The sequence below is a fragment of the Muscardinus avellanarius genome (genome assembly GCF_963383645.1).
Source record: "Muscardinus avellanarius genome assembly, chromosome: 1".
In the NCBI taxonomy this organism is placed as follows: domain Eukaryota; kingdom Metazoa; phylum Chordata; class Mammalia; order Rodentia; family Gliridae; genus Muscardinus; species Muscardinus avellanarius.
The window spans coordinates 216,581,388-216,725,566 of NC_137786.1; the positions used below are offsets into that span (position 1 = coordinate 216,581,388).

At 41.8% G+C, this 144,179-nt stretch overlaps 1 protein-coding gene across 5 annotated transcripts; it reads left to right on the top strand.

Annotated features, from left to right (window-relative positions):
- Positions 1-3,962: 3,962 nt before the first annotated feature.
- Positions 3,963-120,619, top strand: TTC17 (tetratricopeptide repeat domain 17; the record flags this gene model as incomplete). Of its 5 annotated transcripts, XM_080717759.1 has the most annotated exons (25): positions 3,963-4,121; positions 27,939-28,028; positions 32,899-33,068; positions 33,951-34,062; positions 34,262-34,393; positions 37,101-37,210; positions 38,594-38,738; positions 39,153-39,292; positions 42,031-42,191; positions 43,586-43,698; positions 48,694-48,840; positions 50,684-50,799; positions 50,956-51,121; positions 52,241-52,318; positions 52,440-52,664; positions 57,850-58,036; positions 74,204-74,374; positions 86,900-87,159; positions 88,523-88,676; positions 93,705-93,825; positions 97,650-97,809; positions 99,737-99,820; positions 117,059-117,178; positions 118,870-119,013; positions 120,488-120,619. In XM_080717759.1, 25 exons carry the CDS (start codon positions 3,963-3,965, stop codon positions 120,617-120,619), a joined length of 3,597 nt encoding a protein of 1,198 aa, XP_080573885.1. The 5 variants fall into 5 exon arrangements, with proteins under 5 accessions (XP_080573885.1, XP_080573886.1, XP_080573887.1 ...); XM_080717760.1 differs by lacking the exon at positions 74,204-74,374; XM_080717761.1 differs by lacking the exons at positions 27,939-28,028; positions 74,204-74,374.
- Positions 120,620-144,179: the final 23,560 nt, after the last annotated feature.

Genomic DNA, 144,179 nt, shown 5'->3' on the forward strand with positions numbered 1-144,179 from the left:
AATTTGCCCCAGGCAGACACACGTCCTGGCTTAACGCCTTTGTACTACCTGTCCTCTTTGGCCATTCTGCCTTACTGACATATATATATCTAACTCTATCTCTTTCAAAGCCCTGGAGGGATCCTGTCTAATACTACAGGCACTCCTTTCTATTTCTGCATGATTGCTCTACTCTGTGTTCTATAGTATTTATCAATATTGTTGTTTACTCTCTCTTCTTGGTAGAATATCATGTGACTGAAATGTCACAAAGGTTAGGATTTACATTTTGCTCACTTATAATTTCAACATCTAGACTAGTATACTTTATACATAGTAAGATTTCAATACAAAATAATTTGAAGGCCTAGACCTTGGGGATATAGTAATGAACACTTGAAAAACCACTATCAGAGTAGTAAGTGCTATGAGGACCCTGAAGCATTCTAATGTGTGATAACAAGAACTGATTTATAATGGCCAGGAAACATCCCTAAGAATTATTTTGAGCTAAGACTAGGGTAACATTGAGTCAGCCTGAGAATATTCCCCAGGAGGAGTAACTGAGTTTAAGGCAGCCTAACCTACGGAACACTTGGCTTTCAACAAGGTGCCTAATGATACTTAAGAACAGGCCATTTTCAAGCTCTTAGATTCCTCATCTCAACCCCAGAAGTCCTAAATTCCCAGAACTGCTCTTAAGAACCCAAAGAGCACTAGGCTCATTCTGCCTAGAAAACCTTTCTTCTTAAGTTGGTAACCTGTGTGCTCCCTCATCTTTCAGTTCTACTTTTCCCAGTCTAGAAACTAGACCACAAATCAGGGCTGGGTTGGTAGAAAACAGATGTGAGATTTTACTCTAATTGTAAATATGAAACCTTATTGATCAAGAGAAACCTAAATAATGGTTGCTTTATTCTTAGAAGTTGTAGGTGGTAAAGCCACAAACAAAATCCAATAAAACTATTGTTAAAAAGTCAGTATTAGAAGACTGGAAACAAAGCCTAGATAGAATCCTGCACATGATTATAGTATGTATTCCTCAAATACATAAGTAGAAAAGAAACAGGGATAAATAAAAGATGAGAAAATGAGTCAGGTATGATAGCACACGCCTATAATCCCAGTACTTGGGAGGCTGAGACAGGAGGATCACAGGTTTGTGGCCATTAGCAATTTAGTGAAACTCTGTATCAAAATGAAAAATCAAATGGCACTGGGCAGGGGGGGGGGGGTATGGCTCAGAGGTAAAATGTTCCTGGGTTCAATATCCACCCCCCCCCATACATGCCCGCACATGTGAGAAGGATATTCCAAAGAGGAAAAACTAAATTTTTTGTTTTGTGCAGTACTGGGTATTAAACTCAGAGGCATTCTACCTCTGAGCTGTACCCCTAGCCTTATTTTAAGGTCTAAGTTGTAGAGGGCCTCGTGAGTTTGCTGAGGCTGACTGAGAACCTGCCATCCTCCTGTCTCAGCCTCCCACGTCTTGGGATTAGAGGCATTTCCCACTGCTCAGCAGGAAAAACTAAATTTAACATCCCATCAAGTGGTTGATGAGTTTTTTTTTTAATTCATGAATGGTTTAAATAAAATGGACTTGATCATAAAATCAGAATATTGAGATGTATGTAAAATAAAACAGGAGTTGGGGGTGCATGTGACCCCTAGCTACTTACAGATTGCATAGCCATGTGTATGGTTATTCGACAGAGACTGTCTTCCCAAATGTTAACAGCTTTGAAGATATGGTGGCTGGTAAGTACAAATCAGAATTGTCTGGGGGATGACTGCCATGCCATTCTCTGGGCAGTCCTAGTGTCATTGTGAGAATTCTGGACTGGACAGATGGTCTTGTCCATAGAAAGTCCTCATGCTTCATACTGTGATCTATTTGACAAACTATTTCTAAATAAATTATTTAGATATCCTCTGCCTCCCCTTTGAAAGTTCTTTTCACTTTATATAATTGGTATTGGGAAAATAAAACATGTACAGCTCTTGCCACAACCACAATTCTTCCCTATAGCCTCCGCAATTCAAAATTGCTCTTAAGGATTTAGCAATATTGTAGGAGATTGCTAGTAATTTCTTCTGTTACTACCTGACAGGCTGTCTCCTACCAAGATGGGTCTATTTTCCATCTGTCTTGAATCTGGGTTAGCTGTATTGCTTTGACCGAGAGAATATAGAACCGCTGCCTAGCCAATTCTGGATCTGGCCCTCAAGGTGCCTGGCAGCTTCTCCTTGGAGTCACCTTGAGACACCCTATAAGAAGCTTGAGTAACTACCCTGCCTGAGAAAGGCCCAGCCATTTCAGCCATCCAGCTAGAACGAAGACAAGAAATGACTCAGCTGGAAAAGCCATTTGGAACATCCTGGGTCCAGCCAAACTCTTAGCTAAGTGCAGGCGTTATGAGTGACCCCAACCAACACCAGAAGGGGCAAAAGAAATACCCACCTGTCCAATTAACAAACTGAAAAATCATGCTGGTTTCCAAGTGTTAGAGGAGAGAGGGGGACAGAGAAGGCTGACCAAAAACAAAGTATTTCAGTTATGTATGTAGACTTCGTTTTTTAACTGATTATTTTTTACTGATGGAGGTTATAATCTAAATCGATTTTTTAAGCTGAGCGTGGTGATGCATACTTGTATTCCCAGTACTTGGGAGGCTGAGACAGGAGGATCACTGGTTCAAGGCCAGCCTCAGCTACTTAGTGAAGCCCTCTGCAACTTAGTTAAGACCCTATTTCAAAATAAAGAATGAAAAATAGGGTTGGGGGTATAGTTCGGAGGTAGAATGCCCCTGGGTTCAGTCCCCAGTTTGGCAAAAAGAAAAAAAAAATCGATTTTTCTTTTTCAATTGTTTTTATTTTTGATATGTAATTTTACATAACAGTGTAATTCCTTGTTACATATTTGTTCATATACATATAACTTGGGAATGATGATATTTTACATATAACTGGTTCAGTAAAATGCTTTTCCAGTTTCCTTGCTCTGTGTGTGGGGAGGATGGGGAGCGATAATTGAAGACTGAATCCCAGGGGATTCGACGGCTGAGCTACACTCCTAGCCCTATTTTTAACTTTTATTATTAGTATTATTTGTGTTGGGGGGGGGTGCTGGGATTGAATTTAGAGGCACTGTACCTTTGAGCTACACTCCCAGCCCTATATTATATGGGAACAGGTCTCGCTAGGCTGGAGTCTTTAACTACTTGGCGAGGCTGACCTGGATCCTGCGATCCTCCGGGCTCAGCCTCCCACGTACTGGGATCGCAGGCGTGCTCCACCATGCCCGGCTTCACACTATTTTTTTAAATTCCATTCGCGTTCGGCATTACAGTGCTACTGGACTGTGCTGCCCTGGACACCATTCACCATTCTGAACCTACTATAAGACCTGAAAAGTAACGCCTTTCTTCCCTTAAGCAGCTCGGAATCATACCTTGTTTCCCAACTATTTTACGCTACAAGAAATAATTTTAAAAGATTTTTTTTTTTTGGTGGTACTGGGGTTCCTGGAAGCCCTTCTACCTCCGGGCTACACTCCCAGACCTATTTTTACATTTTTATTTGGAAACAGGGTCTCCTAAACCAGCGCGCGTGGCTGGCTTCGAACCTGCGCGATCCTCCTGTCTCTGCCTCCCAAGCGCGGGGATGACAAGCGTGCGCCACCACGCCCAGCGAAAAGAATTTTTTAAAAAAATCTCAAGTTTTCTAACTTCGGCTTAAGTTCCACCTGGTCTTGATTTCATCTCCCTCGGTTCCCACGTTTGGAGACCGTGTCACCTACCCATGGGAAAAAAATAAAAACTCGTTCCCAGTCCGGAGTTCGCGGCCGGGCCGCCAGCCCGAGGGGCGGGAGCGGAGCGGTGGCCCTGCCGGCTCCTCCTCCCGCAGCGCCGACCTCCCCAAGATGGCGGGCGGCGGCGAGCCACTTCCGCTTCCGGTGTGAGCGGACAGGCTGGGGGGGCAAGATGGCGGCGGCAATAGGGGTCCGTGGCCGGTGCGAGCTGCTGCCTCGCTCCGGCCCAGGCTGGCTTCTCCGCCTCTCCGCCTTGCTGAGTGTGGCGGCGCGAGGGGCCTTCGCCACCACACACTGGGTCGTCACCGAGGACGGGAAGATCCAGCAGCAGGTAGCGGCCAGGGCGACCCTCTGCGCCCCGGGGGGATGCCCGGCTCGCGGCCCCGCCCCCGGCCCACCTTCCCGGGGCCGCACCCGCCGGGGCTCGGGGCGTCCGACCCGGCCCGCACCCCCCTCGGCGCCCGGGCCCTCGCCCCGCCGCGGGGAGCTCCCAGCCTGCCACCCGGGCCGCGCCGCGTGGGCAGAGCGGTGCAGCTGCGGGGAGACGGAGCGGGGCCGCCGGGTGCGGGTGCGGGACGCCCTCCCGCGCTCCTCCGCCCTGCCGCCCCCGGCCGCGCCGCCACCTCCCCGGGGAAGTAGAGAGCAGGTGGCCGCGCCGGGGTGTGCGCGTCCCGGGGCGGTGACAGTGGGGCATCCCTGCTCAGGGCCATTTCGTGCAGCCCCCCAATCTCTTCTCCCACTTGGTGGGATTTGTTTCAGACGGTGTTGGTTTTAGCTTGTGCCGTTGGTTACGCAGGTCCGCAAAGGCTCCTTAGAGACTACACACATTCTCTCTCTCTTAGCTAAGGAATGCTTGAAGATGCCTCTGGTGGCGTCGCCTGCATCTTTTCAGCTATAACTGCCCTCATTTCCCAGTGTACTTTGCATTGTTTCTTTACCTAGTTCTGTGACCCAACCTTGCATGCAGCATATGCGATTCACTGGATTCTTGTGTATGCCTGAACTAATTCTTTAGAGAGACTGGTTTTCTTATATAACTTTATGATGCCTGCATTTTGTTTATGCCACGGATGCCTAAAGAGTACTCGTGTGTGTTTGGAACTTAGGATCGTGGTAAATTTAATGACTTCTAGCACGTGAGAACAGCTCTGAAATGTCTAGCAAACGTTTAGAAAGTGAAGTGTGTGCCCTGTGCAGTTTTGCGATCGGATCGCAAACGTATTAACCAGCGTCGTGGGAAATTACCGGGCCCTTGGGTTAAGTGTAGTGAATGGTACACACTGCAAGGTTGGCTTTTGTTTAAGGTGAGAACTAGGTTTAGATTTGCAGTGTGGTGGCAAATTTTCTAACGCACATTGAACAAATATAATTTTTGCCTTCGTGTTTATTATAGTAACTACATCAGTGCATCTGTGTTTGATTCACATCATGAAAGTTTTCCGTTTCGTGGCCACACCAGCTGAGGTTTAAAATATAAGTGTGGGTCTCAGCAGGTCTAGGAAGCACTGGAAGTTCACCTTTTTGACATAACATAGGAAATCTGTCAGCCCTGGTTGCTCCCACCCTTCTTTTGATAACTCTGGTGGTTTTCCCTGAGGACTTCATGAAAGGAGACGTGAATTTAAGTCACTTCTACTGCAATTTTGGAGCCTTTTTCCTATTGGCTCTTTTGCAGTATTGTTTTTGGCCACAGCTATTTATATTCTGTGACATTGACTCTCCTTCCCATTTTGCTGTCCTGCCGCTCAGCTGAGAAAGTAGCCCATTTGAAAAGTGAAAGCTGGTAGAAATGTATTATTGATAGGCTGAACATTGCAAAGGGAAAGTGAAATCTGATTTGGTTTTGTTCTTAAATTCCTGCGTTTGCAAGTTGGATACATGTTTCAATAGGAAAAGACAGGTTACTAGTAACTTGCCTCCTCAAAGAAGGGGGGAAATCTGAAGAATCTTTTGGACCTCTGCCAAGTCACCCCTGCAGTAAGTAATTAAAGTTAAGAAAGCAGATTTCTTTCTTCATGTCTTCTTAAGTGATCCTTTTCATTAGATTTTCCTATATTTTGCTATCCATAAATTTGCAGTGTTAAGTTCAGGCGACCATGACATTTTATGCCAGAAGAAATAAGAGTTGTTGTCTACAGTGTTAACAAGAAGCCAGGGCGGTGACATGGGATTTTATCTGAGGAAAAAAACAGCACATTTTAATAAAATAAGAGTTGAATATCATGGTCAGCTTCTTTAATTGTGCATTACTCGTGCATCCTTGACTGGTAATGTTTCGAATGCAGGCAGAATCCAAACTCACTTTAAATTACAATTAGTTATCACATTTGGATAACCTAAGGAATTGAAAGATACTGTCAGTGCATGGGTTTGGATATGCCATAGATCTGTTTATACATTTAGAAACATAATTAAGTAAAAGCTTAGTGTATGAACTGTGTCCTAAGTGACGTATTAATTTCCTGTTGCTTGTTCTTGGTTATATCAGAGATCCTTGTTCTTGGTTATATCAGAGAGCAGAAATATGATTTCAATTTTAAAGTGACCTGGTATTAGGGAAGGAGCTCAGAGCAAACTGAAATAGCAGATCTTAGAAAACTAGAGTGGCCAATGCCACTGATATAAACTGACCAATATTTAAACCTGCCCAAACTAAGTGTAATAGGTCATTATTTCCCATAGTGAATTTAGAGAGGCAATTATGAATGAAAAATCAGAATTGCCCAAAATATAGAATTAAACAGGGACGTTTTCCATCAATATAGTTTCAGTTATAAGTACAGCAAGAAGTCTTTAACCAGGAGAAGTGAATGTTTATTTAATTTTTATATCTGAAGCTTTAGCAGATACTAAAGATAGACACCCACTAGTTATGTTCTACAGACTTGGGGGCATGCATATTAGAAACTCTACCTGCTTACGTGGACTGAATGGGGCTTCAGTCAGACCGGGAGTTCCTGTGCATAGCACTTTCACAAATCAAAGCTGGGGTGCTGTTTTTAGCAGCAAATGTCCAGTACTTACAGCCATTCAGGGAATTGTATTTTCATAGTCCCTACCTCAGCTAGGAAGCGTACTTTCCCCAGTGTTTAGACTTCTTGCTGCTGAGCAGGATTTCCAAACGTGTGGTCTAGGGAATCTTGGAGCTGGAACATGAAAAGAAAACTCCAGTTGCTAGGTTCCTTTCTCAACAAAGACAGAAAAGGGCTAAGAAACATTCTTCTCTCCAATTCTTTGCTTTTTCCCCAACTTTGGGCTTTGGCATTCCTCTGATCTCCCAGTGTTCCTGGTATGTGGAAATTAGTAAGAATATTTTCTTACTTTTTTAAGCAAGGGTCTTTAACTTGGGTTCCAAGGATTGAGGATGATTATTATAATCAGGTTAGTAGGAATTATCTACAGTGTGATCTAGCCAATGGATCTTTTGGTTGGCTTTGTGATGAATAAGCTTCAAGATAAATACCTTTTTTTGTCTCATTTTTACGTTCTTGTTGCTTAATCACTAGTGTGGCATCATCTTTCAAATTTTTTTAATCAAAAGTGTCTAGCAATTCACTCACATCCAAGGTTAGATAACTTTTGTAAAATAACCATTATATATAATGTCATTTCTGTGAAAATATGTTTTTCCCATGTTCTGAATTACTAGCTAACAGATAAACTCTTGAAATATTACCATTTTGTTAGTTAAAAACTTACTGAATCAAGAAGTTGTACTTGTAGTATTGCCTCTGGATAGTCTCTTTCTTCAGAAATGGAGATCTAAAGTTAAAGAATATCATCATTCTCATAACATTATAACAGTTTTTTCTTGGCCACTGTTTTTCTCTCCCCCAATGTTAGAACCATAGTTCTCATTTAGGAAACAGCTCTTAAAGAATACATGAGTTGGGTGTGGTGAGGCAAGTTTATAATCCCAGTACTTGGGTGGCTGAGACCGAGGATAGCAGGTTTGCAGCCAGCCTCAGCAATTTATGAGGCTCTCTGCAACTTAGTGAGACACTGTTTCAAAATAAAGAATAAAAAATAGGGCTGAATGTAGCTTGGAGGTAGAATGCCCCTGGGTTCATCCCATTTCAGGAGGGGGGGGGGGAGAGAGAAAGAGAAAGAGAAAGAGAAAGAAGAGAGGGAGAAGAAGAAGTTGTGCACTCCCCAACAGTGGTAGTGCACAACTGTAATCCCAATACTTGGGAGGCAGAAAAAGGAGAATCACAGAGTTCAGGCCAGCCTCAGCAATTTATGGAGACCCTACTTCAAAAATAAAGTAGGGCTGGGGATCTAGGTCAAAGGTGGAATGTTCCTGAGTGGAATCCCCAATACCAAAAAAAGAATACATGACACATTGAGCATGATGCCACATGCCTGTAATCCCAGTACTTGGGAGTCTGAGACAGGAGGCTCTCTGGTGTGAGGTCAGCCTCAGAAACTTAATGAAGCCCTCAGAAACTTAGGGGAGACCTTGTTTCAAGTAACAAAAATGCCCAGTAGTGTAACTTACAGGTAGAATGTGGATTTGATCCCCAATACCGAAAAAAGAAAACATGGTACAACTCATAAGAAAGTTGCCCAAAATGAGTAGCATTTAGTGATAGAGTAAGTAAAATGTATTAACAGTAGCTTCCAAGTGAACACTAACTAAAGCATTTTTTCTTCTCATAACACCACAGATGGGGAAATAGGAAGGAACAAAAGCAAATAGAAATAATGAAGTAAAAATTTCTCTTCAAGTTTGTTTTACTTCTGCTAAATATTTCTGATAAGTTCAGATGAGGGTTAAGTGGGAGGAAAAGGACCCAGCTAAGTTGAATTCATTTAATTATTTCTTTGTATCACTTTTTTTTTCTTTTTTTTTTCTTTTTTTTTTTTTATTGGTGCACTGTATTCATACATCATAGTAGGATACATACTTTTGTAGACATACATGCACACTTTACCCAGTCAGCCCCCACCCAATCCCCACCCCATTCTCTCCCTATCCCTCCCTCCCATGCTTGGCTTAGTAGTTGACATCTAGTATTATGGCAATTTATCTAAAATTAAAAATGATAATCTCACATAACAGTTTCATTTGTCTGATACCAAGCTTTTGATGACTTAAAGATAACATTTCAATATTTCTTTTTGCTTTCTTTCTTACCAGAGAATATTTTTTTCTATTTTTTAGGTGAAACTATCATATATTTATATATATATTTTTCAGAAAAAAATCTATCCTAATATGGAATATGGACTCTAGATACCCAAAACGATCTTGAAAAAGAACAAAGCTAGAAGATATATATTTTCTGATTTCAAACCATATAAAGCTACAATAATTGAAACAGTGTAGTACTATTCTAAAGGCAGATATATAAACCATTGGAGTTAAATAAAAGCCTAGAGCTAAATTCTTCCCTATATTGTCAAGTTATTTTTGACAAGGTTTCCACGAACATTTGGTGGTGAAAATGATAATCTTTTAACTAAATATTGTTAAAAAAATAATAATTACATGGAAAAGAATAAAATTGGACCCTTACCTAATCCCATATACAAATATTAACTCAAAATAGATAATAGACCTAAATATAAATCTTAAGACTATAAACTTTTAGGAGAAAATCTGGGTCATAAAACCTCACAACATTGAAATTGGCAGTGATTTCTTGGTTATGATTTCAATGGCACAGGCAACAGAGGAGTATACAGACTCCCTAAAAATTAAAAAAAAAAAAATTGTATATCCAAAGACAATGTAAACAGAGTTAACAGTTACTAATAGAATGGGATAAAATATTTCCAATTGCTATATCTGAAGGTATATTAATATTCCAACTAGAAATCCTAAAAATGAACAACAATAAAGGCAAACAATACCATTTAGAGATAGGTAAAAGACTAACATAAATAATGAATCTCCACAGATAACCAATATTAATTGTCTGTTGGATGGAAAATCTTATTTCTCTGGTTCTGGTGTGTGTTACCTATTTCTTCTTTGTAGTTAATCTCTTTGAGTATTTTCTCTAGTGCTGGTTTTGAAGACATAAATTCCTTCAGTTTCTGTCTGTCATGGAAGCTTCTTATTTTTCCATCTAATTTGATAGAAAGTTTTGCTGGGTAGGAAATTTTTGGCTGAAAGTTGTTTTCTTTCAGGGTTTGGAATATGTTACTCCAAGCCCTTCTGGCTCTCATGACTTGGTTTGGGAAGTCTGGAGTGATTCTAATTGGTTTGCCTCTGAATGTCACTTGGCCCTTTGCTTTTGTTGCCTTTAAGATTCTCTGCTTGGCTTCCACATTGGTCATTTTGACAATTATGTGGCGTGGGGATCCTCTTCTCCGATCCTGTCTAAAGGGAGTTCTATAAGTTTCCTGGACCTGTGTATCGACCTCTTGCTCTATGTCTGGAAAATTTTCTGCTATTACTTCCTTGAAGAGATTGTTGATCCCTTTGGTTTCACTTTCTTTTCCCTCCTCTATTCCAATTATTCTTAGGTTAGCTCTCTTAAAATGGGCCCATATTTCTTCAATATCAGATTCCTGCTGTCGGATATTTTTTTCTAGATTAGAAACTATGCGTTCATTTTTGGATTGCTCATCTTCTAAGAGCGAGATTCTGTTCTCCATGTGTTCTAATTGGTTGTTTGTGCTTTGAATTGAGGCCTTTACTTCATTAATTGCATCCTTTATCTCTTTTTGGCTCTCTCTGAGTTCTTTTCGAAGCACCTCTATTATCTCTACAGTTATTTTCCTGATTTGATCTTCTAGAAATCTCTGATTTTCTGTTTTATCGGGTTCTGATGTTGTGGGGTTGTGGGCATTAATTGCTCCAGTATTATTCCTCTTTCCCATGATTTCGGATGTTTGTGCCTTCTCTGGGTTCTTCCCTTGGGTCACTATGACTTCCCTTAAGGTGTTCTGGATCTCGAGTCAGTAGTATCTTGGACCCCACTACTCCTTTACTGGGTTTTATCACAGAGTATCCGATCCAGAGAGTCGATAGAGGCTGCTTTAGACTGTGGGGGGTGCCAGGTTGCACGTTCTCCTATGGTCTGATATCTCTGCCACCGCCCCTCCCCCACTGGGTCAAGTCCCAGGGAGTACAGTACTGGGATTTCTCCTCTGTGGCCCGCAATTTGACTCACTGTTCTTGAGTACGCAGATGTAGCTGTACTGGCCTCGCTGAATTTGCTGCTGCTGCCGCCGGTGGCAATATGGCGCCGCTGCTACGCCCTCGGCTATGGGGCTGGCATTTTTCTTCTTGATTTTGATTTCTACTCTGAATCCCTGCAGCGTGTGCTGAGCTCAGCCACTGGGAGCTTTAGATGCTCTCTGCGCGGAGAAATCCCGCCTAGCTGTTCCGCAGTGGCTCACCTCGGCTTGCTGTAGCCATCCCGTGAATTCGCCGGTGCCTCCGGCAGTATGGCGCTTCTGCCGCGTCTGCAGCGTCCTTGGGCGCGAGGCCGGTGTATCTCCTCTGTGGCTCTGTTCTCAGTCCGCTTTCTCTCTGGAGCCTGGTGATTTTTTGTTTCACTGGTGATGGTGTTTTCTGGCTATGAAAGGCGCTGACTTTGTGGTAATGGAGATTTGTTGTTAGCGGGGCTCTTAAGCCCCGCTTTTCTCGGTCGCCATCTTCCCGGAAGTCCAGGTCTCCTCTTTGTATCACTTTGCCTTCATCAGGCGAATGTCTTGGGAGTGCACATCCTTCTAACCATTCACAATGAATGAGGTTTCTTGTAAAGCTGATTCCCTGAATCCTAGCAATCTTGGCAAGGATTTCCATTTCATAAATTACTTTTTCAGTAATTATGACCCAAAGAAGGAAGGGCTATCAGATTTAGTTGGACAGAGAGGTTAAGTTTCTTGTTTTAATTGGTGCATTGTAGTCATACATCTTTACGGAGTACAAGATGGTGGAGGTGTACATGCACGCATCACTCATTCAGCCCTTCCCCAGTCCCCCCCACCCCGTCCCTCCCCCTCATGTTTGGCTTGGCGACTGGCACTGATGTTTGTGAATGTACATCCTGTACATTCGGGAATTTCCCTCTCCCCCCTGCATCCCCTCAGTTAGGTCCCCTCATTTGCTCATCTATAGTATCTCCCTCCTATGACCCATTTTCTCCCTAGCTTCTGCATATTAGGGAGAGCATCCGGTTTCTTATTGTCTGTGACTGACTCATCTCACTTAGCATGTCTCCGATTGATCTTTAAGAGGTTATAAGTGAAGGAGTGGTTTAATTTTAGTCTGATGTTAAATTATTTGATTAATGTGAGAGATCATCCATATGGCACTGTGAGGCTGGCAGTTTTATTCCAGCACCTTTCAAAAAGGAAACCATCTTTTTGTCATAGAGCACTGGTTCTTTTTTATACACACCACGGATTTACTTAGACCAGAAGGGTCATAGTAATTATACACTTAACTTGCTAGGTACCCGCTAAACCTTTACATTAAAGCAATTCTCATTTGGGCCATTTCTTTCCAATATTGTCCACTATTATGAATTATGTAGGTATTAACTTTGTAAGAGGAACTTGGAAATATACAGAACTTAAATACTTTTCCCAGTTACTTATTGAGCAAATCTTTATTGACTGCTCACATTTCGCCATCCCACTGTGCTTTGATGAGTATGTTCTTTTCCATTGCCTTTCCTGACACAGTCTCATTTTCTCTGGGGGTAAGTGAAGCTCAGCTTCTTCTTCCTGTGTGTGTGTGTGTGTGTGTGTGTGTGTGTGTGTGTGTGTGTGTGTGTTTCTGGGGATTGAACCACCAGAATCACCCTACCTCTGAGGTATGCCCAGCCCTATTTTATTTTATTATTTACTTTTAGAAATAGGATCTCACTGGTTGAAGAGGCTGGCCAGGATACCTGGGCTCCCATCTCAGCTTCCCAAGTACTGGGATTACAGACATTTGCCTCTGTACCCAACTTGAGCTCCTTAACCATCCCCTTTCCTCCACTTACTCTCTAGATCATTAATCCAAGGCACTTGCTTAAAACGCAGATCCCCAGGCCACTCAGGATGTCTGGTGTGTTGGTGATGGAGCCAAGAATTCTACATTTTTATCAGATTAACTTGAGAGATGATAATTTAGGTGGGGCACAGATAAGTTTTAGGTATTGCTATTCCCATCATTTTAGATACTACTGGGTACCACCATCCACTGTATACCCTTGTACCCATGTCAGAATGTCAGAAATCTGTGGGGGTGGTGGTTCATGTTTTCTTTTATTTTTTTATTTTCTTTCTTTCTTTTTTTTTTTTTTTTTTTTATCTGTACTGGGGATTGAATACAGGACCTCACATGTTCTATGCAAGTGCTCTGCCACTGAGCTACATCCCCAGCCCTTTTTATATTTTATTTGAGCAGGGCCTAAGTTACCCAAGCTGGCCTTGAACTTATGATCCTCCTGCCTGAGCCTCAAGTATCTGGAAATATAGGCTTGTACCATGCCCAGCTCTAGTGTTCATCTTTAACTATCTTAAACTTCTCCCTCTCTCTGATCCCTTACCAAGATCATTTTGTTTGCCCTATAGCCACTACCATTACTATAGTTAATATCTCTAATTACTGCCACAGTTTCCTAACTGCTCTCCCTGCCTCCAGTCTAGTGCCACTTTCAGTTCATTCTTGTTTTTACATAGCACTGGAGATTGAGCCCAGGGGCACTCTACCTCCAAGCTAGACCCCCAGCCCTATTTTATTTTTATTTGGAAACAGAATCTCATTAGGTTGATGAGAGTCTCACTACTTGCTCAGACTGTCCTCGAACCTGTGATCTTCCCCTCTCAGCCTCCCAAGTACTGAGATTACAAGAGCATGCCCCCATGCCTGGCTCAGTCATTCTTCATAGTGCAATTAGAGTAACTTTCTTAGAACTTATGTATTTAAATTTAAAATTTTGAATGACAAAATGCCTGGCATTGGAAAAAATAATCATTGAACATTATGAGAGTATTTCAGGTAATAATAAACTCCCCCAACTTCACCCACTCTCATTCACCAGGGAGAACTAACTGCCTTTAATGGCATAGTGCATATTTTAAAATATGGTCCACATTCTTTTCTGTGTCTTATTACCTGGACTTTCCTTCTCTGCTGCCTTATAATTGGATCATCCTTTGAATATCTCACCCTTACTCAAGAATAACACACGCACATACATTACATTTAGCTATACTCAGTTTTTGTGAGTATCCCAAATATAAATGTGTTCTCCGTTGTATCTGGGCCTTTGCACACATTGATCTTCCCTCCGACACCTCAGTCTGGCCCGCTGTGCTGCACTTTACAACTTAAAACTTTCTCAACGAATCTTCTGGGATGCCCAAATTTGAATAAGCTGGGGTGTGTGTGTGTGTGTGTGTGTGTGTGTGTGTGTGCACTCATGCTTTTATCCTGAATTTCTTTATGAGAGCATATACTGCACTATGCCATTGTCTGTCTGCTTATCTGAATGCCCTGCTAGACCACCGCATACCCAAGAAGGGAGTGGCTGTCTCCATCTCCATTATCTGGAATCCCTCTGGTATTCCCAGTATTCCCTAGCTTGAGCATATTAGATAAAACATATGACCCTTCACTTTCTGTGCTTGGCTAATCTCACTTAACATAATGTTCTCCAGGTCCTTTCTTTTTTTTTTCAAATGGTATAATTTTGTTTTTATCCACTACAAGTAGAATTCCATTGTGTGTATTTCCCATAATTTTGTAATCCATTCATCTCTTGATGGACACTGAGGTTGGTTCCATAGTTTGGCTATTACAAATTATGCTGCTATGAACATGAGTATGCATATGTTACTGTAGTTCTCTGATTTCAACCCCTTTGGAAAGATACCCAGGAGTGGTATAGCTGGATCATATGGTGGATCCATTCCCAGTTTTCTAAGGAATCTCCACACTGATCTCCATAGCAGCTGAACTAGTTTGCACTTGCCCTAGTTTTGCAGTGTAGAAGAGTTCCTATTTCCCCACATCCTCGCCAAGATTTATTGTTATTTGACTTTTTTCTGCTTGCCACTCTGATTGGGGTTAGATGGAATCTCAGTGTGGGTTTGATCTGAGTTTTCCTGATTGCTAATGATGTTAAACATTTTTTTCAGTTATCTATTGGCCATTTGTATTTCTCCCTTTGTGAAGTGTCTGCTCAGTTCTGTAGTCCATTTCTTTATTGAGTTATTTGTTTTTCAAGTGTAAAGTCTTTTAAGTTTGTATTTTCTGGAAATTAGCCCTCTATCAGAGTGATACCGATAATGATCTTCTCCCATTCTCTAGGCTTTCTCTTTAGGCTGTTGATTTCCTTTGGTGAGCAGAAATTTTTTAGTTTGAGACCATCCCACTCGTTAATTCCTGTTTTAATTTCCTGAGCTTTGGAGGTCTTTTTGAGAAAATGACTACCCTGTGCCTGTATGTGTTGGAGTGTTGAACCTATGCCCTCCTCTAATAGCTTCACAGTCTCTGGTCTAACTTCCAGGTCTTTAATCCATCTCAAGTTGATTCCTGTGCGGGGTGACAATTTATTTTTTTATGTTGAAACAGAGTCTTATAAGTTGCTGAGACTGGCCTTGACCCTGTGATCCTCCTGTCAGCCTCCCAAGTCATGGGAATATAGGCAAGTGCCACCAGGCTGGCTCAGGAGGTCTCTAAGCACTGAATCAGCCCTTAGCCCTCAGAAGAGGTACACAACAGATAGGAAGAGCCATAATTTCTGCTTCCATTCTTGCCTATCCATGATCAGCTAGTGCTAAGCAAGGGGAGTCATCCTCTGTTTTGCTGATGTCATATCTAAAAGGTCAGCTTTATTGCTCAAACATTAAAAACTACGAAGAAGGACCGAGGGGGAGAAAATGAACAAGAAAAGCAGAAGAATCAGAAAAGGCAGAGGTGATGCACATGAGAAATGGCAGCTGCACCGCTGAGGAGAGATTAGAACCAGCTGTGGGGTTCAGCAGTTGCGGTTTAGAAGAAGCCACGCTGGTGGAAGTGAGCAGAAGGCACTCTGGCAGTGAGGAATAGGGAGGAATTGCCAGCGGGTTGAGTCAGAAATTAGCACAGCTTTACACCCAAAAGTCCGGGGAGCAGGGCATAAGCGGTGCCCGCATCCCAGGTGTACACAAGGGAGGTTCCTCTGCATGTGCAGGGCCTCCGTAGCCTGCCGCCTCCGGGGCTGTGTTCAGACTCTCCTCCCTCGCCTACTCTTTTAAACTCAGTAATCAGGCCTCATCCCTGCACATTCAAGCCAGCCAGGGCCTCCTGCATTACTAAATTCAGTGCTCTAATCTCAGTAAGCTCTCAACCGCTTAGCAGCCCAGCATCTCTTGTTAAACCGTACTCAACAGTTTTCTTACGTGGCTGCCAGGACACGCACTCCTGATTTTCTTCTAAATCCCTAGCCCTGACTCATCCTTCTCTTCTGAATTTTTCGACGAGTCTTAAATCTCGCTGTGCCCTTTTCTTCCTCTTTATTTGTGCCATCAGATGATCTTATGTAGGGCATAATAAAGATATATTTTATAAAAAAGCTAAAAATAGCAGGGCGTGGTGGCACACGCTTGTAATCCCAGCACTTGGGAAGCTGAGACAGGAGGATCGCACAGGTTCAAAGCCAGCCTCAGCTACTGAGTGAGGCTCTCAGCAACTTAGCGAGACCCTGTTTCCAAATAAAGTATAAAATAGATCTGGGAGTGTAGCCCGGAGGTAGAAAAGCCCCTGAGTTCCGCCCCCAGTACCACACACACAAAAAAAAAGCTAAAAATAAAGTGCCATCTATGTTTTGAGAACTCCTGAATCTCCTCTGCAGTCTCAACCTCTTCCTGAACCCCACACTCATAGACCCAGCTCCCTACCAGATGTGTCCACTTAGTGGTCTCATGGACATCACAAGTACATGTGTCCTAAATTCTGGGTGTTCTATCCCACCAAACCTGTTTTTTTCTCTATCCACCAAATTGCTTAGGTCCAAAATAACTATGCCTTTCAGGACTCTTCTTTTTCTCACCTTCCTTACCCATCCTAACAGTAATCTATGGGCCTTACTTCTGGGATACATCCTGAATCAGCCTTGTCTTTCCACTCCATTTCCTCAACCCTTATCAAGACTAGCTCCTTCTCTCTCCAGATCCTACGCTGTAGCTTAACTGGCTTCCTTGCTTCCTCTTTCGCCCTATAGGGTCTGTTCTCCCTAGAGGAAACTTAAGTTTTTAAGTCTAGTCATGTCACTCCCTTGAAGTGGGAAGGAAGCAAAGGATATCAGAATACCTTCAGAGGCTTCCTGTCACACTTGAAGATTAAAATTAAGAGTTTTCACTATGGCCTACAAGGTGTTGAAAGATCTGGTGCCTGGCTCCTGCTCCCTCTCCATCCTCAGATCCTGTTTTCCTTCTGTGGGGTGCTGTGTCTCAGCTGTAGCAGCCTGAAGGATGTTCTTCAAACCAACTTCTCATAAATGCATGAGGAAAAGTACAGAATTATCATTCAGGCCTGGGCTTATTCTTGTCATTACACTTTATTTATTTTTGTGAGTGTGGTACTGGGGATAGAACCCAGGGGCTTTCTACCTCCGGGCTGCACTCCCACACCTATTTTTATGAAAAAACACACACAGATACAGTTATCTGATCCTTGACAAAGGCACATTAAGCATATGTTGGAGTAAAGACAGCCTTTTTAACAAATGATACTGGGAAAACTGGATATTCATATGAAGAAGAATGAAACTAAATTCTTTTTTTTTTTTTTTTTTTGGTGGTACTGGGGTTCCTGGAAGCCCTTCTACCTCCGGGATACACTCCCACAGGCTACACTCCCAGACCTATTTTATATTTTTTATTTGGAAACAGGGTCTCTTAAGCCAGCGAGGCTGGCTCTGAACCAGCGCGATCCTCCTGTCTCCGCCTCCCAAGCGCGGGGATTACAAGCGTGCGCCCGGCGAAACTAAATTCTTATTTCTCATCCTGCACAAAAACAGAAATTGGATCAAAGATCTAGAAACTAGATGAAAAACTTTACAGTTAGACGAAAATGTAGGTTCAACACTCCAAGGCACAGGAAAACTACTCTACTAGGACTCCTAACGCTCAGGTAATAATACCAATAATTAGTAAGTAGGATGGAATCAAATTAAAAAGCTTCTGTATAGCAAAAGAGACAAGAGCATGAAGAGAGAGAGACTACAAAATGGGAAAAAACCTTTGCCAGCTACTCTTCTGACAGGATTTAATATCTATAATATGAACAAACTATAAAAACTTATTAAAAAAAACCCACAAATAACACAATCAATAAAAGGTAAATGAGCTAAACAGACACTTCTCAAAAGAAATACAAAACAGCCAAGAAATATATGAATGCGGAGAAAAAGACAATGTCGGTGGGATTGTAAATTAGTACAGGCACTGTGGAAAATGGTACAGAGGTTGCCCAAAAGACTAGGAATGGCGTCACCATGTGATCCAGCTATACCACTCCTCTGTAATTACCCAAAGAATAGTGCACATTGCATATCCATGTTTATGGCAGTGCAATTCACAATAGCCAGATTATGGAACCAGCCAAGGTATCCATCAACAGATGAATATATAAAAATATGATCACACACACACACGAGTTTTATTCAGCAATAAAGAAGAATCAAACTGAGTGCAGGTGCATACCTACAATCCTAGTGCTTGGGAGGCTGAGACAGGAAGATCAGAGGTTCAAAGCCAACAACTTAGCCAGACTGTGTTTCACATGAAAAAAATAAAAAGGCTGGGGTGTACTCAGTATAGGCCCTCATTTCAGTCTCCAGTACAAAAAGGGTGTGTGCGGGGGTGGAGGGGAGACAAGATTGCATCATTTGTAGGAAATGTAACCAGAGAGAATTATGTTAAGTGAAATAAACCAGACTTAGAAAGTCAAGGATTGTATGTTTTCTCTCATATGTGGAAACTAGACATAAAAAAGGAAAGAAAGGGGTTTTCATGTAATGGAAGAGAGATGAGTAGAGGAGAAGGGGACCAGGGGAATGAAGGAGAGGGGAGGGGTGTACCAGGGAATGAAACTTACCAAATTATGTATGTGCATGCACAAATATTTAACAACAAATCCTACTATTATGTTTAGCCATGTGTACCAATAGAAAAGGGAGAAAAGTCCAAAAGACAAAATAAACTTTAGGTTTTTAGTTATTCTTTTAAAAATACTGTGATATATTTATCATATCATATTTTGTGATATCATTGTCATACATATTTTAATGGAGATTTCATTGACTCTGTAGATCACTTTTGATAAAGTGTTCACTTTAACAATATTAATTCTGCCTGTCCATGGACATGAGAGTTGTTTACATCTTCTGGTGCCTTCTTTAGTTTCTTTCTTTGGTGTGACAAAATCATTGTCATTGTATAATTGTCTAATCTCTTTGGTTAGATTTATTTGTTTTTAGGTATAATCGCAGCATTCAGGAGGCTGAGACCAGAGGATCGTGGTTCACAGACAGCCTCAGCTACTTAGTGAGGCCCTCTGCAACTTAGTGAGAGACCCTGTTTCAAAATAAAGAATAAAAAATAGGGCAAGGGTGTAGCTTGGAGGTCGAATACCCTGGGTTCCATCCCCAGATCTGAAAAAACATTTATTTATTTTTAGGTATTTAATTTTTTTTTAGACTATTGTGAATGGAATTGTTTTCCTGATTTTTTTTCTTTGCTGGTATATAAAAAAGCCATTGGTTTTTTCTGTTGGTTTTGTATCCTGCTACTTTGCTGAATTTATGAGTTCTAGCTGTTTTCTGGTAGAGCTTTTTAGATCTTTTATAAGATCTTATCATCTGCAAATAGTGATAATTTGACTTCTTCTTTTTCCGTTGGATTTCTTTTATTTCCCCCTCTTGCCCAATTGCTCTGGCTAAAATTTCAAGTACTTTATTGAATAGGAGTGGTGAAGGTAGACAGCCTTGTTTTGTTCTGATTTTAGAGAACATGCTTTTAGTTTTCAACATTCACTGTGATGTTAGTTTTGGGTTTGTCACATACTGTCTTTATGATGTTAAGGTAAGTTCCTTGTCCCTATTTTTTTCAAAGAGACCTAACTTTAGCCAGGTGTGGTGACACATACTTGTAATCCCAGTACTTGGGAGTCTGATTCAGGAAACTCACAGGTTCACAGCTAGCCTGAGGAACTCAGCAAGGCCCTCCACAACTTAGTGAGCCAGAATAAAATATTGCTGGGGATGTAGCTCATTGGTAGAAAGTCCCTGGGTTCAATCCATACTGCCAAGAAAGAGAGAAAGAGAGAAAGAGAAAGAGAGAGAGAGAGAGAGAGAGAGAGAGAGAGAGAGAGAGAGAGAAAGAAAGAAAGAAAGAAAGAAAGCTAACTTTGCACATGATATAACGAACAACTTAACTGTTCAGAAATAGCCATTGCTAATTAGAGCTTTGGTTTTAACTTGAAAAATTGACAATTTAAAAGAAGCTTTTAACTGCAGCTTTGGAATCATCCCTGCCCAGAGCAAGTAGGAATTTATATATTTGAATATCAGATTACTTCAGGGCTGTAGGTCAGGGTAATAAAGATGTGATACTTTTATGATAGCTTTAAATCTTTTATAGAGATAAGACTTAAAAATTAAAAGAGCTTTAGAAGTCATCTCATTGGGTCTCCTCAGCTTATATATCAGGAAACAAGCCCAGGTAGGAAAGGTGATTTGCTTCAAGGTACACAACTAGTCATGGGTCATATAGTCAAGGACAAGGACATGTCTTGCTCTTTTGTGTGTGTGGGGGGGTGGGGTGGGGGGGTACTGGAACCCTTGGAACCAAAGGGCCTTCTACCTCCGGGATATAGCCCTGACTTATTTTATATTTTATTTGGAAACAGGGTCTCACTAGTGGCTGAGGCTGGCTTTGAACCTGCACAATCCTCCTGTCTCAACTTCCCAAGTGCTGGGATTACAAGCATGTGCCACCACGCCCGACTGACATGTCTTGCTTCTGACCCCAGTGGCTTAGCCACTTTACCTCCTTTTCAGGTATCACCATTGAAGGTTAATACCTTAGAGAATGGAGAATATCTAACAAGTGCAGCATCAGAGACTGTCATCAACCAATAAGGAATTAAGTGCCTAACCCTTCCTTTTTTTTTTTTTTTTGAGAAACAGACATAGTAATTAAGCAGTGTAATAAATATGGTTATGGAAATATATATAAAGTATGGAATATATATAATCCAGTACTTGGGAGGCTAAGACAGGAGGATCATAGGTTCAAGACCAGCCTCAACAACTTAGTGAGGCTCTGTTTCAAAATTTAAAAAAAAAAATAACATTGGGCTGGGAATGTAGCTCAGAAGTAGAATGCCCCTGGGTTCAATCTCCAGTTCAACAACAGAAAGTACAATGGGAGTTCAAGATAAAGATGTCTTCACTAAAGCAGTGTCATTTGAACCAAGTCGTTTGACCTGTGTGGAAAGCTTGGCAATGCAAGTATGGTCCAGGTAAGGAAGCATCATGTGCAGAAGCACATTAGACTCTTAGAGAGTCACAAGTGTAAGCAAATGCCCTAGTGGAGGGCCTTCACAAAATCAGGTAGAGGTTTAGAAATAGCATTAGTGTGCTGGAAACGAACCCTGGGCTTCTGCAGGCTCTACATGTGTTCTAATACACAGCCCAATATCAGCACTTTCTGAATGGTTAAATGTTCATTGGCATGTTTGGACAAACTAAATGCTGCAGATAACAGTTTGAGGGTTTCCAGGCATAAACAGCATAACAAGAATATGTTTCTCTCTCCCTGTTTCTCTGCTTCTTAAACCCAATTCTTAGGCCCTTGTGGATATAAGAGAGCTTGTTCCCAACAGCTCAAACAAAAGTTCTGGATTAGAGTCTCCTTAGTAGTACCTAACCTTACTTTATAAACATCCCATCTCAGAAATAATAGCCATCACCAAAGTAAAGGAAACCACTGACCAGAGTTTTTTGTGTGGTGAAGGAAGAAGGATAGGTCCTTTTGCCATGAGCAAAAAGATTGTGGATACGGGACAACAAAAACTAAAAATATCCAATAAGCAGGATCATTTCAGATTTTACATGAAGGTAAAATCTTGGTGGCTTTGGAGAATTTATGTTTTTCATTATACTGTCTTTACTGCAGTACTGGGAATTAAAACCAGAGATATTCTACCTCTGAACTATACATCCAACTCTATGTCCTTTTTTATTTTGACACTGGATTTCACTAAGTGTTGAGGGAGCTCAATAAGTTGCTGGAGCTGATATTTATTTTTTTATATATTTTTATTAGTGATTGTATTTATACATCATAATGGGCTGAAGCTGATTTTGATCCTCCAGCCTCGGCCTACCAAGAACTGGAAATATAGGTGTGTACTACAACACCCAGCTCATTATAGTGTCTTATATTTAAATAACCTAAAATCCTGAAATAAATGACTTTCTGAAATATTCAGTCCTTAGTTTCTAAATTAACCAGAAGATTTTTTTAATTGACTATGCCAGAGTATTAAAATTTCATTCCGTTTTTTTTTTTTTTTTTTTTTTTTTTTTTGGAAGCCCTTCCACCTCCAGGCTACACTCCCAGACCTATTTTATGCTGTTTTATTTTTGGAAACAGGGTCTCTTTAGCCAGCACGGCTGGCTTTGAACCTGCCGATCCTCCTGTCTCCGCCTCTCAAGCGCGGGGATTACAAGCGTGCGCCACCACACCCCGGCTGTTCTAATTCATATTTAAAATGTTTTCCTTTAATCTCATTTGACAATGAAGTAATTGCCTTCATATAGTGATCTTTCTATTTATGACATAAGTTTATTGAATTCATGAAGACATGACTCTGGATTACAGGTGTGAATACTAACAATATCTTGACTAATTAGAGAAAGCAACAAATAAAATATATGAAAATGAATTTGATATAAGATATTTACCACTATTATATATAATTGAATACATGTATTCAAAGGAAAATAAAATTGAATTGCTTTGTATGAGTTTTGTCATTTTCTTTACTATAAAAATTGTTATAATAACAGTAAAATTTTGCTTACCTAGAATACTTAGAGAATGAATCATTCTGGATAATAGAGTTCCACATAGCCCAGTTCCCAAATACTTAGTCAGTTATTCCCTATGGTATAAATTTTGCTCTAAATCTATTTCATATTTGTTCAAAGTAGAATGAAAATAATTCTTTTTTAAAAAGTGTTTCAGGTCAGCCAGGCGTGGTGGTGCATACTTGTAATCCCAGTCCTTGGGAGGCTAAGGCAGGAAGATTGCAGGTTTTCGGCCAGCCTCAGCTACTTAGGCCCTCCACAACTTAGTGAGATGCTGTTTCAAAATAAAGAATAAATTAGGGCTGGGAATGTAGCTTGGAGGTAGAATGCCTCTGGCTTCAATCCCCAGTACACACACACACACACACACACACACACACACACGCGGTTTCAGGTCATTATAAGCTTCATTTATTGTGTTTGTGCAGTATAGAAATTGTGAAAAGCTTGCCCCTTGTGAGAAGCTATAAATGCTTTGATATCTTGTGTGTGCATCGTGCCTTCTTTTAATCTGCCCCTCTTATACTTGTCACACCTCGCTCCTAGCTTCTAATAATCGCCTCTTGTAAATGACCAAGATTTTTGAAGGCATTGCCATTCCTTTACATATTGTATATATCATGGGACAACATAGGCTCCAAATATCAACTCATCATGGAATTAACATATATTTATTGGTGGAATGAATTTTGTAATATTTACAAAGTTGTCAAACAAGCCCTCTGATAATTTTCAGAGAAATATTCAAAAGAAGAGAAATTCAAGTTGACATTTGCCACAGATAATCATAACATCTTAAAATTTAAGAACTTGAACTTATCCCAGTAAAAATATGTCAGGTTCTAAATCTTCCCTTTGCTAAGACTTTATCTGGCAAAGATCCATGCCATTTGTTGTCACCGCAAAAAGAGAAACACAGCTGTTAGTAGACACTCTTCCCTTCTGCTAATAATTTTATCTTTATACCTCTAGCTGCTGTGGCTTTGCTGAACTAAAAGCTTCAAGAAATGAAAAGTGCTTCCTCACCATTGAATGTTGGCCTGACCAATGTTATAGGAAAATAATAAAACTCTGATTACTAGTGACTGTTTAACCTAAAACTAAGATTTTTCTTTAAATAGTTCTTTATTGTAAATCATTTGTTTTATTCTTTCATTCTTCTTGCAGTTCTCCAAATAGCTTGTAAACAAAATGGTTAGGTTATTTGGAAATATTCCCACACATCTTCCTCTCTCCTCCAGTTTTGTTTTTTGTTTTTTGGGGGGTTTTTTGTTTTTGTTTTTTTCTAAAAAACTTCATTTTAAAATATAGTGTGCTAGCCAGGCGTGGTGGCACACGGTGGAGACAGGAGGATCGCACAGGTTCGAAGCCAGCCTCAGCTACTTAATGAGGCTCTCAGCAACTTAGTGAGACCCAGTTTCCAAATAAAATATAAAAACAGGTCTGGGAGTATAGCCCAGAGGTAGAAAGCCTCTGTGTTCCACTCCAGTATCACCAAAAAAAGAGAACCCCTTTAAAATATAGTGTGCTAAATAGCTCTCTCTTAATGTCTAAACAGTTACAGCGTGAGGAGACTTCCTGTGGCTTCATTTTATTAAAGCTCTTTTGTTTCTGGCTACTGGTTATATAGCTCTTATATATTAGACAGATCTCTCCATTTTTTTATGGATGGAATTAGGTTGTTGCTGTGTTAACTAAAAATATTATAGTATATGTAAATATATTTTTGCCTAGTTGTTTAAGAATGTCTTAGGGTAGCTTCTAAAAGTTTGTTTTGCTAAATCAAAGACTGTACTTTTAACATTTTGTTATATGTTGTCAAACAATACTCCAAACAACATACATATATATATATATATATATATATATATATATATATATATATATGCATCCTGTCAGTATGTAAGAGCTCTTTTTTTTATTCATTTATTATTATTATTATTATTATTATTATTATTATTGTTATTTGGGGGGGACTGGGGATTGAACTCAGGGGTATTCTTCCTCAAACTACAGCCCAGCCCTATTTTTTATTCTGTATTTTTGAAACAGGGCCTCACTACGTAGCTGTCTCAGCCTCCCAAGTACTGGGATTACAATTATGAGGCGCCACGCCCAGCTGAGCGTTCTTTTTTTTACATATTCAACAACATAGTTGCTTGATCTGATTCAGGGAACATGAGCTATAAGTAACAGATCTCAAGGTTATCTTAAATTACCTTTGATTTATGACTTCTACAAGTAGCTTTCAAAAATAAGGGTTTTTTTAAATTTATTTTTTATTGGTGCAATGTATTCATACATCATAATGGCATAAAGAAAATACTTTTGTAGACATACATGCACACATCGCCCAGTTAGCCCCTACCCGATCCCCACCCCATTCCCTCCCCATCCCTCCTTCCCATGCTTGGCTTAGTGGTTGACATCTAGTTTTATAGCAATTTATCCAATATTAACATTGATAATCTCACATAACAGTTTCATTTGTCTGATACCAAGCTTTTGATGACTTAAAGATAACATTTCATTATTTGTTTTTGCTTTCTTTCTTACCAGAGAATATTTTTTCTTTTCTTTTTTTTTAGGTGAAACTATCATACATTTATTTATTTATTTTTCAGAAAAAATCTATCCTGATATGGATTATAGACTCTAGATACCCAAAACAATCTCGAAAAAGAACAAAGCTAGAAGATGTATATTTTCTGATTTCAAACCATATAAAGCTACAGTAATTGAAACAGTGTAATACTGTTCTAAAGGCAGATATATAAACCATTTGAGTTAAATAAAAGCCTAGAGATAAATTCTTCCATATATTGTCAAGTTATTTTTGACAAGGTTTCCACGAACATTTGGTGGAGGAAATAATAATCTTTTAATTAAATATTGTTGAAAAATAATAATTACATGAAAAAGAATAAAATTGGACCCTTACCTAACACATATACAAATATTAACTCAAAATAGATAAAAGACCTAAATATAAATCTTAAGACTATAAACTTTTAGAAGAAAATCTGGATCATAAAACCTCACAACACTGAAATTGGCAGTGATTTCTTGGATATGATTTCAATGGCACAGGAAACAAAAGGATAAATAAACTCCCTAAAAAATAAAAAAAAATATTGTATATCCAAAGACAATGTAAGCAGTTAAAAGTTACTGATATAATGGGATAAAATATTTCCAAATGCTATATCTGAAGGTATATTAATATTCCAACTAGAAATCCTAAAAATTAGCAACAATTAAAGCAAACAATACAATTTAGAGATAGGTAAAAGACTAATAAATAATGAATTTCCACAGATAACTAATCTTAGTTGTCTGTTGGATGGAAAATCTTGTTTCTCTGGTTCTGGTGTGTTACCTATTTCTTCTTTGTAGTTCATCTCTTTGAGTATTTTCTCTAGCGCTGGTTTTGAAGACATAAATTCCTTCAGTTTCTGTTTGTCATGGAAGCTTCTTATTTCCCCATCTAATTTGGTAGAAAGTTTTGCTGGGTAGGAAATTTTTGGCTGGAAGTTGTTTTCTTTCAGAGTTTGGAATATGTTACTCCAAGCCCTTCTGGCTCTCATGACTTGGTTTGGGAAGTCTGGAGTGATTCTAATTGGTTTGCCTCTGAATGTCACTTGGCCCTTTGTTTTTGTTGCCTTTAAGATTCTCTGCTTGGCTTCCACATTGGTCATTTTGACAATTATGTGGCGTGGGGATCCTCTTCTCCGATCCTGTCTAAAGGGAGTTCTATAAGTTTCCTGGACCTGTGTATTGACCTCTTGCTCTACGTTTGGAAAATTTTCTGCTATTACTTCCTTGAAAAGATTGTTGATCCCTTTGGTTTCACCTTTTCTCTCCTCTATTCCAATTATTCTTAGTTTAGCTCTCTTAAAATGGGCCCATATTTCTTCAATGTCAGATTCCTGCTGTCGGATTTTTTTTCCTAAATTAGAAACTATGCGTTCATTTTTTGAATGATCATCTTCTAGGAGCAAGATTCTATTCTCCTTGTGGTCTAATCGGTTGTTTGTACTTTGAATTGAGGCCTTTACTTCATTAATTGCATCCTTTATCTCCTTTTGTCTCTGAGTTCTTTTCGAAGCACCTCTATTATTTCTACAGTTATTTTCCTGATTTGATCTTCTAGAAATCTCTGATTTTCTGTTTTATTGAGTTCTGATGTTGTGGGCATTCATTGCTCCATTGTTATTCCTCTTTCCCATGATTTCGGAAGTTTGTGCCTTCTCTGGGTTCTTCCCTTGGGTCACTACGACTTCACTTAAGGTGCTCTGGATCTCGAGTCTGTGGTATCTCAGTCCCCACTACTCCTTTACTGGGTTGTATCGCAGAGTCTCAGACCCAGGGAGTCAATCGAGGCTGCTTTAGACCATAGGGGGTGCCAGATTGGGCATTCTCCTATGGTGTGATATCTCTGCCACCGCCACTCCCCCACTGGGTCAAGTCCCTGGGAGTACAGTACTGAGATTTCTCCTCTAGGGGCCACAATTTGACTCACTGTTGTTGAGTGTGCAGATGGAGCTCTCGTGGACTCGGTGAATTCGCTGCTGCTTAAAAATAAGGGTTTTTTTGTAATAGTTTTCTTTTATTGCTTTCAAACCTATTTAGATGCTGAATGTTCTATCAAAATAAAACAATCACCTTTTATTATTATTACCAGCAATGAAACATCTTTTAAGGAAATTACTTCTTGTTCATTGCTTTCTTCTTGAATAAATCTATGACCTGTAAAGTCAGAATATTTACTTCAAATGCTTGCTATCTCAAGTTGGAGTTCAAGGGACTACTTTTGAATATCTTCTTTGCTAAAATTTACATGTGATCGCTTTTTTATTTTAATTTCTTTTTTTTTTTTTTTTTTTTGGTCCTGAAAATTGAATACAGGGCCTTGTACCTCTAAGCACACACTCGACCACTGATTACACCCCAGTTTTTATGTGATCACTCCTGAAATACCCCTTGAACTTTACTAAGCAGCTAACACAAATTATAATAGTGAAAGAACAATTATTCAAATCATATTTAAAGTAGATTTTATTAATTCAGACTTAATGAAGTGAGTTTCATTTATTGTTGCTTCCTTACAGGTGGACTCACCAATGAACTTGAAGCATCCTCATGACTTAGTCATATTAATGAGACAAGAAACAACAGTAAACTACCTCAAAGAATTGGAGGTAAGGCAGTTGCACGTGTGAGATACAGCTGAGACTCATAGCATCTTTCAGGAGCTAGTGTTGTGTTCTCAGAAGAGCTGAAGCTATGGTCTCCTAAGACTGACTCTTCCGACTTCCACAAGAATATACCACTTTAAATTATCTTGTCAAAGTGATATTTGAGCAGTAGTAAGAGAAACAGACTACCCTACCCTAATGTGGGTACGTGCCTAACTTTTGATTTATTTATCCTTGAATACTGTTTCTATGATTAGGTTTTAACATCAACTTTGAAAAGGATATGATCTCTGATGATATTCTTAGAAAAAGAGTTTGGGTAAAATATGAAAAGAAAGAAAGTTTTAATAACTTAAACATTTTTAATTCTTGCTCATTCTCAAATACTAAAAACTAGAGTCTTGCTGTGGTATGTTCTTATGGTTGACGTGAAAAAGCCTTAATCATTGTATACCTTTAAAAGCTTGAAAATTAAAAGTGCAATAAAATCTGACTTTTTAGTAGAATCAGCTTTACCTTTAGAATTGATTTTCATAAACTAATTTTGCTTAATAAAATTACTTGAAAAACTGTTTTTTCTCATAAAATTACAGTGAAAATTGAATCCACATCACAAGGAAACTATAAGTTGTATAAGAAGTAAGTTAAATTACCAAATGAGAGTTAGAAAACTATAACGGACCCAGAAATAAAAGCTGTGTCTCTTGGCCAAAGCTGGCATTCCTGTGAAGCTGTGTAAATATTTTTTAGTTATTGCAAAGGCTTTGAATTTCACTGACATGAATTCAGACTGATTTGTCTATCATTTATATAAGAAGTTGATATATGCATTATGTATTTTTAAAGTTTATGTGCATTAAGAATTATGACCATTAGCACAGGTTTACCAGCATTGCATAGGTAGTAGTATTTTTAGGATATTTACAGGATTAGAGCACCACAACTTTTTTTTAAATTATCTTTCACAGTGACCCTACTGTTTGATCACTCGTAAATTTGGAAGTGTTGATTTTTGTTTTAATACTAAGAATAAGACAATACTTATAGAGCTTCATGTTTGGAAGCATGATCTGTTTTTATTCAAACATAGTTCCTAAAAAGAAGCAGTGGTTCAAAAGGTAGTTTTTATTTTTAGATGCATAAACACAGATGCTTATTGCTACCTCTATTTAGTAGGCAGTGTGATAGGATATGAGGTAAATAGAAGATTTAAGTTGGGGGAAATGCCATTTACTAAGGTATGAAGTGCAAATGAAAAATGTTGACCACCAAATTCAGTTGAGGTAGTTTATACTTAAGTATACTTCTGCTGTTTCATAGACATCAAAATAAAACATAGCCAGACTTAAAAGCAATATAAAATGAAACCAAAATGAATAAAAACGCCGAATCAGGAATGTGCCCAAGCTACAAACAGACCTGCAGAACCAATACCAGGCACAGGCTGTGGTGTCTAGTATTTTAGCTTGTGGAGTTGAAGAGATGACCGTGTTATATGTAAGATGAAGAAACAGAACCAGGGTCACTGCTTGAAGACTAATGTGGAGCCAGTCTACTCGTAGAAAGAATATGGATAAAAAGAGCAAAAAGACAAGGCAGAATCTGGTCAGAATGGGGAAACACATCATCCAGTAGTTGAGTAATTACATCTTTCTTCTTTAGCGCCATTTCAGGGTACAATATTACTTTGGGGTAGGAACCCAAAAATTATAAGATCTGATTCTGGATGTGGGAAGTAGGTGGAACCTGAAAGCAACAACAAAACTATTAACTATAGGGGATGGTCATGGAGTCGTTGTGAAGAGAGAGACAGAGATGGATCGGGGTGAAGGAATACTCAGGGGTTTTTTAACTAAGTGATTGCAGAGATGAAGTTGACATTGACTAAGTTAGAGAAGACTGAAGGAGATGCAGGATTCGAGATGCCACTTAGATATCCCAAGTATAGATATTCAAGAATGAGCCGGGCATGGTGGCACATGCTTGTAATCCCAGCATTCGGGAGGCAGAGACCAGAGGATCATGGTTTGTGGACAGCCTCAGCTACTTAGGCCCCTTGCAACTCAGTGAGACCCTATTTCAAAAATAAAAAGACTAAAAACTAAGACTGGGGGTGTGGCTTGGAGGTACAATACCCCTGGGTTCCATCCCTGATACCGCAAAAAAAAGAAAAGGAATGAAGTTGGTTCTTCAATTATGAACTCGAGGAAAGATCTAGGCTAAAAATATAAATGTGTTCATCATTGATAGACTCAAAGCAAGGAGACTAGATAAAGCAGATTACCTACAAAGTCCTATTGGAAAATTTATTGGCAAATATATTTAAAACTTTAGAATATCACCATCTTTTAAGTAACCGTGCAAAAAACTAAACAAAGCATAGTATTATTTTTCAACGTAAATGGTTTTTTTGCCATCCTATGTTTTTATTTTATTTCATCTTATTTTTTGTTTCTGGTGCATTGTAATCATACATCATTATGAGGTACAGATGGTAGAGGCATACATGCATTCATCACTCATTTAGCCCTTTCCTAGTTCCAACCCCATTTCCTCCTTCCTCTCTCCTTATGTTCAGCTTAGTGACCGACTTTGATGTTTCTTTTTTTTTTAATGGTGGTACTGGGGTTTCTGGAAACCCTCCTACCTCCGGGCTACACTCCCAGACCTATTTTTATACTTTTTTTATTTGGAAACAGGGTCTCTTAAGCCAGCACGGCTGGCTTCGAACCTGCGCAATCCTCCTGTCTCTGCCTCCCAAGCGCAGGGATTACAAGCGTGTGCCACCACGCCCGGCTTGACTTTGATGTTTTTGAATGTACATCATGCATTAGTGTGCCTCCCCTCGCCCATCTTCCTCAGGTCACCTTCTTTACTCATCTAAAGTTTCTCCTCTGTTATCTAAAGTCCCTCCTATGTCCTATTTTCTCCCTAAGATTATTATGACTTCTTCAGGCTTCATGAGACTGACATAAAAAGGTTATATTACCCAAAATCCTACTGCCAATATTCACGAAAGACAGAGAGAGGACAGAGGAGCATGTTAAATGAACCTTGGAGATTCAATCAGCAAATTCAAATAGAATGGCAAACTACATGACAAACAACCCAGTTTACTTGACAAGTAAGTTACAAGTCGAAAAAAAGGAACCAGAAGAGTAACCACCAGATATTAGGCTTAGACAAATCAACCAATTGTAGAGTAAGGGAGCTTCATTGGATTCTGATTCAAACAAACACACCTTTTTTTTTTTTTTAAGTACAGGAGATTGAACCCAGAGGCCTTCTACCTCTGAGCTACACTCCTAGTCCTATTTTTTATTCTTAATTTTTGAAACAGAGTCTTACTAAGTTGCAGAAGGCCTCTCTTAAGTAGCTGAGACTGGCTGCAAACCTGCAATCCTTCTCTCTCAGCCTCCCAAGTACTGGAATTACAAGCCTGCACCAACACAGCACAGCAACACACCCATATTTAAAAACGGAGAAAATATAGTTGTGAAGTTATAAACTTCATATTTGATATTAAGGAATTATTTTGTACGTGTATAATGTTGTGGAGATTGTTTTGTTTTGTTGTGGGTGGGGTTTTTTTGTTTTTGTTTTTGTTTTCTCTTTTGCAGTAGTGGGTATTGAACCTAGGACCTCAAGCATCTTAGACAAGTGTTCTATCATTGAGCTATACCCTGAGCCCTTTTATTTTTATTGTTTTGGATCAAGTCTCACTAAGTTGTCCAGGCTGGCTTTGAACTTATGATCCTCCTGCCTTATCTTTATGAATAAGTGGGATTACATGTATGTTACTGTGCCTGGCTTTCTTTTTGTCTTTTTCATTTTTTCCTTCTTTTTTTTTTCTGGTATTTGAGTTGAACTTTGGGGGATTCTACTTCTGAGCAACACCCCCAGCCCTATTTTATTTTTATTTTTGAAACAGTCTAAGTTGCAGAGACCCTCACTAAGTTGCTGTGGCTGTCCAGGAATCTTGAATTCTCCTGTTTCAGCCTCCCAAATATTGGGATCATAAGCGTGTTGCCATCACACCGGTTTTCCTTTTGTCTGGTTATTGATTGATTGATTGATTGATTGATTGATTGATTGATTTAATGGGGGGTATTGGGGATTAAAACCAGGGTACTCTACCAATGAACTACACCCCCTGTTTGTGTGTGTGTGTGTGTGTGTTACTAGGGGTCAAACACAGGGGTTTTCTACCTCTGAGCTATACCCCACCCTTTTTCTTTGAGGAGGCACTGGGGATTGAATCCAGGGACATTCTACCTGTGAGCTATATGCCCAGGTCTACTCTATTTTTTTATTTTGAAATAGGATCTATCTAAGTTGTAGACGGCCTCACTAAGTTGCTGAGGAGAGCTACAAACCTGCAATCCTCCTCAGCTTTCCAAGTTCTGAGATTATAAGCATGTACCACCATCCCAGTCTTTATTTTTTTCTTTTGAAACAGGGTCTCACTAAATTTCTGAGGGCCTTGCTAAGTTACAGAGGCTAGCACTGAACCTGCCGTCCTCGTATCTTAGCCTCCCAAGTATTAGCATCACTGGTATGCACCGCCACATTTGGCTTGTTTTGAAGAAAAAAGGCAGAGATGGGAGGTACTGTGTAGGAGGTCAGAAGTCACGTTATGAGGGGCTCAAGTGCCAGAACTATAAATGTCATGTTCTCCTACTCTCTGCATGTGAACACCTTTTAGGGGAACTTACATGTGTTAACTAAGATGACCAAAGGTGTTTTCAGAATCCCTGTCTTCCTAGAGGATTGTCTGACTTCTCTGACACTCATTAAATTCTCCTTTCTCTTCATTAATATCTAGACTGAAATATTAGAAAAATCCATTCTGCTTCCATTTTCTTCTCAACAGAAGCAATTAGTTGCTCAAAAAATTCACATAGAAGAGAATGAGGACAGAGACACGGGACTGGAACAGAGACATAATAAAGAAGATCCAGACTGCATCAAAGCCAAGGTGCCCTTAGGGGATCTGGATCTGTATGATGGCACATACATAACTCTGGAGAGCAAAGACATCAGGTAAAGAGAGTCTCTTCCCAAAACGAGAGGTGTTTTTCCTAAGCAGGCCTTTCTCAAATCAGAAAAAAATAATTTTTATAGTAAAAGTAAATTTCAATCACAGGTGCGTTTACTGAAATTTAAAAATTCAAAATATATACTACACACAGAATTCTTACAAATGAATTAAAAATGTTTAATATGATAGTCAAAAATTAGGCACTATAAAGTTAAAGCAAATGACCAATAAACATTTGGAAAAAATATTTCTCAGAAATGATCAAATAAGTATAAATTAAAATATTTAGATAACTTTCATCTACAACATTTGAAAAATTTTAAGTGAGTAAATGGTAAAAAGGTAGAGGAGCTGTCAGTGGAAGTGTAATTAGTCTAACATTTCTAGATAGAATTTAACAGTGTTATATATTCATTTAAAAAACTTTAAGACCTTTAACATTTTGTGACCAACCTAGTTTTTAATTCTTGACTTATCCCATTTGAGTTCCCAAAATATTTGATTCCTTTTGGTGTTATATGAAAATGTATAAATTTTGATTCATGATTGGTTGTAAAGTTCAGATGCCATGAGAACATGGAGAAAATTTGACATTTATTAAAGTACTGTTTTGGGGGGTTTTGTTTTGTTAGTTTGTTTGGTGGTACTGGGGATGGAACCCAGGGACCTTCTACCTCTGGGCTACACTCCCAGACCTGTTTTATATTTTTTATTTGGAAACAGGGTCTCTTAAGCCAGCCTCAGCTGGCTTCAAACCTGCGCTATCCTCCTGTCTCAGCCTCCCAAGTGCAGGGATTACAAGCGCGTGCCACCAAGCCCGGCTTAAAAAAAGTACTGTTGATTTTATCTTCTCTTCATTCATTATTTCTCATTTCTTGATTTAGCCCTGAAGATTATATAGACACAGAATCACCTGTACCTCCAGACCCTGAGCAACCTGATTGCACTAAAATTCTAGAGCTTCCATATAGTATACATGCTTTTCAGCATTTACGAGTAAGTAAAGAAGTTTAGGATTTTTTTTTATTTGATTTTCTTTTATTTGGTCTCTTGCTTACAAAAATTTGTTCTTTTCTTTGAAATAGAGTTATAATTTTACAAACATCTACTTCTTAAAATTTTCCTAAAATAAAATCTAAAAGATACTGAAATAATAATCATATAACCTTTAACTATTTTTTCTCCTTTTCTTTAGGGTGTACAAGAGAGAGTTAATCTTTCTGCGCCTCTATTACCTAAGGAAGATCCAGTCTTCACATATTTATCTAAACGTTTAGGAAGAAGTATAGATGACATAGGCCATCTCATTCATGAAGGTCTACAGAAGGCAAGTCATCAATAACAAAGACTCAGGAGACTCTGTGTCAATAGGAGAGATTTTTCTCTCTGAAAATGTCTTTCTCACTTGTTTTTTATCTTGTGGATGATTAAAAATTATAATTATATTAAGCAGTAGGGGAAACATAGATGGACTAGTTTCTTTACCAGAAAAAGATACTGAAATGTTTTATTTAAACTAATTCATGAAAAAAAATTATAAACCAGTATAAGTAACTGGGTTTATAGGCTAGTTAATATATGTTAAGTGAGGAATAAAATTTAGCATTGATAAATCTATACACAATACATACATTATCACTTTTCTCTAAACAAGAAAAAGACTCGTGACCAGCGATAAAATCTTCTGTAATTTTCTTTATTTTTTAGGTTTAAACAGGAGGATTATAGCTCTAGAACAGCCTCAGCTATATAGGGAGACAATCAGCAAGACCCTGAGGAACATCTCCTTTGAAAAAAATGAAGCCAGGCGTGGCGGCAGCACACTTGTAATCCCAGTGCTTGGGAGGCGGAGACAGGAGGATCGCCAAGTCTGTGGCCAGCCAGCCTCACCTACTTAGTGAGGAACTCCACAACTTAGTGAAACCCTGTTTCAAAATAAAGAATAAAAAATATTGCTGGGGGGTATAGCTGGAAGGTAGAATGCCCCTGGGTTCAATCCCTAGTGCCGCCAAAAAAATTTTTTTCTTTAATCAAAAGAATAATGCAAGCAGGAAGGAGCTGGGCATGGTAGCATATGCCTGCAATCCCAGTACTTGAGAGGCTAAAACAGGGTTGCAGGTTCCAGGCCAACTCTGCAATTTCACAAGACTCTGTTTCAAAATAAAAAATACAGAGGGTTGGGGGTGTAACTCAGAAGTAAAACATCCCTGGGTTCAATCTCTAGTACGGGGAGGCGGGGGAGGGAAGAAAAGAGGGAAGGATGGGGGGAGGGAAGGAATTATATAATAGGACCAAAGAATTCAGGATAACATGGGGGAGTTTACTCTGTAAATGTGTATGTACTTGTGGACAGAGAAGGGTGGGGGTTACTAGGGATTGAACCCAGGGGCCATCTACTTCCAAGCTAACACCCCAGCCCTTTTTATTTTTTATTTTGAAACAGGATCCTAGATTGCTGAGAGTCTCACTAAGTTTTTGAGGCTGGTTTTGAATCTGCAATTCTCCTGTCTCAGTCTCTCCAAAACTGAAATTACAGGCATATGTCACCACACCAGGCATATTTGGGATTTTTTTTTTTTATACCCCCAGCCCTATTTTTTATTCTTTATTTTGAAACAGGGTCTCAGTGAGTTGCAAAGGGCCTCACTAAGTAACTGAGGCCGGCCACAAACACAGATCCTCCTGTCTAAGCCTCCCAAATGCTGGGGTTACAAGCGTGCACCACCATGCCCAGCTCATATATGGGAACTTAGATAACAATTTTTTCTCTTCTCTATTTCTTTTTTTTTTCTCTTCTCTATTTCTAAGGAGTATCATAAGATGCAGGTTATTTCTAAACAGTATTAATTATAGTGATATTAAATAAAATGTATAATCATAACATTTACCTAGATTTTATTTAAGTGCATATGTTCTAGAAAAAGAAAAAGAATGTATTTTTAGTAATGTGATTGCCAGGGTCACAAGGTAATCATATTTTAACATGGCCCCCAAAATGCTGTAGTAACTATAGTTATCAATATGTGAATTTAATATATGGTATAGCCAGCAGTGAGTACTGGCATTCTTCATTATCTTTGCCAGTTTGTATGTAAAAGGAAGTCTTGTTTTCTTAAAATGTGTTTCTTTATGAAGCTGTATAGTCCACATGCTTATTAGCTAATTCATATTTTATATGTTTTATATTTTATATTTTATATCTTATATATATAAAGAGTATGTATACTCTTTATAGTTAAAGACACTAAACCTTGACCATTACACGTACTGTAAATATGTTTTCCACTTTATTTTAAACTCTGATTTTTCTCTCCATGGCAGAAATGTAAAACTTTTCTTGGATTTGAACTTATTTACACTTAAGTTTTCAGCATGGTTCAATTTAGTGTTTTGACCTTTATGTGGCTGAAATTCAAAATATGTTGAAGGACACAAAAAAATTCCAGGCACAGAAGAAGCCTATGTAAACTTCAGTTTAACTTGACTAAATAATATACTTAGGTACTATGAACTAGATCATTCTTAACAGCTTGAATGTTTGAATTACATTCTAAATACACATAAAAAGATGACAAAAATTCATCTTTTATAAAAACATAAGTCTGTTCACTAAAGATATCACATAAATAGAAAACTTAGTAAAATGTTAATTTTAGGAATTTCATGTGAATGCAGCTGGAATTTAGAAGTTGCTTAGAAATTTCTTAGCAACTAAATTACTCAAGTCCCGAAGCAGAGCCGACAGATTGAGCTCTGTTTCCCACTGGAATGGTAACCTGGGGTTGGATGGTCTCTCTGAGGTTCACACTTCTGTGCACTCACTCACTGATCTCGTAGAAGGGCTCTTTGGTTACAGGAGTAGAGTATCTGTGTACTCCATCCTCTGCTTTCCTACTACAATAATTAGTCTTGCTCCTCTTCATCTTTAATTTCACAAGAGCTGAAGTGTTCATGGTGCTCGTTTCGAACATTTTCCGTTAAAGCAACCATCCTGAGTTGTATTTTATTGTGGTTCTTGTTTGTTTGATCTCCAGAACTCATCCTCGTGGGTATTGTATAACATGGCTTCATTTTATTGGAGAATAAAAAATGAGCCCTACCAGGTAGTGGAATGTGCCATGCGAGCACTGCACTTCTCTTCCAGGTAAGAGTCCTCTTCTTCTGGGCCTCCTGGTCTTCCACCTTATTCAGGACCTGAAGAATTAGAACACAAGAAAGCAATGAGAAGCGACACTGCACCCTGTTCTCTTCTCTCTTGCTCAAAGAAAGTGGTCCCATTACAAAAAAATCACAGATGCCAAAAAGCCCAGTGATAATTTTGCAATATGCTTTTCATGTTCATTAAGGAAAAAATATATATCACGTAAAAAGCTCTGTGATCAACTTGAGACCTGAATGCAAGGACCTTGACTGGAAGAATTATCATAGCTTAAAATATAACTTTTCTTAAGCAAGCCTAAATCCCAAATAGGTTTTAAAATAATGTAATATCTTCCAGACCTTTTTCTTCTCTTTTCTTTTTTGTACCAGATATTGAGCCTTGAGAAAGGATGGTTCTAAGCCCTGGGCTACTCCTCTAGCCCTTTTTTATTCTTTATTTTGAGGCAGTTTCACTAAGTTGCTGAGGCTGGCCTTGAACCTATGATCCTCCTATCTCAGACTTCCATTATAGACCTAATTTTTGTGACAAAATTTGTAGTTGTCACTGTTCACCATCAGTAATTTTAAAATGAAACAGTTTGAGCCAGAAGTGGTGGCACATACCTGTAGTCCAGTACTTGGGAAGCTGAGACAAGATCACAGATTTTTTTTTTTTTTTTTTTCAGGTCTGGGAATGGAACCCAGGGGCATTCGACCTCCGAGCTACACCCCTTGCCCTATTTTTTATTATTTATTTTGAAACCGGATCTCACTGAGTTGCAAAGGGCCTCAGTAAGTAGCTGAAGCTGTCCTTGAACCGCGATCCTCTGGTCTCAGCCTCCCAAATGCTGGGATTACAAGCGTGCGCCACCACGCCCGGCTGGAAGATCACAGATTTGAAGCCAGAATCTAACTTGTTTAAAAAAAAAAAAAAATAGGCTAGGCATGGAGGCTCATGCTTATAATTCCAGTACTTGGGAGGCTGAGACAGAAGGATCCAGGTTTGCGGCCAGCCTTGGTTACATAGTGAGACCCTCCACAGCTTAGTGAGACCCTGTTTCAAAATAAAGAATAAAATACACCCCTGGGTTCAATCTTCAGTACCACAAAAAAGAAAGAAAGAGAGAGAAAGAAGGAAGGAAGGACGGATGGACGGACTGGGGGTGTAACTCAGAGGTAGAATGCTCCTGGGTTCAATCCCTAATACCAAGAAACAAAAATAAATAAAAATGAAACATTATTTGTATCTTACTTTCCCTACTTATTAGCATACTGAAAACTACTTTTCCAAACCCAGAAACTTTGAATGTCATTCTCTGTCAAACTGTCTTATGTAGCAGAACACATGCTTCTTTCCTAACGGCTAGTTATACTGCTTCCATTGTAGGCACAATAAAGACATCGCGCTGGTCAATTTGGCAAATGTCTTGCACAGAGCACACTTCTCCGCTGATGCTGCTGTCGTGGTCCATGCAGCTCTGGATGACAGTGACTTCTTCACCAGTTATTACACACTGGGGAATATCTATGCAGTAAATATCACTCTTTGACTCATTAGCTACTTATTGCTGCTTTGTTTCTGGTTTTTTGGCTTTTTTCTCTTCGTAGAATGTTTCCTTTTTCTCTTCCTCATCTGGTCCAAACAATGGAAATTAAGAAATAGGGAGGAAAAAAATACCTCAATCCAATACTGTATCATATTGGTTCTAGCTTGACAAAAATGAAAAATAGTATTAGAATTTTAAATTGTACAAGTTATACCTCCTAAATAGAGCACTGCCTGTCAGCTGTAACATGCCTCATACTGTAGGGATTTGACTGCTGGTCAAACTAATGTTCACTGTAGAATGAGATATAGACATGATTTCATAAGCAATTAGGGGTTGGACACATGCAGACAGGACATGGATAACGTTTCTTTCTGTGTATTTATTTTGTCTCTTCAGATGCTGGGGGAATATAACCACTCAGTGCTCTGTTATGACCATGCTTTGCAAGCCAAACCTGGGTTTGAACAAGCTATAAAGAGGAAGCATGCTGTTCTATGTCAGCAAAAACTTGAACAGAAATTGGAGGCTCAACACAGGTAATTGGGAGAAAGAACTTTACTGAAACATTAGCACGATAGACCCTTAAAGTAGATCTGTGTAGGGCAGTATCACTGTTAACTTCACCATGAGAATTAAGGAAGAAACCTTGGTATCACTACAAGTACTAGCCCTTTTCTCCAAATCCAGGTGGCTTAGCACAACTTAGTGATGGAGGGGACTTTTCTAAGACCATTGCTTCCAGGAACTACAGAATGTTTACAGTAGATACTGCCATCCACATCTTTGTGTTTTTAGCCATGAATTAAAATTACAGAGCCAGATAGATAGGAAAGGCTACAAGATAACTCATTAATTCTGTTGATCACATTTTTTTTCATAGGTTATACTGTAAAATCACTTGAGTGTGTAGTATTCCATTTTTCTCTCCTTTGTTTCCTATGGTTGGGCTGTTGTTATGTTAAGTGGCATTGAGAGACATTATTTTGTTCATATTTTAATCAGATATGTATGTTTAAGTTGTACAGTAATGGAACTTTTTTGTGCTTCATCCTTGCAATATACTTAATAAGTTATGTTTGATTCCATAAATAATAGAAGTAGTTAAGACACTTTACTTCACATAAACTCAAAAGTACATTGTTCAGCCAGGTGTGGTAGCTTATGCCTATAATCCCAGTACTTGGGTGACTGAGACAGGAAGATTGTGGGTTCAAGGCCAATACTCAGCAACTTAGCAAGACCCTGTTTGAGAATAAAAAGGGTTGATGGTGTAGCTTGGAGGTAAAAAGCCCTTTGGTTCAATCCCCAGTACCAATAGGAAGGAGGGAAGAGGGGAGGGAAGAGGAGAGGGAAGGAGAAAGGGAGAGGGAAAAAGAAAAAGTGAGTTATTCATTTCTCAGAATTATTATCTTTAATATTTTGGGTTTCTTGTTATTAGAGAGTTAAATGGAGATTTAGAAGTTATTAAACTTTTGTATTTGTTTACTTTCCAATCTGTTTAAAGCATAATATAGTGAAAAAGAAAGAATGATGGCTTGCTTATTAATAATGGCCTTTCATTATACCTGGCCAGAACCTGCCCTGGCTGGGCTTCTTCAAATATGATGTCCAGTAGTTGAACTAACTCTCTCTTACCACAATCTTTATAGTTCATAAAAGTCCATTTGTTGCAGTGTAGTAGGTAATAAAAGTTTTGGTGGTTAAATATAATCAGGTAGCTGATTTAGTGAAATCAGGGAGAGAAGAATATTTCTAAGCCAAATGTTTGTGATATTTTCCCCAAAGTCTGTAAATCAAGAAACTAAAATGCGAAAGCAGGCTACTCTGGCCCTAAACTTTGACCTGTCCTTAGAATGAAAAGAAAAAGTGAAAAGAAGACCATTCTAGAAAGGCTTTTAGTGTTGAACTAATGCAGATTTTGTGGGGGAAAATTGAGTTATTATTAAATATATAAAAATGTATAGTATATGTTGATGTCTTTTATGGTATGTATCATTTTCTATCTTTATGTTTATTATTTTATTTGTTTGTTTATTTTTGTGGTATTGGGATCAAACCCAGGGCCTCTCACATACTAGGTGAGCACTCTACAGCTGAACCACATTCCCATCTCTGAACTTATTTTTTAACTGCTATATACAAACATAAAACTACATATTTAGGGGGGTCCATGTCAAGTGTCAATACATGTATATAATGTATAATATTTAATTCAGCTTACTCATATATCTCCACCACTAAGATATGATAAATATTAGAGTAGATAGGTTTTTTGCAGGGATTTTGTTGTTTTGTTTTGTTTTTAGTTCAGGCATCTGGGTGAATGTCAGCACTACTTTTGTACAGAGAAAGGGAAATCAGAGCTGGGTGTGGTGGTACATGCTTATAATCTCATTACTTGGGAGGTTGAGACAGGAGGATCACAGGTTTTCGGCCAGCCTCAGCTACTTAATGAGGCTTCCACAACTGAGTGAGACCCTGTTTCAAAATAAAGAATAAAAAGTAGGTGTGGGGGTATAGCTCTGAAGTATAATGACCCTGGATTCCATCCCCAGTACTGCAGGGGGGGGGGAGGCAGGAGGGAGGGAGGCAGGTGAGAGGCGAGACATCAGATGAAGACCAGATTTGTGTGGGGTGATAGGATTTGGCTTTGGGGGGACTTGCAGCGGGCTCGCTGCAACTGCCGCTAGAACCTGGTCACACCACGTCTGACTGTGCACTCAGTCAGACACTAGGGGAAGCAGGACAGTGTGATGTATTTTTTTGGCATCTGAAATCCCAACACATCATTTGCTGTCAAAGATGGTTGTATTTAAGAGAAGAATTATACTTTTATGTTTTTGTCCTCAAGTTTTAATGAAAGAATAGTATTATTTAGCCCTTCTATTCTTAAACCTTTGGTACAAAATTGTACATTAGTTAAAAGGAAAAAATTACCAATTACTCTGAGAACCAGAAAATCTATGCATCTAAGTAAGTTTTTTTTTTGTTTTGTTTCTTGTTTTCCGGGTCTGGAGATGGAACCCAGAGGCATTCGACCTCCGAGCTACACCCCCTGCCCTATTTTTTTTTTTTTTTTTTTTATTCTTTATTTTGAAACCGGGTCTCACTGAGGTGCAGAGGGCCTAAGTAGCTGAGGCTGTCTGCGAACCGTGATCCTCCAGTCTCAGGCTCCCAAATGCTGTGTTACAAGCGTGCACCACCACACCTGGCTTCTAAATAAGTTTTTACAGTCGTAAAGCACTAACTTTTTCTGGTATTAAATAATGTTAAGATCCCTCCAGCGAACACTGAATGAGTTAAAAGAGTACCAGAAGCAGCACGACCACTACCTGAGACAGCAGGAGAACCTAGAAAAGCACAAGCTGATTCAAGAGGAGCAAATCCTAAGGAACATCATCCATGAGACTCAGATGGCCAAAGAGGCACAGTTAGGTAAGCAGCGACCCAGGTAGGAAGTTCATTTCCAGCCTGCTTTCCTTTCAAAACTTTCGTGCAGCTGTAGGCAGTAGAGAGCTCTGTTCATGACTATTCTACATCTTAAAATCAAGATTCATCACAGTAGTTATACCAGAAAGCCTGCGGAGCTATTTTGGTTGCCTTTTTTCATTCACATTTCAAAGTAAAAACTAAGTCAGATTCTAGGGGTCTTGTATTTCTCCACCTTTGATATGCACATCAGTCTCCTGGAGATTTGTAAAAATCCTGGCTCAGCAGGTTCAGGTGGGTCCTGAGGATCTGCCTTCCCAACAGCCTCGCAGGTGATGCCTGTTGTTACTAGTCTTAGAAACCATACTCCGTAGTAACAAGGCCTTACTCCAAGCAGACACAAGCCAGACAGACACACCTTAGAAACAACTCATACTTACTCTTTGGATCAAACTGGCAAGAAAACTAAGCATCCTCCTGCCCCCCCCCCTTTTGCTCCCTTAAAAACAAAACTACTTTGGAAGTAAGATTTTAGAATAGAATTTGTCTCAGGCAGAAATTGTTAAAACCCAGGTCAGTAGATTAGCTTCAGGGGGTTCTGAAATCATCTCCAAAATTACGTGTAAAAGTGTTTTATGTTCACAGTGCTTTTTCTGGAAATATGGTACACAGTTTTATTAAAATCTCTTAAGAGTTTGTGATCCAAAAATAGAACCTCTTGCATAGGAGAAGCTGGGTTGGCAGGAGATCAGTGACTTGGTTGTATTCATAACGTCTTGTTTCTGATTAAATCCCAAGGGAGCAGATCTGGCAACTCAATGCCAGAGAGTAAATTAATAGAATCCCTTAAATTATATCTCCTCCCTGGATAAATACATTGGTCTGGAAAGACTCTTAACCTTTGAACCTTAACTGTGATCAGTTGCAGTCCATTTTACAATCCATTTAACAGGTGTTCTTTATTATTTTGAGTATATAGAATATGTTCAGTTTTTAAGATTATTTACAATTCAGTCTGTATTAAAATGTTAGCAGAGGGTGTTTTATATATATTCAAAACAAAACTAGGAAGTATGTAAGGCAAATTCTCTTCAGAGAGATGGCCAAAATTTGCTAACTTTTGTAATAAATAGATCTTATAGTCATAGAATATAACTGCCAGAGGATACATCAGTGCTCATATAGCAGAATCTCCTTTGGTTTTATAGGTGGAGAAATGGGGACTTCATTAGAACAGCTTAATTAATCATTAATTAATGTTCCTCTGTATAAGTACCCCTGAAGAAGTACTCTGGTAGGCTCTGAGGGATGGGAGGTTGAAACAAAATAACTTAGACTAAGAAAGGCGTATTGGCCTGGAAACTATGCTTATCACTTGTGTAACTTCTTTCTTATTCCAGGAAATCATCAGATATGCCGTCTAGTCAACCAGCAGCATAGTTTACATTGCCAGTGGGACCAACCTGTGCGCTACCATCGAGGAGATATATTTGAAAATGTGGACTATGTTCAGGTCTTTTTCTTGGTCTCTTTTAATTCTTATTAACTTTTGCATATTTCAGAATAATATCATATTTTCTTCCCTTGATTTCTTGCATATTTGATCCCTAAAGTTGGTGACTATCATTTAAATTCTTATAGTATTGAGTATGTGTTGTGTTTATGAAGTTACATTTTATTGTGAGTAGTTAGTTTCTTCATGGATGACATTCTGTTTCCCAAAGTACGGTCTAAATCAATCTATCTCCCTTTTGATAATATATTGCATATATATTTGATCCTTTTTTTTTTTTTTTTTACTCTGGGAGCTAAAATTGAGCAGTTATTACTTTTGTGTGTGTGTGTGTGTGTGTGTGTGTGTGTGTGTGTGTGTGTGTGATTGAGGATTGAACCCAGGGGCATTCTACCCTCAAGCTGCATCTCCAGCTCTTTCTATTTTTTGTTTTGAAACAGGATCTCACTAGCTTGCTGAGAGTTTAAAAAGTAATAACTCACTACTTGCTGAGGCCATTCTTTTTTTTTTAATTAATTTGTTTATTTTTTAAATTGGTGCATTGTAGTCATATCAATCACATTGGAGTACAAGACTTGAGAGGATATACAAGCACACATCATCCAATTAGCCCTCATCCAGCCCCCATCCCATTCCCTCCCCCTCCCTCCATCCCATGCTTCTTTGGTGATTAACTTTGATACATTTGTTTATGTACCTCCTGCATTTTAAAGAGGTTCCAGCCTCCACTATTACATACCCTCTAATTGGTCACATTAGTTGCTTCACTATAGAGCCCTTTCTATAGATCAACCTCTTCCTGTTGCCCCTTTCCTCCTAGTTATTGCTGATTAGGGGAAGCATCTGATTTATATTTTCTGTGATATTTCTCTATGCATGCTGCATTGCAAGTACCGATCCCACTCTTGACGGCCCCAGTAGTGGCCTGGCTACTCAGTGGACTGATCCAGACCTCTCTGGCTTGCCTCATGGGAGGCCCCGGTTCTGGTCTCGCTGGCCCCCACACGGGCCTAACCCCTCAGCTGGCTTCGATCCTGGCCTTGGAGGCCACAGGAGTGGCCTTGCGTCACGGCAGGCTCCGATGCTGGCCATTGGCCTCTGCACCGGCCTAACCCCTCGGCAGGATTCCGATCCCGGCCTCGGAGGCCCCAGTACCGGCCTAGCCTCACGGCAGGCTCCGATGCCAGCCTCGCTGGCCCCAGCACCAGCCTAACCCCTCGGCAGGCTCCGATCCCAGCCTCTGAGGCCCCAGCACCAGCCTTGCCTCACGGCAGGCTCCGATGCCGGCCTTGCTGGCCTCAGCTCTGGCCTAACACCTCGGCAGGCTCCATTCCCGGCCTCGGAGTCCCCAGTACCGGCCTTGCCTCACAGCAGGCTCCGATGCCGGCCTCGCTAGCCCCAGCACCGGCCTAACCCCTCGGCAGGCTCCTATCCTGGCCTCGGAGGCCCCAGTACCGGCCCTGCGTCACGGCAGGCTCCGATGCCGGCCTCGCTGGCCCAAGCACCGGCCTAACCCCTCAGCAGGCTCCAATCCCGGCCTTGGAGGCCCCAGCACCGGCCATACCTCATGGCAGGCTCCGATGCCGGCCTCGCTAGCCCCAGCACCAGCTTAACCCCTGTGCAGGCTCGTATCCCAGCCTCGGAGGCCCCAGTACCAGCCTTGCCTCACGGCAGGCTCCGATGCCAGCCTCGCTGGCCCCAGCACCGGCAGGCTCCGATCCCGGCCTCGGAGACCCCAGCACCATCCATGCCTCACAGCAGGCTCCAATGCCGGCCTCGCTGGCCCCAGCACCGGCCTAACCCCTCAGCAGGCTCTTATCCTGGCCTCGGAGGCCCCAGTACCACCCTTGCCTCAAGGCAGACTCCGATCCCGGCCTCGGAGGCCCCAGTACCAGCCTTGCCTCACGGCAGGCTCCGATGCCGCCTCACTGGCCCCAGCTCTGGCCTAACACCTCGGCAGGCTCCGATCCCGGCCTCGGAGTCCCCAGTACCGGCCTTGCCTCACGGCAGGCTCCGATCCTGGCCTCGGAGGCCCCAGCACCGGCCTTGCCTCACAGCAGGCTCCAATGCCGGCCTCGCTGGCCCCAGCACCGGCCTAACCCCTTGGCAGGCTCCTATCCTGGCCTCGGAGGCCCCAGTACCGGCCTTGCGTCACGGCAGGCTCCGATGCCAGCCTCGCTGGCCCCAGCACCGGCCTAACCCCTCAGCAGGCTCCAATCCCGGCCTTGGAGGCCCCAGCACCGGCCATGCCTCATGGCAGGCTCCGATGCCGGCCTCGCTGGCCTCAGCACCAGCCTAACCCCTGGGCAGGCTCATATCCCGGCCTTGGAGGCCCCAGTACCAGCCTTGCCTCACGGCAGGCTCCGATGCCAGCCTCACTGGCCCCAACACCGGCAGGCTCCGATCCCGGCCTCGGAGACCCCAGCACCATCCATGCCTCACAGCAGGCTCCAATGCCGGCCTCGCTGGCCCCAGCACCAGCCTAACCCCTCAGCAGGCTCTTATCCTGGCCTCGGAGGCCCCAGTACCAGCCTTGCCTCAAGGCAGACTCCGATCCCGGCCTCGGAGGCCCCAGTACCGGCCTTGCCTCACGGCAGGCTCCGATGCCGGCCTCACTGGCCCCAGCTCTGGCCTAACACCTCGGCAGGCTCCAATCCCGGCCTCGGAGTCCCCAGTACCCGCCTTGCCTCACGGCAGGCTCCGATGCCGGCCTCACTGGCCCCAGCACTGGCCTAACCCCTCAGCAGGCTCTGATCCTGGCCTCGGAGGCCCCAGCACCAGCCTTGCCTCACAGCAGGCTCCAATGCCGGCCTTGCTGGCCCCAGCACCGGCCTAACCCCTCGGCAGGCTCTTATCCTGGCCTCGGAGGCCCCATTACCGGCCATGCCTCACGGCAGGCTCCAATGCCGGTGAGGCCATTCTTGAACCTGCAATCCTCCTGTTTCAGCTTTCCACATACTGGGATTACAGGATTGCACCACTATGCCCGGCTGGTTATTAATCTTTAACTCAAAGCCGTTATCTCTCTCTTACCAGCTAGAGTAAGACCTATTTAAAATGTGAAAGAAAGCAACCATACTATGTCTTTCCTGAATTCATTAGTCCATTTAAGTTCTCTCAACACCAACAAAATAATCATTATCAATAGAAATGTTTAATGAGCACTGTTTGCTAGGTGTGTGCTCTCTCTTCTACACACACACACACACACACACACACACATTCATACACACATTCATACATACACACACATACCATCATCTTCGATTGTAGGTTTGTGTCACCATACCCAATTTAATTGGGAATTAATTATATATAAATGTAATGGTACTGAATAGTTTGCAACTGTCTCTAAGTATGTGATAATACAAAGTAAACACAACCAAATTTGCAAGTATCATAAAAAACATTTACCCTTAAATAGGGCTTATCATGTCCTAATCATGGATAACAAATGTCCAGAGATAAGCATAGAGTGCTTTCATTTGAAAAGCCCATACTACATTGAGAAGAGTAAGGAGCAAAAGTTCACAGGCCATTTAATAAGGGAGGTAGTGATATAGGCCAGAGCTTTCTACAAGTTTTGAAGACCAGTTCCTTGAAGTAGCTCATGTTTGGCTTTAAAGAAAAGGAATAATGGAGCTGGGCGTGGTGGCACATGCTTGTTATTCTAGCATTTGGGAGGCTGAGACAGGAGGATCACAGTTTGGGGACAGTCTCAGCTACTTAGGCCCCTTGCAACTCAGTGAGACCCTGTTTCAAAATAAAAAATAAGCCAGGCGTGTTGGCACACGCTTATAATCCCCGCGCTTGGAAGGCAGAGACAGGAGGATCGCAAAGGTTCGAAGCCAGCCCCGCTGTCTTAAGAGACTCTGTTTCCAAAAATAAAAAAGTATAAAATAGGTCTGGGAGTGTAGCCCGGAGGTAGAAGGGCTTCCAGGAACCCCAGTACCACCAAAGGAAAAAAAACAATAAAAATAAAGATAGGACTGGGGGTGTAGCTCAGAGATAGAATGCCCTTGGGTTCCATCCCCAGGACCGCAAAAAAAAAAAAAGTAAAGGAATAATGGAAGTCAAGATTCATACCCTTTGGGATTGTAGCTCCTAGTGCTAAATCCACTCATTTTAAGGGAGGAAAAGGTAATATTTCAAATGAAAAAAAATTGAAACTCAGCATAAAAAATTGAAACTCAGTCATGCATATAGGCTAAGTTAAGTTTATAGAGGATATTATGGTCACAGACTCTCCTGCACCAGTGTAGCTTCCAGTATGATACATTCATATTATTATGTCACCATAATAAAGTGAGCAGATCTGTTGTCATAAAGGCCTAGGGCTAAAAATTCATCATTTCGGTTTCTTTTCCCCATCTCTCTCTTACTCCATCCCATCCCCAGTCCTATTCTCCTTCATAAGCAAATTTTCAGAAATATACTAGAACTATATGGTTCTTATATCAAACATTGTTTTACCTTGGTTTAGAGAAAACCTATGTAAGTTTGTATTCTTTCATTTCCTAGTTTCCCCTTTTACCTCAAAGTTTGTGTTTGAAATTGATTAGTCTATAGTTTCTAAGTGACGTCTGTATTAAACCCCTAAGAATGCTTTCTAAGCTTCTTTGCTTCTTCTACCCATAGCACACCAATTTTATTTAGTAATCATTTTAATCTAGGCATCAGAGAGGACCAATGAACCACGTCTTTAAATTAATCATTAATCCTGGAAGAGATTAAATCATAAAAGGAAGTAAGTGGAAAGAAAATAGTCCATGTTGGTTTTCTCATTTCCATTGGCAAAGTTGACTGAAAGTTACTAACCCATAAGGGAATACTGTTAAGACTTAGTACTTAAAATATCTCATTGTTTTATTTTGGACCTACTCTCTGATCTCTTCCTAGTTGTGAATATTCATTAGCTTATTTAATTTGAGCTAAGTCTTGTTCATAGCTCCTTTTCTACTCCCAATTCAATTGGACTTTCTTTTCATTTTCTAGTTTGGTGAAGATTCATCAACATCTAGTATGATGTCTGTGAACTTTGATGTTCCAGCAAATCAGAGTGATATCAGTAATTTGGTCAAGTCTTCTCCTGTAGCCCATTCTATTCTGTGGATCTGGGGCCGGGACTCTGATGCATATAGGGTAAGTTTGTAAAGGATGATGAACAAATTTTCTCCATCAGAGAAGACCTCTTAAAGCAGTGGCTCTCCATGTTAGTATTTTGTTGCTGATGTTGTTTTGGTACTGGAGGTTGAACCCAGAGGCATTCTGTCTCAGAGCTACATCCCCAGGCCCATTACTTTTATTATTGTTATCTTTTTCATTTGAAACAGGATATCACTGAGTTGCTGAGGCCATCTTCGAACCTGTGATCCTCTTGTCTCAGCCTCCCACGTACTAAATTTACTGTCCTCGATGATTAATATGGTCCGCGTCACTGTTCAATGTAGTGCAGCAAATATTTATTACACGTCTACTAAATAGAAAGCATTCTGCTAGGCAGTAAATGAGCAAGACACACGCTGTTCCTTGAGTTTTTCCCAATGAAATGGGACAGATATAAATCCTAATTTCAGTGCTGAGCTCTGAGTGTAACTGCCAATATTAGCAAGTTTTTAAACTTGACCTAAATGAATACTTTTGTAAACTTATTTGTTCTTTTTTTTTTTTTTTTTCCTTTCAGTGGTACTAGGAATTGAAAACAAGGGAATTCTATTTCTGAACTACACCCCTAGCCCTATTTGTTGTTGTTGTTTTTGAAATAGGGTCTTGCTGAATTGCTGCATTCAAGCCTGGAACCTGTGGTCCTCCTTTCTCAGTTTCCCAAGTACTGGGATTACAGCCATATGACACCCAGCTTAATCAGCATTCTTTTATTGAGCTCCCAACTGTGGACCCAGCGGATACGAGGATTATAGTAGATAAGCTCTTTACCCTCTGGGAGCTTACATTCTAGTGGGAGATGCGTACAATAAACAGGTTGACAGATATGTGTTCTAGGCTAGCAATGAAGAAACGTATGTTATCTGGTGGCAGTATACCAAGGTATTGAGGACAGAGACCATGTACTTTTTTATTCACCATTAAATTTTCAGAATTTGAGTGTTTATTCTAACAAGTAATACAGCTAATTACATTTAACTATATATGATATAAACTCAAAGTTTGATAGCTTCAGGATATAAGTTCAGTAGACTTCTAGTACAATTTTTTATATTTAGAAAAATGAACATTTTACAAATCAAACAATTACTCAACTTTGGCTTGGGCAAAGAAAAATCATGTCATTTTATAAGCATATGCATGCTTTCCATACAAGGCAGAAACTGCACCTCAACTTAAAACCCAGTAAGTCCCAGGTTTTCAATTCTCCTCTTTCACATACTATATTGGTTTCATCTATAAACTTGTTTTCTTCATGGTCATAAGATAGCGGCCAGTAGCAGCTGGCACAACATGCTTTTTGTTCATATGTAACACGAGGAACTAAGATTGACTTTTTTACCCAGAGACCCCAATTTCTCCTGTTACATTGAATCAGCTGGCTTATCCTGCCTATCTTAAATCAGGATGTGGTAAAGCAGGTAGAATGACTGGTATAAACCAATAATATATTGCCAGGCGTGGCGCACGCTTGTAATCCCCGCGCTTGGGAGGCGGAGACAGGAGGATCGCACAGATTCGAAGCCAGCTGCGCTGCCTTAAGAGACCCTGTTTCCAAAAAAAATAGGTCTGGGAGCGTAGCCCAGAGGTAGAAGGGTTTCCAGGAACCCCAGTACCACCCAAAAAAAAAAAAAAATTAAAAATAAACCAATAATATGCATATTAAAGGATATTATAGAATCTGCTACCATACATTTATCTTAAAAATTACTTTTCTCTTCAATTATCCTAGTATACATAGCTAAGTTCTTTTAACAGTTCATTTAGCATGATGAAATACTGAATCCAAAGAAATTTATGAGAAGCCCTGTTTCTCTCTTAGGACAAACAGCATATTTTGTGGCCTAAACGAACAGATTGTACAGAAAGCTACCCTAGAGTCCCTGTTGGTGGGGAATTGCCTACATATTTCCTGCCTCCGGAGAACAAAGGACTCAGGCAAGTGCTGATGGATTTGGCAAAGCACCTGGTTCTGCATGATTGTCGTCTGGCGGTTCTTTGAGAGCACCAGCCTTGGACTTGAAAGGTTAAGTCTTTATCCCGAACTCATCCAAACTTTGAAAATATGAATCTTGTTCCTTTTTCTTGTGCCAGGATCCACGAACTCACCAGTGATGATTATTCTTCAGAAGAAGAGGCCCAAACCCCTGACTGTTCCATAACTGACTTCAGAAAAAGCCACACTCTGTCCTACTTAGTCAAAGAATTAGAGGTCCGCATGGATCTGAAAGCCAAAATACCAGATGACCATGCACGAAAAGTAAGGCTCACTTAGGCTGGTGTTTATTGCCGTCCATTCTGGGTGACTTCAGAAGCCTCTTAGATGGAACAGACATTTGGTAGAAGGCAGTTATTGAGCTCTAAGTATAAAGCTAAATATAGAGTTAAAGAATGGAGGAAATGATGGAGAAGTCAGTCATGCTCTTGAAGGAATGCCAGGGAAAGGTTCTTTGGGGCTGCTGTTTACATAGACTGCCTGATTGCTCTGGAGGTGAACAGCAGAACTCATTGTAACCTAATGGAGGCCATGCTGACCCCTGCAGATTAGCTTTTCACCCTCTGAGCCTCCAGAAGTTTATATGAATTGGAAGCTTGAAGGTTGTTTCCCCAGTGTTTGCCCTCTATGTGGTCCTTAGGAATCTGTATTTATTTAGTAAATATTCTGCAAAATTATGAATAATTTCATTCTGTCTTTTTATTCCTATTGTGTATTACTAGGAATGTTTTCTTAATAAAAATTACCATAGCAGAGACTATTACATAGTTATGAAATTATTACCTTTTATAGAAAAAAAGGCCATCACAACCACAGTTTTTAAAAACTTGAAAACAATAAGCAGTTACTACTTTAAGTCAGCAAACATTTACTGAAGCAAAAAATATAATTGTGACATAGTGTTCTGGGTGCTTGGAATACAAAGATAAACAGACCATGATCTTGACTTTAGAGTTTCCCTTGGTTATGTCAATATTCCAGAGCTCTAAACTAGACTAAGGATCTGATACTTTCCACCAAGGGAAGGTAGCAACTCTTTATCACATCAGGTATTGCATGTTGCTGTCTTCTGAATTATGGGTTCTGGTCAGTTAGGTGGACCTTAATGGAATATAGTAAATTGTCATAATATGTAGGTAAATATCATACACACACACGCACACCTCTTAACATTTTTTAGTTAAGGGAAACTAATACATACATATGAGCAAATCAACACCTGTTGGTATACCGATGACCTCATGTTATAGATATGATTATAAAGATCTGTCTGAAGTATTGTTCTGGAAGAGTTCAAGTAAAGATTGATATTCACAGCAAAGTCTTTTCAAATGTCTTCCCTGTTACTCTCAATTGAGTTAGTCTTCCTTTTGATGCTTTCAGATTTTGCTTTCCCGTATTAATAACTATACTATCCCAGAAGAAGAAATTGGGTCTTTCTTATTTCATGCTATCAACAAGGTGAGTCGTTTACTTTGAACGCTTAGTAATTTTAATTAAAAACTAATATGTATTTATTAATGATCCTACTTAGAACAAGTACTATAGTTTTTAACTAACTGAAGTATTTTGGCATTTTTAGCCAAATGCTCCTGTCTGGCTCATTCTCAATGAAGCTGGACTCTACTGGAGAGCAGTAGGGAACAGCACTTTTGCTATTGCCTGTCTTCAGAGGGCTTTGAACTTAGCTCCACTTCAGTACCAGGACATTCCTCTTGTCAACTTGGCCAACCTCCTGATTCACTATGGCCTTCACCTTGATGCTACTAAGCTGCTCCTTCAAGCCTTGGCCATCAATAGCTCTGAGGTAAGGTTTTTTACTTATTTATTTATTTATTTATTTATTTATTTATTTATTCATAGCTTCATATTACTAATGACATATGTATGTCATTCTATAGTACAATTTGTATTTTTATAGGAAGGATGGAAAAATGTCATGGTTTTCAAATTAGAATTTGTATATTTTAAGAGATGGCATAAAATACTGGTTTTGTTTGTTTGTTTTGTTTTTGTGGTGCTGGGGATTAAGTGGGGAGGGCATTCTACATCTGAGCTATACCCCGAGCCCTATTTTTTTAATCTTTTTTTTTTTAATTTGGAAACAGGGTCTCACTAAGTTGCTATAAGCTTCACTGAGTTGCTGAGGCTGGCTTTGAAACTATGATCCTCCTGTCTCAGCCCCCCACATACTGGGACTACATTGCCACCATACCTGGTTCATACAATACTTTTTTTTTATTTTTACTTATCTCTTTTTAATGTTAAGTGAATGAAACTAGTAACTGTACAGTTACTTTTTTTAAGAAACTTACCCTTCAGCCGGGAGTTATGGCGCATGCTTGTAATCCTAGCATTCGGGAGGCTGACACCGGAAGATCACAGTTCACGGACAGCCTCAGCTATTTAGTGAGGCCCTCTGCAACTTAGTGAGCCCCTGTTTCAAAATAAAGAATAAAAAAATAGGGGAGTGGGTATAGCTCAGAGGTTGAATGCCCCTGGGTTCCATCCCCAGACCTGCAAAAAAAAAGAAAACCTTACCCTTAAATAAGAATGACATAGCTGTAAAAGTATACTACCACTTTTTTATGTCAGTGTGAAACACCTGATTCATACTTTATCTGCTTATCACAACTTGATTAAACTGCTTTACAGCCTTAATTTGTAGATAAACCACCCAAGCCAGAACAGAGTTTAGAGGCTATTTGGTAAGAATGAGTAGACTTACATTCGTGCCTCCAAAGCTCTCGCATGAAGTCAGTACATGGAGTCATATCACCACTTTCTTTGTTGTTCACCATAGTTACTAGTTTCCAAGATACCACTTTTTTATGTTTTTTGGTAATATTTTAGCATCTCTGAAGTCAGGATGCATGTTATAACTGTTACATAAAGTTTGATGAAATAATTGTGGTAAATACTTAGTTAGGCATTAGGTCAGATCAACAGTTAGGGTGATCTGACCTAATGCCTAACTCTTTATATGTTTTATATCTGATGAAATCTTAAAAGATGTATGTGCATCTTTTATTTATTTATTTATTTATTTGTTTTGCAGGTTTGGGGATGGAACCCTGGGGCATTTGACCTCTGACCTACACCCCCTGCCCTATTTTTTATTCTTTATTTTGAAACAGGGTCTCACTAAGTTGCTGAGACTGTCCCTGAACCGTGATCCCTCTGTCAGCCTCCTGAATATTGGGATTACAAGGCTGGTATATGTGCATCCTTTAAATAGAACAAGTTTATTTAAGATATCCCAGGACTAGTTTTTTAATATGGGAAGAAAATATTTGCTTATTAAGTGTTTCATTTGAAATACACAAATTTAAGATAAGATTTTAAGCAAAAGCTTACAGTCTCTATACTATATTAGATCAAGTTGCCAGGAGGTGAAGTCAGCATCAGGGTGGAAGGCTCAGTCCAGCCATAATTTCTACTTACTGCTACCAGATGAGGCGGTATCTTTCTGAAGAAAACTGAGCTCTTTTAGAGAGCCATTGTCTTTATATATTTTTAAATTATATTAAAATATTGGCTGTTAAATACTGTGGTATGCTGCAAAAGAAATAAAAACATAAATCAAGAGATCAGGATGGCCGGGCATGGTGGTGCACGCTTGTAATCCCAACATTTGGGAGGCTGAGACCAGAGGATCACGGTTTGCGGACAGCCTCAGCTACTACTTAGTGAGGCCCTCTGCAACTCAGTGAGACCCTGTTTCAAGAAAGAATAAAAAATAGGGCAGGGGTGTAGCTCGAAGGTCGAATGCCCCTAGGTTCCATCCCTAGACCAGCAAAAAAAGAAAGAAAAAAAAAAAATATATATATATATATATATATATATGGTAACTTGTACTCCCTCCCCAAGTGTCAATGTTTGTAAATACTTATTTGTATGCATGTCTTCTATGTAAATATTTCATACTGTTGCAACTCTGTAGCATAAGTGATTTTTTTTTTTTTTTTTTTTGGTGGTACTGGGGGTGGAACCCAGAGGCTTTCTGCCTCCAGGCTATACTCCCAGACCTTTTTTTATATTTTATTTGGAAACAGGATCACTAAGTTCTTAGAGCCTCACTCAGTAGCTGAGGCTGGCTTCGAACCTGTGTGATCCTCCTGTCTCAGCCTCCCAAGCGCGGGGATTACAAGCGTGCGCCACCACGCCCGGCTAGCATAAGTGATCTTTAAAGTTTGTATTACGTAGTTTTTAAAGCTCTTGATTTAAGTGATTATGTAAAGTTTCAATTAATTGACATGCCACAACTTATTCCTTTGTTTTCTGATAGTATTTAGCTCTTATCAATACTGGTTTCCTACATAAGGCCTTTTCTATATTCCAAATAACTTTCTTAGCAAAGATTGTTTGCCGTATAATTATTAAATCAGTGAAAGATGGATATTTTGATAGCTGTGGTAAAAAATGCCAGTCCAAAAAAAATTTGGACCAATACATGTTGTCATAATCAGGATCTACAGATACTCATTTTACCTGTTATCTTCACCCGAATTACACAATTAAAATAACTGCTCACTTTTCTTTCTTCCTTTCTTCTTCTTCTTCTTTTTTTTTTTTTTTTTTTTTTGGTGGTTCTGGGGCTGGAACCCAAGAGCATTCTACCTCTGAGCTACACCCCCAGCCCTGTTTTTTATTCTTTATTTGAAAACAGCCCCACTAAGTTGCAGAGGGCCTCAGTAAATAGCTGAAGCTGGCCACGAACCTGCGATCCTCCAGTCTCAGCCTCCCAAGTACTGGGATTATAAGCACGAACCACCACGCCCGGCCTCACTTTTCTTGATCGTTTGCTAGAGCCAGGTGTCATACTAAGCATTCCGCATGTAGTAGCTCTTTTAGTCAACACTGCAACCCCACAAGTTCCCCTTTGGCAAATAAGGAAACTCTGAATTACATGAACATGAGATTTACCAGAAGTCGCGGAACCCGGATTTAAAGTTAGGGAGATTGGCCTCAGCTCAGACACTTTTAATGATGTCACACTGCCTTTGCATTAACATTTATAAAAAAGAGCGTGCTTGTTTGGAAATGTTTCTTCTCTGTTTTAGCATGAAGTTTTTAATTTCATTTGTGTTCTTAAAGTATATACATTTTGCTCATCGTGTTAAAGGTTTTTTTTAATTTTGTGTGAATGCTTTGTACAACAAAGTCTTTAACCATCTGTCATATGTTAAAATATTTCCTTTCTCTGACTTTTTAATCTTAGCTTGTAAAAAGTACCCTTACACTTGGGTAATTTTTTATTTCTATTACATTTAAAGTGTTCTCATAGGAGACTTAAAAACATATTACATTTTGTTTTTGTTTTCTTTAACTTGATCTTGATATTTATTTACTAAAACTAAATTTGGAAATAGCCCAAATGCCAATTTATAGGGGAATAGATGAACAACTATGGTATATTCATACAATGAAACATTACACATCAATTGGAGAAAAAAGAATGAACTACATTTGTGTGTGTGTGTGTGTGGTACTGAGGAGGGTGGAACCCAGGGGCTTTTCTGCCTCCGGGCTACACTCTCAGACCTATTTTTTAATACTTTATTTGGAAACAGGGTCTACTAAGTTGCTAAAAGCCTCATTAAGTAGCTGAAGCTGGCTTTGAACCTGTGCATTCCTCCTGTCTCAGCCTCCCAAGCACTAGGATTACAAGTGTACACCACCACGCCCAGCGTAATGAACTACATTTTATTTTATTTATTTCACTTAATTTTGTGGCACTGGGGATTGAATCCAGGGATATTCTACCTCCGAGCTATACCCCCAGTCCTATTTTTTATCTTTATTCTGAAACAGGGTCTCACTAAGTTGCTGAGGCTGGCCACAAACCTTCCATCTTTCTGTCTCCGCCTTTTTAAGTACTGGAATTATAAGCATTCGCCACCATGCCCAGCCTAAGAATAAATGAATTATAGAAGGAGTGAAATAAGCTACAAAAGGGTACATGTTCTATATAATCTAAGACAGCATGCCTATATGAATTCATTTATAGGAAGTTCAAGTACTGGCAAAGTTGCCATAAAGAAGAACAGAATTATGTCATTTGCAGGAAAATGGATGGAACTAAGGAACATCATCAAGTAAGATCAGCCAGACTTAGAAAATCAGTGGTGGCATATCTTTTGTTATATGTGGAAGCTAGAGAAAAATAGGAAAGAAAGGGCATCTCGGGAAAACAGGAGAGAGAATAATAGAGTGGAAGAGGACAGGGGAGGAGGCAGAGGAGAGGAAGGGGAAGTCCAGGCACAGGTACAGGCCACACAGTGTGTGTGCATATGTGAATGTGTCACTGTGACAATTATGTGCAAATAGCGTCAATAAAAACTAAAGGACAGGCAAAGTTAATTCACAGTGATAGCAGTAATGCCACAAAAATAGTTACTTTTGGGGTAAGATTGGGTTACCCAAGTAACCTCTTAGGATACTGGAGACTTTCTAAATGTTTTATATCTTGAGCTGAGTGGCAGTTACAGGGATATATTTATATATAAAAAATCATTGAGTTGTACACTTAAGACTAGTATGTATTACACACAGTATGTTCTTAATAAGAAAGATTAAAAAATACATTTACAAGCTGAGGGTGGTGGCGCACGCTTGTAATCCCAGCGTTTGGGTGGCTGAGACAGGAGGATTATGGTTTGAGGACAGCCTTACCTACTTAGCTGTGTAACTCAGTGAGACCCTGTTTCAAAATAACGAATAAAAAAACAAAAGTAGGACTGGGGGTATAGATTGAAGGTAGAATGCCCCTGGGTTCCATCCCCAGTATGGCCAAAAGGATAAAAGAAAAAGAAAAGGAAAACACATTTACATATTTTACACAGTTTAGAATTGACTGGCATGAATAAAATGGACAGTTAGCAATAACCTTTATGGGGTAGACTAAGAAAACCCAAAAGACATACTGTAAAGGTTTTATAACTCAAACATTATTACTTACTAACATTTTGCTGATTTTTTTTTCCTTTCAGCCCCTGACCTTTTTAAGCCTAGGAAATGCTTACCTTGCTCTGAAGAACATCAGTGGGGCTCTTGAAGCCTTTAGACAAGCTTTGAAATTAACTACCAAATGCCCAGAATGTGAGAGCAGCCTGAAGTTGATCCGCTGTATGCAGTTTTATCCTTTTCTCTACAACATCACCTCTTCTGTGTGCAGTGGTAAGCAGCTGTTACATGGTGACAAAATCATGAGCTCAATTTGAGTTCCAATTCTGATCAGTGCAACACAGGAAATAGTTTTCTCAAATTTTCCCAAGGATTTTACATAACTAATAATTAATTATTTAGTTAAAATAATTTAGATACATAGATATGTAGTTATTACTTACTGTAGGAACCAAAGTATGTATTATGTGTAGCTGGGATTGGTAGGCTTTTGAGTTCCTTTTCTCTCTCCCAAATCTGTTTAATAATGGCCTGTAAGCCAGGTGTGGTGGCGCACACTTGTAATCCCAGCATTCGGGAGGCTGAGACAGGAAGATCGTGGTTCGGGGACAGCCTCAGCTACTTATTTGCAACTCAGTGAGACCCTGTTTCAAAATAAAGAATAAAAAATAGGGCTGGATGTATAGCTCAGAGGTAGAATGCCCCTGGGTTCCATCCCCAGAACCGCAAAATAATAATAGCAATAATAGCCTGCATTCATGATACAAGATGGTTTCTCTATTCATGAAGTCAAAGTGTAATGAGAGTTAAAGCCTTCTTCTGTACACCCAGACACTGAACCACAGCCTCTGGCCTTTCAGGGGAGGCACTTCAGACCTTTACGGAGCCTTAGAGTAGTCACCTGACATTGCATGGTATCTCTTTCTTTCCTTCCACTTGTTCTATTACCTAAACCTGTTGTGAATTTACCAGTTAGAGCCTTCATTTTGAGAGTCTCACAATGTTTGGTTATTTACTTGTTTAACCTTCACTATAAGAAGAAGAAAAAAAGATGAATTTGATGCTCTGCCCTGAATTGTGACAGTATAGTTTAACTATATGTGGCTATTCCGTATCTCGCCATTGTTAGGGACCTCATCAGTGGGTGTCTCATAATGGTCAAATTAGATTGTAGTATTTAAGCATAGGTCTCTCCTTTTGGCTCCTTCATTTTGTATGTTAAAAGAAAGAAAAAACCTGACACCCATTTATTTATCAGTGCCTAAAAGACATTGATAATTAGTAGTAGATTAGGACTAGAAACTGTTTTCCCTGATTCACTATACCAGACTGCCCTAGGATTTTAATGCAATGATAGTAAATAATACTCGCATTTTAAATATCAGAGTCTAGTTATTTAGTAAAGAGACCAAAAGCAATCTGAGAATTAGGATGTCATAGCTCAGTTGTGGATCAGTATTTAGCACAATATGCCTTAGAGTAAGGCGGTGCAGTGGAATGGTGAGCGCTAGCAGCACATAGGTTGATGTTACAATGAAGTTACACCTCTGCTGTAACTTTCTGATCCCAATAACTTGTGTTCTTATCTATATAATGAAAGACAGTAAAACCTATGTCATGCACTTGCTGGGAGGATTGAGGTGTTTATTACATAGTGGATATCGGATAGAAGTAAGTCATTAGAAATTAATTGAATATAGAGTATTTAGAGCTTTAAAATTCAAACTAAAGGTCTTTACCTTCCTCCTTAGTCCTAGAGAATAGGTATGGTCTTTCATTTTTTTCATTTTGGGACATGGTGGTAATGGGATTTGAATTCAGGGGCATTCTGTCTTTAAGCAAAACGTCCAGCCCTATTTTCTTGTTTTGGAACAGGGTCTGGTCTTGCTAAGTTGCTGAGTGTCACCCTGAGTTGCTAAGAACTGCCTCAAACCTGCAGTCCTCCTGTCTCAGCCTCCTCAGTACTAGGATTATAGATGTGCACCTCCTTTTAAATGTTGTAGGCTACCTAAGATCAGCCTAGTAACAGATTTTCATTTTCCAGTTAGTTTTTATATTAATAGAAACAATTCATTTACTTTCTATTATCTTTCTTACCTCTCTTATAATTTGTAATTTTTTTGTTTTTTTTTGTTTGTTTGTTTGTTTTTGTTCCTGGAAACCCTTCTAACTCCAGGCTATACTCCCAGACCTATTTTATATTTTTTATTTGGAAACAAAGCCTCGTAAGCCAGCGCAGCTGACTTCGAACCAGTGCAATCCTCCTATCTCCACCTCCCAAGCACATGCGCCACCACACCCATCCTCTCTTGTAATTTCTGTTATTTCAAAAAAAGATTTTCTATGTAGTGACCTTTATCTAAAGAATCTTCCTTAGCATTAGTTTTACATGGTTTTGTTTAGTATTTCAGATTTCTTGAACTTTATTTCTATATCACCCATGTGAAGAGAGGAAATTCAAGTGTTGAACTTTTTTCCAGTTTAACTTCAACTAGTTTAAGCTGGATGTGATGGTGCATTCCTGTAATCCCAGTATGTGGGAGGCTGAGACAGGAGGATCACAGGTTCAAGGACAGCCTCAGCAAGTGGTGAAACTCTTATCAACCTATCAAGACCCTGTTTCAAAACAAAAAATAAAATCAGGCTGGGAATGTAGTTTGTAGATAGAATGCCTCTGAGTCCAATCCTCAATACCATACACACACACACACACACACACACACACACACACACACACACAAGTTCAAGAAACTAATAACTTAGAATAGATCTTTCTCAGGTTTGTAGTATATTATAACTATATTATTCCCAATGATAATATTGGACCCAAAACAAGGACAGTAAAAGAAAAATTGACTTAGAGGAACTGGTGTTTTTAGTTCTTTCAAATAAAGCTCATTAATAAAATTTTTAAAAAAGTATTTAGTCCCTTTTACATTGGCTTAATTAGCTAATTAACTAAGTTTAGCAAGTCTTTGATCAAATTAAGGTGACTGGAAGACATTATTACTGCTAGTAGACCTAAAATCATTCTCACATGAATTAGAAAGGAAGCCAGCATTTTCTAACAATTTAATAAATACTGTTACCCCAATGGGAATGTATGCTACAGCATTTTCTAGGTTTAAAACTTAATTATTTGGGTAATTTTTAAGTGCATACTATTTTCCACATATATGAGTTGGTTACTCTACAGTGTTATTTAATATAAGTCATTTAATATAAGTTGAACTAAATTGATCACTTTAGCAAACTCATTCTTCAATTACAACTTACTTTTCCCTCTTTAAAGTAAAATATGATTTGTTAAATGACTATATAATGGCTTGGAATATAAACAAGATCTCAGCTCAAGGAAGGAAAACTGCAGGCCTACATCTATGATGCACTTGGATGTAAAACTGCTAAACAAAACACTAGCAACACACATTCAAAACTACATCAAGAAAATCATACACCATGACCAAGTAGGGTTCACCCCAGGTTGCATGGCTGGTTTAACATCTGAAATTAATCCATGGAATTCATCACAGAAACAGAACCAAAGACAAAAATCATATGAGCATTTCAATAGACACTGAAAAAGCATTTGACAAAATCCAACATCCATTTATGCTGAGAAATGGAATAGAAGGAACATACTTCAACATCATAAAGGCAGTCTACAACAGGCCCACCGCCTACGTCATATTAAATGGGGAAAAACTTTGAGAGTTTCCCCTAAAAACAAGAACAAAACAAGGAATGCTGAGAAATGGAATAGAAGGAACATACTTCAACATCATAAAGGCAGTCTACAACAGGCCCACCGCCTACGTCATATTAAATGGGGAAAAACTTTGAGAGTTTCCCCTAAAAACAAGAACAAAACAAGGACATCTATTATCACCACTTCTCTTCAATATAGTACTAGGGACTCTAATTAGAGTAATAAGGCAAGAAAAGGAAACCAAAGGAGTACAAATAGGAAAAGAAGAACTCAAACTTTCACTGTTTGCGGATGACATGATACTATACTTAGAAGACCTAACAAACTCAACCAAAAGGCTTATAGAAATGATCAATAAATTCAGCAAAGTAGATGGATATAAAACCAATCTTAAAAATCTGAACATTAAAAAAAGGTCTCTCATGAAATTTCATGAAACAATAGTGATTATCTTCCCTATTAACCAAAAATGGAATACTTTTAATAACAATTATGGGCAAAGTGAGTAAATACTGAATCTGTAGAAGAGTCCCAGAAATATATCGCTAAGGCAGTATTATATGGTGGTAAATTTTCTAAGCATCTATTAATGCCAAACACTTTAAGTTTTTTTCTTTTTTAATTTTTTCCTATTTTTGGTACTGGGGTTGAACCTAGAGGCATTCTACCTCTCACTTACACCTCCAGCCCTATTTTTTATTTTTATTTTGAAACAAGGTTTCACTAAGCTGATGAGAGTCTAACCACTTAAAGTATTTTCATCTTTCAACTCTACTAATACACAAAATTATATTCAGCAAAGATATTTTCTTTTTTTTCTTTTTTTTTTTTAATGGGTCTGAGGGTGGAACCCAGGGGCTACACCCCTGCCCTATTTTTTATTCTTTATTTTGAAACCAGATCTCACTGAGTTGCAGAGAGCCTCACTAAGTAGCTGAGTTTGTCCACGAACTGCGATCCTCTGGTCTCAGCTTCCCGAATGCTGGGATTACAAGCGTGCGCCACCACGCCCGGCCAGCAAAGATATTTTCTATTAAACAGTCTAGATTGTCCTGTTATTGTGTCTCTAATGTGTATGGTTTTACTTTAATTTTGAATATTCAGTATTATTTTTATTTATTAGAAAGTATCGGGGGAAAAAAAAGGAATAATTTTCAAATTAAAACTGTACCGGAGCCAGGTATGGTGGCACACGCTTGTAATCCCAGCATTTGGGAGGCTGAGACCAGAGGATTCGGTTTGCGGACAGCCTCAGCTACTACTAAGTGAAGCCCTCCGAAACTTAGTGAGACCTTGTTTCAAAATAAAGAATTAAAAAAATTTTAAAAAGGGCAGGGGGTGTAGCTCGGTGGTCAAATGCTCTGGGTTCCATCCCCAGACTCAAAAAAAAAAAAAAAAAAAAAAAAAACAACTGTAACTAGGTATGGTGGCACATGTTTGTAATCCCAGTACTTGGGAGGCTAAGGAGGATTGCAGATTCATGGCCAGCCTCAGCAATATGAGGCCCTCCACAGCTTGGGTGAGACTGTTTCAAAATATATACTAAAATAGGGCTAGGGATATAGCTCAGAGGTAGAATACACTTGGTTTCAATCTCTAGTACCACACGCATACACAAATAAAACTGTGAGAAAGCCATGCCCTGCTTCACTTACCAATAAAAAAAAAAAAAAGAAAGGACGCATAAGGCCAAGGATAGATTGTATTTACTAGACTTCGTTTACATGAGATGCTTACAAGTGTGCCACAATCAACAGCATTGATGTTCACCAAATAGAATTAGGTATTAAGCCCAGAATTCCTGAATCCTGATCTTTTGTAATTCAGAGACACATGCCCACTTTAAAAATATTAGCCCAGATATTTAGAAATTATGAACTCAAATTTTAATGTCTAGATATTCTTAGAATTTTATACAAGTTTTCATATAATATATGTTTTATAGCTTTGCATCAATAGGAGAAAACAGAACAACTTTTAAATCATGTTCCATGAACTTTTATCTGTTCCAATATGCAGATGGATTATCTTATATTCAACATTTGTATATTTATAGAACCTTAACAATGTTTGTATATTTATAGAACCTATTTATGTAAATCATATTTCCTTTTACAATGTGTTTTATTGCCTGCGGTTTTATATTGTGTTCTTCAACCTAAATTGCGGTAGCTATATGACTTTAAGCTTAAATCAATTTTGCATTCAGATTTTGATGAAAAAGAAATTCTGCATTTTGCTGCCCTCCAGTGGACTATATGCTACCTACAACTAAGGACCTTTGTTTTATTTAGCACATTCTTCGTAAGAATTAGTGAAAATGCCTGCTAAACAGCCTTTTGTAAAAGATAGTCTTATGGGTCCGAATTTTGTAGCATTTTACTATGCTATTAGGTCACCTCCATTTATTTCTGTGAAAAAAATTAACACTTGGGTTAACTAATTATAAGCTTTTTTTTTTTTTTTTTTTTTTTTTGCGGTACTAAAGATGGGACCCAAGGGCATTCTACCTCCGAGCTACACCCCCCAACCATATTTTTTTTTATTCTTTATTTTGAAACAGGGTCTCACTGAGTTCCAAAGGGCCTCACTAAGTAGTAGCTGAAGCTGTCCTCAAACCACAATCCTCCCATCTCAGCCTTCCAAATGCTGGGATTACAAGTGTGTGCCACCACGCCTGGCCTAATTACAGGTTTTAAAATCTCTAGATGCAGCTATATCTTGCAGTGACGTAAAATGTAACTCTATATATAATAAGTATCTAGATTTTTATACAGCATCTCTTTATTTAAAAGAGCTGTAAGTACTTGATTAGCACATATTTTTGATGTGTCGATGTGAGAGAAAATAAAAAATTATGAATTCAGACATCTAGAAGAAAGATTATAGTTTAATATAGTCATCAGAATCAATCAGTAGTAGAGCTAAAACTAAAGTTACTTAGTATAAGATAACTGTTATAGGGGGAAATATCACAGTGGCAGAGTCATCAAGGGAGGTCCATTGAGAAGGTGACATAAGCAGAGACTTAGAGAGACTGGGTTTCTGACCATGCAGACGTACAGCACGAGACTGTCGTAGGCAGAGGGACTGGTCACTGTGAAGGCTCAGGAAGGAACAAAGATCAACAGGGCTGGTGCAGTTACATGAAGGTACAGGAGGTGGAGGCAGGGGTGAATTGGAAATTATGGAGCCACATATTTACTACCTGGAAGACCATTTTAAAAATTTGTGTTTTTAAGAGAAGAATGTATGATTTGGAAGGTTTTGAACAGAAAAATGAAATGACTTAAAGTACATTTTAATAGGATTTCTCTGGCTGCTCTGCTAAGAATAGACTTTGTGGGGGTAAGGGCAGAGATGAGATGAGTTAGGATGCTCTTGCAGAAGTATCTGTGAGATGATATTAGCTTGGACCGTTGGGTGGGAGGGAAGAAGTAAGAGGTGATCGTATTTGAGATATAACAAGACACCACCAGAAGGGGATATAGAAAACGAAAGAAAGAGATGTCAGGGAAGTGGATTGTCTCCTAAATTTGCAGCCTGCACAACCTGGTAAATAATGTTGCTATTTGATGGGCTAGTGAAGTCTGAGGAAGGAGTAGAGTTAGGGAGGAAAACAGTTTGGTTTGGAATATGTTCATTTGAGTTGCATGTTAAATGTTCAAGTGGGGATATTGTGTAGGTACTTGGATCTATGGATATTTTAAAGGTCAGAGGCAAGCCCTAGGCTAGAAGTAACAATTTGTGAGTCACTGGCTTAGGAATGTTTTTTTAAATCATGAGTGTCTATATAATTACCTCAGTAATTAGTATAAATAAAAAAGGGCTTTTCTCTTCTACATTTAGAGGTCAGGAAAATAAGAGTAGCAAAGGAGTAGCCAGTAAGGTAGTAGGAAGACGAAACAAATATCTTGTCTCAGAAACCAAGAGCAATCGAGTGGTGTCATTATCATTGCCTATAAATATATCCTGAGAAGTTGAGTCAAATGGGAACAGAATGAACCTCTGGGTTTGGTAATGCAGAGGTTGTTGGTAATCCTCCCATCTCAGCCTTCCAAATGCTGGGATTACAAGTGTGCGCCACCACGCCTGGCCTAATTACAGGTTTTAAAATCTCTAGATGCAGCTGGCAGGCAGCTCTTTTAAGATTTTTGCCGTAGGGCAAGACAAGATGCAGGTGAAGGCAACTGTGGGGTTGAAGATGTTTGGCTTTGTTCCAAAAATAGGAAATAATTTAATATCTGCCTATCAAGTAAAAGGGGAGAAATTGAAGATCACAGAAAGAAAGATCATTGTAGAAGTGGAGTTCTAGAGTAGTAGGAGGGGGATCTAAAGCACAGATATTGGCTTTCCTTAGAGAGGGGCAGGGATAGTACATAGGTCAAGATTCAGGGATGCTAGAAGTTTGATGGTGGAACTACAATTGCTTCTCAGCAAAATGAGAGGGAAGGGGGGCTGCGGGTGTTGAAGATTTCATGAAAGACCAAACACTGAACATGGTGTTTCAGAATAGGAAGTTATTAGAGAGGTTTATAACTTTGATAAGTGGTTTTATGTTGATATCATTAATCAAGAGAAGAAATACAGAGGGGAAGTCATCTATGCATCAGTGTTGTTCTGGGAATAAGTTCAGTGATAGATATGTTCATTTTATGATTCCTCTGGTTGCCTTAGAAAGAATGTGCCAGGGTATAAGAAAATACCAAGAATGCAGCCGGGCATGGTGGCGCACGCTTGTAATCCCCGCACTTGGGAGGCTGAAACAGGAGGATCCTGCAGGTTCGAAGCCAGCCTCAGCTTGGTTAAGAGACCCTGTTTCCAAATAAAATATAAAATAGGTCTGGGAGTGTAGAGAAGGCCCCTGGGTTCCATCCCCAGTACCACAAAAAAAGAAGAAAAAAATTAAAAAAAAAGAAAATACCAAGAATGGAATCTTAGAAAATACTAACATTTATGAAACAGAGAGTAAATGAGTTTAAAAAAGAAAAAAAGACAAGTGTTGAGAACCAAGAGAGAGCTGAGTACTGAAAAGTGTTTGAGAAGGAAGAAGAGGTCAGTAGTATTGTAGCCAGTGTTTGGCTTCCAAAGTATGGCACAAATATCACCTGAGATGTGCAGACTTTTAAGTGGCACTTCTTATATCTTTGGTTTATTTCAATGAGCATTAAAAAATAATGTGACTTGAATGTCACAACCATAATTTATGAAAAGTTTTTTCTTTTTCAATACTGAGGATGGAACCCAGGGACATTCTACCTCCAAGCTACACCCCCAGCCCTATTTTTTATTCTTTATTTTGAAATAGGGTCTCACTGAGTTGCAAAGGACCTCACTAAGTAGCTGAGGCTGTCTGCGAACCCGGATCCTCCTGTCTCAGCCTCCTGAATGCTGCGATTACAAGTATGTGCCACCACGCCCAGATGAGCATTTTTTTTTATCCAAAATGTTTTAAAAAAAATATATTTAGGTTTTTTTTGGATTTGGGAATATTTTGGAATAGTAACCTATCTTGGGACAGGATTCAAGTCTAAACACGAAAGTCATCCATATTTCTTATACATCTAGCCTGAATGTAGTTTTACACAAGAGTTGCAATGCACCTGCATTTTGACTGTAACTCATCACTTGAGATCAGGTGTAGAGTTTCTGCACATGGTATCATACTGTTGTCGGGAAGTTTTGAACTTGGGATTTGGGGATTTAGGGATTAGAGGTATTGAATCTTCTGATTTTTCCTCTTAACATAAATTAAAAGCAGATTAAACTGTGAATGTATTTATAGAAAAACATGTAAGTATGATATTGGTACCTGACAGTAGTTTGCACATGAATAAAGTGTAAGAAGCTGGTTTAGTTTAAAAAGTCGTTGGTGAGCCAGGAGTAGTGGCATATGCTTGTAATCCCAGTGCTGGGGAGGTTGAGACAGGAGGATCACAGGTTTAAGACCAGCCTCAGCATAATAGTGAGACTCAGCAATCTAGTGAGACCATTAAAAAAAAAAAAAACTTAAAAAAGGTCTGGGAGTGTGGCTCAGAGGTAAAATGCCCCTGGGTTCAATCCCAATCCTTAGTATCAAAAAAAAAAAAAAAAAAGGTATTAGTGAATTAGTGACTTCATTTTATCAAAAACATTTTTTTGTGGCTGGTATGGTGATGGCACGCCTGTATTCGCAGTCCTTGGCCAACCTCAGCAACTTAGCCAGGCCCTCAGCAATTTAGTGAGACCCTGGTTTCAAAATGAAAAATAAAACAGGGCATAGTTTAGAGGTAGAGTGCCCCTGAGTTCAATCCCCAGTACCACACACAAAATAATGCTGCAGAGTAAATGGGGAGATGTCTACACTGAAAACAGTTTAGGATAATGGAAGTATTAAAGTGAGTTCTCTTTATATAACTGACTTCTTTTTAGAGCTGTTAGCATAGTTTCTAAAATGTAACTTATATTTTATCCTGTCACTGACTAACTTTAAAGCAAATAGGGAGGCAGGCACAGTGGCACATGCCTATAATCTCAGTACTTGGGAAGCTGAGATGAGGACCACAGGGTCTAGGCCAGCATGCGGTGACTTAGTGAGATCCTGTATCAAAATAAAAAATAAATAAAGCTGGGTATGTATCTCAGAAGTAGAGCACCCCAGGGCTTAATTCCTAGTACCACACACATTTTTTTAAAAAGGCAAATAGAAAAGAAATGATATCAAGAATATTCACGTGCATGCATGCATGCATGCACTGGGGATTGAACCAGAAACTATACCCCTAGCCCTCTTTTTTTTTTGGGGGGGGGGGGCTGGTACTGGGGGTGGAACCCAGGGGCTTTTCTACCTCCGGGATATACTCCCAGACCTATTTTATACTTTATTTGGGAACAGGGTCTCAATAAGTTGCTGAGAGCCTTACTCAGTAGCCGAGGCTGGCTTTGAACCTGTGCGATCCTCCTGTCTCAGCCTCCCCAGCACTGGGATTATAAGAGTGTGCCACCACACCCAGCTTCTTTTTTTATTTTTATTTTTTAATACAGGGACTCACTAAGTTGTTGAGGGTCTTTCCAAGTTGCTGAGGCTGGCCTGAAGCCTGTGATTCTCTTCCTTAGCCTCCCAAGTATTAGTACTACACGCATATGCCACCCACCAACGCTCAGCAAGACTCATTCTTTAGACATCACATTAATAACAATAAGACGCAAATTTAAAAAGCATTTGCATGTTAGAAACATGAAAACTTGTGTGTTTGAAATAAAATAGAAGTCCAGTATGGTGGTGCATGCTTGTAATCCCAGCATTTGGAAGGCTGAGACAGGAGAATTGTGGTTCATGGACAGCCTCAGCTACTACTTAGTGAGGCTCTTTGCAGCTCAGTGAAATGCTGTCTCAAAATAAAGAATAAAAAAAAAATAGAGCTGGGGGGTATAGCTCGGAGGTAGAATGCCCCTGAGTTCCATCCCCTGTACCACACAGAAAAAGAAATAAAATAGAAATTTTGATAGGTGATTGAAGAAATAGGGCATTTAGATGTCCAGTAACACTTCTTGAAGGCAACTTGTTAAAGACAACAAGGATGGGGTAACACTGGAGCTTTGCCACTCTGTTAAGGAATACCTATTGCATATTAACTGAAAGTTACAAATTATATAATCTCTGAATTACAGAGCTTAACATTTAGGCATGCAAATGGTTTATGCCAGTGTTAGTGTTACTGTCTTAAATCCCTAAAAGGAAGTCACAATACTTAAGTCCTAAGTTAAATTTAGATCACAGTTCTGCTTCCTTTCAGCCTTGTATGTGGTGTGGGGTGTCCCCTGAAAGGTCTTGTTCATCATATTTTGGGATTACTTTTGAGTTGGTCAGGTGGAAAGTCTTATTTAGCCATCTTTCTTTGTGCATAGACTTCATTCTACATGAGGAACTTAATATGCTTCCCTGGACTCACATTGCAGAGGACAAAGTGATGATTAGCATCAACCAAGAAAAAATATGTAGGACAAGCAGAATAAAGTCTGTGTAATCTCACCCCCACTGGTCACTGACCAGGCTCATTTCAGCAGTGTGTTATTGTAGTCTCCTGAGAGGAAATGAAGGGACTGACTTCTAGTTATATACACTGAGGTGTATCACCTCAGCATCCCTGCACATACACACAAACACACACATACACGTTGAAATTAAACAGACACACCAATAACAGCCAATAACCAGTTGATTGTACTAGAGATTCTGAGATGGCCCTAGCTACAAGACCTTGTTTAAAGAGCTTACACTAGTATGACTTTTTACTCTGTTGTGACTTTTTAGGAGGACAATAATAATAGTATTTTAACCATGTGCTAAGCAGTGGTCCAGATCTTTACATTTAATTCTCAACATAATGAGGTGGCACTACTATTAAACTCAATTTGCAGATGAAGAAACTAATATACAAAGAGGTTAAAAATAACTCTGATAAAAATAAAAAATAAAAAAATAAAAAATAAAAATAAAAATAAAAAAAATAATAACTCTGAACCTCTTTTAACCCCTTGCTCTCCAGAACTAGGAAGTCACGGAAACAGGACTTGAACTCATGTAGTCTGTGCTGCTAAGGATTGTGCTGTGATGCCAAAAGGACCACAGGATCTTGCCACTGATACTGGCTTTAGCTCCTTGGCTCTCACAAAGCTCCAGTGCTTCTCCACTCATTTGTAGCATGTCTTTGTTATAATTAACCCTAGAGGACCCTAAGGTACGCAGCTAGGAATATTTTTACCAGTTTATGAGATTCAAAACATAAGAGTTCTTTTTAACACATGAATGTTAACTCAGCTCTAGTTAGAAAGTGGAAAGTATCCTAGGAACTTTGTATACAGATCCGATATGCAAAGAAAGGAGCTTCTCCTAACCTTAGAAATGATAGGAGTTCTGAGGACTTTGTTTACTCTGAAAAAGAACTGTCTACCACAGGATAAGTTGTGCCTTTATTCCTCAGGAGATTTCTACTTTGACAACGCATATTAAATATTTTTGTTTTCTGTAACACCCTGGCAGGATAGGTCAGTATTAAAACCCTGATTCATGCAAGAAAAAATCTGATTTGTCTTTGATCTCAGCAGTTCCAGAATCTGCAGTGCCCTCCTTACAGTTTTATACTTAGTTGATTTTTCCTTGTACTTTCTTATTTCTAAGAAAAACCAAACTGCCAGGATTCCGATTCGATGGTAAATGCTTTGCAAGCAAGTGCAGGGCATTATGCATAGAAAAGTGTTTCCATTTACACTTGGGACCTTGTTATCTAAAACATTTCATTTAAATCATGTGGATCCTTTTTTTATAAAAAGTTAAAACATACTCTCAAGGTTAGCCTACACCGTAGAATCTCCTCATTTTGGCATCAGCAAAAAATAATATTCATATGCATGGAACAGGACTTGTTACTTTCCAGGTGTCTTTCCAATTTTCTTCTCCAACCTTTTCTTTTTTCTTTAATGAGGACATCATCTTCACCTCTGCCAGGAAATTAAATTATATTTTTAGATATAAGCAACTCTTTTAGTTCATCTTTGAGCTGAAGCAGACCAATACTAGTTCTAGAGAATAGAGACTTTGTTTCTTACTGAAGTGCTAGTTAGCTGGAAAAAGTAGTTTAAAAATTAGGCCATTTAATTTTCTATTACTAGCCTAGCTACCTATACAAATTACACCAGAATTCTAAGCCAGTCTGTTTTTAACCCTGAATGTAAGAAAGTTCATACTAACAGTTCTTAATCTTAAAACATTTGATTTGTATTTGATCATTTTGATGCTGCTTACTTCTAAGAAATACCCTAACATAAACCTCTTATTCTTCCTTCCTTTTTCCCAGTTCTCTCTCGCCCTCTTCTGCTCTCCTTTGAAAGATGTTGTTGGTTCCAGTTTTTTGAGTTGGAGTATAAGAATCCTTGAATGCTCAGGGCTTGCTTCATGAGGGTTCCAGGTTTGAGGCCTGACAGGAGGAGGGTCTTATTCGCATCATATCTTATAAATTGCTTATAAGGCAGCTTATTTGTATTGCAGTTTTTTGGGTTTTTTTCCGGTACTGGGGATGGAACCCAGGGGCATTCTACCTCTGAGCGACACCTCCAGCCCTATTTTTTTTTTCTTTATTTTGAAACAGAGTCTCACTGAGTTGCAAAGGGCCTCCCTAAGTAGTAGCTGAGGCTGTCCTCAAACCGTGATCCTCCTGTCTCAGCCTCCCAAATGCTGGAAGTACAAGTGCGCACCACCACGTCCGGCTATTGCAGATATTCGGCTATTGCAGATAGTTTAAAAGATGAAACCAGTTACATTTTTACAATAGAGGGTGAGAGAGAAATGCAAGAGATACAGAGTTTATGGGAGGAAAATAACTTCAGAAAACAGAGTTGCACTGGTTCTCAGTGTTACAGGTTTGTCCTTTACTTTGGTAATGTTAAGTTTACTTAACCTGTGTCAAGGTGAAAACATGCTTTAATCAGCATCATTGTCATTGTTGTCTCTACTTTTAATAGCCATGCTTATTTATATCCCAATTAAAAATCATCTCTGAGAAGTGTGATGTTCTTCATAGTAAATTAGAGTCAATTGAGTGCGCAGGGTTGTTTACCTTTGCTCTGTTTTATTTTAATGTTCTTATGTTTAGTTCCCCATACTTTATATACCAGATCGTCAGAACAGAAGTGAAGGCAAATCAGCAACCTCTGTCCTCTTACAGGAAGAAGAATCTAGAGAAAGCAAGCAGCTGCCGTTGCTCGTGCCTTCCTCCCATTGCTCCTCCGCAGGCACACACACAGCACATATACCCTGCCCTCTGCGCCCGTCACACTGTACTGCTCCTGGCCTCAAAAACACAAATGAGAATTCCTGTCCCTTTGCTTTGCCAGACACATGGTGCTTCCTTGCCTGGAATGCCACCTCCTCGTCCTTTTCTCTTAGACACAGCACTGACTAGTGAAACGCCAAGAAGCTTTGTAGTGCACCGACCTGATTCAGATCTCAGATCTGCCACTTAGTGTTTGACCTCAGGCAAGTTGCTTGATTTCACTGAGCTGTAGTTTCTACATATAAAAAAAAAAAAAAAAAGCTACTAGTACTTCACAAGGTTTTTATAAGGGTTAAGTGGAAAGAACTCAAGCACTTGAAAAATGCTGGATCCCATCCTGTAGTTCTCCCTTTTGTAGTCCCACCTGCTCCTCATAATTCAAGTTCTGCGCACTGAGGCTTATGTTCTAAAGGGTGCACTTGGCATGACCCACTCTCCTGTATCGGTCGTCTGCTCTCCTATCTTCCCAAGTTACTTTATAACTAAAACTCTCTTGAAAGGAAGGGTCCTTGGTTTCTGACATAGCCTTGTTGTATCTGGGAGCCTCAGATAGGCAAGAGTACAGAACTAGAAAATGGAAAGAATCTCCTAGCCATGTGGTCTCATTCTCAACTTATTATGCCAGAAAAGGTCTGGAGTCTATTTTCTTGGCATAATAAGGGAACTGGCCTGAAAAGTACTCTCTTAAATTATGGAACCTAAAACGGAATCATCAAATCCAGAAAAGGCCTCCATGTTCTTCCACTGGTGCAGAGAGCCTGTTTGGGTGTGTCTCTCTCTTTGAGGCAGCATTCTTTAGAACACATTCGAATGTCCTGCTGAAGGAGAGCAGTTACTTTACACTCTTATGAAATTCCCTGGTGGGAAAGCTCTGGCCTTCCACCTAATGTGTGTCTTCAGTGACCATGTACATAGGATATAAGGGAGGGAGAAGACACCTGTTTAGCGAGCCAGATCAGCTGGACTAAAATGGGCCAAGGGGGGACAGATGTCAGAGCTGCATCACTGCCACAGCAGACACCACAGCCTATGTTCTCTTACCCAGAAAATGGCCAACAGGTGGACCTAAAGACTGTGTTTTTATGCACATTAGCACATTTTATGCACATTAGCAATTTTCACTGGCAAAATTGTACGAGTCAGTTTACTATATTTGCCAAAAATTACCAGGATTACATTTAAAATTTGACATTTTATGATTAAATAAATCTTTGTTTACATGACTAGAACTTGTTTTCATTTTTTTTTTTTTTTTTTTTTTTTTTTTTTTTTTTTTGAGACGAGTCTTGCTACGTTGCCCAGGCTGAGCTCAAATTCGCAAGGCGCAATCCTCCAGCCTGGGTGTCCTGAGAAGCCACTGTACCTAGCTCAAAAATTTGCTTACCAAAAGAAAAACAGGAACCTTTGTTATATTGCAGTCTTAGTATGGAATCTCTGCCATTACCCTCCTTTTATTCCTTGGTTTTCATTTTTCTCATAAGCCCTCACCTTTTAGCATATGTGATCTTAAGACACGATGGAAGAACATTTCTCTGCTATAATGAATCTATTTCAGACTTATTCAGGTACTAAAGTGTTGTTTTGTACCTCGGAAGGCAAACAGAAGGAGAGCTTTTATATTTTTAACTCCACAGGAGTATTTCACAGCCATTGTGAGTGGAACGAGATCTTGGGGCTCGCTCTTCACACTCTACCCACCCTCAATACTGGGTCCTCACCACAGCCTGGCAGCCGAAACTTGAACTTCAATGCAGAATCTTAATCAAAATAAGTCTGGCTGTGGTTGCGCCTGCATACCAGTGTTTTGTATGTGGACAAAAACCAGCACTGTCACCTTTGGCTCTTCTTGAGGTTTTGGGACCTTGCATTATGGGGCAACACAAGTTCTAATGTGCAATATCTGTGTTTCTTGTCATTGAGGTAATTGTCATGAGAAAGCCCTGGACAACAGCCATGACAAACAGAAATATTTTGAAAACTCACTGTCACTGGAAGCTGCTGAAGAAGAGCCCTCTGAGAGGGGAGCAGAGGAGGACCCTGTGCCCTCTGTGGAAGGTGCAGGGAGGGGCTCAGAGGCCCTGAGACTTGAAAGTAAGTTGACGGGACCTGAGCTGTGCTGCTGGGGGACCAGCTCTCCAGCTTCCGGCTCAGGCTCTGCTTTCCTTCCAGGAGTTTGCTTCCTACTTGTAACAGCCACTCATGGTGTAGAATCACGAGGGTGACTTCAGATGCTGAGGCAGAAAACAGGCTAGAATGTAAAGTGCTCTTCACGTTCTTTTCCCTCCACCTTGGTATCTTCTTTAGCTAGAAAAAATGAGATTCATTTATATATCAGTCTTTCTTCTCAGTGTCATTGGAAATGGGAAAATCAGTGTTTTTACACTAACCCAGTAAAAATTGATTATGTGGAATAATGGGTTAAATATCTACCAGACCTTCTGCTAATATCCTACTGTATAACCACATTTCGAGCAATGCTGTGCTGAACAGATCTAAGATTATCAGCCAATTTAGAACTGCCAAAATGAATGACTTCTTTTTAGTATTCATCCTCCTTGACCAGTTTTTTGCATTTGGAGGTATATACCATGCTCTATTTCTTGAAAATCTACTTAGCTTCTGGAATCACTTGCTCTTGGATCTTGCCCATCCTCAAACCCGTCTCTCTAAGTTCCTTTTACTTATTCTTTATTCTGCCCTTGATTTATTGGATTACCCAGTGCCCTTGGTCTTCTCTTATCCATCCATGTCTTTGTGATGGCGACTCAGATACTTTTGTATATCAATGACTTCAAATCTTTTTTTTTTTCCAGATAAAATATTCTCTACAGTCCAAATCTCATTTCTACTTTTTAGTAGACTCTTTATCTTGGTATGCCACAGGTACTTCAAATTTAATGTATCCAAAATTGAACTTAACTTTATTTTCATCCTATTTCACAAACCCCTTCTTATTCCTGTACTTTTCGTCTAATACATTAGAGTACATCTCCTGGTTAATACATTACAATGCATCTAGCCTCTGCCATATCCAGTCAATCTCTTCAGACCTGCTAAGTCTTATCAAATCCTCACCTATTCCTTCTGCCATTGCCTGGATTTCAGCTGTTTTTATTTCTGCTTTTGCTGTTACGGCAGTCTCTTAATTTGGTTTTCTAACTGTGGTCTTTTATTTTAGTCTATATGGAGAGAAATAGAGACAGAACAAGGAAATACACATAATTGATAGCAAGTTTAAAAGCAGGAGAAGCCACTATAACCAATTTCTTGTGTGTCCAAAGAGTTGTTTCTAAAATGCTCTTCAGATCAGGTAAGTTGCCTAGATTTAAAATTTTTAGTGGCTTTCTGTTACCTATAGGAAGAATCCAGATGTCTCCGTGTGGGAGATGAGCAGCATCACCCCCAGGTCCCTCTCCACCTGTAATACCTGCTAGTACGTGCATGGCAAGAAGAGCAGGCCTCCCTCCTCTCCTCACATGCTGTCTTGAGCCTCCTGTCTTCCCACAGGCCCAGAGTGACCCCTGCTTCCACCTCTGCTGTGGATGGACAGCTCCTCTCCATCTCCAAGTAGCTCACACGTCTCCTACTCTGCGATGCCTCCCAAAGGCCCCGGGCTTCCAGGTGTTCCCACGCTGCTCCTAATTGTCTTGTTCCCACATTTCATCCACTGTTAGCTGCACATGTGTCTTGTCTCCCATTGGACTATGAGCCTCTTCTGTACCAAGTTCTGTGTAACCTTATTTCCTTTGTGGACAGTAAACATTTGTTAATGAAATGTATCAGCCTTCTTCCTCTGTAGCTTGTGATTTATTTAGCAATTACAAATCCTTTTTGTTGTTGTTGTTACTGGGAGTTGAATCCAGGGACATTCTTCCTTCGAGCTATATACTCAGCCCTTTTTTATTTTTTATTTGAAAACAGAGTCTTGCTAAGTTGCTGAGAACCTCAATAAGTTGCTGAAGCTGGCTTCAAATTCAATCTGTGATCCTTCCGTCTCAGCCTCCCAAGTACTAAAATTACAGGTGTGCCTAGCTTAATATCATATATTAAAATGCTGTCTAGGAGAAGCAAGGTAGACCCCAAAAGGGAGGCGCTCCTTTGGTGTGAGTAGAAACTCAGGATTATTGCTTTCTGCCAGTTGTGACCTTCAGTTTTGCAGATTTAGAAAATTAGTTTAATCAGTTCTACCAGAAACTATTGGACTTAAAGGAGACTGTCCACATACCAAATCAAAAGAGATTTATTCTTAAACTGAATGACCAGTATGATCGTTTGTAATCAGGAATCCCCTCTGGTGCTTGGAAGCCTTGTATCACTTTTTTTTTTTTTTTTTTTTTAGTATCAAAATACCCAAAAAACTAAACATCACGAGGTGATATTCATCAGCAGAAATGAACTGAGTAATGCTACATGATATTTTATTCCATTTATAGAAACATCCATATTCTACAACAATACAACTTTCCAGTGACTAGGATATTTATGACTACCATATTAGTCTTTTCTCTCTCTCTCTCTCTCTCTCTCTCTCTCTCTCTCTCTCTCTCTCTCTCTCTCTAGGACAACTCGGAATAAAACCTAATCAAAATCTTCCCCTTGTAATACAATGTTTAAGTTTCTTTAGGTCCACATTCCATGGAGCTCCGTTCCCTTCCCACACTAGGGGACCATATGGCCACCCTGCCTGAGTCCAGACCTTCTGACAGACTCCTCCCTCGGCATCATGCCTGCTGTCTCTTAGGGTGCTAATTGAGGCCATAATATGATTGTAACTTTTCTAGTGTTTCTCTCAGGTACTGACTTTTCTTTGCCATATGTCTAAATTCTAAAAGTATCTTTTGCTTATTAGCTAGGTACTAATAAGAAGCTCACAGAACTACAGTTGTAAGGTAGTATATTCATCCCAGTAGGCTTCCTCTAGTGTGATTTTTCAGAATCAGAAAAAAAAACTTTTTTTAGTACTGGGGATTGAACCCAGGGGCATTCCTACACCTTCAGCCCTATTTTTATTCTTTATTTTGAAACAGAATCTCACTAAATTGAGGAGCACCTCACTAAGTAGATGAGGCTGGCCGGGAACCTGAGGTCCTCCTGTCTCAGCCTCCCTAGCACTGGGATTACAAGGGTGTCCCACCATGCCCAGCTTAGAAAATCTATCTATTTGAATGAAAATTTAAAGAAATGCAAATAGTTAAGTCCTCTCTAAGAACCAGTAACTGGAAAATGCCGATTTTTTTTGGGGGGGGTACTTTATAGTTTACAAAGTTTTATGAATTATGTACTAATCTTGTGAAGCAGGTATTAGTAAATATGTGTGTGGCAGGATTTACTGGGAATTGAACCCAGGGCATTCTACCTCTGAGCTACACTCTGGACCTATTTTATTTTTTAATTTTAAACCAGGGTCTCACTAAATTGCTGAAATAGTTCTTGAATCTGTGCCTCCTCTCTTAGCCTCCCAAGTACTGGAATTACAGGTATACAGCACTATACCTGGCTTTTTTTTTTTTTTAAACCAATCTTATAGATGAGAAACTGGAGACTTAGAAATTAGGTATCTTGCCTGAGATCTTCAGCAGATTTTTAGTTTAGATAACTAGTCATCCTCATACACTCTGACCTTTTCCTTATGGTAGGAGTTTGATGGGTTAAAACTGTATGTATGTATGTATGTATGTATGATACCAGGGATTAACTCCAAGGACTCCCCAATGCTAAGCAAGCACTCTCCACCACTGAGCAACATCCCCCAGTCCTCCCCTGTCCAGCTTTTTTAAAAAAGTATTTATTGATTTATTGATTTATTGATTTGAGGCAGGGACCTCCTGAATTGTAAAGGCTGACCACAAACTTGTGATCCTCCTGCCTTAGCCTCCCATGTAGCAGGGATTGCAGACATGAGCCACCATTCCTGGCAGAACTTTTTTTTGTATTTTTGTAATTGATAAGGTCATTTTTAAAGAAAGCTATCATCTACAGCTGCTGTTATTTTATAAATCAGAATAGTTCAATGTCAGAAAAGTACAAAGGTGATGTCAGAATAAAGGTCAGTCTTTGTCAAAAATAGACAGTTGGCAGCCTTGTACCAACAAATGTGTGTAGAGAGAGAATTTTATTTGCATGTCTTTTTTTTTTTCTCATTTTGCTAAGGACTGGCAAAATATGTGTCGCTGGCTGTAACATTTCAAAGTCAGTGCTTACTCATCGTCTACTCCAGACTCCTCCTGGGCAAGCTGTAGCAGCAGAGGAAGAACACAGGCTTTGTAGCTGGGGTGGGGTTGCCGTGCCCTGGCCCCAACCCCTACTAGTTGCTAAATCTTGAGTAAGTTGCTTGATCTTCCTCGGCCCTCTTTACCTGACTTATTTAAAAATAAACAAAAATGCCTCGTAGTTTTTGAGCAGTCAAATGGAGTGACCTGGGGAAGCATTTATGTTAACACCTGGTACATGGTTGAAATCCAGTAGATATTCACTTCTACAAATGCAGGCATGACTCCTCTGCCTCAGGACTTAGAGGCTGCTCGTGAGCCTCACAGACACATACGTAGTGCATGCCTGATACACATCTGTTAAAATAAAGGAGCCCCGGCTCCGAGACTCTTAAGGAAAGACTCCATTTGCTTTTCTAGGTTATCGTTTTAGAGTTTTCTGTTTTCTCTTGCTATTACTGACCTGGCTACACCACAGGAGAGCACTGTTACTATAAATGAAAACTCAGGACTGTCATTTTCTGCTCAGAAGTGAAGCATTCCCCTACATACCTGAGTGAATTAAGTCTTTGGTGCTTTCAGTTACTGGCTTGAAACTGTGTGCCATCTTTTATGCATCATAAGCAAATCTTTACAATCTGACCTCAAATGAGTCACTGCTGTTTAAAGAGAACACTGCACCAGGTGTGGTGGCGCACACTTGTAATCTCAGTACTTGGCAGGCTAAGAAAGGAGGATTGCAGGCTTGAGGCCAGCCTCAGCAATTTAGGGAGGCCCTCAACAACTTAGCAAGACTTTTGGCACAGCTGTTATTCCTAAAGCTGTTACTCCTATCCCTTGGTTTCTTCAGTCTGTCTGACACCATTTAACTTGGTGTCAAGTGCTTTCACCAGTCTCTTATGTAAATGTGCTCCACATTGGAAACCTCTTTAACTGAGGTGCCCAGACTTAAGCATGAATCTCCAGATGTGTTTGGGACATCCAGAGGTTGCACTGGATGTCTTCCTGTTTTAGTGAGGGCTACATAAGCTCATGGCCACCTCTCGGCACTTCTCCTAGCCCCTGTGACTCTCGACACGTGAACTGATGTGGCTCAAACTCCTCGATTGGAGCTTTGCCCAGCACCCTGGAATGGACCTCACACATGTGAAAAATTTGAACTCACTGTGGGTGCTCATGTTCTCTTCAACTTCACAGTATTTATTCTCCTTTTTACAGTGTGAAAATGGGGCCTGGTAAAAAAGAAAAAAATAGAGATGTGATTTTCAATCTCTGTTTTCAGTTTATGTCATACCATCTGCCCCACAGGCAGCAAGCCTGAGATTTACTTCTTGCTTCAAGCATAATGTATAACCTCCTGAGATTCCTCTACAATCCAGACCTCTCACTAAACCAGAATTGTGTATTTGCAATTGGAGAGGACATTGTTCTGCAGAGGACAGTGTCTGCACATAGGTTCCTCCATCCATTCCAGTGCAGACCTTAAGTTCCCTGAGTTCGTGATACCCTCGCCCTTAGCACACTGCTGGACACTCAGCAGCAGAGGTAGATAGTTCATGGATAGCTGTCTAACATTCCAGCTGCTTATCCTACTGCCCTCTTCTGAGTGCAGACTAGAAACCACTCTATCACATTAGACTTTAAAATCCTGGAATGATCTTCAAGCCTGTACTACCATTAACATTTTCCACATACCACTCTCCCTCCCTTTTTAAACAACCTTGCCTTCACTCTACATCAGCCCACCTTGGACCATGAAATACCTTTCTAATTGAACTCTCTGTCTTTCTGTCTTCTGTCCTCTCTTCTCTCTCCCTGACACTCTGCTCCCCACTCAGTACACCAACTAAGGTTTTTGACCTTCATTATTATTATAGCCTTCTATATATATATATATATATATATATATATATATATATATATTTTTTTTTTTTTTTTTTTTTTTTTTTTTGCAGTACTGGGGATTGAATCTAGGGACATTCTACCTCTGAGGTACACTCCCAGCCCTGTTTTTTATTTTTTCTTTGAAACAGAATTTCACTAACTTGCATAGGACCCCACTAAAGTAACTGAGGCTGACCACAAACCCATGATCCTCCTCTCTCAGTTTCCCAAGTACTGGGATTACAAGTATGGGCCATCACACCTAGCTTTATTTTTCTTTTTAGGAAACAAGAAGCTCCCTTTACAACACTCTTCTTCCTGTCTTTCCCAGACATTCTTAATGTTTTCTACCTTCCCTGAGATCCTTATTCACTGATATACATTCTTTATTCTGATTAACTTGAAATGATTGGTGCCTTCAGATGTGTCTTTAACCCAGTATGTCTGTGAGTTTACATGTAGGTATGTGAGTGTGCTTTTGAAAACTCACTCAGGAGAGTGTCTTCTCTGGCTCCATCTGTCTAAATCCTGCCTCAGGTTTTTGTCTTCCTCCAAGAAGCATTTTATGATAACATTTATATGTTTTTTCTTCTGGAGAAAAGTTGAATTGACCTTTCATTATTTAATGAAGTTCCAGTGGGTTTCCTAACTCATAGAACATTTACTGTCTACCCATCCTCACCTTTGAGGATGAACAATAAAAATATGTAGCATTTAGTTCTTCAGGAGTCCATCCCCAGCCCCAGCAGCATTTGGAACACCCATTGGCTGCCAGCTGTAGAGGTATGCGGCAAGTTTCAAAGTCTCTCTTCATTTGAATATAGATTCCCATTAATAAAAGCCCCCCTCCCTAAGAATTTTTAATAATGATATATCACTATAAGGCGGGATGTGGGGAAGCAATACCTATTGGGAAGTGGGTTTGCAGAACTTTTGCAGCCAAGCAGCATGAACGCTTTCCAACTAGTGATGTTTATGAAAGGAAGGTTCTAAAGGACACCTAGATTGAGCTCTGACTAGACACTGGAAAAGCAGTCATCTGCTGTCTCGCTTTGGCCAGAAACCACTGTTCTTTAAGACCATATTCTTTGCTGAGGCAAAATCTATCAGAAACTTTTTTCTGTCCCAGAACCAAATACAAGGAATCCTAATATAACAGTAGGAGAATGTAGGAAGAGAGCCTTAAAATAAGGTGAGAAATACTTAGGGACAAGTCTGTCACTACAAATCAGATGCCAAGCAGCTCTTCCAATAAAGTTGCTGTGTGAGGTCCCAGAAGCAGCCCCGTCCAGCTGGGTAATCCACAGAGACCTTTTAGAGTTTTATGGGCTCCAGGCACTAGGCTAAAGCATCGCGCTTGACTTGCTGTTGCGTACCATTCTGCTGGGTTGACAGTGCATTAACAAGTGACAAGGAACTGAGTGTAAAGTCTTTTTTATTATTATTTTTTATTGGTGCACTGTATTCATACATCATAGTGGGATACAAAAAAACTTTTGTAGACATACATGCACACATCGCCCAGTCAGCCCCCACCCGATCCCCACCCCATTCTCTCCCCATCCCTCCTTCCCATGCTTGGCTTAGTGGTTGACATCTAGTATTATAGCAATTTATCCAATATTAACGATGATAATCTCACATAACAATTTCATTTGTCTGATACCAAGCTTTTGATAACTTAACATTTCAATATTTCTTTTTGCTTTCTTTCTTACCAGAGAATATTTTTTTTCTTTTTTTTTGGTGAAACTATCATATATTTATATATTTATTTTTCAGACAAAATCTATCCTAATATGGAATATGGACTCTAGATACCCAAAACAATCTCGAAAAAGAACAAAGCTAGAAGATACATATTTTCTGATTTCAAACCATATAAAGCTACAATAATTGAAACAGTGTAGTACTGTTCTAAAGGCAGATATATAAACCATTGGAGTTAAATAAAAGCCTAGAGATACATTCTTCCATATATTGTTGAGTTATTTTTGACAAGGTTTCCACAAACATTTGGTGGAGGAAATAATAATCTTTTAAGTAAATATTGTTGAAAAATAATAATTACATGAAAAAGAATACAATTAGACCCTTACCTAATCCCATATACAAATATTAACTCAAAATAGATAAAAGACCTAAATATAAATCTTAAGACTATAAACTTTTAGAAGGAAATCTGGGTCATAAAACCTCACAACATTGAAATTGGCAGTGATTTCTTGGATATGATTTCAATGGCACAGGCAACAGAAGGGTATACAAACTCCCTAAAAATTAAATATTGTATATCCAAAGACAATATAAACAGTAAAAAGTTACTGATAGAATGGGATAAAATATTTCCAAATGCTATATCTGAAGGTATATTAATATTCCAACTAGAAATCCTAAAAATTAACAACAGTAAAAACAAACAATACAATTTAGAGATAGGTATAAGACTAACATAAATAATGAATCTCCACATATAACTAATGCTTAGTTGTCTCTTGGATGGAAAATCTTATTTCTCTGGTTCTGGTGTGTGTTACCTATTTCTTCTTTGTAGTTAATCTCTTTGAGTATTTTCTCTAGTGCTGGTTTTGAAGACATAAATTCCTTCAGTTTCTGTTTGTCGTGGAAGCTTCTTATTTCTCCATCTAATTTGATAGAAAGTTTTGCTGGGTAGGACATTTTTGGCTGGAAGTTGTTTTCTTTCAGAGTTTGGAATATGTTACTCCAAGCCCTTCTGGCTCTCATGACTTGGTTTGGGAAGTCTGGAGTGATTCTAATTGGTTTCCCTCTGAATGTCACTTGGCTCTTTGTTTTCGTTGCCTTTAAGATTCTCTGTTGGCTTCCACATTGGTCATTTTGACAGTTATGTGGCGTGGGGATCCTCTTCTCTGATCCTGTCTAAAGGGAGTTCTGTAAGTTTCCTGGACCTGTGTATTGACCTCTTGCTCTGTGTTTGGAAAATTTTTTGCTATTACTTCCTTGAAGAGATTGTCGATCCTATTGGTTTTACCTTCTTTTCCCTCCTCTATTCCAGTTATTCTTAGGTTAGCTCTCTTAAACTGGACCCATATTTCTTCAATGTCAGATTCCTGCTGTCGGATATTTTTTTCTAGATTAGAAACTATGCGTTCATTTTTGGATTGCTCATCTTCTAAGAGCGAGATTCTATTCTCCATGTGGTCTAATCGGTTGTTTGTACTTTGAATTGAGGCCTTTACTTCATTAATTGCATCCTTTATCTCTTTTTGGCTCTCTCTGAATTCTTTTCGAAACACCTCTATTATTTCTAGTTATTTTCCTGATTTGATCTTCTAGAAATCTCTGAATTTCTGTTTTATCGGGTTCTGATGTTGTGGGGTTGTGGGCATTCATTGCTCCATTGTTATTCCTCTTTCCCATGATTTCAGAAGTTTGTGCCTTCCCTGGGTCTTCCCTTGGGTCACTATGACTTCACTTAAGGTGCTCTGGAACTCGAGTCTGTGGTATCTCAGTCACCACTACTACTTTACTGGGTTGTATCGCAGAGTCTCAGACCCAGGGAGTCAATCGAGGCTGCTTTAGACCGTGGGGGGTGCCAGGTTGGGCGTTCTATAGTGTGATATCTCTGCCACCGCCACTCCCCCACTGGGTCAAGTCCCTGGGAGTCAGTACTGGGATTTCTCCTCCCGGGCCCACAATTTGACTCACTGTTGTTGAGTACTCAGATGGAGCTGTAGTGGACTCAGTGAATTCGCTGCTGCTGCCTCCAGTGGCAATATGGCGCTGCTGCCACGCCCTCGGCCGTGAGGCTGGCGTATTTCTTCTCTGGTTTGAGCTCCACTCTGAGTCCCCACAGCGTGTGCTGAGCCCAGCCACTGGGAGCTTTAGACGCTCCCTGTGCCGAAAAATCTGCCTAATCCCGCCGGGCTGTTCTGCAGTGGCTCACCTCAGCTCGCTGCCCGCCACTCCTCTCTGGAACCTGGTGGGCTGTTGAGTGCGTTGGTCTGTAGCCGTAGCCGTCCGGTGAACTCGCTGCTGCCGCCGGCAGTAAAGCACTGCTGCCACATCCTTGGCCGTGAGGCCGGCGTATCTCCTCTGTGGCTTTGAGCTCTTTTCTGAGACCCCCTCCTCTCTGGGGTTGGTGATTTTTTTGTTTCTCTGGTGATGGTGTTTTCTGGCTATGAAAGGCACTGATTTTGTGGTAATAGGGATTGGTTGTTAGCGGGGCTCTTAAGCCCCGCTTTTCTCAGTCGCCATCTTCCCGGAAGTCTCAAGTGTAAAGTCTTGAGTTGCAGCAGCACAAAGCGAAGGCAGGAAACGTAGACCCTCAGGATCCTCAGTAAACAAATTGTTATGAGTTCCCTTTGATCCCTTCCTCGCTCTCTGTGTCTGCTGTGTGCCAGGTGCGATATCAGGTCCTAAGAATGTCAGAGCAAACAAAATAGAAACTGAAGTAGACCTCTTTATTAGCCCTGGATTTGTGCTACTGATCACATAAGGTAGGCAAGCAGCCAACCAATTTTATCTGAATATCCTAAGGAAAACACTTTAACAAACTCATAGGGTTACTTTAGAACTGAGTTAAAAAAAAATAACAGAACCAGGTTTGGTGGCACACTCCTGTAATGCCAGTACTTGGGAGGCTACGGCAGGAGGGTTACAGGTTCCTGGCCAGTGTGTGTGACCCTGTCTCAAAATAAAAAGGGCTGGGGGTGTAGCTCAGTAGTAGAACATCCCTGGGTTCAGTGCTCAGTACCACAAAATAATAACAATAATTATAAAATACAGTAGAGCCGGGCATGGTGGCGCAGCTTGTAATCCCAGCATTCGGGAGGCTGAGACAGGAGGATTGTGGTTCGCGGCCAGCCTCAGCCACTTAGTGAGGTCCTTTGCAACTCAGCAAGACCCTGTTTCAAAATAAAAAATAAAGAAATAGGGCTAGGGGTATAGCTCAGAGGTAGAATGCCCCTGGGTTCCATCCCAAGTACTGTATAGATAGATAGATAGATGATAGATAGATAGATAGATAGATAGATAGATAGATAGATAGATAGATAGATACTGGGTTCCATCCCAAGTACTGGATGGATAGATAAATAGATAGATAGATAGATAGATAGATAGATAGACAGACAAAGAAAGAAAGCAGTAGAAGCTAGCAGATTGGTTTGGAAAACCTAAAGGGAACTTACTTGAAAAGATAGCCATACTTTTTTAAGTGACTTGTAAATAAATAGAACCGTGTTCTTTTAAGGAAGAATAACACTGTGCTCAAACCCTCCCACTTGCTATAACAGTCAGTGGAACAGGAGACAGAAGCCACCATAGCTGAGGTGGCACGCTCCTGACCTGTGAGTATTTTGAAGTCGTTTGCAACTGTGGTGGTCAGCCACATTTCTCACTCAGAGACAAATACTGTGTATCTCTAAGATGGGCTTCTCACTGCGGGTATGAGTATGAGTGTGCTGATGTTGGCTTTATAGTAGTGTGTTCTAAAACCCTGAACAAGCCAGAGTTGCCAAGCAGAAGTTACTGCACTGGACACCAGACTGGCGTGTGAGCTCTCAGCCCAGAGCTCAGGCCATCCAGTGGATGAGGACGCAGGTTGTTTCTGGACCACATCTGCTACCAAAAGGGATTGGTTAGCCATGCCTTTCATACAGCATGTAAGACACTATCATTACTTCAAAATAAACAGCAAAAATCAAATGGTAAAGAATTTAGGAAAGGATCCTTCTGGCAACTCGAGCATCTTAGAGGGGAGGATTACAAGTTTGAAACCAGGCTGGGCAGGTTAATTAGAACCCACCTCAAAAAAAAATTTTTTTTAAAGGAAAATATTAGGAAACTCAGGATTATCTGCTCTGAGTTTCCTTGTTTTAAGCATAAAGGGAAACTCAGAAGGTTGTCTTCATAGGATAATAAAGGAAGCATATTGAGTTCTTGGGGGGGAGGGTTGCTAGGTCATTGCCCTAAGAGTCATTCATTGGCGTCTTTATATATTTGAGCAACATGAATAATAACTTGGCAGTCATTTTAGAAATTGCACTAATATACTGCTATTATACCAGACGTTAGTGAAAATGAGAGCCTTCATGTGGAATCAGGATTGTTTTCCATTAAATAAATCATTGTTCAGTTAAAGTGATTAAGCCAGCTCTGTGGGCTAGACACACAGCTATGATACTTAGTGATAATTGAGTAAAGCTCGAGGACTCCCACATATTACATAAGTAACATACCATAGTAAGCTTCATCTTTTATATGTTGAGCAAGTGGACCTTCAAAAAATAACACAGCTGCTTCCTGCTCACTAGTGACAGCGGGTAGCCACTGGCTGCTGCCATTGTTCTCAGCCAGGCTTGACAGCAAAAGATGATTCTCTATTATGAATTTTCAAGATGTTGAATAGTATTTTTATGCAAGTCAGCTATAAAAGTGCCTCCACACAGAGCCAGAACTTCTCTATAAGCAGGATTGATGTTACTAGCGTACCCTAAGGAGTTCTGTGTAACTTCATAACATACTGACCCTTGAATTTCAGGTACGGTCGTTGAAGAAAGCAATGGTTCCGATGAGATGGAGAATTCAGACGAGACAAAGATGTCAGAAGAGATACTGGCTCTGGTGGATGAATTTCAGCAGGCATGGCCTCTGGAAGGCTTTGGGGGAGCACTAGAGATGAAGGGGCGGCGTCTAGACCTGCAGGGGATACGGGTGCTGAAGAAAGGTCCCCAGGATGGGGTGGCCAAAAGCTCCTGCTATGGCGACTGCAGGGGTGAAGACGACGAAGCAGCAGAATGGGTAAGGTTTGCCGGCCCGGCCTCGCGGAAGCGCAGCCCTGTCTTTGAGGGCTCCCAGTGGGCTCAGTGTGCAGGTTTTGGGTAGGTGGCTCTCCTCTGAACTCCAGGACAGCCTTCCCATTGGAATCGCCCTGCAGGAAGCACTTCACGTTACCTGGGCATCGCTAGCTTTGCTGGGAGGTGGAGGAAATGGGATGAGTGTGACGCCGCACTCAGTGCCCACAGACTTGGACGCCCACGCTGGACAGGTTTCTTCCTGTGTCCTCTGTGTCCTCTCTAAGACTAGGTGATTTTGTTCATTTCACTAGCCATTTTTTATTTTAGACCTTTCAGAATTAAACGTAGCTGGTAATGGTAGCATGTACCCAGTCCTGCTACTTGGGAGGCGAAGGCAGAAAGATCTCTTGAGCCCAGGACTTTGAAAGCAGTATGGGCAACATAGCAAGACCCCATCTCAACAACAAAAAAAGGGGAGATAAGTTAGCCCTGGCACAGGATGTTTGTTTGTATTTACACCTTTTCAAACTATACATACATACATTTCTATTGCATGTTTATGTGTGTGGTACCAGAGATCGAACCCAGGGGCATTCTACCTCCAAGCTACACCTTTAGGCCTATTTTAATTTTTATTCTAAGTTACTGAGGGCTTCCCTAAGTTGCTGAGGCTGGCCTCAAACTTGTTATCTTCCTGTCTCAACCTCCCAAATACTGGGAGAAACTTTTTTTTTTTTTTTTAATTTTTTTCAAGCCGGGTGTGATGGCGCATGCTTGAAGTCTCAGCACTTGGGAGGCTGAGACAGGAGGATTGCACAGGTTCGAAGCCAGCCTCAGCTACTTAGTGAGGCTCTCAGTAACTTAGTGAGACCCTGTTTCCAAATAAAGTATAAAAATAGTTCTGGGAGTATAGCCTGGAGGGAGAAAAGCCCCTGGGTTCCACCCCCAGTACCAAACACACAAAAAAAATTTTTAATTGACCTGATTGTATATATTCACGGGGTATAGTGGTTATTTCAACACGTGTGCACAGTGTGCCATGATCAGATCAGTGTAATTTGTTTATCCGTCTGGGTTTTTCTTTGTGTGTGTGTGTTGCCATGGGGATTGAAACCAGGGGACTTCTACCTCTGAGCTGCATCCCAGCCTTTGAAACAGGGTCTCATGGGGTTGCTGAGAGTCTCACTGAGTTACAAGGCTGGTCCTGAAACTGTGATCCTCCTATCTCAGCCTCTCAAGCACTGGGACTGTAGGCGTGCGCCACCACACCCAGCCCCTCTGAGTTACTCTCAGTGCCACTGATGCCACAGTAAGTGGCAGTTGTGACCACTGATCTCATTGGTTCCTAACATGATTCCGTTTCCCAGATCACATTCCAGGTCAAACGTGTAAAGAAACCTAAAGGGGATCAAAAGAAAACTCCTGGGAAAAAGGTAGAATCGACTCAGGCAGAAAGTGCACATCGTTACCAAGCAAACCTGGAGATCACTGGCCCAAAGGTAGCAGCTCCTGGGCCACAAGGTAAATTTGAATGTTTAAGATCCCATTTTCTTCTTTGAGATTTCACGATCTCATTCCTCACAGATGTATGTGTGACTGAGAATAGTTAAGATGAGAAGATAAAAGGCAAAGTCAGTCATTGATATAAGAAGTTTATTCTGACATTTATTTGGTTGTTTTACCATCAACTGTTTAGCTTATATTCTTACCACTTTCAGTTTAAATATCATATTAATTCCCAATGTGACAGTCAGTGTAACATGTAACTGTGTGGGTTTGGGGCAGGCTCCCTGCATTCAAACACTAGTTGTGCCACTTACTTCTCTGTCCCTCGTGTTCTCATCTATAAAATGGGGATAATAATCACATCTGCTGTGTCAGGTATCTTTGTAAGTATGGGATAGCTGTTTTGAAGTTGCTTCCTAGAAAAAACACATACCTATCCAAGTTTGGCATGTGGCCTCAGGCTTCATTGTTATCCGGAAGCCCATCTCTGGGGTCCAGGTCAAGGGCCATTGCTAGGTGTTTGCTTAACTTCCTTTTCTAACAATTAAATACTGATGATAGAATTTCTATTTTAAAATGCTATATTCCTTTTTAAAGGAATATTTTTACCATTTTAAACTGAAAATGCAGTTCTTCAAAATGTGTCTTATTTAATTTGGTACATGTATTTATCAAGGCTGAAAGCAGAGAGAGCACATAATAATATATAAAGAATAGAACCAGCTTTCCTAAAAACCAGAATTAACTTGTAAAAGCTTCTAAGGACACCAAGAAAGACATTTTGTCATGACTAGAGTTAAAAGCTTGAAGTACTACTGTAATTAATTATTCTAAATAATTGCATAATTAATGCAGTATTAATTGATTGGTTAATAATAATTCTGCTCTAATGAAGCTGACATTTGTTAATAATTTACAGAAGGAAGGCAACACTTCTCTCTAGTAGGTCTGTCTCTGTATCAGTGAAAAATGTCCAGATTATAAAACATGAAAATAAAAATTCCAGCGGATCAGACATTAAATGTGATAAATGATGAAGAAAGAAAATTTAGATGAACAGTTACATGCTCTTAAGAAGTACTTCCTAAATCAAAGAGAGAGAGAAAAATGATTAATCTGGTACCACAAAGCACCACAAAATAATAGGACAAAGGACTAAATCAAAGTAACTTTCGCAGAATATTTGTATACGCCAGACATGGTGGCCCATGCCTGTAAAGCCAATCAGGGAAGCTGAGATGGGAGGACTGCAGGTTTGAGGACCGCCTCAGCAACCTCGCAAGACCCTGTTTCCAAACAAAAATATAAAGGGCTAGGATCTGGATTCAATCCCTAGTACCACACACACAAAAAAAGAAATTATATACATTGGTAGAGCATATGATAAAAATATCATTATCGTTTGAAGAACACATGTACATCAACATGAAAAAGAGTATTTCCATAAAATCCATGCACATATCTCACCAAGTAGACACAAACACATTCAGGAGGCACTAAACATGGGAGAAAGTGTTTGGCCTAGCTGGCAGCCAGAGGAGCACAAACATAAACAGTGAGTTGCCAGGATTTTGTTTTTGTTTTTTCAGTACTGGGGGTGGAACCCAAGGGCATTCAACCTCTGACCTACACCCACAGACCTACTTTTTATTCTTTTTTTTGAAACAGGGTCTCACTGAGTTGCAAAGGGCCTCACTAAGTAGCTGAGGCTGTCCGCGAACCACGATCCTCCTGTCCCAGCCTCCCGAATGCTGGGATTACAAGTGTGCAATTACATGTGCAATTACAAACCACCGCGCCCAGCTCAAGTTAACAGTTTTTGCTTATCACATTGTCTTAAAATGTGTAATATACTGTGAAAATTAATAAAAGGAATTTGGGGGTAGTTTCATAAAATGCATCATAAAAATTTTAAATATACTAGTAATTCCACTTTTAGTAATTTACCCTAGATAAATAAATCATCTCACAAGTGCCAAAGATTTAAGGACAAAGGTGTTGGTAATGAGTTACTTATCAGAGTAAAACTTTGTAAATAACCTAAATGTTATAATTCCTAAATAAAATACATGTCTGTGCTCTGTACTATGCAACCAAGATATTTTGTATTATTGTAAGTGAACAGATGCAGTTTATAAATAGCATAGAGAATACTTCAATTCTTGTAAAATAGTGTGTGTGTGTGTGTGTGTGTGTGTGTGTGTGTGTGTGTGTGTATTTCGTGTGTGTGTGTATTTCGTGTGTGTGTGTGTGGTACTGGAGATGGAACCCAGGGGCATTCTACCTCCAAGCCCTATTTTTACACATCCCCAGCCCTATTTTTTATTCTTTATTTTGAAACAGGGTCTCACTGAGTTGCAAAGGGCCTCACTAAGTAGCTGAGGCTGTCCACAAACCACGATCCTCCTGTCTCAGCTTCCCACATGCTGAGATTTTAACTGCATGCTACATTGCCCAGCAATGATTATACTATATTTTTATCAGCTACATTTTTTATATTTCAGTATCTGAAATTGAGATACATCTTGTAATTTATTGTATCGTGAGGTTGATAGATTTTTTCCTTTTTTAAATTGTATAAAATAATAATGCACCTTAGAGTTGATGATGCCTTAGATTTGATGAAATATGGTTTAATAAACAAGCATGTAGAAATGAATCTAGAAGGAAATCACCAAAATTTTATAAGCAGTCATCTCTGAGTGGTACAGCTATAGATCATTTAAATTTTCTTCTTCGTGACTGTCCTGTTTTCTAAATACTGTATAATAAGCCTGTGCTACTTTTATAAATAAAAAAACTAAAGATTTCTTAGGAAAGTCAAGATTTTAGCCACATATGGTTAAGGTGGTACCAAAGCGTAAAGCACACGTTAGGTGGACTCAGGCTGGTGGCCCAAGCAGGGCACTGGATTCATTTGCAGATGAGAACAGGGAGCCAGTTACTACCATTCTGTATGTGGAAGAGATGTGAAAATACTAGAGAGGTTTGGTATTTCAAGTTTTAAATAACTATGGATCTCTCCACTACCAATTAATAAGCTTTCTGCTAAATCTTACAGAGTTCAAAGCAAATTATGAAACAGATCGTTCGTGAGCCCTTAGGTGAAAAGTGGGTCTCATTAAAAGCCACTATAGCCGGGCGTGGTGGCGCACGCTTGTAATCCCAGCATTCGGGAGGCTGAGACCAGAGGATCGCGGTTCGTGGACAGCCTCAGCTACTTAGTGAAGCCCTCTGCAACTCAGGGAGACCCTGTCTCAAAATAAAGAATAGAAAACAGGGCAGGGGGTATAGCTCAGAAGTAGAATGCCCCTGGGTTCCATCCCCAGACCTGCAAAAAAAAAAAAAAAAAAAAGAACAAAAAGCCACAATAGATTTCCTAAGAACTAACAATACATTTAACTAATTTCATTTCCTCTTTTGGTTAAGGCTACTAAACTGGAAGACCAGGGAGGTGCCATAGACATAGTGTAGCTGGATTGCAGCAAGGCGTCATGATATTCTTGTGAGCAAGATGGAGAGATGTGGTCTCCCGGTTTCCCACTGCCTTCAGGATAAAGTGTGAACTTCCCGCAGTGGCCTACAAGACCCTTCACAACCCGGCCTCTCCCCACCCTTCAGCACCATCCTCTCAACCAGCCATGCTCTTATTTTACGTCCATGCCTTTGCACTGGCCGTTCCCTCTGCCTGGAATGCCCTTATCCACCTCTGCGGTGCCAGAATTATCACACATCCTTAAACTCTGAGCTCAGCTGCCATCTCTTTCTTGGTACCTTCAAGCAGAATTAGTTGCTCTCCGCTCTAGTCCTTCGCTGTAGCACATCCCCTGTTATAATGATGTGTTTATATTACCTTCCTCACTAGACTGTGAGCTCAAGAGCAGGCTGTCTCATCATTTCTGTCTCTATCCCTAGTGTTTTATTGTCAAATGTATAGTTTATTTAAAGTGATTCATTTGTAGAATTAATTTGAAATTCTTCCAAACCATTCTTTTCTGTCTTAGTAAAGTATAAAGCTAAATCCCTGTCTGTACCTCAAATGGTTTTCTATTGTTGGTAAATTCCTACAGTATAAAAAGTGTTATACAGAACTAAAGTTCTTCCTTTCTATTCCAATATAATTCCTTTAGAAAACCCCTTTCCAATCAAGACTTAGTTCCACTCTTTTCTTGGGAATTTGATCTCAGTAAAGGGCCTGGACCCAAATGCTGTGCCTGTGAGGAATATCAGTAAGCAGAGTTTTTAAATTTCCAAATAACCTTAAATAGCATAGTGATCAGAGAAAGAGCTATAAGGGTCAAACGGCCTAGGTCTAGAGCCCAGCTCTGCTAACTAGGTGACTAACTAATCCCTTTGAGCCTCCATTTTTCTCGTCTGAGACATGAGAATAAAAGCCTCTTAAAATGAATGGTAACCTTTCATCCTCATCATCATTTTCCACCCTGATGCTCTTCTGCCAGGGGTGATTTTGCCCCTCAGAGGACACTTGGTGGTATCTGAAGACATTGGGGTTGTCATAGCTGGGAAAGTGTGCAGCTTACATCTAGAGGGTAGAGGCGAAAGATGCTACTTACCATCCTCCAAAGTGCAGGACAGGTCCATACAACAAAGAATTATCCAGCCCCAAATCTTCAGTGACAGGCAGAGTGACTAGTTAGAGATAGGTATTTCCACTAAGTTAGAGTTGTCCTTGTACTATCAAAATAGAGAGGGGTAAAAATTAAGCTTGATAAGAATATTAACAGTTAACATCTTCAGCCTTATTTCATGTTGATCAACCTCAAATGCAATGAAAGATTTTATTTCTGCTTCACCAACTATCTTTGAGAGTAAGGCTTTGTCCAAAGATGATTTTTATTCCCATTTCCATGAATGGTAAGATTTTCATTAGTTCTTTTGGTTGCTTATGGAAATTCTAAAGTCAAGGAGAAGGACTGGTACCATCAAATGCACCAGTGTGGGCGAAGTAACCACCAGGGGACATGGCACTTTGGGATCCATTCCTTTGCAGTTGTGTCTATTCATGATATACTTTACTTCCAGGAAAAAAACGTGACTACCAGAGTCTGGGATGGCCCAGCCCCGACGAGTGCCTCAAACTCCGCTGGGTTGAGCTGACGGCCATCGTGAGTACCTGGCTTGCAGTTTCTTCAAAAAACATTGAGTGAGTATCTTTATCCTGTCCTCCCTTCATGGCATGTGTACCAGTGGGACCACCAGGCCTCAGCTGACTTTAGGGATGCCCTCTGGTCAGCAGCTTCCAGAAGACGCACCATTTGGGGCCTGGGGTCAGCACAGCATGACTCTTGCTGACCACAGCCCACAGGTGGACTCAGCCCCCCATAGGGAGGCAGTGAATGTGCCCCCTTCTTGGCACCTTCCACTTCATAGAAGCTACCAGAAGTCAAGCATGACTTAGTTTGAATTGAAGAGTGGATCCTTCTTTGTGGAAACACAGAACCTATAGTCTCTCATGGACATCTTGCAATTGTGGGGGTACCAGAGCAAGTCCAAACTTAACCAATGCCTGCCAGGATACAAGCTGAGCAGGGCTGCCTCTCTGATACCTGCCATTTCTTCATTGAACAATGATTCTCTTTTACTGGCCTTTTTACACCTGTAAGTGTTAGAATTCTCCAGGATTTCCCACTAAGCCTTATTATTTTATAATCAGACGTAGTCAAACTGACCTATTCCAAAACTTCCATCACCAATTGATATATTGGCAGCACCCAAATTTGGATCCTTAGACAAGACCATTCTTCGAAGCCCTCAACTCATTTATCCAATTATGTATTGGACCTTTTTGTCTACATCTCACTTAGTCACCCCAAGCTCAATAAAACTAATTTTCTTGCTCACCATCTATCTGGAAAAATAAAACCATTGCATTTGTTTGCTTTTCCATTTCATAGTGTTAGTAATTATCTCTAGTAGTGTTTAGGCCAGAAACCTGGGCATCATCCTTAATAACCCTTCTCTCCTCACCCCAAGCCAGTCTGTTGCCAGCACTAGTTTTATCCCTGAATACTTTTCAAAATCACCTACTTTTCTCCATCACCACTGCTTCCTTCTGCAAGGAGAGCACCGCCACCTCCACAGGGTCCTGCCTGTCCCCTGCTGCCCTGTTCAGTCCCTTTGCTCCACTGCACTCAGGTCTATGTGAATAAAGCCATTCATTCTTAAAACTACTCACTCCTTATTGCAGCTCATGGGCCCCCAGAGCCCTCACACTCTGCTCCCGGCCGTCTTCAGCTTTGCCCTCCCTCCAGGTAGGGCTCCGCCCGCGGTGCCCCTGCTTACCTCAGTGGTTCAGTCCTACTTGTCCTCGCTTTACTTCAGTCTTACTTCCTGGGGGAACCTTTCACTCACCACTCCCTCCTCGTGGTGCCGAGGAAATGTGTATCCTCCTTACATCTTCCTTATGCTGTGTTTTTACTTTTAACTTACTATATCTATAATAAGTGAATCCCAGACCAGATGGTGTGCACTATAACAGCAAGGACTGTATATGTATATATTTTCTTAAAGTATTATTCCTAACTACTTTTTATTTTTTATTTTTGTGGTACTGGAGCATTCTACCTCTGAGCTACAGCCCGGTCCTATTTTATCTTTTTTTTTTTATTAATTTATTTTTTAAATTGGTGCATTGTAGTCATATATCAATCACATTGGAGTACAAGACTTGAGAGGATATACAAGCACACATCATCCAATTAGCCCTCCTCCAGCCCCCATCCCATTCCCTCCCCCTCCCTCCATCGCACTTACTTTGATACATTTGTTTATGTACCTCCTGCGTTTTAAAGAGGCTCCGTCCTCCAGTATTACATACCCTCTGATTGGTCACATTAGTTGCTTCACTATAGGGCCCTTTCTATAGCTCAACCTCTTCCTGTTGCCCTTTTCCTCCTAGTTATTGCTGATTAAGAGAAGCGTCTGATTTATATTTTCTGCGATATTTCTCTGTGCATGCTGCGTTGCAAGTACCGATCCCACTCTTGATGGTCCCAGTAGTGGCCTGGCTACTCAGTGGACTGATCCAGACCTTGCTGGCTCAAGCAGCGGCCTTGCCTCATGGGAGGCCCCAGTTCTGGTCTCGCTGGCCCCTGCACCGGTCTAACCCCTAACCTGGCTTTGGTCCCGGCCCTGGAGGCCGCAGGAGTGAACTTGCCTCACACCAGGCTCCGATGCTGGCCATTGGCCCCTGCACCGGTCTAACCCCTTGGCAGGATTCCAATCCCGGCCTCGGAGGCCCCAGCACCGGCCTAACCCCTCGGCAGGTTCCGTTCCCGGGTTAGGAGGCCCCAGCACTGGCCATGTCTCACGGCAGGCTTCGATGCTGGCCTCGCCTCACAGCAGGCTCCAATGCCGGCCTTGCTGGCCCCAGCACCGGTCTAGCCCTTCGGCAGGTTATTATCCTGGCCTCGGAAGCCCCAGTACCGGCCTTGCCTCACGGCAGGCTCCGATGCCAGCCTCGCTGGCCCCAGCACCGGCCTAACCCCTCGACAGGCTCTTATCCCGGCCTCGGATGTCCCAGTACCGGCCTTGCCTCACGGCAGGCTCCAATGCTGGCCTCACTGGCCCCAGCACCGGCCTAACCCCTCGGCAGGCTCTTATCCTGACCTCGGAGGCCCCAGTACCGGCCTTGCCTCAAGGCAGGCTCCAATCCCGGCCTCGGAGGCCTCAGCACCGGCCTTGCCTCACGGCAGGCTCCAATGCAGGCCTTGCTGGCCCCAGCATCGGCCTCACCCCTCGGCAGGCTCCAATCCCGGGCTCGGAGGCCCCAGTACTGGCCTTGCCTCATGGCAGGCTCCGGTGCCGGCCTCGCTGGCCCCAGCACCGGCCTAACCCCTCGGCCGGCTCCGATACTGGCCTCGGAGGTCCCAGCACCGGTCATGCCTCGCGGCAGGCTCCGATGCCGGCCTCACTGGCTCCAGCACCGGCCTAACCCCTCAGCAGGCTCTTATCCTGGCCTCGGAGGCCCCAGTACCGGCCTTGCCTCAAGGCAGGCTCCGATGCCGGCCTCTCTGGCCCCAGCACCAGCCTAACCCCTCGGCAGGCTCTTATCTTGGCCTCGAGGCCCCAGTACCGGCCTTGACTCAAGGCAGGCTCCAATGCCGGCCTCACTGGCCCCAGCACCGGCCTAACCCCTCGGCAGGCTCCGATCCCGGCCTCGGAGGCCCCAGCACTGGTCATGCCTCACGGCAGGCTCCAATGCCGGCCTCGCTGGCCCCAGCACCGGCCTAACCCCTCGGCAGGCTCTTATCCTGGCCTCGGAGGCCCCAGTACCGGCCTTGCTTCAAGGCAGGCTCCGATGCTGGCCTCGCTATTTTATCTTTATTTAGAAACAGAGTCTTTCTAGGTTCATGAGGAGTCTAACTGCTTGCTAAAGCTGTCTGCAAACCTGCTATCCTCTTTGCCTCAGCCTCCCAAGCATCCAGCACTGTGATTACAGATGTATGCCACCACGCCTGGGCTTCCATACTATTTCTTAGTCATTATGGCCCTGATGCTTGACATGTAATAGGCACTGAATAAATAAGAAATGAATGAATTATTTGCCAACTGTTGAACTTTTTAAATAGCTTTTCAAACTTAAAGTTTTAAATTTGGCAGTGCTAACTTGCCATATCAGCACACATAACACAGTCTATAACATTTAACCATGTGCACCCTGGGAAAATGGTCACTGAGAGTCATGAAGGAAAGTACTTATATCTTGTACATAACAGAATTCCCAGCTATATATGTAAAATTTACTATGTAGCCTTTAGATGGATTTTTCCATCGGGACAAGTTTGCTTCTGTGCATAAAGGAAAAGGAATAGATAGGAACCAGTTGCCGGTATAATCACTGTCTGCACCCTGGAAGAAGAAATCCTACAAGAACACCTACCTGTTAGGAGACCTCCCCGTGAAGGGTAGCATACAGAGTTTGATCAGTTGACTGCTAATGCTAATGTGGTAATCTCCATGTTTCAGCATCACAGAACACATAGACTTTGCCACCCCCATCCAGCAGCCAGCAATGGAGCCTCTGTGCAACGGCAACCTCCCCACGAGCATGCACACCCTGGACCACTTGCACGGGGTGTCCAACCGAGCCAGCCTGCACTACACAGGCGAGAGTCAGCTGACAGAGGTGAGTGCTCGGCCTCATCCAGCCTGTGTTAGCCTCCTAGTGAAGATGCAGCTGAGAGCAGAAAGCACAGGTTGCCAGGCCTTATTTTATTTTATTTTATTTACTTACTATTTTTCATTTGGCTGTTATCATGGTGGCCTTAAACTAAACCTAATTTCTTTCAGGGTTGGGACTTGTTCCTTTTTATGATTATAAAATTTTCATTCTGACTTACCCTCAAGGTGGGTTATATTCTGCCTTGCTATCAGACAGGAGCTCTTAAGAGAAATATTTGGGGCAATTAGTTCTCCTGTTCTCATTCTGAAGAAGCTTCAGGGGAAATTCAAATTCAGCATATACCTAGCAAAGAATCTACCTCAAATGAAAATTGGAAAATATGTCATAGATGTCCACACTAGAAGATGGATTGAGTAAATTTTGGTATGGAAATTGTATAATATACATGATGCATGTATAATATACGGATTATAGATTATAAATACAGAGGTACCATTAGGAAGATGTGGTAGAAATATATTGGCATGAAGAAATTTTCAAAATATACTATGTAAATATACAGTTTACAGGATACAGTATAATCCTATATTTTGTGAGAAAAATAATATATATATATGTATATACATAATAAAATATCTGAAACATTTACATGTATATATGTGCAATATATACACACACATATAAACACTATTCACACCCATATAGATAGATAGAAACATAGAGTGTGTGTGTGTGTGTGTGTGTGTGTGTGTGTGTGTGTGTGTGTGTATAGAGCTATTAACAGTGGCTGTGTCTGGGTGACAGTGTCACAAATAGCTTTTATTTCCTATATTTTCTGATGTTGCTATGATTTTTTTAGGGGGCAGGGGTACTGGAGATTGAACTCAGGGGTATCCTACCTCCAAACTACACCCCCCAGGCCTTTTTTTTTTTCCTCCAGTACTGGGGATGGAATCCAGGAACATTCTACGTCCAAACTATACCCCCAGCCCTATTTTATATTTATTTATTTTTTTTTTGCTTTTTTTTTTTTTTTTTTTGGTGGTACTGGGGTTCCTGGAAGCCCTTCTACCTCCGGGCTACACTCCCAGACCTATTTTTTTTACATTTTTATTTGGAAACAGTATCTCCTAAGCCAGCGCACACAGCTGGCTTCGAACCTGTGCGATCCTCCTGTCTCTGCCTCCCAAGCATGGGGATTACAAGCGTGCGCCACCACGCCCAGCTTTTTTTTTTTTTTCTTTTCTTATTTTGAAGCAGCGTCTCACTGAGTTGCACAAGACCTCACTAAGTTCTGAGGCTGGCCACAAACCATGATCCTCCTGTCTCAGCCTTCTGAATGCTAGGATTACAAGTGTGCACCACCATGTCCAGCTTATTTTTATTTTTAACAGAATCTTGAACCTACAATCCTCCTGTCTCAGCCTCTCAAGTACTGGGATTACAGGCGTCTGCCACCACACCTGGTATGAATATGCTTTACATGTCTATAAGTTTTATTAAGTGGGAGAGGACTGTTCTTCCTTTTTTTTTTCTTTTTTTTTTTTTTTCTTTATTGCGGTACTGGGGGTGGAACCCAGGAGTATTCTACCTCCAAGCTACATCCCCAGCCCTATTTTTTATTCTTTATTCTCAAACAGGGGCTCACTAAGTTACAGAGAGATTCACTAAATAGCTGAGGCTATCCGTGAACCATGATCCTCCGTCTCAGCCTGCCAAATGCTGGGATTATAAGCGTGCGCCACCACGCCCGGCTGGCAATATGTTCTTATATGTGTCTTCACAGACTACTCCCCAACGGGCAGTCTGGGACTGCCAAAGGTGTCCCGGAAGAGCAGTGGGCTTGTGTGCTTCAGTGCCCAGTTAAGCAGCCGCGGCTGCCGTCTGACTCCTAAATCACTCCTCTAATCTCCATCTCCTTCTGTTGTAGGTATTGCAAAATCTTGGCAAAGACCAATATCCACAACAGTCACTTGAACAAATAGGCACCCGAATCGCCAAAGTTTTAGAAAAGGTAAGTTGCCCACAGGCGCGCTGAAAACTGTCGCCTACGTTCTGACTTCTTTTTCAAATTATTTGTCCCTAAGTGGCTCTCTTCTGTTTCTTACTAACATTTGGTGACGACGAGGACAGTGTGGATTAACTCCACTCAGGACTTTTCAGTTACTTTTCTGGGTTTTTTTCCTTTGATTGGTTAGTATTTTCTGTCTGTTTACTTCCTGTGTGGGAGGTTAACCGTCAATTTTCCCTTCTTCACCCCAGCATGGGTTTGTGGAGGTGGTGCTATCAGAAACCATGGAATCTAGGTCTGTGAAATAAGTCAGTGCTAGTGGTGCAGAATGTTTGGTATTTTGGACTGTAGATATGAAACACAACTTGAAATGTCTTTCTCTTGGAAATATGAAACAAAGTATTTACAAAACTGTTTTCACATGGCATACAGAAAAGCTGGGTGAGAATCTCTAAGGTTACTCTTTTACTTCCCTGTCAAGTATTTGTAAAGGGGGAGTTTTCAATTTTTAATTCAGTTATTTCATGGCTCAGAATCTTTCCGCTTAATAGTGATTAAGAGGAGTAGCTCAACTTGCAGTATGCATATGACATATGCAGTGCGAAAGACCCCCTCCTTCCTCTTCTGAGTATCACACATGGAAAACCATCCACAGACTTCAGTCATAATGAATCGAAGGCACAGATGTGAGCCCCAGACTCCAGAAACACAAGGATTTCCAAAAGCAGCTGAGAGCAACACAGAAGTCAGACGGGACAGATTGTGGCAGAAGCCAGGCTGGTGGAGCAGTTTCCCAATATGTCAACAAAATTCACTACCTGAAGGAACTTCCAACATATAGCCCAACCAGGAAAATCCTGAATAGTAAAAAGAGCAGACAAAACCTTGAGACAAATATATAAGAAAACTGTAAGAAAGAACAGCAAAGCTTACTAAAGAGCACTCATCAAAAAACATTATCTTAAGTTAGAGTTAAATAATATTTAAGACTTAGCAGGTTTTATTAAAAAAATAATAAATTTATTTAGTTAAAAGTCTGAGATTAAAAAGCACAACCAAACATTATGCAATGTTTAAGACACACACCTAAATAAAACTTTGTAAGGTTTAAAATAAAAATTTTAAAATGAGTAAAGCAAATACAGATAAGAAAAGTTTGTTTTCCATACCTGAAAGATAAAGTTCAAAAAGCTTAAAGTGACAAAGAAATACAGTTTATAACACTAAAAACTAAAGATCACAATGAAGTTATAATAATTATTAACATTTATGTACCTAATAACTCAGAAACCAGTTACATAAAGCAGAAACCAAATTAAATTCAGAGAGAAATAGATTCACATATACTCCAACAATAATGGGCAAAAAATTAGTGTGCATATAAAAACCCAAGCAGTATAACTAGTAACAGATATTATTAGTTATATCAAACTTTGAACTTTGATAGAAAATACATCTTTTCTTTATTTAAACATATAATTTTTTACAGAATTACATGTAATATTAGTTATATTAATTTTTCATTGGTGCATTGTGGTCATACATCTTAATGGCATATAAGATGGTAGAGGCACACATGCGCATGTCACTCATTTAGCCCTTCCCCAGTTCCACCCCGTTCCCTCCCTCTCACTCCTTCTCGTGTCTGGCTTACTGATTGGCTTAGTTATGTTTCTGAAGGTACCGTGTCATGTATATTAGGGAATTTCTCTCCCCCCATCCCCCTCAGGTCGCCCTATTTGCTTGCTCATCTGTGCTTTCTCCCTCTTTGTCTAGAGTTCTTCTGTGACCATTTTTCTCCCTAGCTTCTGTCTATTAGGGAGAGCATCCAATTATTTACTTTTTGTGATTGACTAATCTCACTTAGCATAATGTTCTCAAGTTTCATCCATTTCCCCACATATGATGTAATTTTGTTCTTCTTATGGCTGAGTAAAATTCTGTAGTGTAAATATCCCATAGTTCTGTAATCCATTCACCTGTTGATGGACATCTTGGCTGGTTCCATAGTTTGGCTATGGTGAATTGTGACGCTGTGAACATAGATACACATGTGTTAGTTTGGTAGTTTGGCTTCCTTTCTTTTGGGTAGACACCCAGAAGTGGTATTGCTGGCTCATATGGTAGGTTCATTCCCATTCTTCTGAGGATCCTCCATACTGCTTTCCAAAGTGGTTGCACTAATTGGCAATCCCATTGACAATGTATTAGAGTTCCTACTTCTCCACATCCTCGCCAGCATTGTTGTTGTTTGTGTTTTTAATGATTGCAATTCTAATTGGAGTTAGGTGAAATCTCAGGGTCGTTTTGATTTGCCACTTGAATTTCTTCTTTTGTGAAATGTCTGTTTGGTTCACTTGCCCATTTTTTGATTGAGTTATTTGTTTTCTTAGCGGTAAGTTTCTTGAGTTCTTATGCATTCTAGGTATTAGTCCTCTATCAGAGGAATAGTTGGCAAAAAAAATTTCTTTCATTTTGTCAGCTCTCTTTTGAGGTTGTTGATAGTTTCCTTTGCTGTACAGAAGTTTAATTTAATGCATTCCCATTTATTGAGCCTCCTAAAAGTTGATCATATCAGAGAATTGGACAAATTTAAATAAATTCCAAAGAAGAAGGAAGGAGGATTGCAGGTTCAAGACTGTCTTCAGCAATCTAGCAAGACCCTGTTTCAAAACAAAAAAAGAAAAGGACTACAGGTGTAGCACAAATGTAGACTGCCCCTGGGTTCAATCCCTTACCAAAAAAAAAAATGCTGGACAAAGAGAACCGTAAGCCTAGAATATTATGCTAGCAAAATATTCTTCAAAAATTGAAGCAAAATAACAATGTGTCCAATAAAACAAGCTCAATTTGGCAGTAGTAAACCTGTATTAAATAGAAATTAAGAAAGATCTTCAGGAAGACAGTCCCAGGCACAACATGGACATGCAAGAAGAAATGAAGAACACTAGAAAGAAAAAGAAAAATGAATAGTGACTGCAGAGACTGACAGCTGTATCACCCTGAGCAGGATCAGTGTTGCATATATCCAGCATTCATGGTAAAGTAGCAGAAGTAATGGGAAGGAGGTAAGTGCAGTTTAGAAGTCCTAAGATTTAGTCAGGCGTTGGGAGGGCACACTTGTAACCCCAGTACTTGGGAGGCTGAGACAGGAGGATCACAGGTCTAAAGCCAGCCTTGGCAACTTAGTGAGCCTCTCAGCAATCTATTAAGACCCTATTTCAAAATCCAAAATAAAACTGGGCTTTGGGTATAGTTTGGAGCTAGAATGTTTCTGGATTCAATCCCCAGTATAAAAAAAAAGTCTCATATTTTAATTGGTATCAGCCCGGTAGTAAAAGTAATGATTTCCATTAAACTTTTTTAAGCAATAATGCATATTTTAAGCAATATGCTAACTCAAAAAAAAAAATTTGTTTGGACCCTTACTTATACCATGTACAAAAATTAATTCAAAATGGATCAAAAGACCTAAATGTAAGACCTAAAACCATACAGTTCTTGGAAGAAAACATCAGGGGGAAAATTGAAGACCTGGTCTTGGTAAGAACTGTTTGGACGTAACAGCAAAAGCATAGGCACCAAAGGAAAATAGATAAACTGGGCTACAGCAGGACTAAAAACGTCTGTGTATCAAAGCATGTAGCCAGCAGAGCTTAAGAGAAGCCTATGGAATGGGAGGGAATATTGGCCAGTCATGCCTGGTAAAGGACTAATATCCAGAATAAATAAAGAAGTTCTACAACTCAGTAACAAAAACCAATCTAAGAATGTGCAGAGGAGTTGCATATTTTAGTTGACAATTTCTCCAAAGATGACATTGGCCAGAGAACTAAAAAAAAATCTCATTATCACTTTTAGGGAAATGGAAATCAAAACCACAGTGACCTATCACCTCCTACCTGTTAGAATGACTATATTTTCAAAAATAAAATAATAGTTGCTGGTGAGGATGTAGAGGACTTGAAATCTTGTGCTGTTGGTGGGAACTAACTGTACACGGCATATACTATCGGAATTGACATGGTAAAACATGGATGAATCTTGAGTATTATGCTAAATGAAATAAGTCAGCTGAGCATTGTGGTACATGCCTGTAATCCCAGTACTTCAAGGCTGAGATAAGAGATAAGAGGATCACAGGCTCAAGGGCCAGCATGTCATAACTTAATGAGACCCCATCCCAAAATAAAAATGCCTGGGGATGCATCTCCGTGGTAAAATGCCCCTGGGCTCAATTCCCGGGGGGGGGGGGGGGGATACTGACTGACTGACTGATTTCATTTATGTGAAATATCTAGAGTAGTAAATAAAATCTGTAGAATCAGAAAGTAGAGAGCTGTTTGCTGGGCACTGAAAGGAAGAGATTGTTTACTGGGTATACAGTTTCAGCTTTACCACATGAGAAAGTTCTTAAGATTAGTGATCACTAAGCACTAAACTATAGATTAAGATGGTAAATTTCGTGGTATACAATTTTTACTATAATTCTTAAAAATCAGACTAGACAGCAGAACATGTAATTTGTTAAAACAGAAGAGATGAATGACAGATTAAAACAGCTTATTAGAACATAGCCAAACTGAGCTGGGCGTGGTGGCGCACGCTTGTAATCCCAGCACCTGGGAGGCTGAGACAAGAGGATCACAGGTTCAAAGCCAGCCTCAGATACTGATTGAGGCTCTCAGCAACTTAGTGAGCCTCTGTTTCCAAGTAAAGTATAAAACAGATATGGGAGTATAGCCTGGAGGTAGAAAAACCCCTGGGTTCTACCCCCAGTACCACAAAAATTAAAAAAAAGAAAAAATAGCCAAACTGAAGCACAAAGACATATAGGTGTTAAAGGAGGCACTAGATACAGGCATGAATGACATGTGAGAGACATCCATCAAAGCCAACATGTGGAGTGCCAGGAAGAGGGGAGAACAGGGCAGAGGCAGTGTTTGAAGAGATACAGCTAAGGGTTTTCTAAAAATGATGAAAGACATTGTTCCATAGGGCAACAAAGCCTGCAACCCACATATATAAATATAAAGAAGCCCCACTATAAGCAAACTGCTGAAGATAGAAAACAAAATTTCCAGTGAACAACTGTTAATATTGACAGCCAGCTTCTCAACAGGAGCAGTGGAACCAGAACACACTGGAATGACATCTCAGCTGCTGAGCAAACCCTGACAACCTAGAATTGTGTACCCTGGAAGTGCACTCCAGAAATGAAGTGACTGCACCAGCGTGCTGGCACACGCTTGCAATCCCTGCATTCAGGAGGCTGAAACCAGAGGGTCACAGTCTGCAGACAGCTTCAGCTACTTAGCAAGGCCCTTCGCAACTCAGTGAGACCCTGTTTGAAAAATAAAGACGAAAAATAGGGCTGGGTGTAGCTCGGAGGTACAATGACCCTGAGTTCCACCCCCAGTAACACAAAGAGAAGAGAAGAGAAGAGAAGAGAAGAGAAGAGAAGAGAAGAGAAGAGAAGAGAAGGGAGGGAAGGAAGGAAGGAAGGAAGGAAAGAAAGAAAGAAAGAAAGAAAGAAAGAAAGAAAGAAAGAAAGAAGTCACTATGTGTGAGATCAGCAAAAAGAGACCAATAGGCCAGTGGAACAGAATAGGGAGGCATTACATCTATGGTCAAATGATCGACTACAAGAGCACCACAGTATTTGAGTGTGGAAAGTAAAAATCTTCAGTAGATGTTTCTGGAATAGCTGGATACTCATATAATAAGAAAACTCAACCCATACCTCACATCATCCTCAAAAGCCAGCTTGAGATGAATTTATAGACATAAACATGAAAGTAAAGCTAAAGCAAATACCAGAACAAAACCTGGGAGAATATCTTCAAGTCTTTAGTATATGTGGGAAAGATAATTTTTTTGTGTGTGTGTGGTACTGGGGGTGGAACTCAGGGTCATTCTACCTCCAAGCTACACCCCCAGCCCTATTTTTTATTCTTTATTTTGAAATAGGGTCTCATTGAGTTGGAAAGGGCCTCACTAAGTAGCTGAAGCTATCTGCAAACTGATCCTTCTGTCTCAGCCTCCCAAATGCTGGGATTACAAGTGTGCATCACCACACCCAGCTGTGGGAACATTTTTTTAGGGCATAAAAGCATGAACTATGCAAGAGAAAATTGATAAATTGAACTTCCTCAAAATTAAAACTTCAGGCCAGCTGGGCGTGGTGGCACACGCTTGTAATCCCAGCACTTGGGAGGCTGAGACAGGAGGATCACACAGGTTCAAAGCCAGCCTCGGCTACTTAGTGAGGCTCTTAGCAACTTAGTGAGACCCAGTTTCCAAATAAAGCATAAAATAGGTCTGGGAGTGTAGCCCAGAGGTAGAAAAGCCCCTGGGTTCCACCCCATTACCACAAAAAAAAAGAAGGGAAAAAAAAAAAAGGCCAAGCATCTTGATGCCTATAACCCCAGTACTTAGGAGACTGAGACAGAAGGATCAGAGATTCTAGACCAGCCTCAGCAACATAGTGAGACTCTTAGCAACCTATCGAGACCCTGTTTTGATGAAAAAAATTAAAAAGGGGCTAGAGTAGAGCTCAGACATAGCCTGGGTTTGATCCCCAATACCCCCCCCCAAAAAAAAATACATCAGCATATAGTTTAGAAAATAGACACGGTACAGACTAGCATAAATTTGACCACACGTGTATCTGACACAGGACTTGAATCCAGGAAATATGGAGAATATCTATCAGTGCAAACTAAAACCAAATGAAATACTACTTACATACTTTCTAGAGGCTAAAGTGAAAAGAATTGCTAATGACAGGCGAGGGTGCACATCAGGAACCGTTGTACGTTTTTGGTGTCAGTATAAAACGGGATAAATATTTTTGGGTCCCAGCAGTTGAACCCAGGGGCATTTTACTTCCCAAGTGCATACCTAGCCTTTTTTTTAAGTATCTCTAAGTTGCTGGGGATCTTGCTAAGTTGCTGAGGCTGGCCTCAAATTTGCAGCCCTCCCATCTCAGCTGCCCAAGCATTAGGATTACAGGCATGCGCTACTCTGCCCAGCTGGACTATCATTTTTTAAACAGGTTGGCGTGGCAGTTTATTAAAAAGCTAAGCATCGCCGGGCATGGTGGCGCACGCTTGTAATCCCCGCGCTTGGGAGGCGGAGACAGGAGGATCGCGCAGGTTCGAAGCCAGCCTCAGCTGGCTTAAGAGACCCTGTTTCCAAATTTAAAAAATATATAAAATAGGTCTGGGAGTATAGCCCTGAGGTAGAAGAGTTTCCAGGAACCCAAGTACCCCCCCACCCCAAACACAAACACACCAAAAAAAAAAAAAAAAAAAAAGCTGAGCATTAGCCAGGCTTGGTAATGCGCGCTTGTAATCCCAGCATTCGGGAGGCTGAGACCTGAGGATCGCAGTTCGCAGACAGCCTCAGCTACTTAGTGAGGCCCTCCAAAACTTAGTGAGACCCTGTTTCAAAATAAAGAATAAAAAATAGGGCAGGGAGTGTGGCTTGGAGGTCGATTTCCCCTGGGTTCCATTCCCAGTACCACAAAAAAACATTCACAGCAGCTTTGACCATAATGGTCAATCCAGCAATGCAGTGAGAGCCCATCAGTAGAAGAGTGGACAGACACTGGAGGAGCCGTGCTGGACACAAGTCGGCAAGAAACAACTGCACCTGCATGTCTCAGCGTTGTGCTGACCAGCGGGGCTGCACACAGAAAAGTACATAATACGTGCCTCCAACTATAAAGGTCTAGAGCAGGCAACACTAACCTGTGGCGTTAGAAGTGCTTCAGTGATCACTCTGTCGGGAAAGCTGTTGACTAAGAAGCAGCGGGAAAGAACTTTCTGGGTTGTTGAACATTTTTGCCTTGAAGTAGTTATCAAAACTGAAAGTCACACTTAGGATTTCAGCATTTCTCTCTATGTAAATTATACCTCAATTTTTTAAATAAAGATTTTAGGCCACGAAAATCTGAAAAATAGTATTGTATAAAAATAACTAATTTTTTTTTCAGGCAGAAGGAAAATTATCCCAGATAGAAACTCATAAAAACAGGAATTAGCAAGGAGCAACTGAAAGAGTAAATATGAGTATGACTACATAAAATAAAGACAGTAATCTTTTCATTTTCTTTTTTTTTTTTTTGGTACTAAGGATTGAATCCAGCCACACTTTATGTCTGAGCTACACCCGAAGCCCTTTTTCTTTTTTTTTTTTCTTTTTTTTTTTCTTTTTTTTTTTCTTTTTTTTTTTTCAAACCATGTCTCACTAAGTTGCTGAAACTAGCCTCAAATCTGTAACACTCCTTTCTCAGTCTCCCAGGCACTGGGGTTAGAGATAGGCCACCGAGTTGCCTAGCCTGCTGATGCCTGAAGCTAGAATCCATGACAGCAGTAATACAAAGGGCAGAACGGGGGTGCACTGAGCAGTGTCAGTCGTCTTGGGTCCAGTTGGACACTTCACATTTGTGCAGCTCAGTCAGCCTCCCTTGACCTTGGCCTCGCTCAGAAGGATACGGTGGGAAACGCAGCTGTACCACCACAGCATCATCAGACGTGTCCTGTCACACCCTAGTCCAGGGACCATGCTCGGCCTACTCCACTTTTCTGCCAAGTGACAGCTCAGGTACAAGAGAACAAATCAAATGGTTTATTGTGGTAGCTACCCTGGCTTTGATATCACAAGTTTCATATAATAATTCATGTTTGACACTTGGAAGCTCATCTCATTTATTTACAGTTGTCCAGCCCAGATACAGTTCACCAGCCAGGGTCCTTTTTACCATGTAACAGCTAACATTCCCCCTTTATTGGGTTTTTAGGGGAGTAGGACTAAAAGACTAATCCAACGTAGGTTTCCATTTTAGACTCACAGACTCACCTCCAGGGCCCTGTTAATAACCTCACCATAGTACTCAGACTCTGGGACACATTCGAATCACAATCATGTTAAGGCAGATGGTTGTTCCCTCCTGCCCCACTTCCACATTTAGTAGGGCTGGAGTCAAGCTTGAGAATTTACATTTCCAGTCAGTTCCCAGGTAATACTGGGTGATACTGCTAGTCTGCGGACCATACTCAGAAGCCAGGGCCTTAGCATGTGGCAGTGGTAACAGCACAAGTGCTGCTTTCCCATCCACAGGATAGCAAAGATCTCCATATTCTCTTGGCTTCAACTTTGAAAATAGTCATTATTCTTTAATTTCACAAGCCCATCAGTAATTGTCTTTTTTGGAGGCAATGAGTTTGCGTCGCCATTAATTATCACTAGCTGTCAGCAGACGACATTAATCAGACACTGTTTTAGGTTAGATCAATAGGCACTATCAGAACCTCAAGTCACCGCCAAGGGTGCTCTCCACATACGGGGCTGGAAGCTCTGCAGAGATCTTTTTCCCTGTGGTCCTGGATTTTTACCAAGCTGTGACCCCAGCCGCTACAGCCAGCTAGTATGCCAAGTTACCACATCGTCCTGTTTGACCTTGTGAGCCTGAGCAGAGTAGTTCCCCCTCCCACCCCTGTGTCCCCACTTCCCCAAGTGCAGGCTCATAGACAGCGCTCCATGCTGACTGGACCAGTGACCAGCCCAGCTTAGTCAGATCCAGCCACCAGCTCCACCTTCTGGACCCTTCACAGACCTGCTCGTCACACACACGGACCCTCAAGCCCATGTGCTTGTCGCCTCCTCATCCCAAATGCATCAGCTACACCAAAACAACTATTCCAGCCAGCCTGGCTGTGGCTTCTGGTCAGATCCATTTCATGAACAGTGGAGAAGAGTGGGCAGATTCTGTCATCATAAGTGGCTCCAGCCTTTATCCCTTCCCTCAAGGGGAAGCTTTATCCCCTGTCATTACAATGTAAAGCTTTCACCATCAAACAGGGAAAGTCATTCCCCACAGAGGCTTCAGTCTCATCTCTCCACCCACACCTTTTATGCCATGGCGCTTTGGCTGTGTTGAATGTTAAAGTCCATCTGCTGCCGCTCCTCTGCGGTGCCTGTTCCAGAGGTTTTAGAAGTAGCTGGATAGATCATTTAGACTCACAGCTCCACAGCTCACTTGTGACCTGGCCTTCTCTGAGGAGGATGTAGGACAGGAAACAGTAAGCCAGCAATACAGCTTTTCAAGTGCTTATATTCTCTGCCCTTTCCCCAAGTGATCAAGACCATATGGGTGAGGATGGGAACACCCTGACTTAGAAATCTCAAGTTCCTTACAAGAGTCCCATGGGCCTGGAGTCAGGGGTTCCATTGAGGAAAGCCTGGAGCTGCGGCCTCTACCAGGTCACTCTCAGTCCTCCTCATCCCGCACTTCACAGTCAGTCATCTGTACCATGAAGTGCTGCCTGGTAACACAGGTGACGTTTTTATTACGTATCAGTTTCCAGGGAAACATAGCTAAAAAAATAATTAGCATGAGATCACCTTCTTATGCAAATTCATGGATAAAGTGTTAGGTTCTAACATTAACAGGAAATTAATATAAAGTAACAATATGGGTTTTTCTTCTGTAACAAGTTGAAGATGCAGTTGATGGGCTTGTGAAATTAACTAAGAGAACTGTAAAAGAATATGGTTGAGAGAAAGTGGAATTAATAAACATTTGGTTAATTCAAAAAATGAAGCAAGAAAAGACAAAAGACATGTAAACCATGTAGGCGACGTAGAAGGCAAATGGTAAAATGATAGAGATAAACCTAATGCATCGTAATAACAAACACAAATGGACTGCCGTACTCCATTGATCTTAAAGAAGAAATAAATGAACCGCCAGTCAGTCATAAAAGACTTAATATGTCACTCAAAAGCTGATATAATTAAGCAGACAAAATAATCAGTAAACTATAAAACATTAATAAACAACCTAACCAGTGTTTATATACTCTTGCTTTTAACTGTGAGAAAAGAGCTCATTTTTTCAAAAATGCATATGGGAGCCAGGCGTGGTGGCGCGCGCTTGTAATCCCAGTTCTTGGGAGGCTGAGACAGGAGGGTACCAGGTGCACATCCAGCCCCAGCTACTTAGTGAGGCCATCTGCAACGTAGTGAGGCTCTTTCAAAGTAAACTAAGAAAATAGGGCTGGAGGTGTAGTCCAGATGTAGAATGCCGCTGGGTTCCACCCCCAGTTCTGTTAATGGATCTGATCTGTTCCTTTCTGATGCAGATGATTAGAGCGAAAGGTTTTCTCTAAATGTATGGCAGATTGTTATATTTTCATTTAAAGTACATTATAACTTTCCTTTTGATATTTCCTTTGACTCAAGTTATTTTAGAAGTTAGTTCTTTGATTTCCAACTAGTTGAGTATTTTCTAGATGTCTTTCGTTGTTGATATCCAGTTTAATTCCATTGCGGTAAATATGATTTGTATTATTTTAAACTTATTTAGATTTGTTTTATAGCCTATAACATGGTCTATCTTGGTAAATATTTTATTTGCTCATGAAAAAAAGAACATCTCCCACTGTTGTGAGGTACGATATTCTAGAAATATCAGTTAGGTTGACATGCTCATACTTTATCTTTACTATTTTTTTTTTTTTTTTTTTTTTTGGTGGTACTGGGGTTCCTGGAATCCCTTCTACCTCCAGGCTACACTCCCACGGGCTACACTCCCAGACCTATTTTTTAACATTTTTATGTGGAAACAAGAGTCTCTTAAGCCAGCGAGGCTGGCTCCGAACCAGCACAATCCTCCTGTCTCCGCCTCCCATGCGGGGATTACAAGCGTGCGCCACCACGCCCGGCTATCTTTACTAACTTTATATCTCCTTTTACTAACTGAGAGGCAGGCTGAAATACACAGCTGTACTTATAGTTTGTTTACATCTTATTTTAGTTCTTCTATTTTTGATATTTCTACATTCTGTTATTAGATAATAAAATCAATGAAATTAAAATAAAAATAGAATGGAGAAGATCAACAATCCAAAAGTTGTTTTTTAAAACTATTATTAAAATAAACTTTTGAAGCTGGGCGTGGTGGCACACGCTTGTAATCCCAGCACTTGGGAGGCTGAGACAGGAGGATCGAACAAGTTCAAAGCCAGCCTCAGCTACTTAGTGAGGCTCTCAGCAACTTAGTGAGACCCTGTTTCCAAATAAAGTATAAAATAGATCTAGGAGTATAGCCAGGAGGTAGAAAAGCCCCTGGGTTGCACCCCCAGTACCATCAAAATAAATAAATAAATAAACAAATAAACAAATTAACTAACTTTTGGCAAAATAAAGAATCACTAATATCAGGGCAAAAGAAAAACAATGCTATAGCTATGCCAGATTAAAGAGAGAAGGAAAGAATACACTTTCAACTTTATTATCAATAAATTCAAAAACAAATAAAACAGTGAAATTTTGAGGGGAAAAGAATGTAATTTACCTAAACTGATTCAGGAATAGCTAATGGATCTTAAAGCTCTCAAATAAATTGAAGCAGTAGATTTTTTTTAATCTCATAAAAATACAGTGATACGTTTTGATCATTTAGGTGAATTTGACCTAACTTTGGAGAAATACTTCATCCCAATGTAAACAGACTTCCAAGCAGTAGAAAAAGGAACCGTTTCTCAGTTACCTGCTTGAGATAAGTGTAACCTTGGAGAAGAAAAAATAACTAGACACTATGATAATGAAGGTCGTATGTATTTGTGTGTGTGTATAATTTTTGTGTGTGTGTGTGTGTGGTACTGGGGTTCCTGGAAGCCCTTCTACCTCTGGGCTACACTCCCAGACCTCTTTTTACATTTTATATTTGGAAACAGGGTCTCCTAAGCCAGCGTGGGCGGCTGGCTTCGAACCTGCGCGATCCTCCTGTCTCTGCCTCCCAAGTGCGGGGATTACAAGCGTGCGCCACCACGCCCGGCAGTGTGTGTATAATTTTTAAAGAGTTAATCTTGAGAACATCTCCGAATCATAAACAAAATATTAAGGATCGAATCCAGCAATATATTTCTTTTTAAAAAAAGATTTCCCTTAATCTGGGTGTGGTAGAGCATGCTTGAAATACCAGTACTTGAGAGGCTGGGACAGGAGAATCACAAATTTGAAGCCAGCCTCAGCAACTTAGTGAGGCCCTCCACAACTTAATGAAACCCTTTTTCAAAATAAAAAATAAAATAGAGCTGAGGATATAGCTCAGAGGTAGAATACCCCTGGGTTCCATCCCCTAACTACACGCGCATACACACACACACACACACACACACACAGATAGAAAGAAAATGCTGCTCTGGGATCAGGAATGTAGCTCAGTGGTAGAGTGTTTGGGTTTGATCTCCAGTGCTGCCATAAAAAAAAAAAGAAAAGAAAATGCATTAAGAATATTAATACATTTCACAGAAAAGATATGTGTAATGAATAAGCATAGAAACAATTCTCAGTCTCACTAGTAGTCAGGAAATGCACAATAAAACCAGAGTTGAAGGCCATTTTACCCCCACTAAAATACCAGGGCCAGAAAGGAGATGTAGATCAAGAGGCACTTGTACACATAAATTGGCACACTGCCTTTGGGAAACAATTTGACATCCTGTTGGGTCTTGTGGGGTTTTTAAAAAATATTTACATATCCTGTCCCCCAGCAGTTCCTTTAGGATAAACCAGAAAAGCTTTGCAACTTATTTGCAACAGGAAATATTAAAAACAGGTAACAATTCAAACCACCATCTACAGAAAATAGAGAAATCCATTGTAGTAAATTCACTTAGTGGACATTTTTAATTGTATAGTGGAAAAACTTGAATGAACCAAAACTACACAGAAGATCACGGGTGAATCTTAGAGGGATGAGTCAAAGCCCCAGATCTTAGAAGACTGCATGCAGCATACCATTTTTATAAAGCTCAGGAAGAGGTAAGCTAAATTATGTTACTGGAGCAAGTATATGTGTGTGAGTGATAGAACCATGTTTAAAAGGGGCAGTGGAATAAAAATGATGACATTTAGGACAGCGTGTGCCTCTGGAGAAAGGGGGTTGGAAGAGCGCAAGAACACACACGTAGATGCACTTCATTCTTTGGTAATGTGGTGATTTCTAGGATATTCATTAGTTTATGCTTTATAGCATAAAGAAATATTTTATCTAATTATGTATTGTGCTTATGTAATTATATACATTCACATAATTATATACCTACTATGTAATTACACGTTATACAATTACACGTTTATTTTATATACTTGTAATCATAAATATATTCTTTGATGTCAGATTCTAACATCAAAGGAAGATAATTAAATAAAAAATGAAAAATCACTTTGGGAAGCCAGTCAAAGGGTCAGGGCACTAAGAGAGGAATGAACCAAGCTAGCTCCTCACTTCTCCGTAGCAGCTTTTCACATCATCACGCAGTGGGAAGAAGCCACATTATTTGAGGAAAGAACATGCTGCTTTATATCCAACCAAATTCTCATCATGATGTTTGCAGACAGAGAGTTTTGAACATATAAGGGTATGTAATTCACTAGGGCGACCATAACAAGATAGCACAGACGGGGCAGCTTAACGGAAAGTTCTGTTCTCACACATCTCGTGGGCAGGAAGTCTGAGGGCAGGGTGCGGGGCAGGCTGGTGTCCTCCGAGGTCTCCGCGCTCTGCTCACATGTGGCCTCCCTCAGGCAGCTTCTTCACATGCCCCACTGTTCACAGGACCCCGGTGTCTCTTACTAACATCCTGCACGTAGATCCAGCACGTTGGACTGAGTCCTTCCCTAACAGCCTCACTCGTGTTGACTTGTCTCCTCTGTAAAACCTTCAAGTGCAGTTACATTCTAAGGCATCGGTGGTTGGGATTTTAAAATGTGGATCTTGGCAGAACACAGCCCAGCCCACAATAATGATTTCAAAGCATATTGTTTTTACTCAAAGACAGACTTCAGCCAACCAGGAGATGATTAGGGAAACCACGCAAAAGTAATCACTGAGCACATTTAACTGTAGAACCAATACTTAAGCAAGGGTGGGCATAAAGTAGCAGATCAGAAGGTATGAAACTGTGTACTTTCACAGTGTGCAGTTACAAAATTATCAAAAACTAGATTGGAGAAAGAAAGAACACAGGAAGCAAGGTGTGCTCTACCTGTCTCTTCTGTAATGGCTGGGAGTCAGAGACCATCAATCAGAAGTGGAGGATGAAATAGAATAATCCAAATGTAGGCCTCAATCTGAAGTTAGAATTAAGTGCTGAAATCTTATATATGCTAAAAAAAAAATAGCATCTCACTAGAAGATGACATGAATTTTTTTTAATATTATTAGGACACCGTAGCCATTTGGAAAAATATTTAATTGGAGCTACATGTTTTACTTTGCAAATTCTACTTCACAAATTATCCATTTATTTCAAGTGAATCGTCAGGTGTGGTGGCACACATCTGTGATCCCAGTTCATGGGAGACTGACACTGGAGGATTACAGGTTAGAAGCCAACCTCAGCGAGACCCTATTTCAAAATTCTTAAAGGGCTGGAGTGTATCCTGGAGGTAGAATGCCCCTGGGCTCAGTGCCCCTGGTGGGGTGTGGGGAGGGGGATCAAATGGATGCAAGATTTAAGCAAAACATGAAGTTACATAAGTTCTGAGGAAAGAGCATGGTAAAATTTTCTTGATGACCTTGGAGTGGGGAAGCCCTTCCTGACTATAGCTGAAAACCCCAAAAGTCACCAGAGATAAATTAATAAAATCTATAGAAATCAAAACTTTGATCACACAAAGCACTATGTGTCCAAAGGCAGACTGCAGATGGTGCACACATTACGTGTAAATCCTGGCCCAGGCGAGGGAGTGATCTCCCTACACACAGAGCTCTTTCCAACAGACATGAGAAGGGTGCAGAAAGACTAACAGAATGTAAGGGCAGAGGTCACAGAGAAATACGAAAGACTGCCCAGTATGAAAGGATGGTCACCTCCACTAATACGCAGGAAAATACACATGTAAAACACATTTTTTGCCCATCATATTGACAAAGGTCAGAGATTTTAATAACATACTCTGATCAGACTATAAGAAATGGAGACGTTCGTTTCTTATGTGTCTACCAAGAGATTAAATCCTTACAAGTGCTTTGGAGGACAGTGTGGCAGCTATCAAAATGAAAAGTGTATCTATCCCCCATGACGGCGGGTCCACATCTGGAAATGTACCCCACAGATACACAGGTGTAGGAATACACCTGTACAAGGCCGTTTTTGCAACATTGCTTTTAATAGTGAAAAACTGAGGAAGACGAGAATATTCATTAAGAATGATGGCTAAGTAAATAATGGTATATCCATACAGGAAACACGGCGCCGCTGTTACCAAAGAATGAAGAAGGTTTCCATACACCAATGAAAAAAAGCTTTAAGTTATATTGTTTAGTGAATAAAACCAAGTGCAGAAGAGTGTCACACCTTCCGTGAATACTAGGTCACCTCACATTAAACTGTCAGAGGAAATTCGAAACTCACTTGCTTGTATAAATCACAAATCCTAGAAGGATACATTGGAACTAAAAATAGCATTTACTTATGCAGTAGAGATGTGGAGGAGAGGGGCTTTTCTCTGTATAACTTTGTATACTTCCTGGCTTTTTAAAATTTTTTGTACTCATGCCTACCTGATAGTGAGATTCATAGCAATACGTTTACATATGCACATAACTTTATTTGCTGTTTCCTTCCCCAAACCTCTCTTTTCCCTCCTCACTTTCTGAGTTTTGAAACATATGAGTTTCAAACTCATATGAAACATGTGAGTTCAAAACATTAAATAAAATAGAACAGGGCATGAAATTTGGTGCTGCTGATTATTAGGTGAGTGGCCTTGAGCAAGCTGCTTCACCTCCTGCATCATAGTTTTCTCATTTGTAAAAAGGCTGTATGTCAGGTATGGTGGCACACCCTTGTAATCTCGGTACTTGAGAGGCTGATACAGGAAGATCGCAGGTTCGAGGCCAGCCTCAGCTACTTAGTGAGGCCCTCCACAACTCAGTAAGACCCTATTTTAAAACATAATAAAAGATAGAGCTGGGGGTGTAGCTCAGAGGAAGAATGCCCCTGGGTTCAATCCCCAATACTGCAAATACATACATACATATATACATACATACATACATACATACATAAAAAGGCTGTATAAAAACAGCAACATGGAGCTCGTAAGACTGGTCTAAGGATGAAGAGGGGTAGTCAGTCCTCAGGCGAAGGCTGGTGACTCGCGTTGCTGTTCTCAGTCCTAGTGATAAATCACCAGTCTCAGCTGACCATTCCTTTGCAGAACCAGACGTCCTGGGTGCTTTCCAGCATGGCCGCCCTCTACTGGAGAGTGAAAGGCCAAGGAAAGAAGGCAATCGACTGCCTGCGCCAGGCCCTCCACTACGCGCCACACAAGATGAAGGTGGGTGGACTCGGTGTGACCGCCCACTCTGGTCCTTGCCACCGCCCTGCAGCTTCTTCCGAGGTCACACTCACCTTTATAACGCTCGGCCACTAAGGGTGGTGCCATGACAGGATGGGGCGACAGAGCCCGCGGCCTGGCTCGGGCTGCAGCAAGCCTGTGGGCCCTCCCCACTGGTGCACCCCTGCCTTGGCAAGGCGGGACGTGAGGGAGGGCCTGCAGGTCCACCGTGAGCGTTACGACACGAGTGCCTCTTCTGCCCACTGCACGGTGACTACGCCAACTGAGGTGGCCGCCATCCTGGAAGTCTCTCTGGGCTCAGCTTGTGCCGGCGGCCCTGGAGGCCTCTGAGGCTCTTCAGTCACACTTGCTTCTGGGCACAGAGACAGAATGAGAATGCATTCCTTATATACACCGGCCAAATCCTGGTGCTTGTCTAACTAACTTCTCACCACCCCCCACCCGGGTTGGTTTTTTGGTTGGGTGGGTTTTGCTGTGCTGGGAATCAAACCCAGCGTCTCACAAATGCTAGGCAGGTGCTCTACCACTGAGCTTAACCTCCACACCAGCGCTCAGCTTCCCGTCTCATACACGCACGCACGCGCGCACAGCAGCCAACCCTGTGCAGTGTTGGTCTTTCCCAAAAGATGTTTTTGGCGTGGTGGCTGGGAATGTGCAGCTTTTTGCCGCACATTGGATGCACGTGTGCCAAGTTCCACATCACTCCAGATTTCATGCTTGCAAAAGGCACTGCGCTGTCTTCTTTGTGCAGGCAGTGTACAGAATACTGGAAGGAGCTCGGGCTCTACTCTTGGGCACTGCCAAGGCCTAAACATAGCCCTTCCTGGGGCCAGCCTGTGACTCTAGGCAGGTTATTGCACTTCTGTGGCCTCGTCCAAGGGCATGTGCTCCGGGGTGCCCAGTGAGGATGCAGAAGCGTTCCTTCTTTGTTTTCTCTGTGTCTCCTGTAGAACCCAGCACTATGCTATGTAGCCAGCAACTCAGGTGACATGTTTAAAGGTGGGAAAGCTGTAATAATAATAACGCAGCTACTAGTTCAGTCTGGCATTCTGTGTCTGCTGTGAGGCAGGGAAGGACAATGACTGCATCGGGGTCAGCAAGCAGGAGCCAAACAGAGACAGTGAGGCTCTGTGGGCTGGGGAGCCTCTGCTGCAACTAGCTGATTCTGCCGTGGTAGTGTGAAGACAGCTGCAGAAATAGGTAAAGAGAAGGGAATGGTTGTGTTCCAATAAAACTTGGCAGAAACAGGCAGCAGAGTGGGTTTGGACTGGCGACTAAAGTTTGCCAGCTCCTGCTCTAGAGGATCCAGTGGTCATTGCACAGAATATTCTGAGCCTAATATAGCTCACCTCAAGTATGGTCTGTGGACTTGTTATTACCACTACCATAGGACAAGAGTTTGCACCAGAATAAACCAGCCACATCCCTCAGCAGGTTGTTTTGTTTGTTTCAGGCAAGACTTTATCAACAAGAGACATGACTGATTTATGTTGTGGTACATCCTCCTGTTTTGGTCTTCCGTCCCAGACCACTAGCAGACAGTAGACAGGCACTGTTAACTGTGCTATTCTACCACTTACCAGGAAATACTAGTTGCATTCTTTATGATTAAAAATAATTTTAAAAGGATGAAAGCTCCACATTCTCTCTGTCCTTCCCCCTCTTCTCAGGACGTGCCCCTCATCAGCCTGGCCAACATCTTGCACAACGCCAAGCTCTGGAACGATGCCGTCATAGTGGCCACCATGGCAGTAGAGATCGCTCCACACTTCGCCGTGAACCACTTCACGCTGGGCAACGTCTACGTGGCAATGGTGAGCTGGGTGTGGACCGCACATAGCAGCTCCGCAGGGCACAGCGCACAGTTTAGGTGTCAAAGCCACTTTGACAAAGTCATTGTCCTCTGCCTTCCTCTAAGTTTTATGTCTACAATTGCCAGCTTCCACAAGGGCTAATTTGATAAATAAGGGGCTTGAGAGTTTGGCTTTGTTTTCATTCTTTAATAATGAATGAAATTTATCTAAGTATTTGCAATTCTAAGATTCTTCACCATGAGCCAAACAGTAGTAGAGGCAGGTAAACCCACAGCGTTCTGGAGACACCCTCGTTCTAGAAAACCTCACCTGCCACTCCATGTGACCCCTGCTCACGCGTCCATCTGCTTCCTGGGTCAGGTCCCTGTCACTATTCTCACGACGCCCTCTGCATATTTCTCTTGCTGTATTTTCACCTTGGTTTATAATTTTTTTGTTTAGGAGTCTGCCTCTCCCTCTAAACTGAGCTCTTAGGGACAGAACTCCTCTCTCTCTCCCTGCTCCCGACACTGCACGTAGTAGGTGCTCATCAAGTATTTAATGAACAATGAAAACCCACTTGTTTCATAGGTGCCATTTACAGAGAAAATGGCAAGGCCACCGTCCAGAGAAGCTGTCATTGCCAGATTTGTCATGAGAATCAGGCCATCCACTTTCATCTAAATGTGGTGCCACACACGGGGCCAGTCCCTAGGTAGTCTCCATACCAAGGCGGAGCGGGCGGCCCAGGCACTGAGCTGTGTGTCTCATCTCGACTTCAGAGGCAGGAAGTAGGACTTGGCCAGGGTAGCAGTGCTGAGCGTGCAGAATTCTCTCTCTGCTTCTTAAAATTGAAGAATCTATTCTTGTCCCCAGGAAATGTGAAATGTGCTACTATGAATGAAGAATTCTGTCTCATTGGGCCATGAGGAATCACTGAACCAGTTGGTTTGGACTTGAGAGTATTAGTCTCAGTAAAAAGACTCGCAACTTCAGTGTGGCAGTTATCATGTTCAAACCCTGTTCTTATGTTTAAGCATTGAAGGGAAAAAAGGTCTTTAAGATCTACAAGACTACTTGAGGCAGCTGTATTTACTTCCATCTCTCTTGCTACAGTAGAAAATGTAGACTCATGTGCCGGCGCCTTCTTCAGGCGTGAGTGTCGAGGTTTCAGTGAGATTTTTATAAATACCAGGCACAGTGCCTGGCACGTTTCAGGTGCTCGGTGTCGTTAGTTACCATCACTGCCATGACTGATCCTGCCTCTGGCCCTAGCCTCTGTAAAGCCGACCCACCCTTCCCCTGTGCGTCTCGGGCTTGGCTTTGTGGCGCCGCACACTGACAACAGGGCGGTCGTTTCCTTCCCGACCCCAGGGCTCTGCAGAGACGCGGCTGCCTGGAGACGCGCTGCAGGACTGTCACTAGCTCCGAGGCGCTTTCTGGACACCAGGTCGGGTCGCCATCCCTCTCACGTTTGTCCCTTTGCCCCTCGCAGGAGGAGTTTGAAAAAGCACTGGTGTGGTATGAGTCAACACTGAAGCTGCAGCCCGAGTTTGTCCCTGCCAAGAACCGGATCCAGACCATCCAGTGTCACTTACTGCTGAAGAAAGGGCGGCGCGCCCCTTAGCCAGGCCACCTCTCCTCTCCCTTTACTCGTGCTCTCAAAAAAAGAATCAGAAAGAGTCTAATCATGGTCGGTATCTACTTCTAATGATGCGTGTGAAAATAACTGAGTAAGACTTATAACAGGACTTTTACGTATTTGGGAATTGGTTTGGTTTTGGTTTTAAGTTCTTTCCCCCAGCCACCCTCAGGCGTCTTCAGCAATACAGATTTCTTAAGAGGAATGTGCAGCCTAAAGATACCGTGTGAATGCTGAGCCAGGACACTTCTGGAGCCGTGCTGACTCTGAAACCTGGAGGCCGTCAGGGCTTTCCTCGGTGGCCCCGCTGGCCTCCCCTCGGAGGAGGCCGGCTCCGCCCTGCACATCCTCCGCTTCCGTTGTGGCCTCTGTCGTCGATGGAGACGCGAGCCCGGCTGGTGCCAGCCAGGGAGAAGCAATGCCCGCGCTCCCCCACTAGCTCCCCACGCAGTCCCCAGGCGCGTCCATTCCATGCTGCTAGGTTACAACCCGTCAGAGGTAGTTTGCAGGGGAGGAAGGGGTAACGATTTAAAAAACAAATATTTACAACAAAACTCTTAGGATCACCTGACCTTCGTGATGTTATTTATGTTGGGGAGGGAGGGGGGCTGAGGAGGGGGGATCCGCAGTGTGCAACATCTTTATCATTTGTACTTTAATTGCAAATCACAAGGAAACCAATACGTTGAAATCCTATATAACAGGTTTATATATAGAGAATATGTATATTTGAAGCCCTCTACAAACTGAGTCTATGTTTTACTAATTCTTTGTTCACTGTGTTACCCATCTTGGGAGAAGGCGTGCCTAGCGGCACCCTCTCCCCCAGCCTCACACGAGCTGGTCAGAAGAGAGCTGGAGCCCAGGCCAAGGTCCACCCAATGCCTTTGCCTTTTGTCCCAGGAAAATCAGAAACTTCAGCATTTCAGAATTTTCAAGGGCACATACTGAGAACAAAATAAAAGTTGTCTATGAGCAAAATAAAGTCTGCAGTATGGTCTTTCTTTAAAACCAGGCTAGTTGGAGCCCTCGAGAGCCTACGTGTTATCTCTGCCTCTAGACTTCTCAAGTCTTACTCTTCCTTTCCACAGCAGCAAGGTGAGGTTCTGTGGTGGGTAAACTTACCAACACATTATGCTGGACCAGCAGTAAAGACACACAGTCAGCAGATAATCAGAATTTGATGTAAAACAGACCTTCCCATTAAAGGAAGCTCTCCAAATCCCCAAAACTTTGGGCACCTACTGGAGGCTACTTATGGTGGGGCTGTTCTAGCTTCAGAGAACACTTTAATAGATTCAAATCTTGATCCTGCCTTTTTTTTTTTTTTTAAATGTGGCACTGGCAGCATTCACCTGTGACCCCAGCCCTATTTCATTCTTTATTTTGAAACAGGCTCTAAGTTGCGGGGGGTCCTCACAAGTTGCTGAGGCTGATCTTGAACCTCTGATCCTCCCGTTGCAGCCTCCCAAGTGCTGGGGTTACAGTGTGAGCTACCATGTCCAGCTATTTTTTTAAATGTGTTTTATTTGTTTCTTTATTTTGATACTTGGAGTTCAACACAGAGCTTTCTACCTCTGAGCTACACTCCCCAGCCCTATTGTATTTTTTATTTTGAAACAGGATCTCTCTGGGTTGCTAAGAATTTCTCTAAGTTGCTGAGGCTGGCCGCAAACCTGTGATCCTCCTGTCTCGGCCTTCTAAGTACTGGGATTACAAGTGTGTGCCACCACGCCCAGCTTGATCCTTTTTACTAGCAACAGTCGCAGCAAGACTTTGTAATCCCAAGTACTGGGATCACAGATGTGCACCACTGTGTTGACTGAGAACTACTGCCCTTCACAGGGAGTTACTGTAAGAATTGCAGGAAATAAAAAAGATGAAGCAGTTAGCACAGTAAGTCCAGTTAGGACTATTGTTATTGGCACCACGTTGTGGAAACTGGGTACTTTAGGAATTCTAATTAAACAAGACCCAGCCATCCAATTCGATCATAATATTCTGGTCAAGCCAAACACACCATCCCGACTTCTAAAAATTGTGCTTAGTCCAGTCCCTATTTCTATCCTTTATGATTTCGACCCCCTTGGGCCTCTCCACCACCCCCAGGCTGTTCCTCATAACTCCGGCAAACCCTGATCTGCACTTCTGGTCATTTTAACAGCTATTTATTGAGCCGGGCAAGAGACTGTGTGCAGTCTTAAACATCAAAGATGTATTGAGCTCTGTCTGTATTCCAGGGTTATCCGGAGAGCTTTATGTGGGATAAAACTCATCCAAGTCTCATGTCAACCCAAAGCGTAGGTCCTGTGTTGATCCTGATCTCGACTTGCCCAAGACCACAGGTGACGGAGTCGGGGTCTGAGCCCCGGCCACAGGCCGCTGGCGCTCCTGCCACCGGCTTCGGTCCCCACGTCCACGAAGGAGGGAGGCGATGCTTTACAGCTGAACACCGAGGCTCGGAGGCCCGGTCGCCGCAGTCAGTGCACGGTGGAGTTCAGCGTCTACGCCAGCGCAGATGCTCACACCAACTTAGCGCCTCAACTGCTCTACCGGGTACTGACTTGTGTGTAAACTATCTCTAGTAAATGCTGCGTTCTTCTTTCATGTATAAAGTGTTTCTAGTAAGTGCTGCTTTCTGTTTCTCCTTCCTCTTTCCCTCCCCGTCCTCCTCCCTCTCCTTCCAAAGGGGACTTGCCAGTTGTCCAGACTGGCCTTGAATTAATGGCCTCAGGGAATCCTCCTGCCTCCGTCTCTTCTCTAGCTGGGACCACAGTGGTGTACTGCCCACTCGGCTTAGTGCTTTATTGGTTTTTTTTATTTGTTTTTGTATTGTACTGCGGAATTGACCCCAGGGGCAGTCTACATCTGAGCTGCACCTCCAGCCCTTTTTTTCTTTTTTTTTTTTTTTTTTTGCAATACTGGGGATGGAACCCAGGGGCATCCTACCTTCAAGCTATACCCCCAACCCTATTTTTTATTCTTTATTTTAAAACAGGGTTTCACTGAGTCACAAAGGGCCTCACTAAGTAGCTGAGGCTGTCCACGAACTGGGGTTCTCCTGTCTCAGCCTCCCGAGTGCTGAAATTACAAGGGTGCGCCACCACGCCCGGCTTTACTTTCAGATGGTCTCAGTAGGTTGCTGAGGGTCTCACTAAGTTGCTGAGGCTGGCCTCGAACCTATGGTACTCCTGTTTTCAGCCTCCCAAGTACTGATCACAGGCACGAGCCACCACACCCGGCTAGTGCTTTACTCTTCACGATTCCCTGTTTGCTTTCAGGTGTATTAACTTTGTCTGTACTGTGTGTGTTACACAGATCTAGTAAATACCAAGCACTCGTTAAATACAAAGTAATTTGACAAGCAATGCAGTTGACATGATTCTCTGCATCCTGCTGTTGGTATTCTCAGGGCCTCCCACCCACATCTCACAATTTTTTTTTTTTTTTAGGACACCAACCTAGGAAGTAAAATATCTTGCATCTTTGCGGTAGAACTTGAAAATAAAAATTTTAAAATGTGGGCTCAGCCTTCTGCTTCAAGCTCCCTGTTCCCGACCTGGCTAAGGGAGAAAAGTGCCCAGCTGCCCCTGAGCCTGGCAGGCTCCTCACCCTTCCCTGCCGAGCGTCTCGCACTGGCAGGGGAGGTGGTGGAACCACTTTGCAAGGTTGGCGTGGTGGGGTCTGCCTCTGTCCTGGGCCTGCAGGGCCCTGACACCTAGGCCAGCTGTCACCTCCTCGGCAGCGGCCAAGCAGCCGCAGAAGAGCCTGGTCTCTAGATTCAGCTTCGTGGTTATTCTGGTCAGACAGGCATCCAAAGGCCAAAATCCATGTTTTCCCTTTCTGTGGAGATGCAAACAGGCAATTTCAGCTCTTCCTGCAAACAGATTTAGCTTAGCACTTACTGATGTCCAACGCTGGCTGAAACATTAGACAAAAGAGTCATGATCTAGTTGGAAACAAGACTGAGAAGTAGAGGATACAGATTCCATACCACTCAGCAGAAGCCTGCGGATTGTAAGAGCCACAAACAATTCTCTGATGGATCAACTCTCCTAGAACGTGGTGGTTTTTTCTAAGCACACATCTTTGTACACTCCAGAGTTTTCCATGGCTCAGGCCCTGTCTACTTTTCCATGCTTTTCTTCTGCCATTCATGTATTCAATCAACAAACATGAAATAATTGCCTACAGAGTTCCAGGCACTGTGATGGCCAGTGGAGGTGATTCAGTGTTGGTGGGAGAGCCGGGTGTGGTGGTGCATGCCTATAATCCCAGCACTTAGGAGGCTGACACAGGAGGATAGATCGCAGGTTCAAGGCCAGCCTCAGCTACTTAGGAGGTCCTCCGCAACTTAGTAAGACCCTGCTTCAAAAAAGAAAAAGTCTAGAAAATAGGGCTGGGGGTGTAGCTCAGAGGTGCAGCGCCTCTGGGTATAATCTTCAGTTACACAGACACACAAACACACACACAGGGGTGGGGAGGGAATAGAAGATGGGTGAGAGAGGCTGTGAGATCAGTCTGGGGCCAGGTCACGAAAGGCATCATAAGCAAGAGTAAGGAGCGTGGACTCCATCCTAGGTGGGATGTGGAGACTCATGGACTCCAGCTACAACTTAGTGTTTCACACATTCATCAAACTTCACGTGTCCGTGCATGAGCGTGCTGCTCCCACTGCCTAGAAGGCCGGTTTCTCTCAATCTCCCTCCCCACCCCCTTTTTTTTTTACCTACTTAACTCTGCTGTGTTCTGAGATATTGTCCACAGGATGCCATGTGCCCACGGTACCTGTGACTGCCTGGAATGAGCTGGTTATGTATCCAGTCACATGCTTAGCTTCATGGCTAATCATTGTCTCTATCTCCTACTCGTACAACATACAGGCCTGGCACAAAGCAGTTGCTTGCTTTAAAAATAAAATACTCAACTATGGAATCAATGAACAGATCCAACAATACCCTGGAGAAGGTCTTATGACAACAGAGAGAAGATCGTGCGTGGGGCCGGGAGTTGAAAGGAGAGGAACAGGCTGGGGGTGCAGCTCAGTGGGAGAGCACTTGCTTGTCTCTACTTGCTTGTCAAGCACTGCAAAGAAATAAACAAGAGGAATTGAAAGGGAAACGAAAGAGAAGGGAAGAAAAAAGTCATGGAGAATGCCAGCAGATAAGTGGAGAGGCTGCCTGGCCTTCAGCCCACCTTTGAGCTCCCACCACCTCTGGCCCATGCAAAGTACTCTGAGCAGGGACAGGCACGTCCTTTGCTACCAGGGAGTGTCAGCTCTTCTGCTGGCCCAGCCTTTACCCTGCCGGTAAACCTGTCCCCAAAGTCAGTTGCCTTTTCCTTTCTGTTAAAGAGTGTTGTTCTGCGCCGGGCGTGGTGGCACACGCTTGTAATCCCCACGCTTGGGAGGCGGAGACAGGAGGATTGCGCAGGTTTGAAGCCAGCCGCGCTGGCTTACGAGACCCTGTTTCCAAATAAAAATATAAAATAGGTCTGGGAGTGTAGCCCGGAGGTAGAAGGGCTTCCAGGAACCCCAGTACCACCAAAAATAAAATAAATAAAAAAATAAAGAGTGTTGTTCCACTTCTTGCTCCTGATGCAAAATCTTGACTTCTGGAGGAGGGGATCCAGCCTGGAAGCTGGGGACGTCTCCAGATGAGCACTGAGTAGGAGCACTTTGGGGAGATTCCACTGTGTTCTCCACTTCTCTGGATTTCTCCCATTCTGCTTTCCAGTCCACTCGCTCTCTTCTGCTGGTCTAACCCATCCACTGAGATTTTTATTTCGGTCACAGTCTCACTAGTAGGAGTTCTGTCTGGTTCTCTGTATCCTATACACTGCATTATCTTTTTTTTTTTTTTTTTTTTTTTTTTTTTGCAGGTCTGGGGATGGAACCCAGGGGCATTTGACCTCCGAGCTACACCCCCTGCCCTATTTTTTATTATTTATTTTGAAACCGGGTCTCACTGAGTTGCAGAGGGCCTCACTAAGTAGCTGAGGCTGTCCCCGAACCGCGATCCTCCAGGTCTCAGCCTCCCGAATCCTGGGATGACAAGCGTGCGCCACCACGCCCGGCCGCATTATCTTTTATAATCTGTCCTTATTCTATGAATCCCAGCCTTCCTTTCAACCACGTGAACATTTTCAGCATACTTACTCTTCAAATTAGTCTATGATTTCTTATTCATTCGGAATGAATTTATTTGCCTGTTTGGTGGATGTGCACACTGGTGGCCTCATAACATCACAATGCCCCCAGGGTGTGTGTCTGTTACTAGGGATTGAACCCAGGGTCATTCTACCTCCAAGCTACATCTCCAGCCCTATTTTATTTATTTATTTATTCACTTATTTAATTTTGAAGCACGGTCTCACTGAGTGGCTGAGGGCCTCACCAAATTGCTGCGGCTGGCCTCAAATCTGCAATGCTCCTGTCTCGCCTCCCAAATACTGGGATCACAGGTGCGTGTCACCACGCCCACGGGTTCTTGATGGCTACTCTCCTCTGTATTCTCTCACGTCCCCAGTGATTCCATCCAGCCCCGGGGTTTCAAACCCTATACCTGTGTGTGTGTGTGTGTGTGTGTGAGATCCCCAAAATGCATATGTCCTGCATCAGTGGTCTCCAAACTCATTCATCCAACTGTGTATTTAATTTTATGCAGTTTGTACAAAACTGAATTTGTTATATCACCCCCCCCCAAAAAAATTATTGTCTAACTTCCATCCTCCCATCTGAAAATTAGCGTGTCTTTTCTTCTATTAAGATGAGTGCCTTGCAATAATGTATGAACCCCTAAAAATAAAAAAAAGAAGAAGAAAAAAACCACCCAAGCTGGCCCTGGCTTCGCCTCCCACTTCTCTCCCTCCCTCTTGCTGTGTCTCTTCAGCCACACCAACCTCCTTGCAAATGTTTTTAAATGTCCCATCACACCTGTGCCCCAGGACATCTGCGTTGCTGTTCTCTTTGCCTGAAATACTCTTCCCTTGAACACACGGAGCTCAGCTTCTCACCTCCTCCCTCTGTAAGGTTTCATGCATCATGATATTTATTTATTTTTGTATTTATTTATTTATTATTGAATTCACAGGCATGCTTCCTATGACCTGCACCCCCACCCCTGTTTTATTTTGAAACAGGGTCTCACTAGTTGCAGAGTGCCTCTCTAAGTTGCTGAGGCTGGCTACAAACCTGTGATCCCCCTGTTTCAGCCTCCTAAGTACTGGAATTACCTATTTTTTATTTTGACACAGGATCTCACTAATTACTGAGATTAGCTTCAAACCTGCAATCCTCCTTTCTCAGCCTCCCAGGTACTGGGATTACAGTGTGTGCCAGCACACCCGGCTTTTAGTATTTTATCTGTTGTTGTTGTTATTGTTGTTATTATTGTTGTGAAGTCTAGCTATGTTGCCAGGCTGGCCTCGAATTCATGGGCTCAAGCAATTCTCCCACCTCATCCTTGCAAGCTGCTGGGACTACAGATGTGCAGCTTTGAATCTTTAAGTTTTTATTTTTTGCCGGGCGTGGTGGCGCATGCTTGTAATCCCCACACTTGGGAGGCTGAGACAGGAGGATCGCACAGGTTCAAAGCCAGCCTCAGCTACTTAGTGAGGCTCTCAGCAACTTAGTGAGACCCTGTTTCCAAATAAAGTATAAAATAGGTCTGGGAGTATAACCCGGAGGTAGAAAGCCTCTGGGTTCCACCCCAGTACCACAAAAAAAATTTTATTTTTTTATTTTCACTTGTGTGTGTGTGTGTGTGTGTGTGTGTGTGTGTGTGTGTGTGTGGTACTGGGGGTGGAACCTAGAGGCTTTCTACCTCCAGCCTATACTCCCAGACCTATTTTATACTTTATTTGAAAACAGGGTCTCACTAAATTGCTGAGAGCCTCACTAAGTAGCTGAGGCTGGCTTCGAACCTATAGGATCCTCCTGTCTCAGCCTTCCAGGCTCTGGGATTATAAGGATGCGCCACCACGCCCGGCTATTTTCACTTTTTATTGGTGCATTGTAATCATACATCTTGACGAAGTTCAAGGTGATGGAGGCACACGTGCACACAGCACTCACTGAGCCCTCCCCCGGCTCCCACCCTATTCCCTGCCCGGCCCCTCCTCCCCCGCTCAGCACCCTGATTGACTTTGATACGTCTGTGTACGTGCATCATGTCCGCTGAGGTGTTTCCCTCTTCCCCCTCCCATCTCCCTTTGTTAGGTCCCCTTCTTCACTCAACTACGGTTTCTCTTCCTTGTCTAGAGTTCCTCCTATGTCCCAATTTCTCCCTGGCTTCCGAATATTAAGGAGAACACCCAACTTTTCGCTTTTTGTGACTGACTACTCTGACTTAGCATAATGTCCCCCAGTTATGACCATTTCCCCACGAATGACATAATTTTGTTCTTTTTTTTATGTCTGAGTAAAATTCCATTCTATACATATCCCATAGTTTTGTAATCCATTCATCTGTTGATGGACATCTCAACTGGTTCCATAGTTTGATAATTGTGAATTGTGCCCTTATAAGTATGTATATGTTATATACATACTTATATATGCATACATTACTCTGGTAGTTTGATTTTCACTCTTTTGGACAGATACCCAGGAATAGTACAGCTGGGTCATATGGTAGGCTCATTCCCATTCTTCTGAGGATCCTCCACAGTTTCCCAAAGTGGTTGCACTAATTTGCAATCTCACCAGCATTGTATTAGGGTTCCCACTTCTCCACCCCCTCGCCAGCATTTATTGTTGTTGTTTAATGATTGCCATTCTAATTGGGGTTAGGTGAAATCTCAGGTAGTTTTGATTTGCATCTCTCTGACTGCTAATGATATTGAACATTTTTTCATACATCTTTTGGCCATTTGTATTTCTTCTTTCATGAAGTGTCTATTTAATTCACTTGCCCATTTTTTATTGGGTTATTTGGTTTTTTGTTTGAGATTCTTCATAGTTTCCTTTGCTGCAAAGAAGCTCTTCAGTTTAATCCCATGTATTGATCCTCGTTTTAATTTCTTGTACCTTTGGGGTCATGTTGAGGAAGTTTTTACCTGTGCTTATATGTTGGAGTACTGGTTCTTTTCCCTCTTCCAGTAGCCGCTAGGTCTCTGGTCTAATTTTCAGGTTTTTGATACATCTTGAATTGACTCTTGTTCAGGGTGGGAAAGTGAGGGGTTTCCCCAATTTTTCTGCATATGGATAGCCAGTTTTGCCAACACCATTTGTTGAAGAGTTTATATTTTTTCCAGTGTATATTTTTGGCCACTTTGCCAAAAATCGGTTGGCTGATAAGTGTTTGAAATTGTTTCTGAGTATTTTACTCCATTGGTCACGTGTCTGCTTTTGTACAAATACCATGCTGTTTTTATGATTATGGCTCTGTAGTAGAGTTTGAAGTCAGATATTGTGAGGCCTCCTGTATGGCCGTTGTGGCTGAGAACTATTTTGGCTATTCTGAGTATTTTATTGTTCCAAATGTATTTAAGGACTGATTTTTTTGTATCTGAAGAATGACCTTGGTTTGTTGTTTTTTTGTGTTTTTTGTGGTACTGGGGATGGAAGCCAGGGGCATTCTACCTCTGAGCTACACCCCCACCCCTATTTTTTGTTCTTTATTTTAAAACATCCTCCCATCGCAGCCTCCCAAATGGACCTTGGTAATTTAATTGGTATTAGATCGAATATGTAGATCACTTTTGGAAGAATGGCCATTTTGAATATATGTGTGTGTGTATACACACACACACACACACACACACACACACACACACACAGCCTATCCAAGAGCATGGGAAGTCCTTCCATCATCTAAGATCTTCAATTTTTTTAATGTTTTATAATTTTCATTGTTGAGGTCTTTTACCTCCTTGGTTAGGTTTATTCCTAAGTATTTTATTGTCTGGGGGATATTGTGAGTGGAAATGTTTTCTGGATTTTTTTTTTTTTCGGTGGCTTTATAGTTGGCGTACAAAAAGCTTCTGATTTTTTAAGCTTGATTTTATATCCAGACACTTTGCTGAATTCAGAATTTGTTGATCAGTTCTAAAAGCCTTTTGGTTGAGTTTATTGGGCTTTCTAAATATAATATCATGACACTGGCAAATAGAGATAGTTTCAGTTCTTCTTTTTCTATTTGTACTCCTTTGATTTTCTTCTCTTGCCTTATTGCTCTGGCTAGAGTCTCAAATACTCTATTGAAAAGGAGTGATAATAGTGGACATCCTTGTCTTGTTCCTGTTTTTAAGGGGAATTCTCATAGTTCTTCCCCATTCGTTATGAAGTTGGCTGTGGCCTATTGTATATTGCCTTTATGATATTGAAGTAAGTTCCTTCTATTCCAATTCTTGGCAGTGTTTTAGCATGAATGGGTGTCGGATACTATCGAATGCTTTTTCAATGTCCATTGAAATGATCATGTGATTTTTGTCCCGAGTGATGTCTATGTGGTGGATTAATTGTGACATCCTCCTCCACAGTTTCTCTTTCCATTTCCTGCTTTTCTTCTCTTCATAGTGGACGTCATTACTGGGTCTACTCTGTTATTTATTGTCTGTCACTCCGAGATTAAAGAAGCCACGGTTTGTATCTATTTTGTACCCTGATGTATCTGGGGCCCTGATGCATGGCAGGTGCCCAGAACTGTTGAAAGACGAAACAGATGAGTGAAGGAGGAGGTAAGACTTCCTCATATGGTTCTTATATTTGCCCTTGTGCAGCAGGAGTTAATGCTTAAGATAATCCTGCAAGTCATATGGTGTTAAGTCCACCTTCCCATAAGGAAGTTTTTGAGATCATCTTTACTAAATTCCCAACGAGGTGGAATATATTTGGTTTTGAGGGGTGTTTGGGGGGAATGGTACTGGGGTACTGAGGTACTCTGAGCTATACCCCCAACCCTTTTTTTTGAAGCAGGGTCTTACTAAATGTCTAAGGCTGTCTTTAAACCTGCAATCTTCCAATCTCAATCTCCCAAGTACTAGGATTATAGGTGAGTATCACTGTACCCAGCTAAACATGCTACATTTGTTTTTGTTTGTATTGTAATATTGGTGATTTAACCCAGGGGTTTTCTACCTTTAAGTTACACTCCAGCCCTTTTTATTTTAAAGAGTCTCACTAGTTTGATGGAAGTCTGAGCTCAATTGCTGAGCCTGGTCTTGAACCTACAATCCTCCTGACTTAGCCTCCCAAATACTGGGATTACAGGCGTGTGCCACCAAGGCCAGCTAAACATGTGTTAGAGTCTCTGCTCCACAGAGTATGAGTTAGGACTCCATCTTCCCACCAGCATGAGGCGCGTGTCCTCAGCTCTTTACCAGGAGGTCAGGGGCTCTGGTCTGTCCTGTTTGCTCCCCCTTCCTGGCCTCATGTGGAGCCCAGTCCCATCTCTCAGCTTTCCACAAGGCCAAATTCCCATCCCTACACAGGGCCTAAGACCACAACTCCTTGGGCCTGTAGAAATCCTCAGGCCCTGGGGACCATGAGGCCACAGTCCCTCCATTGCAGGCACCTGGCATTTCTTGATTCTCAGTTGCTCTCTGTGTTTTCATTTTGTTTTGTTTGGGTTTTATCCTGTCTTTGGACGAGGTGGAGGTGGAGGTGGGGGATTCCCACATGGGTTCCATATGCTATAGTGACTGGAAGTTTGGAGAGGCCAGATCCACACCACACAGGTCCTTTCCCCTGAAGTCTAGAATCTCCTCCGGTGAGGATGTGAATGAACCCTTGTGTGGGAAACATTGCTACTGACAGACATGAATTACATCCGTCACAAGTACCAAAATAGAAGCAGGTGTTCAGACACACTGGCTTAGGAACAGACTTCTGATTTATCTAAAGTTTACCTCTTCCAGAGTTAGGGCATGCCCTCCAACACCAAAATCTCTGCAGTTACCTAGCACAGAAAGCCCAACTTTTCTGAAAATGTCTAGCTCCTGTGGGGAAGGACTTCACTTGAAAAAGGGCCCTGAATAAGTCAGGGTTTTCCAGAGAAACAGAACCAAAAGCACACATGTGTGCAAGCACATACACACACATACACACATACACACACCACACACAGATTGGCACATGCCTATAATCCCAGTACTTAGGAAGCTGAGACAAAAGGGTCATGGGTTCTAGGTCAGCCTCAGCAATTTAGTGAAACTGTTTCAGAATAAAAAAACAAAACAGGCTAAAATTGTAGCTCAGAAATGGACGTCCCTGGGTTCAATCCCCAGTATCAAATATATGTATTTGTACATAAAGTATATACATATATATGGAAATAAATACATGTATATAAATATACACATACATATAATTTTAAAGAATTGGTTTAGCTAGGCATGGTGGTGCATGCTTGTAATCCCAGTATACTTGAGAGGCTGAGATAAGAGTTTCACGCAGGTTCGAAGCCAGCCTCAGCTACTTAGTGAGGCCCTTTGCAACTTAGTGAGACCCTGTTTCCAAATAAAGAATAAAAAAATAGGTGTATAGCTCAGAGGTAGAAAGCCCCTGGGTTCCATCCCCAGTAGTACAAAAAAAAAAAAAAGAATTGGCTTGTGTGACTATGGAGATTTAGAAGTCCCAAGATCTGCTGTCTGCAAGTTAAGAACCCAGAAAGCTAATGGCCAGTTTAAAAGCCTCAAAGCCAGGGAATTGACGATAGGTTCAAGCCTGAGTCTGAGTTCTGAGAATCAGGAGCATTAAGGGCAGGAGAGAATGGATGTTCCAGCTCATGCACTCAAGAAGTCAGCCTGCCCCCAGCTTCTGCTGCGTCCAGGCCCTCCACAGGTTGGACGATGCCTACCATGTGGGAAGAGGACCCCCGCTTTACTCAGATCACCAATTCGCATGCTAATCTCCAAGCACCTTCACAGACCCATGTGACCCACAGAAGTCACGTTCCAGATATCTGGGCACCCAATGTCCCCGTCAAGTCCCAGTCCAGTTGATGTATAAAATTAGACTAGCCAGGCGTGGTGGCGCACGCTTGTAATCCCTGCGCTTGGGAGGCGGAAACAGGAGGATGGCTCAGGTTCGAAGCCAGCTGTGCTGGCTTAAGAGACCCTGTTTCCAAATAAAAAGTATAAAATAGGTCTGGGAGTGTATCCCGGAGGTAGAAGGGCTTCCAGGAACCCCAGTACCACCAAAAAAAAAAAATTAAATTAAATTAAAAAAAATTTAGGCTAGAAGCCTTTGTAATCAGGGCCAGCTAGACCCTTAGTTTGAGGCTGACCTCAAACAGTGGCTGGTGGAGACACGGGCTTCTCCACTACGCTCTCACCAGAAGTTATGAGGATGTGTCGGGAGAGGTTCTCACTAGCTGTTCACTCTACAGCCTGGCGACACAGAGGGGCTCCAAGCAAGGCTAGTGGGGACCAGGGGGCTGGCTCAGCATGGGAATCCTTACAGCTTCTGCCGGTTGCTCTTCAGAACCTGCAGGGGGCAGCAAGACACAGGCTGAGGGTCTGAGCTCCAAACAGCAGGTCCCAGGCGGGTCTGTAGACACCAAGGCGCTCACATCACAGAGCTGGCATCAGAGGATGGAGACGTGAGAGGAGAGGTGGCCAGAGCCCCTGAACCTGCCTGTCCCCTGCAATAGCTGCCAACCGCATCTGCCTAGTGAGAGCTACACAATTCACCACAGTGAACCCGGCGGCGTGGCATACACTGCAATCCCAGTGCTTGAAAGGCTGAGACTAAAGGATTGCAGCAATTTAGTGAGACTCTCGGCAACCTAGTGGGACTCTGATTCAAGAGAAAAAATAAAATGGGCTGGAGGTGTAGCTCAGCGGTAGAATACCCCTAAGTTCAGTCCTCAGTAACACACGCACAGACACACACACACACACACACACACACACACACACACACTACAATGGAATGTAGCTCAGAATTCAGTTCTCAGTTGTCCTGGTCACAGTGGCCGCTGTCTAGGACAGTGCGGTGTGACACATTTTCATTATCACAAAGGCCCATGGGCTAGCACGGCCCTAATACTGAGCTCCACTCCAGCCCCAAATGCAGCACCGCCAGGCCCCACAGTCATCCCTGGAGGACAGCTGCAGATACCAGCAAAAGCCACGCCCTCTCGGCATCTGCATTATTATTATTCATGCAGTCCATAGGCAGAATCTCAAAGTGAGAAATAGTCCCGAGAGAAGGTGTGGTCGCTGGCCAAAAGCATTCTCCACTTTTAGATATTCTTTCATAACTATTATTCTTCTAGTATTCTTTTAACTCTCTATATGAATTGCTCCGGTGGTATAAGATCAGGACTGTGAGAGAAACTGAGTCCATGGAAAATAAAATTTCTAGTAATTTGTCCAAACCTCTAAATGCCTTTGGTTTTGTTCAGATAGTAAGAGAACTTAGTTAGAGATTAGATGCCGTGGTAACGTTCTAGTCAGCAATTACAAACGCAGATTTCCTCTCAATCTCTGACCTTCAACCTAATTACTAACTAACCTAGAGGGGGAGGCGACCCGATGCCTCCATTTACCTCTCTTTATGATCCTGCCCAGATACGGGAAGACAAACGTTGGGTGTTACATCAAAGCAACCCAGTTTATGAGCAACTGATACTGCCCAATACAATGGAGCTGAAGGCTAAGAAGATTCCTGACCTTTACACCCAGTATGAGGGGCGCCACATGGCCCAGGAAAGGATATTGCAAAGGGTCTGGGACAGAAATATGGATTATTTATAAGATGAATAGGTTTCTAATAAGCCTATCGTTTGGGAAAAAGGGTTTCACAGCTAAGGAAGTATATCTGACAACTAAATCTAAAAACTACATGGTATTTTTGGTGTTTGTCTGCCAAACTGTGTTGTGAGTTTGCTTAAGCTTTCAGATTTAGAAGGTGAGATGGCAACACCTGAAGAAACTCTATCACATCCACCTGAATCACCACATCTCCCCACACTTGCTATACGGACTGAGCCCAAAAGATGGAAAGTTCCAAGAAAGTTAAAGAAAATTCCCCAAGAAGCCTCCAAGCCTTGGGCGTGCCCGTTTCTTCTGGAAGATTGCCCTTTGGAACTGCTTGTCTGCAAGATCAGGGAGAAGATCCGGAGTTAATCTCTTGAAAGCCAAAAGCCAGCTGAAAGCCGGACTAGTTTTTTTTACCTCTGTTTACATGTCATTCACTATTGTTTCACAGTGATTGCATTCACTTCATTTTCTCTTATTATTAACTTTACTGGTGAAGGGTATAAATTTTTTGGGGTTCTTGTAATAAAGTGTCATTAGCTCAAAAGGCTCTTGTCCATATCAGATTCTTTCCAAGAGCGCCATCGTTAGGGACTTAAAGAAATTTAGTCCCTAAAAGGGAAAGAATCACTGCAGATAAGAGGCTGCAGCATTTCACTCTACCCTTCCCCATCTTTGCTGAGATTCCCGATCGCGAGTGGACTCGCGCCCCGATTGGACTGAATTGGCCTTCGGCAGACAGCCACCGGGAAGGCGCCAGAGCGCGGTCCCTCAAGGCCGGCCTCTCCTCGGCCCCCTCTTGAAATGCGAGCGTTGCTCCTCCAGGCTGGAGAGAAGTTAGGGTTCTGATGAAGGTGGCTGTGAACAGGACTGGCTGGGGCGCACGCGGAGCTGTGCCGGGCCGGCGGGAGCTGCCTGGGGCCTCAGGGTCTTTTGAGGTGCTGTTGCTTCAACCCGGGAGGCCCTTCCCTCCGTGCCTGTTTAGCAGTCAGTGAGCACTGTGCCATGGCTGGCAGAACCTGCCCATCTCCCTCGCACCCACGGTCATGCTGGGGCTGCTGTCTGCACAGGCAGGACTCGGGCTACGCCGGCCTTGGCAGGGGCAGGTGATGGCGGAAAGTTAATACCAGGAGCAGTGGACGAGGTGGGGCGCGGGTGGGCTGACACCCTGGAGCGACATCACTCTGAGGGGTGTGCTGTGCTTTCTCCCAGAGTCCCGCGGCCCCGTGGAGACCTGGCCTGACAGGGCGTCCTGACATCCTTCCCTGGGCTTCTCTACTTCCCTGACTCACCCTCCTTCCCCTACTGGTGTTTCTTCAGGCACTTCTCAAATAAATGACGTGCACAGATTCCTAAGAACAGGGACTACAGAGTGGTAAACAGAGGCAGAAAGACTAAAACAACACAATCCAGTTCCTCCATCAAGTTAGCGGCGTGATGGGCAAGGCAGGCAGGGAGAGGGGCCATCAGCAGCCGGTGACAGGCAGGACGGTGAGAGGGGTGGGAACAGCGCCAAGGGAAGGAAGGGCTTAGCCAAACCAAGAACTCACAGACAGAGGGGTGGGAGCCCAGGGAAGCTGTTGACATCCACAGCTGGGGACAGTAGGATTGGATTGACATTTCATAAAAATCACTCTAGCAGGGACATAGAGAATGGGCCAGGAGAGTAAGGATAAAAGCCAGGTGCCCACCAGCCTCTGGGAATGCTGAGAAGGAGAGAAAGCTGAAGTAGGCAGAGCCCGGGCACTGGGGACGGCAAAGACTAAGGATGGGAGGAGGGTTGGTGAGGAAGAGTTGCCGCAGGACCGAGGGACACAAGCTTTGAGCTGGTCCCCAGGCTCCTGGCCTAGGAAACAGAAGGATGGTGCTGCCGCTGTAGCAACACAAGCCCAGGGCCACTGGGTTTGAAGGACAGATGACGGCTTTCATTTTGAGCCAGATCTTAAGGTGCCTTTAGGCCACTGGTCTCCTGTTGCCATCTCCAGATCAACGGCACTACGGGGGAGTTGCAGAAATGTACATTCTCAGGCCCCTCAGAATCAGGACCTCTAAGAGCCCCCAATTTGGATTTGAATAAACCCTCTAGTCCTTTGGGTAATAGCGGTGTCTTGGTCAATGGGCAACAACGGCCTCTTGGGGGAGACGGGGAGCCCTGATTTGTAGCCAGTTCTGGTGGTGTAAAGAATCCCACCATGCCGGGCGTGGTGGCGAATACTTGTAATCCCCATGCTTGGGAGGTGGAGACAGGAGGATCGCGAAGGTTCGAAGCCGGCCTCGCTGGCTTAAGAGACCCCTTTTCCAAATAAAAATATAAAAAATAGGTGTCTGGGAGTGTAGCCCAGAGGTAGAAGGGTTCCCAGGAATCCCAGTACCACCAAAGAAGGAGGAGGAGGAGGAGGAGGAGGAGGATGATTCCCACCATGCTGGAGTTCAAGCTGCCAATATGACATCACTAAACAGCCCCACAGAGAGCCAGGAAGAGATGCAGACACTTTCTCTTGCAGGCAGTGTGCACTGATGCATGCCTGTGGCCCCACAGCCACGGCTGCAGCCAGTCTGGGGAGCTCTTCTGGTAGGCAGGTAGATATATGGGGAGAGAACTGGGAGGCAGAAAGGTGCCAAGTGAACACGGGAAATATAAAACCAAGCTCAGTCCCTGTCCCCAAGGAGCACACAGTCACATGGAGAGAGGGAAAAGCCAACAGCCAAGGCAGAGGGGGTACAGGTGCAGGCGATGGTCCCTGCATCCTGGGAAGGTCAGGGAAGCTTGTGGGCAGCGCTGGGTCTGTGGGCACAGGCAGGGAATGTGGCGGGGTGGGGAGAGAGGGAAAGGCCGGGTGAGGACTGGGGGTGAGCCCTGATGGTGGTGTGCACAGCACAGGGTCTGAAGGCCTGAAAAGCAAGTGAGAGAAGAAGCAGCAGAGAGTCAAGACTGCAGTCAGAGGTGGTGGTCTCTCTCTCATCCTTGGCTCAGTGGAAGAACACTTGTGTAGCATCCAGGAAGCTCTGAGTTCAATCCCCAGCACTGAAAGGGGGAAAAAAAAAAGTACAATTTGAGCTATTTCCCAGCTTTCTGCCTGTATTTTGCTGTCTCTTTGCTGGAACTAACAACACTAACCACTAGCAAGAATGATCTTAACTGTTTCCAGGGTGGAATAAAAAGACATAGAATTCAACTCAGAGTTGCAAAAGCAAAACTGGCCTTACTGCCCATGACTGCACTGGGCTTTTTGCTGCCTGCAGCTTTGCTTTTGAGCCATGGGAGGCTTGAGCCCTGGGTTCAGGACACCTGACCCAACTGAAGGTGTCTCTTCAGGTAAATCTGAATATTATCAACACTGTCCAGTTCAGACAGTGGTTGCTTTGAGGGAAATATTTGTGCTTTGGTTTCTCTCCCATCCCCCTTCTCCTGACTTCTCTTCAGCTGGTGTCTGGGAACAAGTGACCTTGCTTCACATCAGCACAGTGGGGAGCAGGACTGGGAAGGGGAAGGAGCTGGAGGGGAGTGTCCCATGCTACCCGTGGTCATTGTCTCAGCTGCAGTAATGTGTCTGGGCTTCCCCAGGAAGGACACTGCTACTGCTGACACTGTGCCCTTCGCTTCTACCTCGTCCAGGGCCTCTCCTTCCCTAAGCTGCTTTCTATTTCCTCTTCCATTCTAAAAAGAACTCCCCTTGGAGCACTTTTCTTTTTCAATAAACTATGGGGCAGTATCTCTTCTCTTTTCCTATGGCAGAAAGGCTCATGGCTAGCCAAAACTGCAGACGAAGTTTTGATGATGGAGAAGAAACTTATTGAGAGGGACAATGTGTTAGTCTGCTTTGCGTTACTATAAGGAAATATTTAAGGCTACAACCTTAAACACAGACAAAGGTTTATTTAGCCCACAGTTTGGAATGTTCAAAGTCCAAGATTGGGCAGGATGGGGGCACTGGTTTGGCCTCTGGTGAGGGCAGCAGATGCAACATGGCAGAAGCAAATTGTCACACCTCCAACCGGAGCAAAGAGGAGAGAAGGCGGGGCCGGCTTGCCCTTTCTACAGCCATCAAGAGGACTCAAGGATTCCCACCAAAACTACCATGTGGCCAGTGGCCTAATGACCTCCTGCAAACGAGGCCCCATCTCAAAAGTTCCTCCATCTTCCAACAGCACCACCCTCTGGACCAAGCCTGTGCATATCGACCTTTGAGGAGCACTCAGCATCCAAACCACAGCAGAAGACACATGAGAAGTATTTTAAAAACCACTCTCCTGATGACATTTATCTGTACATTGGCTGTCTCCGGCGATAAAATGGAAACTTATTCACAACTGTGTCTTCCTCACCTAGTAGAGTTCCGGGGTCATGGTAAATGATCCATAAATGTTGTTGAATAAGCAAATGAAGGCAGAAAGTGATTAAACCTGGAGTTAAGTGTGACTAATTGACAAAAGAAGACTGAGCTTGGAGATACGGAGGCAAGAGCCTGGGCTCAAGTTGTAGGCTTTGTGGGTACAGATGATGGGCAGAAGAGAGAGAGTGTCATTAAGAATAATCGAAGCAGACAATAAGGGGGAAAACAAATTGGACCTCACCAAAATTAAAAACTTCAGTGCATCAAAAGATGCACCGTGGCTACTGGCCAGGCACGGTGGTGCATGTCTGTAATCCCAGTACCTGGGAGGCTGAGACAGGAGTAATGAAAGCTGAAGTCCAGCCTCAACAACTTTGTGAGACCCAAAAAGGAAAAAAAAAAAAAAAAAAAAAAAAAGCCGGAGGTATAGCTCAGAGATGGAATGACCCTGGGTTCAATCCCCAGTACGAAAAAAAAAAAAAAAAAATCCTATCAACAGAGCAAAAAGGCAACTGCATAGAATGGGAGAAAATATCTATAAACCACTCATCTGATAAGGGATTATCATTCAGAATATTAAAACTCAACCACAAAAACACCCAACCTAATTTAAAAAAATGGGCAAGAATTTGACTAGACGCCTCTCCAAGGAAGATGTTTAAGTGGTAAATAAGCACATAAAATGTGCAATATCAACTAACCCTTAGAGAATTGTTCATCAGAACCACAGTGGGGAACCACGTCACACCCATTGAGATGGCTACTATAAAACAAGAACACCAGTCACAAGAAAACCAGTGCCAGTGAGCATGTTGAGAAATTGGTATCCTTGTGCTTGGCCGGTGGCAAGAGAAAATGGTGGGAGTCAGTATCCTCCTTTGGCTCCCATGATGCTTTGTCTTCACGCTCTCTCCGTCACCTGTCATGGACATCTTAATAATGTTTCACACATCTTGTCCACCCCCTTTGTCCCTGTTGCCAATATCCCCAGACGCTAGGAGAGCAAGATTCTAGTCACCTTGAACCTCCAGGGCCTGGCACAGTGTTGAACTTACCCAACAATGGGTGAATGAACGACTGGTGGTGGATTTTCTCCCAGCCTGGTGACACAATCTGCATTTCTTGGAAGTAATAGTTCTTAGCCCCTTATCTAACTATTTTGTGACACTTTCATCACCTTCTACCTTCTCCATATTTAAACTCTCATATCATCTTCTCGATTGGACTCTAAGTCTTACAGTCATTTTATTGCCATAGGGCCTTGAGTGTGGCACATGGTATGTGCTCAGTGATCCCCACTTGATGATGAATGAAATTTCCTTATGAACAGGACTTGGTCTTTCAGATAGGTTCTCAAGGGGAAATTTACTGAAATCTGTGATAAAGTGGCCTGTGTATCAGTTACCTATCACTGTGTAACAAGCAAACCCAAAACTCAGAGCCTTAAAACAGCAATCATAGCTGGATGTGGTAGTGCACTCACGCTTGTACTCCCAGAATTTGGGAGGCTAAGACAGGGGGATCCCGGTTCGTGGACAGCCTCAGCTACTTAGTGGGCCCCTTTGCAACTCAGTGAGATCCTTTTCAAAATAAATTTTAAAAATAGTGCTGGGTGTGTAGCTTGGAGGTAGAATGCCCCAGGGTTCCATCCCCAGTACCACAACAAACAAATAACAACAACAACAAAAAATACCCAGCAGTCACTAATCATCCTATCCGACTTTTGGGGGTGCTGACAAGAAGTAGGCTGATTGAGCTGGGCTTCAGTGATGGGTGGGGCAGATGAAGGAGTCAGGATCTTGCTGAGACCTCCTTGCAGATGTCTGCTCCTGAAGGTTGGCGGAGGGTTCTTCTCCAGGCTAAATTGGGAACCTTAGTTGGAGAAACTCTGCTCCATGTATCTCTCCTTCTCTTCCTGGGATTAGCAAGCTAGCCCAGAATGTTATTCCCCTGGCAATATCAAGGGTTATAGAAAGTCATGCCAGCTGAATCGTGTGAGCACTTTTTTTTTTTTTTTTTTTGGTGGTACTGGGGTGGAACCCAGGGGCTTTCTACCTCCAGGCTATACTCCCAGACCTATTTTATATTTGATTTGGAAACAGGGTCTCACTAAGTTGCTGAAGCCTCACTAAGTAGCTGAGGCTGGCTTCGAACCTGTGTGATCCTCCCGTCTCAGCCTCCCAAGCGCGGGGATTACAAGCGTGCGCCACCATGCCCGGCTAGTGTGAGCACTTTTAAAGACCCTGCATGTGTCACATGCCTGCTCATATCTCATTGCTGGAAACAGAGATTCCAGCTTGCCCTCAGAGGAGGGAGCGAGCTGCAAAGTCACACTGCAGGGGCATGGCTTGCGGCAGGAATGAAGAACAGGGACGCTCCCCCATCCACCACGGTCCTCTTCCGAGTTGCTCCTCAGTGGGCTGGACAAACAGGATATTGGCTTTGTGTTCGCTATTCACTCCAGAGGGATCTGCCACTTTGGGGTGAACTTAGTGGCACTTTGGATGAACTTTTGGGGTGTCACCTCCTTCGCGAACTTAGTGCCCTGCGTATCCCTCTGTTGCCACACTCCCCACAGGTTCTAGCTATGTGTTAGCTGTGCGTCCACCTCCTCTCTTTCCCCAGGTACTTCTGCCTTATTCACGGGTTCCAGAGCCGACGTCATAAATGTCTCTTAAGTGTTGCATGATGGTGCGTTCCTGACTCCCGCGGCTCCTCCACTCTCTCCCTCCCTCTACACATTCTTTTCACCCTGTAGCTCGTCTTCTGGGTATTGCTACTTAAGCTGTTCTGTTCGTTGTTATAAAATAGCATGGCTGATTGTGTGTGTGTGTGTGTGTGTGTGTGCATGCGCACGCGCGTGTGCGTGTGTGTGTCTGTGTGTTATTGGGGTAGGAACCAGAAGCACTTTACCTCTGAGCTACGCCTGCAGCCCTATTTTATTTTTTATTTTGAAACAGGGTCTCACTAAGTTGCTAAAGACACTCACTAAGTTGCTGCGGCTGGCCTCAAACCTGGGATTCTCTTTTCTCAGCATCCCAAGTACTGAGATTACTGGCCTATGCCACCATGCCTGCCTCATGACTGATTTTTTTTTTTTTTTTTTTTTGGTGGTACTGGGGTGGAACCCAGGGGTTTTCTACCTCCGGGCCATACTCCCAGACCTACTTAATATTTTATTTGGAAACAGGGTCTCACTAAGTTGCTGAGAGCCTCACTAAGTAGCTGAGGCTGGCTTCGAACCTGTGCGATCCTCCTGTCTCGGCCTCCCAAGTGCGGGGATTACAAGTGTGCGCCACCACACCTAGTGGACTGATTTTTTTAACTAGACTTTACCAAACCCTGCAAAGTAGTCACTTCTAATTGTACTTTCACGTACTGTTTTCCCGCTCCGAGTTCTGAAGGAAGTTTTGTGAACTCCTGCAGCACTGCCATCACGTTCCTATGAGTCCTCCTGAGGGTGACAAATCTTTGCCTTGTTAAGGTGGATGGAATTTTTGGAAACAGCTAACAGTCATTTGGATCCAAAGCTGGTGACTAAGGTGGGTGATCAAGCCGGGTCATTCTGGGGACAGAAAATGACATGTGGTTAGGAAGAAATGAGTCTGAGATTCTATCATCGTTTTAAAGTCGTCCCTGAAGACCGCCCAAAGAAGCCCCAGAGGGAAACAAAGACAATGCCTGGTGAGCTGGTCCACCGCCCCCCCCACCCGTGCCCCTGTGCTGGGCCGTGCCATTGGACGAGAGCATCCCCATGTCATTTGCTGTCATGAGGAGGTTCTGTCTCCTGAATCCTTTGGGAATCTGATGAAGCCCAATGCTCTCTCCAAAAAGTGTGCGATGCTCTCTCCACAAAGTGCACGTGAGCTCACAGTTTGCACAGCATTTCAGGGGCCCAGGAGTCCCAGGCCAAGGGTTTTTCAGAATGAGCCCACAAACAGATCTAAGGCACCAACCACCCAGAGAGCTACAAATATGGTCTGCTCAGTTTCTTGGCTTCTGCTGTCACACATCACAACCGAGTCCCGCCCCAGGCGGTGACCCAACAGGCCTCCGGAAATAGCATAACCTTCCCTCCTGGGATGCTTTGTGGACCAAGTTCCTGCTCCCCTGGGTCTCCTCAGCTCAGCAGGATGGTCTGCATGGAGCGTGCTTTTCTCTTTCTGCAGAAAGCACCCTGCAGTTCTGGACCGACTCAGGGAACTAGGCTAAGTATGATCTTGGTTTGGAGGCACAAGGGCCAGGCGAGACCCAGCTCAGATCTGGGTGCCTCTCCCTCCAGGCACAGCGACCCTTCTCAGCCAGCCTGTGGGCTGTGAGCTGCGGCCAAGGGCACAGGGATGGCAAACGACCGGCAGTGAGGCCTCGCGGCCACAAGAGGGAGCCATGCGCGCCGAAGGACCAGGCGTCTGGCCGGGAAAGCGTCTCTCTAACACCCACGCAGACTCCCGATCATGATGTTGGGTGCGGATCGTAGAGGTGGGCAAGGCAGAGGGTGCGGGGTC